Raw genomic sequence first — 126,635 nt, 5'->3', positions numbered from 1 at the left:
AAGGGCTGAGGAGGGGACAGGGGCTGACTAAGGGGACAGGGGCTGAGGAGGGGGGACAGGGGCTGAGGAGGGGGGACAGGGGCTGAGGAGGGGGAACAGGGGCTGACTAAGGGGACAGGGCTGAGGAAGGGTGACAGGGGCTGAGGAGAGGACAGGGGCTGAGGAGGGGCAGGGGCTGACTAAGGGGACAGGAACTGAGGAGGGGACAGGGCTGAGGAGGGGAATAAAAAAAACACTAAAGTGTATTTCCCCCCTCCCTGAGTCTTACCTTAGGCCAGGGAGGGGTGGACAGCAGCCAACAGGAGCAGCAACCAGCAGCAGCCAGTGAAGTCGTCCTCTCCTGATGATGTCAGGAGGAGGCGCCGTGACTTCCTCTGCTTTTCTCCCAGACTCCCCAGCTGTCCTGTGAGAAGAGCAGTGGAAGTCACGCCCCCTCCTCCTTACATCATCAGGAGAGGCCGGACGACTCCACTGACTGCAGACTGCTCAGCCAGAAGCAGGGGATTCAAATTTTTCCTTTTTTTGCTGGGTGTGGGCAGCCCTGGGTTTAGGGCGGCCTGGGGGGCAATTGCCTCCCTGCCCCCCTTCCCAGCCCCCCCATGGTTTGAGGAGGACTAATTTCATTAGAGGAGACAAAACTCTCTGTTAGTTGGCCTATTAAGTGAAAAAGATGTGACACCCTATTTTTTCTGTTGCACTTGCTATACCCTATGATTGTAATTAAAATAATAGAATACTACTTGTTTCTTTGAGTTTGCCTCATTTTTTAAGAATATGAACTTCCACATTTCACCACTCTACAGGGTATTATTTAAAGCCAAGCTTGCTTCCCCTCTCACAGTAATCACACCTTATAAATAGCTGTGTCTTTCTGCACATTCCTCTAACACATTTCCAGTAAGATCAAACATTGTCCAACATTAAATACCACTCAGTTTTTACATCTTTAATTAGCTCTTATATTTCAATTAATGTTTCACAAACAATATGGTTTTGATTAAAAAAAAAAATATATATATATATATATATATATATATTGTTGCGGTTGCCGGCTCGCCGTGTGGCAGAGTCTAGCCGACGGCACAAGCTTACCTGCTCACCGGCGAGCCGACAGCCGCTTCTCCACATCCTCTGACCGTCGCGCCTGAATTCAAAATGGCGCTGACCGCGTGGTCGCGCCTAAACTCAGCTCCGCCCCCGAAGTTTATACGGACGTGCGCGTGACATCACGACATCGACGCGCACGCACGTTCTGGGGTCAGAGGTCGCCCTCTGACCAATCAGACCTTTGAGAGGGATATTTAAATCCCTAGCTCACTCCAGTACCTTGCCCTGTCATGGTTTCCTGTTCCTGGTTTCCTGAGAGTGCTTTATATTTGTGAATCTGATTTCCTGGTATCCTGATATTGGCTTTTCCCTGGTTATTCTGAATTCTGGTTTCCCTGACTTGGCTTGTGTAAATGGTATTGTGTATTTTCTGGCTTCCTTGACCTCGGCTTTCCCTTTGACCATTTTCTGTCTCTAGCGTATTAGTCCGGCCATTCTAAGGTCCGGTTTACGCTCTGTCCTTTTATTTTCCTTTTCTTGTCTATGCATATGTTTACATAGTTTCTGCGTGCTGGACCACACTAGTAGTCGTGACATATATATATATATATATTTCAACTTGCTTTGTTAAGCCATACGCAAGATTTTGCTGGCATTTCCATGGCATTAAAGGGACACTATAGTCACCAGAACAACTACAGCTTACTGAATTTGTTCTTGTGAGTAGATTAATTCAAGGCCTTCAGGCCTTTTGCTGTAAACACTGTCTTTTCAGAGAAAAGCTTAGTGATTACTTAACCGGCCACTCCTCAGATAGCTGTTAGAGATCCTTCCTGGGTCATGGCTGCCTAAAATGCACCCAAACATTCAGTATTGCCCCCCTCTGCATGCAGACACTTAACTTTCCTCATAGAGATTTATTGATTTAATTCATCTCTATGAGGAGATGCTGATTGGCCAGGGCTGTGTTTGAATCATGCTGGCTCTGCCCCTGATCTGCCTCTTTGTCAGTCTCAGCCAGTCCTATGGGGAAGCACTGTGATTGGATCAGGCTACCACTTCTGATGATGTCAGCAGACTGCTTGTTTTTCTGAGTCTAACAGCATGCAGAGTTACAGCTTCAGGCTTGAATACAGTAAGATTTTTACTATATTTATGGAGGGGCCCAAGGGAGCTACATGGTGGTTTTAACACTATAGGGCCAGGAATACATGTTTGTGTTCCTGACCCTATAGTGATCCTTTAATGTAATAATGTACAACTGAGTATTTCATTTAAAAAAAAATCAATGCAAAACAATATCCATTTGATCCTATGCAAAGTTAAAGAGGCCACCACATTGTTCCCATAAACAGTTTTATAAAACAGTCCATATTCTGAGCCTGACATTGACTTTATTTTATTTTATATTTCTTACCAGGCCACTTTACAAAATGCATTAGGTATACATTAATGATCACATTAAACAATAAATATCAGAGACAGGCAATAGTAAAACTGGACATTGAGTTCAGGACAATGAAATATCTTGGAGAAACATACACTGGTAAGCAGAAGAGAATATTGATAGAAAGCTGATGGGACTGATAAGGAGAAGGGCAACGTGTGGGTTTTCATATTTTTATTTTGTAAACTTTTGTAAACTATTTTGTAATACCATTACCTATTATATAATATTGCCAGGGGCAAGGAAATTCCCTCTAAATAGATGAGTATAGGCAGAGAGTATGGAGACCAGAGTGATGCTGTCATAAAAAGTGTCAATAAGGTGATATAAAATTAAATGTATCACAGACACACAGCCACCCTTTCTCTTAGCTAGTTTCCAGAAATGCTGGATAGGTAGAAGGGCTATAAAGACTCAGAGAGGTCTAAGAAGAATCCTCTAAACTAGGCCAAATCTCCTTAACCCCTTAAGGACACATGACATGTGTGACATGTCATTATTCCCTTTTATTACAGAAGTTTGGTCCTTAAGGGGTGAAGGGTGTGCTAAGCTAAAGCTCAATCTAAACATTTAGATGACTGCCTGATTTCCCATCACAGATGCTGGCTAGGAATAACAGTGTGCAAGACAAAGAGTGGGTCTAAGTGCCCATAGTGCAGTAAAGTGTTCCTAGTGAAGTGAAAAAGAGAATAACGAGCTGGCACCCAAGAGAATAACGAGCTGGCGCCCTATCAGGGAACGTGTATATGGCATCGATTTTAGGAACCGGGAGATGGAAAAAGATGCTTGGTCGGTCCTCCTACTTCAAATTTGGGGCACTGCGCGTGCAATCTAATGTGCCACCAGATAGGAGTGGTGTGTTAAGTAGTACTATTCTTATCAGTTTAATCCCTGTTATGTGCCTTTTTTTGGTTTGGTTTTTGAAGAGACAGTGCAGCACCAGAGGCCCGAAAAATTAGGCATGTACACATGCCTGAAAAATTAGGTGTTGTTGCAGCCGCTGCTGTAGCAGCGGCCAGAAAAATTTATGTTTGTTTCCCAGGCAGAAAGTGCCCTAAAACATTGCAGCTTGAACCCTAGTTGGTGGCGGATAAGTCACGCAAGTCAACCGGCATTCAGAGCTAAAATACAGCAGCGTGTGGACCATTTTTAGCCCAAGGCAGCTCATCTCATCAGGCCTTTTTTAGTCGAATGTATCGCCCACTGTCAGTCCCTTCGAGATCCATCCCTCATTCATCTTAATAAAGGTGAGGTAATCTAGACTTTTTTGACCTAGGAGACTTCTCTTCTCAGTGACAATACCTCCTGCTGCACTGAAGGTCCTTTCTGACAGGACACTTGAAGCAGGGCAGGCCAGAAGTTCTATCGCAAATTGGGATAGCTCAGGCCACAGGTCAAGCCTGCACACCCAGTAGTCAAGGGGTTCATCGCTCCTCAGAGTGTCGATATCTGCAGTTAAGGCGAGGTAGTCTGCTACCTGTCGGTCGAGTCGTTCTCTGAGGGTGGACCCCGAAGGGCTGTGGCGATGCGCAGGACTTAAAAAGCTCCGCATGTCCTCCATCAACAACACGTCTGTAAAGCGTCCTGTCCTTGCCGGCGTGGTCGTGGGAGGAGGAGGATTACTTTCACCTCTTCCCCTGTTAGATTCCCGTTGTGCTGTGACATCACCCTTATACGCTATGTAAAGCATACTTTTTAATTTATTTAGAACTGCTGCATTCTTTCCGACTTGTGGTAATTCGGTAACATTTCAGGCACGTTCTGCTTATACCGGGGGTCTAGTAGCGTGGACACAGTACAGGTCATTCTTCTTCAGCCTTTTTATACGAGGGTCCCTCAACAGGCACGACAGCATGAAAAATCCCGGATGCCGAGCTACTCATGTCCTGTTCCTTGTCCTCAGTGATCTCACTGAAGGTATGTTCTTCCCCCCAGCCACGTACAACACCATGGGTACCAGATAGGTGACAACGAGCACCCTGGGATGCCTGTTGTGGTTGGTCTTCCTCCTCCTCCTCAAAGCCACATTCCTCCTCTGACTCCTCTTCCTCACAATCCTCTTCCAGCGTTGCCGCAGGTCCAGCAAGCAATGCTGATAAGGCTGTTTCTGGTGGTGATGGTGACCACAACTCTTCCTCTTCCTCTTCACGCTCATCTATGGCCTGATCCAGCACTCTTCGCAGGGCACGCTCCAGGAAGAAAACAAATGGTATGATGTCGCTGATGGTGCCTTCGGTGCGACTGACTAGGTTTGTCACCTCCTCAAAAGGACGCATGAGCCTACAGGCATTGTGCATGAGCATCCAGTAACGTGGCAAAAAAAATTCCCAGCTCCGCAGAGGCTGTCCTAGCACCCCGGTCATACAAATAGTCGTTAACGGCTTTTTCTTGTTGGAGCAGGCGGTCGAACATTAGGAGTGTTGAATTCCAACGTGTCGGGCTGTCGCAAATCAAGCGCCTCACTGGCATGTTGTTTCGCCGCTGGATATCTGAAAAGTGCGCCATGGCCGTATAGGAACGCCTGAAATGGTCACACACCTTCCTGGCCTGCTTCAGGACAACCTGTAAGCCTGGGTACTTATGCACATAGCGTTGTACGATCAGATTACACACATGTGCCATGCACGGCACATGTGTCAACTTGCCCAAATTCAATGCCGCCAACAATTTTCTTCCGTTGTCACAAACCACCAGTTGGTGCGGAGTCAGGCACTGATCCCCTTGTGCGTTCAGGGCGGACAGGAGTGCTGGTCCGGTGTGACTCTCTGCTTTCAGGCAAGTCAACCCCAAGACGGCGTGAAACTGCCGTATCCGGGATGTGGAAAAGTACCTGGGGAGCTGGGGGGTGCCGTTGATGTGGAGCAAGACACAGCAGCAGAAAAGGACTTAGCCGAGGAGGTTATGGAAGAGGATGGAGTAGGAGGAGTAGAGGAGGTGGCAGCAGGCCTGCCTGCAAGTCGTGGCGGTGTCACCAACTCCTCCGCAGAGCCACGCATTCCATGCTTGGCAGCCGTCAGCAGGTTTACCCAATGCACAGTGTAGGTGATATACCTGCCCTGACCATGCTTTGCAGACCAGGTATCAGTGGTCAGATGGACCCTTGCCACAGCACTGTGTGCCAGACATGCCATTACTTCCTTTTGCACAATCGAGTACAGGTTGGGGATTGCCTTTTGTGAAAATAAATTTCGTCCGGGTACCTTCCACTGTGGTGTCCCAATAGCTACAAATTTTTGGAACGCCTCAGACTCCACCTGCTTGTATGGTAAAAGCTGGCGGGTTAATAGTTCAGACAAGCCAGCTGTCAGACGCCGGGCAAGGGGGTGACTTTCTGACATTGGCTTCTTACGCTCAAACATGTCCTTGACAGACACCTGACTGTGGGATGAGCGGGAACTGCTCAAGGTGAGAGACAGAGTGGCGAATGGTTGAGAGGGGGCAAGGGGGACAGCAGTGGTTGACAAGGCTGAAGATGCTGGACCAGGAGGAGGATGGCGGCTTTGAGTTTGTGTGCTGCTTGTACTCATGTGTTGATCCCATAGGCGTTTGTGATGTGCGATCATGTCCCTACGCAAAGCAGTTGTACCTAGGTGGGTGTTGGACTTCCCACGACTCAGTTTCTTTTGGCACAGGTTGCAAATGGCATCGCTGTTGTCAGAGGCAGACACACAAAAAAAAATTCCACACTGCTGAGCTCTGCAATGACGGCATTCTGGTGCTGGACACAGCATGCATTAATTGGCGTGCTGTCGGGCTGACCCCGGGTGCCGATACATGCTGTCTGACTGTGCCACTAGCTCCTTGCGACGACCTCCCCCTGCTTCCAACTCGTCTCCTCCTCCTCTCTGTCACCCCATCTGAACTTTCGCCCTGTTCTTCTTCTTGCCGAGCGGGCACCCATGTGACATCCATGGATGCATCGTCATCATCAACCGCTTCACTTGTATCTGACAACTCAGCAAAGGAAGCAGCAGCGGGTACAACATCATCATCATCACACCGTACGTCCATGTGTGTAATGCTGCCTAACTGAGATTTATCCCTGTTATCTACATCCTCTGGCAATAATGGTTGTGCATCACTCATTCCTTCAAACGGATGTGTAAATAACTCCTCTGACAGATAAAGTGGAGCGGCTGTGGTGCTAGTGCTGGTGGTGGCGGCAGGCGGGTGAGTGGTATCTTGAGAGGTGCCCGAAGCTAAGCTGGAGGAGGATGGTGCATCAAGGTTCCGAGCGGAAGCTGTAGAAGATTGGGTGTCCTGTGTTAGCCAGTCAACTATGTCCTCAGAACTTTTCAAGTTCAGGGTACGTGGCCTCTGAAAACTGGGCATTATTCTAGAGCAAAAGGGAATCACAGCACCACGACCACGACGGCCCCTGCGGGGTGGCCTGTCGCTGCCTGTCATTTTTTTTTTTGATTAGTGGTACTATGCATGCAAGCTACTGTGAGACCAGATATGAGTGGAACTGTGCAGTGGCAGAGGTTGGCAGAGTACACGCTGTAGGCCTGACACACCCGCTTGAAGACAAGTAACTGCTATTCAATCTATAACAGTGAAAACATTTTTTTGTTTTTAAATGCACGCTATTGTGACACCAGATATGAGTGGCAATGTACACTGGCAGAGGTTGGCAGAGTAGACGCTGTAGGCCTGATACACCCGCTTGAAGACAACTAACTGCTATTCAATCTATAACAGTGAAAAAAATGTTTTTGTTTTTAAATGCACGCTATTGTGACAGCAGATATGAGTGGCACTGTGCACTGGCAGAGATTGGCAGAGTACACGCTGTTGGCCTGACACACAGACACTTGCAGACAACTAACTACTATTCAATTTATTACAGTAAAATATTTTTTTTGTTTTTAAATGCAAGCTATTGTGACACCAGATATGAGTGGCACTGTGCACTGGCAGAGGTTGGCAGAGTACACGCTGTAGGCCTGACACACAGACGCTTGCAGACAACTAACTGCTATTCAATCTACTACAGTGAAAAACTTTTTTTTGTTTTTAAATGCAAGCTGATCAAACCGCGCATATGTTCGCCCGCCGTGGCGAACGCAAAGACGCTATGTTCGCCAGGAACTATTCGCCAGCGAACCGTTTGGTACATCACTAGCTGCTAGAGTAGGACCTGCCAAAAATGCGGTACTTTGACGGTGTGGCAGGCTTATGCAATATATGATCATATAATGTAACTAAACCCCCATTATTTTTTGCCTAGATAAGGTGCTTTTAAATAAAACTAATACAATCTCTAAGATTTGAAATGATTGTTTAGTGAATAAGTGAGTGCGCTGGATTCTGTATTTTGTATGTATATATATATAAAATACAAATAACCGCAAATATATTGGTAACAAAATACACTTAGAATGACATTCTCTCTCTCTCTCTCTCTCTCTCTCTCTCTCTCTCTCTATATATATATATATATATATATATATATATATATATATATATATATATACACACATTAATTACATATATGGTTGCATAAGTATACACATAGAATTTAAATACATATATATGTATATATATATTAACATTCTATGTATATATTAAGTAGTCTTTTAACATAATTAAGTCATTTTATTATTATAAATTTGTGGGACCTGCCTGGTAACCCAGGCAGAAAGTGCAGAGAATTTAATTCGCAAGCACTATATTTAACCCTGTAACTTTCCAAGACACCATAAAACCTGTACATGGGGGGTTCTGTTTTACTCGGGAGACTTCGCTAAACATAAATATTAGTGTTTCAAAATGGTAAATTGTATTACAACAATGATATTTTCAGTAAAAGTAAAGTTTGTGTTTAGTGAAGTCTCCCAAGTATAACAGTACCCCCCATGTACAGGTTTGATGGCGTTTTGGAAAGTTAGAGAGTCAAATATAAGGCTTACATTTAATTTATTTCACGTTGAAATTTGCCAGTTTGGTAATGTTGGCTTTGAGATCGTATGGTAGCCCAGGAATGAGAATTACCCCCATGATGACATCCATTTGCAAAAGTAAACAACCCAAGGTATTGCAAGTGGGAACGCTAACTTGGCCAGTGTTTGTGACTACGTGGCTACTAAAAAAGACTGGACATACCCCACTTACAATACCTTGAATTGTCTACTTTTGCTAAATAAAATGTGCTATATTTGACCCTTTAACTTTCCAAAACACTGTAAAAAATTGTTAATGGGGGGGGGGGGGGGGGGGTACTGTTGTACTTGTGAGACATTGCTGAATACAAAAATGTGCATTTTATTGCAGTAAAAGCTAACAGCGTTATGATATTTACAGCTAAAATGTCAGGAGGAGCTACAGATTATTTTAAAAACCGTAATTTCTCGTTTTTTTAAATTTTATTCATAATAAATTATGTTTCATATATGAATAGTTCATGAAAATTTAAAGCCCTGTTTCTCCTGAACAAAATGATATATAATAAGTGTGGGTGTACTTAATATGAAAGGAGTAAATAATGGTTGTACAGACTTATAGCGCAAATTCCAGTTTTTGTTTACAGTTTTGTTTTGATCAGAACATGTAATATTGACTCCGTACTGAAGGGGTTAATCTCAAATTAGTGAAAAACCCTGTGTAGTGTTTTTTTTGTGTTTATTTATTTATTGTTTTAATATTCAGACACTAGGTGTCACACGAAGGCTTTGCAAATGTTAATTTTGTAGACTCTATTTATATATCTATGTATTTGCTAAGCTTAGGGCAAACCCTGTTTCTATGCCCTAGGGCCTAGGAGGCTTCGAGGCAAATAAAAGATAGAGACAAAAGAGAGAGGTACATGATGTAAAGGCAGGGAGCTGAAATAAGAGTGTAATAAAGGATAGTACAGTTCTCACGTGTACTTTATCTTACTCTCAGTGAAAGAGATACTGATCTTCTCGACTGCAAAAGAGAGATGAAGCAGAGAAAAGCCGACCTTCTTTCCTGAATGAAGCTATTTGAATGAAGTTTGACCTCTAAATTCTGCAAAATAAGAGCAAAAATTAGGTACATTAAAGGGACACTCCAGGGAACCAGACCACTTCAGCTAATTGAAGTGGTCTGGGTGCTGTGACCCTTTTGCACTTAGTGCTGCGATGTAAAACATTGCAGTTCCAGAGGACTACCTGATAGCCACTAGAGTGCTTCCTCACAGACCTCCAACTTCCAATTTTCCCCATAGGAAAGCATTGAATAATGCTTTCCTATGAGGAGGACTAATGCGCGTGTGCGACCATTGCCGCGCATGAGCATTAGGTCTCCCCCGTCGGCTGACGTCGGCAGGGGAGGAGCTTAGGCCGAGTCTGACCTAGTAGCGAGGGACATCGGTGCAGGATTCAGGTAAGTAGCTGAAGGGATTTTAACCCCTTCAGCGACATGGGATGGGGGGGCACTCTAGGATTCACTAGTGCCAGGAAAACGGCTTTGTTTTCCTGGCACTGGAGAGTCCCTTTAATTATAGGTGAAAAAAACAACACATCATGCCTGTTTGCAGCTGTAAGCAGTGACAGAGACCTTGCCATGTCATAAAAGACACATGGGTATCTCTCTTAAGGGAACTTTCCAAACACCATAAACACTACAGCACAATTCTAGTGTGTTTTGGCAACTTCCTAGGGTGCAAAAAGTTTGTTAACTTACATGTGGTCAGCTGGACATTGGTCACAGCCTCCATGAGAGACAAAAGCTCCTGCACAGAGCTCATATTAGGTCCTAAAAAGTAATTCAGAGCCAATGAGCTAAGCCCTGCACTGCCAGCCTAGCTTCATGCAGAGAGTTTCCTGCTAATCTGGAGTTGACCAGCAAGATAAGTTGTTGCATTGTGTGCAAAAGGTTTGAATACTTAACCTGGGAGCGTACCAGGGCACTAGTGGCAACATAAACATGCTGTAGTGGTTATGGTGTTTGGTGTTAACTGAGATATCCGATCCCCATAAGATACCAGAGAGAAGTGAAAGCAGATCAGTCTCTAAGCATCACTCTGCTCTCTGCTGCAAAACTGAAAAAAATTATAGTGACTACTTTATGCTTGGTCTCACTAGGGTTGACATTAAAGAGACACTATAGTCACCAGAAAAACTACAGCTTATTGTATTTATTCTGGTGAGTAGAATAATTCCCTTCAAGCTTTTTGCCATAAACACTGTCTTTTCAGAGAAAATTCAGTTTTTACATTACATCTTAGGCATACCACCATTGGCCACTCCTCAGATGACTGCTAGAGGTGCTTCCTTGGGCAGTGCTGCACACTGTGTCTCCACTCTCTTGTCTAAGGTCAAGTAACAAAGGGCACTATTTTATAGCCAGATTTTCCTTAATTCTCATCGTTGTCTGTTACTGAAATTCTTCTAATCTACAAACATTATAATAAAGGATCAACAGCTTCCCCAAACCACACTGCTTGTTGGCCGAATGGTTAGAAACTACAAACTGTTAGCACATTGCATCACATCTGTAAATGTAGCTGACTTAGAGGAGGATGTGGAGTAAAAGCAGATCACATTTCTTGTTTCATACAGTTTACACACAGATTGTTTGCCGACCAAAACCTGTAAGTACATATACTGAGCTCTTTTTAGAATATACTTCTCATGTTTTCAGTAATTGTGTTAAGCTAGTGGTTCCAGATACATTGTCTTGTAACCAAATCAAATCGTTAATACTAATCCTTGGACTGATAGATTTATATATATATATAGTCCTTAAAAACAAGTAACTATATAGTACAGCAATCTATCTATCTATCTATCTGTCTATCTATCTATCTATCTATCTATCTATCTATCTATATATCTATTTATCTATCTATCTCTCTATCTATCTATCTATCTATCTATCTATCTGTCAGTCTGTCTGTCTGTCTGTCTGTCTATCTATCCATCCGTCCATCCATCTCTATCTATCTATCTATCTATCTATCTATTTATCTATCATCTATCTATCTATCTATCTATCTATCTATCTATCTATTTATCTGTCTATCTATTAATCTATCATCTATAACTGTGCTACAGTTTCATAGCATATGTAAAAATAGAATATGTTTAAGTAATACTTTTATTTTTTATAAAATAGCAATTGCAAAGTGAATAACCAGAAGATAAAAATCTAAATCAGAACAATAATTAGTGTAACCACCCTATACCTTCAACGTCAATTTATCTTGGTAAACTGTCACACTGTTTTGTAAATCCGAAGGAATTTTGTTCCAAATAGCTTGCAGAACTAACAACAGCTCATCTGTTGATTTAGGAAGCCTCAGTTGTTTGTTTCTTCATGTAATCCCAAATAGATTTGATGATGTTGAGTCCAGGTCTCCTTGGGAGCCATAACTTGGACTCCTTGTTCTTCCTTACACTGATGATAGTTTTTATTGGCTTAGTCTGTAATATTAAATATAAAGAAAATACAGCTGTTGATCTACAAAAAAAAAATACATAGGGTTGGGGGTGGAGCCTGACCTTCAAGCTGACTAGACGTGTGGCATTGGAGCTTCTGCAGTATTACTTGAAAATCCAGTATATGCCCCAGCTTTCGGTGCAAATTTAGGTGCGGCCTACTGGGGATGGAGACTGGGAGAGTCCAAACTGCCCTCCTCCCACCCGGACCAGTGGGGGTTATCCCAGTCCACCCTAACCAGACACACGCTGTCAGTGCAGTGAAGGAATCTCCAACTTGATACTCACTTGGAGCGAGACAAATCCAAACAAGATGGCAAGACACCACAGTGCCTGTGACATGATGCCTGGACCCAAGCCACGCAGCAGACTCAACATATCCGTCATGCAGCATCTCAGCTAGACTAGATCCAATCTTTGCTTGCTTCTGGGCCATGCTGGAGGCGAGGATAAAACTGACGCACACTGACACGATCCAGGTAGGAGACAAAGGGCACTACCACAGAGGGAGGCCTGAGGGATTCCCTGTGCACCACGCTACTTAGCCATCAGCTGTCCCTTCAACCCCCGACAAGCCTACACTGAGACTCATCCGGAGACTCACCCCACTGCAAAAGTCAAGACACTAGTGAACTGCATGCTATCGGAGATGCAGACCCCACCAGACATCTCATCATGCATGCTGTCCCCTGGTGGAAAGATTAAGGCACCTGTAGCTTTGCTAGCAAGTGAAACCAAGAGGCATAGTGTTCCCCTGATTTGGCACTGGGAGGAAGAAACTCACCTACGACACATCAGAGGCAATCAATCAGGCAGACTGCACGAACGCACGAAAAGCCTACCCAGCCTGGACATAGGATGACTGCCCTGTGCTCCCTCTCAGGCGCTGCCCAAATGTGTGGACACTGTGCCCTCCTTACCTCTGACACTGTAGATGTGTTCTAACAGAGCTTACACTACTTTCCTCCTCATGATTAACACAGCTCCAGCATACTCTTATTCTCCACACCCTGACACCACAACATACCTAATCTAATGGTAGCTTTCTAACTCATTCTCCTGAGTTTGCAATAAGCTTGTCATTGCTCTTGTGACATTGCAAGTTTGTATGTCATTCCTTGCATAAAAATAATAAAAAAAAAAAACATAGTGCTATACAATTAAAACAAAATAAGGAAACTACAGCTTGAAATACACTCAGAGAATTAATGATTAATATACTGCCTCATGGTGTCTATAGTGTTCCTTTAAGTAATAATTTTTTATTACTGATAAAAAACAAAACAATAATTACTATTTATTTGAAAATTTAATTTGATGGAAAATCTGTACTTTAAAATATTTTTTTATGGTTTTCTCCAAGAAACAGGCTTATTAGATGCTATTAAAAATTACAGAATGCAGCGTTGATATGTCAGAAGATGAATCATCCTTTTGATCCTGTGAAAATGTTGTTTTATCTTTTCATTCTCCAAGGTACGTTCATCTTATCACATAAATGTTACCTCAAAGCATGTGACCTTTCTATCCTATTACTGACTATAGTTATTTTTTGAATAAAGACATTTTATAAAGATTGAGTTACTAGAAGCAATTAACCACGAGTCCTAGTAATGCAACACGTGAAAATAAAATTCACAACTTCATATAGGAATATTACATGCTAAAGAAAAATAAAATAGATTTGCTTGGATTTCAAATGTGTATTGTGTTTTTCATAATTTATTAGTATTTTGTGTATTATGTGTAGCACGTCCATGTCTTTCAAGTTTATATTGTTTACACATTTTCCCAGGAGTTTGTAAATTTTTTATTGAATATAAAGATCATGCTGTGGAAATAGTTTCATCAAGTAAATCTTGAGATAGTAAAAATTGTGTATGCAGAAAGATAAAACTTAAAAAAAAACTCTCAAAGGACACCAGCCACTGCAGCCTGCTCTTGTGGTTATGGTGCCAGCTGTGCCCTGGGGCTGTCCTACAGTAAGATAGCAAACCATTTTAGCACAGTTTCACAGCTTAAATGGATCCCATTGGGCAACGGTACTGCATCCACTCTATAGAACAAAGCAAGATCAAGTAGAACCAAGTTGATTGGCTGAGCGTGTCTGCCTGTGGCACTGGCTCCCAGTGGGGCTCAGGTACGTCAAGCCAAACTAAAATAGTTTGACATCTGAACATATGATGGTGTCAGGGCATTCCTGCACCACAATCACTACAGCAGTCTGTAGTGGATATAATGATTGGGTATTGTTATTTTAAACATATGACAAGTGTGAATTCATACAATATCTCAATGATACTATTATGTTTTTTTTTAGGATGGTTTCCCATCTCTTTCTGTGAAGCTTGGTCTTTCAGATTCCCGAAATCCATGAGCGTGTTGAAACATTCCAATGTAACAATTCCATGCAATTTCACATCTCCAGAAGGCTTCAGTGATGTCCATATCATTTGGTACATTTATAATACTTTTACATATTCACAAGTTTTCAATAGCAGAGATCCGTCTGCAGTGATACCTGAATACCAAGGCCGTACCTTTCTGGAGGGAAATGAAACAAAAAGCTGCTCATTACGGATTAACGATGTTACCAAAAATGAAAAATTCTATCCAGGAATAAATACAAATATAAACTCGTATGATCTCTGCAAACAGACTGTCAATGTTAAACTCAGAGGTAACTTACTTTATCACATACATAATGTCCGCAATCATACAGAGTCATGTTCTAAGCAAAGGATATCTGTCTACAAATCTTGTAGATGTTTCAGCTCCTGTAAAATTAAAGTAAATGGCAAGAATAATGTCATAATTTCTTCGAAGCACAACAAAAATAAAGAGGAATTGCTGATTTTGTAATGTGAGCTACGTCCACTATATGCCGATAGTACATCCCATGGAAAGGTTTGTGATTATCATTGAACCTCCCCCTTTTCTGCATCCTCTATCTGTTGTTGTCTCAAGCATTCCATTAGCAGTTCATCTGTGGAAGCCAGCTTCATGATGTGCTTCTGGATGCTTGTTGCTTCTTCTAGGACAATTACCTTTATACTCATCAGGCCCTGGCCTCCTTCCTTCTTCTTGCTGTAGTCTCTGGGTGTTGGATTTCAGATGGAATCCTCCATTCATAGTCAGTAGTTTCTAGTTCTACTGGTGTTTATCTCTACTCTTGGTCAGGTTATTATTCCAGGTGGGTACCTGTAGACAGATAGGGGGTATGTGTTGTTTGCATAGATCTTGTTCTTGCCGCTGAGCTTGGACATCAGGACTCTGTGAATGAAATTATATCTTTCGTTCTTCTTTGACTCTTCCTCATGCATGCCATTTTGCTTTCCTTTTTTAGTGATATATATATATATATTGTACTGAGAGAATGCCAATTTGACTTCCTATACAACTAAGAATGAAATTATGAAATTTCTAGTTTTATAAAATATATTCGATATTTGTGGGCCTTATGCCACATAATTGTAGTTGCTTCATATTTTCTTTAGTTTGTTTTAATTTATAAAAAAAAAGTGTTCCTTTGCAATATGCTTTTTATGATATGCTTATTGATATGTAGATATAAATATAGATTTTTAATTATTTAGTCATCAAATAATTGTATATTTTTAATGTGAGAGTATAGAACCCCCAATGATTATTAATGTATAAAAATCTAAAGAAGAACTAATGAAATTAGCATTCTGTCCGTCTTTCTCTGCACAATGTAAAGCGCTATATGGATATTTATGTTTATTGTCTTTTCTGCATCGGTGTACTCCACTTATACATAAACTTTAACATGTATTAGTACAGAAAAACACAGGAAGAGATGCATGTTCTGTGAGTAAGCCCAGCCTGGATTAACTGCAACAGAAACACAATTAAACCATTTTCAAGTTAGAGCCGATTATATCAGGTTGATTTATTCAGTATTAGAATAGAAACTGCAGGTTCCTTTTTTCCCTGTGCTACAAAGAATTGGCTCAGGGTGTGCTGCCAAGTGAGTTGAATTATGTACTTATTAGTATATTCCCTATGTTGTATCAGTTGGTTATAGTGTAAAACATTTATATGCTTTTTTTTCAGATTGGATATTTATATTCCCAGAATCCATTCAAGCATTGAGTGGTTCCTGTCTGGAGATTCCCTGCTCTTTCACTTACAAAGATGATGATGATGATTTTAATTTGATTTGGTTTATGTATCATTTTACATCATATCCTCAAATCTTCAATAAGAGAATGCCCTCTGCTGTGGAACCAAAATATAAAGGTCGGACCTCGATGGTGGGGAATGGAACAAACAGCTGCTCCTTGAGGATTGATAATGTGAAAAGTAGTGAATATTATTACCCTGGAATAGACACATATATAAATTCATATAAAGTCAACAATGGTAAAAGCATTAGGGTCAAAGTCTCAGGTAAATTCTTCCTTTTTATCAATAAATACATTTTGCAATACATTTTGAAGTATGTGATAAATGAAAGGGCATAAAAGAGCCCAACTTTGTTCTCAATTTAATTTTCTTTTCTTATAAAAACTCTACATATATAGATGCACAGAAATCATAAATTTAAATTATTGCTAGTGCAAAATATTAAAACTGATTTGTTGACCAAAAATACAATGATAATCACTTGTAGTTAATTAAAAAGGTATAGAGAAATTTGGGATATAAATTAACTCTTGAAAATGAGGGCAAAAACAAAACATTAGCACATCATAATCTCACTATAAAATGTGTAAGAGGAAGCAGTGAATAGTTTAGCAATGCACTCATAAAATGCTGAGAAGGTTCTCTCTGTACTGGCACAAGTGATCTAAACCGTGTATGAGACGTGGTTGGAGAATAACCAAATGGCAAGCTCTTACATGTTTGCCTGCTCTCATAAACAATATTTTCAACACAGAGGAACATTTCCCAAGTTAATTGTTTATCTAATTGAATGAATGAAATGTACAATGTTCTGGACGTTGAATCTTAAGGCAGCAGAAGAACACAAGATACAAAGCAATGCGGATACACATTTATGCTTAGTATGTAATTTGTACTAATTGTATCACATAAACAAAAACTGTTACGGGTAAAATCTGTGGACAGAACAAGTAGTAAGGTCTCTTTGTCTGAATTATGGACCTGTTCCTTCTCTTTTATCAGTATTGTCATTGAAGAGATCAATTCACAATGCATCTTGTCTTTTAATATGCTGTGACTTCCTCAAATATACGTCACCAGCATGATTTCACTGCAACATCACAGCGAAAAGCAGATCACACATGGAATTCTCACACACTATTCAAAAGATTTTTGTTTTAGCAGTGATAGCGGTGTCTTTAAGAATTATGTACTTAGACGGTTTTACCTTCTACCTGTAAGAATGTTTTCTACATAAGTTTAATTTTGTGATATATTAAACGATTACATTATCACTATTAGCACTGCAAGAAAAATGTGGTTCATTTGAATAGCTTCATCCGGAAAAAAAAGGAAGAAAAAATTGTGCGGTGATTTGAGATTCATCCATGGAATTTTTTTCATAAAAATTGCTTGGACAATCCAAACTTTCAGGAAAATTTAATAAATATAGTATGTAAATATAATGTATATTTTGTATTAAACTGATAGGCGCATATATTTGTTTCACAAAAGAGGGGAAAAAACGCCAACCAGCCCGGTCTTGGCACGGCTAGTGGTTCTAACCGTTTTCGTTGCAGTAAATTAAGCTTAAGAATTTGTGACAACTTTGTCAATACTTGGCCTTATAAGGTTGATAATTTGGTGTAAGGTTGTACTCATTGAAAGTTGATTTTTTATTTTTAGTTGTTGGCATTAACATCTCGCATTCCTTTAGGTGCCTTGGTCATACAAGTCAGTTGCTTTATAAGCACTACAATTTCCGTCATCTGCCTCTGTCATATTTTCACTGCTCATCTATAGTTTCTGGTAGGTATCCTTTTATTATTCGGGCCCATGATCTGGCCCACTCACATAATCTATACGCACAGATACTCATCACATAGTATCTATAGGTTGCAGCACGTATCTACACTTTCTTGTTCCTATATTTCTGCATAGAATCTCGTCCTGACTCATACTTTATCAGGTACGACTTCACAACCCCGTACCTTTTTCTATTTACAGAGTGGTACTGGCTTTTAGAGATTTAGGTTGTCCAACTAGGTTTCTGTTTTCCAGTCTTAATCCATAAGCTAGTGGTCCCGCGAGGCCAACACCCATCCTGATACTCAGAGGTATACATCCCTCGGCCCAAATCATAGTTAGTCACCTCACATTGTCGCATAGAGAGGGCTTCCCATGTCACTCCCATTCTATTTTATGCTATAGTTACCACCGAGAGGCCAATACCCTGCCACAACGTTTCGTGACCTCAAACTCCCCTCAGGCCAAAGCATAGTTAGAAATAAAGAAAGTGTGCAGGCACTCTTCCACCAAGTAGGTGCTGGATATCTGGATAGCCCACTCCTAATACCTCAAGATTGTATATACAAAAACATATGATAGCGCACTCTAATATATGGAGCAATTATATTAAGCAAATGCTTCAAAAATAGATTAATTTATTCAATATATTGAGATAATAAGTCTCTCAGAAAATAATTCCTATAATAAATAATATACATCCCATTCAACCATAACCACCGTAGTTTTGTAAGGTTAGTTAGCATAGTTAGTGCCTCTCATGCCGCTTGGCAACTAGTAGGGGCTCATCTGTCATGTTAAGATAGAATAATTCTTCACCACTTGGCCTCTAGCTAGCCAGCCAGGATCAGGTCACTTTGTCTTACTAATGGTAATTATGTTGCATATATATATTTTCAGTTATGTCTCAAGTTCCTGATGTTCCGTAGGAGCTGTCCCTTCCCAGCACCCCCGCTAGATCCGGTACCCCCGCCCAAGGAGCTGATGTGACTAGTCCATCTTCCCTGAGGTCATGGACTATCCCACGCCTCACAGCTTTACTATGGAGAAGATGCATTCCTTTCCCAGCTACTGCTAGGAAAGCGGAGTTGTATAGACTTTTAAATACTAATACCGACAACTCTGATACTGGGGAAGGGCCTAGTGGGTCTCAGATGCCAGCTCTTCATGCCATGATGATGTCTTTAATGTCATCCATTGGTACTATTAGTGACAGACTGGAGAAATTGGAAGCAGTGTGTTCTTCCCAGGTTCCTGCAGGCCCGGTTATTTCTAATGACGCAGGAATAGCTGTCATGCCCAGTAATACTCTTGCTTCAATTATAGTCCCTGAGAGTATCAACATTGCACATGGTCGCAGCCCATCTCAAAAAAGGACATTCTGAAAGGCAAGGACATTAACCTAGTCTAGCTTCTTATTGCCTGCCCGGATGTTCTTGAGTACAGGACATTTTGGTATGGGGACATTTCCATGGTGCTAAGGGCAAGAGATCCCCGGTTGAATAAGAAATTATCCATTCCTGAATTTGTATTGGGTTTCGGGATTTATAGGGATGTATATTGCTCGGTTTATCCTGAGAAAAGAGAGGAATTTGACGTTTATATGCACAAGCTGGTGGAACTGGGGCACAAATATGGTGGCAGAGCCTTTTATGATTACCACCGTTCCTTCTCTGCAAATGCAGATCAATTCTCTGGCTGCAGATCAATTACAGCATAAATTGGAGTAAGCTGGACACTGAGTTATTCTGCAGACATTTTGCAGGCCGCAGGACTCCGGCTTGTGCAGTTTGTGCATCTACGGCGCACAGTACAAAATTTGCCCTAATAAGGCAGACGTTGAGCAGGGCCACTCTGTCCCAAACTCGGCAAGACCTACCAGAATTCTGAAGGATAAGCTGGGTAGGGACATTGTCTTCCTGGGAAAATCACTAATTTGCAACAATTTTAATGCGGGCACTTGTGGTTTTAGTTCATGTAGGTTGTTACACGTGTGTTCTCATTGTTTCCGGGCTCATGCAAAATCCATGTGCCCGAATAAAGTTTTTCCTAAACCTTACCACACTTGCATCAACGTCACGTTATTGGCTGCCCTGTTAAAACACCACAACTCACAGAATTTGGTTACATTTATCATCGAAGGGCTGTCTAAGGGGTTCCACACGGGTTTAGTATACTTGCCATATGGGACACTGGAGTGCAACAATTTGCAAACCGATTTAACAGACCCAGAGTTAGTGTGTACTCTCATAAGGACTGGAGTAGATCAAGGGTTTTTGTTGGGGCCTTTTGTTTCCCCACCTTTCACATCTTGGAGAAATAACCCCATAGGGGTCGTTACGGGGAAAACTTCTCTTAAACCCAGACTAATCATAGACTTATCGGCACCACATTCCTTCACTATTCCCAGCCTTAATTCCCTCATACCTTCCTATGAATTTTCCTTACAATATGCCACTATCGACAATGCCATTTGGGCCATTTTGGTGGCTGGTAAAGATGTCGCGAACATAAAATTTTCCGTTCGCGAATGGCGAACACGAATTTCCGCAAATGTTCGCAACCGGGCGAACCACCATAGACTTCAATAGGCAGGTGAATTTTAAAACCCACAGGGACTCTTTCTGGCCACAATAGTGATGGAAAAGTTGTTTCAAGGGGATTAACACCTGGACTGTGGCATGCCGGAGGGGGATCCATGGCAAAACTCCAATGAAAAATTACATAGTTGATGCAGAGTCTGGTTTTAATCCATAAATGGCATAAATCACCTAACATTCCTAAATTGTTTGCAATAACATGCTTTAAAACATCAGGTATGATGTTGTATCGATCAGGTAGTGTAAGGGTTACGCCCCCTTCACAGTGACAGACCAAACTCCCCGTTTAACGCACCGCAAACAACCACAAACAGACCATTTGCACAACCGCAAACTCCCCATTTGCACAAGGTTGGATACCAAGCTAGTCATGTCCCGTTCCTTGTCCTCACTGATGTCATTGAAGGCTTTGCAGACCAGGTATCAGTGGTCAGATGGACCCTTGCCCCAACACTGTGTGCCAGACATGCCATTACTTCCTTTTGCACAATCGAGTACAGGTTGGGGATTGCCTTCTGTGCAAAGAAATTTCGGCCGGATACCTTCCACTGCGGTGTCCCAATAGCTACAAATTTTTGGAACACCTCAGACTCCACCAGCTTGTATGGTAAAAGCTGGCGGGCTAAGAGTTCAGACAAGCCAGCTGTCAGATGCCGGGCAAGGGGGTGACTTTGTCCCCCCCTCAAGGTGAGAGACGGAGAGGCGGATGGTTGAGAGGGGGCAAGGAGGACAGCAGTGGTTGACGTGGCTGAAGATGCTGGACCAGGAGGAGGATGGCGGCTTTGAGTTTGTGTGCTGCTTGTACTCATGTGTTGATCCCATAGGTGTTTGTGATGTGCGATCATGTGCCTTCGCAAAGCAGTTGTACCTAGGTGGGTGTTGGACTTCCCACAACTCAGTTTCTTTTGGCACAGGTTGCAAATGGCATCTCTGTTGTCAGAGGCAGACACACACAAAAAATGACACACTGCTGAGCTCTGCAATGATGGCATTCTGGTGGTGGCGTGCTGTCTGGCTGACCCCGGGTGCCGATGCATGCTGTCTGACTGTGCCACGAGCTCCTTGCGACAACCTCCCCATGCTTCCAACTCGTCTCCTCCTCCTCTCTGTCTCCCCATCTGAACTTTCCCCCTGTTCTTCTTCTCTTCTAGCGGGCACCCACGTGACATCCACGGACGCATCGTCATCATCAACCGCTTCACTTGTATCTGATAACTCAGCAAAGGAAGCAGCAGCTGGTACAACATCATCATCACACCATACGTCCATGTGTGTAATGCTGCCTGACTGAGACATATCCTTGTTATCTACATCCTCTGGCAATAATGGTTGCGCATCACTCATTTCTTCCAACTGATGTGTATATAACTCCTCTGACAGATCAAGTGAAGCGGCTGTGGTGCTAGTGTTGGTGGGGGCGGCAGACGGGCGAGTGGTAACTTGAGAGGTGCCCGAAGCTAAGCTGGAGGAGGATGGTGTGTCAAGGTTCCGAGCGGAAGCTGTAGAAGATTGGGTGTCCTGTGTTTGCCAGTCAACTATGACCTCAGAACTTTTCTAGTTCAGGGTACGTGGCCTCTGAACACTGGGCATTATTCTAGGGCCAAAGGGAATCACAGCACCACGACGGCTCCTGCGGGGTGGCCTGCCTCTGCCTGTCAATTTTTTTTCGATTAGTGGTACTATGCGTGCAAGCTACTGTGACAACAGATATAAGTGGCACTGTGCACTAGCAGATGTTGGCAGAGTAGACGCTGTAGGCCTGACACACATGCTTGCAGACAACTAAATGCTATTCAATCTATTACAGTCAAAATTTTATTTTTTTTTAAATGTACACTACTGTTACACCAGATATGAGTTGCACTGGTGTGACACTGTGCCCTGGCAGGCCCTGAAACGCACACGTGTGAAGGAAACTGACTGCTATTATATTACAGTCAAAAAGTTTGGGTTTTTTTTAAATGCAAGCTATTGTGACACCAGATATGAGTGGTGGCACTGGGCATGTGGGCACAGTATACGCTGTGAGCCTGACACACACACTGGCAGGCAGGCAACTGCAATTAGATTACACAGAAAAAAAAAAAGCAGACTGATGTTCTAGCCCTAAAAAGGGCTTTTTGGGGTGCTGTCCTTACAGCAGAGATCAGATGAGTCCTTCATGACTGTAGTGGACACTGAATACACTAGCCTAGCTATCGATTTCCCTATTAAATCAGCAGCAGCTACACTGTCCCTCCTCTCCCTAAGAATGCAGCTTCCGGGGGGCGGGGCCTAGCTGTCATGGAGAAAAGACGCACTTCGTGTGAGCTCCCTCAATATCTCACTTTAAGCAGTTATCAACAAGCAAATTTCACCCCAGAAGGGGATGACCCAGCAATGTTGCTCCTACCTGACCGACCCGACATGCTTAATAGCGGTCAGCAACTCGACAGGGTCTTACTTAGCTCCGCGTGGCAAGTGTGGCCTGGTGCTCACCGGGCGGGAGAGGCGGACGATCTCCCGATCCTGGGATGCCCAGGAGCAGCTACTTCCCGGCAGGAGCTCCGTTACCCCCCCCCCCACCCTCGGACCGGTGGGGGTTATCCCGGTCCACCCCTGAGAGGCTGTCTGGCGCTAATGGACACACAGAGCACAGCCTGCGACTCTCCTAATATGGCGGCAGCCGCGTGTCCTCCTGGTACCAGCAAAGCATGGCAGGATATTGAGTCTAAGCTGGACAGACTGTTTAATCAATTTTGGAAGCAAATAAGAAGCAGATAGCCCCAACAAGCTCCAACACAGCCCCAACAAGCTCCACCACAGCTAAGCGAAGCAGTCCCCATTAAAATCCACCAACGCAAAAGGCGTCGAAGACGGGACCGGAGGAACAAACAGAAATGCAGAGCCTGCCCCACGTCAAGCACTCGCCTCCACCTTAAGCCACCACAATCCTGCACCGGACGTGAAGCACCACCGGGACAGATCCGACCACCCGACAAAACAAGCTTCCACCACCTCATGCCGCAAACCCGGCACTCAGTCAGAGACTTGCCTTTGTTGTTCCAGGTATCAGGGACTCCCAGGGTCTGCACCTGGCGCCCAGAAGGGATCGGATGAGCACAAGCAGTAAACAGCAGCCTGCCAAGCATGTCCCACCCTAGCTGATCCTCCACACCATGCCTTTGATCACATGAACTGCTCTCTGCACATTAACTAATCGTAAAGTAGCAAGCGTTTAAACATGTCATTATTTCACCTCCTAAAGAGTTTATTGTCGTAGTTCCTTACATGTCTTTACCTTAACCGTTCATGTATTATGTTATCCACTAGTCTCATCTCATGGGGAGACTCACACTTGATTTATAACTAGTGGTGGAGCTGCTGATATAAATACACAGTTGATAACGTGCAAGCTACACCCTAAACATGACAGCCATCTTTCACAACAATGTACTGTTATATACTCATACACTCAGTGCAACTAGCCATGATATACGCACGTTCAGCCTAGCATGCTCAATATAACACACTTCTGTCTAAAAAAAAAAAAAAGAATGCAGCTTCTGAATGAATCTAAAATGGATGCTGTCCAGGAGGTGGGAGGGTCTGGGAGGGAGGGTCTGCTGCTGATTGGCTGGAATGTGTCTGCTGACTGTGAGGTACAGGGTCAAAGTTTACTCAATGATGGCGAATAGGGGGCGGACCGAACATTGAATATGTTCGCCATCCATGGCGAACGCGAACAAGCTATGTTCGCCAGGAACTATTCGCCAGCGAACTATTCGGGACATCTCCAGTGGCTGGTACATGAGCTTGGCTCAGTAAAATGGACATTGTCAATGCTTTTAAATTGCTTCCCATTCACCCTTCACTGTGGCATCTGCACGGCATTAAGTGGCAAGGGCTTTATTATTTTTTCTCACGTCTCACTTTCGGTTCCAAGCACTCCCCCTAGCAGCCTTAAACCCATGTTGGCTCTTTTTGAGTCCCTGGCTATACCAGTCTCCCCTCAAAATACATTAGGTCCTGATATGATCATGCAGTTTTTGGGGATTCAACTGGACTCGATTCACATGCAAACTAGCCTTCCTCAGGATAGCATTGAGCACTACTTGCAACTAGGTTCTTGCAACCGCAAGGAACTTCAATCGATGCTAGGGTCGCTCAATTTTGCCATGAGAATCATCCCACAGGGTAGATCCTTAATTTCCCGTTTACTCTCTTTATTCCCACAACTCACTTCAGACAAAGTTGTGGTAACCTTTGACTTTCTCATGTGGCGCTTTTTCCTCACATCTTGGAATGGGCGAGCCATGTTTATTCCCCCCTCTTTGACATTTCACCCACCCTGTGGACAGATGCTGCGGCAAACACTGGTTTTGCAGCCATCTGGGGAAATCAATGGCTTTGGGGTTCATGGCCTAGAGACGTTAAGTCCCTGCCTAGCTTCTCCTCTACTTCGGCCTTGTTTAAATTATATTCTATTGTGGCAGCTGCCATTGCCTGGGGACCAAAATGGTCCGGTAACTCTGTCAGATTTTATTCGGACAACCTAGCCAATTGCCACATTGTGAATAAAGGCCGATCATCATCTTTGGTCATCATGAGAATATTGAGAAAACTCACATGGGTAGCGGCCACTTGACAATTTTTTATCACATGTATTCACGTTCCTGGTATCACAAACATTTCAGCTGATCACTTGTCTCAGTTTCGTTTTCAGGCTTTCTTCCAGACTCTGCCCACCAGGCTGGCTACCCTTGCCCCGCCATTCCAAGACATGCTCATGGATTAAATGTCTTATTTACCCATGCACGACACATTTCTCACCTTGCACTTTCGGTCAACACTAGGAAAACATACGATAGGGCTTTTTACATCTTCACTAAGTTTATACGTGAGTTTTAAGTTCAGGACATGTTTGCTTTGGAATCTATCCTGCTTCTACGACACCCCAACAACATAGGATTCCTTTCATCATGTCAGAGGTTCAGCTCCTTTTGAACACATGACCAATATGGTAATAAAAACTGCCATCTACCTAGTGTTCTATGGGTTTTTACGTCCAAAAGAATTTACCGCTAGAAATATAACAGCCACAGAATGTATGTAAACTGCTGATATCCACAGAACCTTAGATCATTATTTTCTATCACTTCATCATTCTAAAACTAGCCCTATAGGACATATGGTCAATATACCTCTGTTCCCTACTCACAATGAATGGTGCTCTGTAAAAGTTCTGGACACTTATATTAAAACTTTGCAAAAACAACCACACCAACCATTATTAGAACTTCACGGATCCATCCTTACCTAAATTCATGCTTTATGTTCGCTTACTGTTAACTAGGCTCGGCCTAAATGCAAATTTTTTCTCAGGACATTCCTTCGGCATAAGTGCAGCACCGGCACACCACAACCGACTGGTGTCATTCAAAATATGTTTATTGGTTATAATTATGCTATGTTATCTTATCACCACAGCAATTTTGCCCCAACTACAAAAATATATTTACACACTAGGGTGCCGGTATTTTTTTGATATTTCTATATTGTTTAGACTTGGCACCAGGTATTTTTTTTTATATATTTTTTTAGTAGGAGTGCAAGAGGCTGATTTGTTTGGTATATATATATATATATAAATACACTTATTTGTATTTTTATACTTTGATTAAATTATTGGCTCTGCCAGTGTAAAAAAAAATAATTATACAGTAAGCTTACTCACATGCAGACAAGGATAATCTCACGGACACAAGCACACAAGCACATTGATACACAGGCTCACTAACAAACAATCTCATTGTTACACATAAGCTCATTGACATAAAAACACAAGCTCACTGATACACACAAATAGGCTTACTGACAATCTCACTGACACACACAGACAAGCGTACTGGTACACACACACAAACGTAGTACAAACTCTGACACTCACACAAGGTTACTACAGACAAACTCATTAGTATACAAACACAAACATTCTACAGACAAGCTCACTGACACTCGCATGCTCACTATAGACAAGTTTACTGTCACACACATGTTTCTTATAGACAAGCTCACTGACACACACATGATCACTACAGACAAGCTCACTGACACACATGCTCACTACAAACTCACTGACACACGTACATGCTCACTATAGAAAAGCTCGCTGACACAAATGCTCACTGCAGACAAACTTACTGACACATATACATGCTCATTACAGAAAAGCTAGCTGACACACACAAGCTTGCTTACACTTAAGCTCACTGACACACACATGCTCCCTACAGAAAAGCTCACTGACACACACACACACACACACACACATGCTCACTGCAGAAAAGCTCACTGACACACATGCTCATTGCAGACAAATGCATCAACACACACAAGCTCACTACAGACAAGCTCACTGACACACACACAAGCTGATCAACACACATACACATGCTCACTACAGACAAGCTCACTGACGCACACAAGCTCCCTACAGACAAAATCACCAACACACACACATGATCACTACAGACACACTCACTGACATACACACAAGCTAACAACAGACAAGCAGTCCTGCGGATGCCCATGTATAGTAGGCAAGACTTGCCTATCAGAGCACTGTGATTAGTTGACATCTTAGCTAACTAATCACAGTGCCCAGAATTAGAATTTAAGGCAAAGTACATGTTCATTAGGTTTATCTTAAATATTTTCACTTTCAGTGAAAGGGGAATCACTGATCTTCTATTTTTATGATCTGAGCCAATCCGAAGCTTTCCCATCGCAAAGTATCGGGAGGCTTTTGCCCATGTTAAGCAAAGCACCGCACAGCACCAATCAGGACATCCTTGTAGAGATGCATTGAATCCATGTTCAGCTCTGGACTAGGAAGCACCTCTAGTGGCCTTTTGAGTGACTGCTGCTAAGGATGTTATGAGGCAGCAATGTAAACACTGCCATTTCTGTTAAAAGGCAGTGTTTACAATGCTTAGTCTGCTCTAGATAGCAGAACCACTACATTAAAGTTACACCATATAAACATGAATACAAAAGTGTAAAATAGTTTAAAAAAATTATTTAGGATGCCACCACCCCTTACCTTGTTAAAAAAAAAAAAGCTGTAAAACACTCCTTTACTCCAGCTCTGTGCAGGTTTGCTGGTGCTGGCTCCACCCTTGCCCTATGGGAAAGCATTAGATTGGCTGAGATTGTCAATTCTGATTATCTAAGACAAGGAGTGAAGCCAAATGCCTCACTGGCCAATAAACATCTCCCTATCAATGCATCTCTTTGAGGAATGTTCTCTGAAAAAGACTGTGTTTACATGAAAATGCCTTCAGGCACAGGATATACTCAACAGAACAACTATATTAAGCTGTATTTTTTCTGGTAACTATTGTCCCCTTTAATATGAGAATGGGTGAGAGCAGTGCATTGTGGTCCATTGTGTTATGTAATAGGAAATCTTTGTTTTTAAGCAATATAGACAGGCAATGACATATTTTTAGATTTTAGAAAAGGTCCATCATTAAATGTTAGGTAGGCATTTCTGCTACTGAGATAGCAGATGCTCCTGAGATGTGCATTAATGTGACAGCAGTGGTAAGGCTGTTTAATTCCAGCACAAACCTTCAGTGGGTAACTCAAACTCATTACAAGGAGATAAAATTGGGCAAATTTTTTAAATAGGGGAGTAAGACTTGGATATAGGCTGAGGAGAGAACAGTGGCTGGATAGAAGATGGTAAGAGATTATAGGATGAATGGGAATAAAGATATTTGGTGTGAGAAGTTTAGTGTGATAGAGGTGGCTTGAGATAGGGCAGTGAATGGGGTAAGGAAAGATGAGGCTAAAAATAAGTGGCCTGGGCCCTGTGATCTATTACGCAGCACTGCACATAGCTTTAGTATTGACAAAGGGACTGTGGTAACTGAACCCCTGCAGAACTAAACACGTCTGTCATACCTCCAGCCGGCCCACAAAGTTAAAGCTTCTCTGCATTTGGTTGACATTGAATGTTCACACGGCGACTCCCTGCATTCAGCCAATGCTGAAAGCTCACACACCAGACATTTTCCCATGCACACGAGGAGGCGTGTGCACTGACTGCAGACTTGACATCAATGCTGATGTGGAATGCTGCTATTCCACTGTTTTTATGCCATAACTGAAGCCTAAACTGATGTGGGCACAAACCTCACTAATTATATCTACAATTTGTCCATTATTTTTCCCAGCCATTCAATACCTACCTGAGGCTATACCAGCCTTCCTCGGACCCACTTCCTTCCCTTGTTGTGGTCTCAGTAGAACAAGACAGAGTGAGTTCTAGTGTTTAGTTTGTTTTCTAGTTCTGACTTGGCTCTGTATATTGACTATTTTATCTCTGGAATACTTGACCCCAGCTCAGTATCTTAGTAAACTCTCCAATCCTCGTTCTTGGCCTATTTCCCTTTATACTTGTTTCCTCTTTGGGATATATTTTTTCCTTCTTATATTAAGCTCAGCCACTCTAAGGTCTCGTAATATGTACTGTCTTAGTATAGGATACTGTCGACAATTTGATTGCGTGTTGGAGGTATCTCAACAAAGTGTTCGTTAAGTTATGTTATATGTTAGCCGATCTCCGGTCTGATTAATATAGTGATGAACCAATGTGCATGTTCTTTGACTGCCCACCTTAGGAATGAATAGAACCCACTCACATGTGCACATGCCAGCATTCTCTTCCATTCCAATTAATTCAATCAGTCAGGTGTACAGAGAATGCATATATGGTTCCTTTACAAACATATGGAAGAAGTAAAGCACCTGAAAAGTGTTTCATAATAACAAATAGGAGATCAGCAATTATCTGACATGTTCGCTATTACTCATTGAGGAGGGTATCATTGGAGGAAAATGCAGGACTTTTATGCAACCAGATGTCATAGGTAAGTATATTTTTAATAAAACATGATTAATGTAGTATATTTATTTGAATTTAAAATATGTATCCACATATATATATATATATAATAAGTAATGTTTTAAATATTCCTTGCAGATTCGTTTTTTATGCCAGCAATAAAAGGAGCAGATGGCATACAAGAAGGGAAGACGATCAGTATATCCTGTTCTGTAAAACATACCTGTGCTTCCAGCCCACCGTCTCTAGAATGGAACAAGGCTGGACATCCTATCAGTGTGCAGTATGAAGACATCTCAGGAGGCTATTGGCGAGTTCAATCAGAAATCAGATATTCTCCTTCCTATCAGGATCTTAACACAAGCCTGGGATGCACTGCTACATTCCAAAATGGGAAAAGGTTTTACCAATACACCATATTAAATATCAAATGTAAGTGATTGCTCTATTTGTTTTGATTTTTATGTAATTTTACCATAAAAATATAACACATGCCACTTTAATATTAATGTCATATTAATTACTATATATTGCCAAGGAGCTCACATTATGTATTGCTAATAGTGATGTCCCGAACGGTTCGCTGGCGAATAGTTCCTGGCGAACATAGCGTACATATGCAATGTTCGGTCCGCCCCCTATTTTTTTTGTTGTTGTAGTCTTTCAGCCAAATTGACTAATACTAAGTAAAAATTACTTAGTATTAGTAAATTGTGCCCCTATTCACAATACCGCGAGTAGGGGAATGTCTATGAAACAATGCTCACTGTTAAAAAAAAAAAAGGGCCCCCCTCCCTGAGCGGGTGGGGGCCCTAAAGTAAAAAAAGGGGGAGGACTTACTGTCCTCCCCCCTGGCCCCCACCCCTGAGCGGTGGGTGGAGGCCCTAAATACCAATAAGGGGGGGGGACCTATTGTCCTCCCCCCTGCCCCCACCCCTGAGCGGCGGGTGGGGGCCCTAAATACCAATGGGGGACCTATTGTCCTCCCACTGGCCCCCAACCCTGAGCCACAGGTGGGGGCCCTAAATACCAATAGGGTGGGGGCCCTAAATACCAATGGGGGGAAGACCTATTGTCCTCCCCCTGGCCCCCACCCCTGAGCGGCGGTTGGGGGCCCTAAATACCAATGGGGGGACCTATTGTTCTCCCCCTGGCCCCCACCCCTGAGTGGCGGGTGGGGGCCCTAAATACCAATAGGGGGGACCTATTGTCTACCCTCCGGCCCCCACCCCGGAGTGGGGGCCAGTGGGGGAAGGACAATAGGTCCCCCCCATTGGTATTTAGGGCCCCCACCCGCCGCTCATGGGTGGGGGCCGGGAAAGAGGACATTAGGTCCCCCCCCTGTTGGTATTTAGGGCCCCCACCCGCCGCTCATGGGTGGGGACCGGGGGGAGGACAATAGGTCCCCCATTGGTATTTAGGGCCGCCACCCGCCGCTCATGGGTGGGGGCTGGGAGGGAGGACAATAGGTCCCCCCATTGGTATTTAGGGCCCCCACCTGCCGCTCATGGGTGGGGGCCAGGGGGGAGGACAATAGGTCCCCCCTATTGGTATTTAGGGCCCCCACCCGCCGCTCATGGGTGGGGGCTGGGGGGAGGACATTAGGTCCCCCCTATTGGTATTTAGGACCCCCACCCGCCGCTCAGGGGTGGTGGCCAGGGGGGAGGACATTAGGTCCCCCCCCTTATTCTTGTTTAGGGCCCCCACCCACCGCTCAGGTGGGTGGGGGCCCATCACTATAGTGGCCAGAAAGAGTCCCTGTGGGTTTTAAAATTCCTGCCTATTGAAGTCTATGGCGGTTTCCTGGGTTCGCCCGTTCGCGAACATTTGCGGAAGTTCGTGTTCACCATTCGCGAATGGTAAATTTCATGTTCGCGACATCACTAATTGCTAAATGTAACTACTATCTATTCAGTCAGTAACTTTTACATTTATAAACTTTGTATTTGACTTTATTGAGTAAAAGTCATGCCAGGGTCATGCTTAATAAATTTGAGAAATAACTTTTCCACAACTATCCCAGAGTTCCCAGATTGACATGCAAATGAGCACAGACATGAATCATGTTTTAGACTTCATCCTGCATTTAAGCAGGTACCCTTAGCAATGGATGCTGTTTTAAACAAAAGTATAAAAAAACAAAAAAAACTTATAGCATGGATTATGATCTGAAAGGATCAGTGACCAGAAACCAAACAAAAGATAAAAGATTCATAAATACTATCTACCAGCGACACATATTATGATGAACATAGCTGAATTTTAGGGTTGGTCAACACAAGGCAGGACACTAATTACACGTAAAATAAAAAATTAAATTGGGAATCAGACCCTGCATTAATTATTAGTTATGCTGCTTCAAATACGTACATTTTTCTTTTAAAATGCACAGTATAGGTATAGCATGCACAATGATACAGTTTTGTATCTTAAAGGGAAACTATAGTCACCCAGACCGCTTCAGCTCAATGAAGTGGTCTGGGTGCCAGGTCCCTCAGGTTTTAACCCTTCAGAGGCAAACATAGCAGTTTCAGAGAAACTGCTATGTTTACATTTGGGGCTAAGCCAGCCTCTAGTGGCTGTCTTCCGGACAGCCACTAGAGGTGCATCTGCAACGCTGGAGGCATATTATGCCTCCATCGCGCAAAGCGTCCATAGGAAAGCATTGAGAAATGCTTTCCTATGGACACTTTGAATGCGTGCGCGGCACTTGCCGCGCATGCGCATTCGGCTCTGCTGACGTCGGACGGGGGAGCTGACGTCGGCGGGGAGGAGAGGTCACCAGCGCTGAGGGAGCCCGGTGCTGGAATAAGGTAAGCTGCTGAATGGGTTTTAACCCCTTCAGCCCAGCGGGAGGGGACCCTGAGGGTGGGGGCACCCTCAGGGCACCATAGTGTCAGGGAAACCGCTTTGTTTTCCTGACACTATAGTGATCCTTTAAAACTAAAATCATAAACAACTTCAGGGACTTATTCACACAATTTGACCTTACTATGACAACTCCAAGACTTTTTTTTAACATTTCCCATAGTAAGTGGACTCTACTCTAATTCTGAGTGATCACAGAGTACTCCTTTAAAAAAAGGAAATCAACCATAATCTTCCTTAGTGGAACTCAAGATCAAGGTAATAATTTGTTAATTAATTTATTTATTGTAAATCAGTGTAACTCAAAGATATCATGTATCAACTGGAGGTATTTTAATACCTATTCCTTTTTTTTAATCATTTAAAACAATGTAAAAGGTAAATGTGTCAGTTACTTTAATTAAAATGTTAAAATGTTTACATTAATATAATTTTTTTCTAAACAGTTCCTCCTCAGAACATGAGTATCCACGTATTGGACAAAACTGAGATGAGAGAAGGAGATACTGTGACCTTACAATGCATTACTCGGGCTAATCCTGCACCATCGTCCTACGAGTGGTACAAGGTTCAGAAAAACTCAACTGCAAAGTTAAAAGAAATTGCTGAAAAAGTACAAATCTTGAATGTAAACCTGGACAATAATAGATATTACTGCTCTGTAAGGAATGAGCTCGGGACAGGAAATTCATCCATTATAGAGCTTCCTGTAAAATGTAAGTATTGACTGAAAAACAGTAACTCTAAGACAATACTTAACTAATAAAAGGTTAAGAAGAATTGCCAATTATTATTATTACTATTAGTACTTATATAACGCCAACATACTCTGCATTGCTATGCAGTTATAGAAGGGATATTTGTCAACAAGTAATTGATATACACAATAACAGAGACAAGAGGTGAAGAAAACCCTGCTCAAATGAGTTTACAATCTATGTTGAAGGGGTAAAAATATACAAGAGAAATGACAACATGTCCGAGGAGGTAGGGATTAATGGAAAAGATGCATGTGTTGAAATACATAAATCAAGAATAAGTCCGGATATGGTCTTGTGACTTGGACTGCATGCAAAGTTACCCAAGCCCGCTGCTGTTTAAGGGCCCGGTTGAGAACTGAGCTCACTTGGGACCCTGTAACACCATCTGATCTAGTTGGAAAAGAAGAAAAACTCCTCAAATGGAATCAAATTTAACAGCACACAAGCTTCGGCCTCTGAACCAAGAGCAACTCTTCCTAGCATTTTTCTCACTTGGCAGTGTTAAAACTGGGAGCATGTGATTATTTCCTTATCGGCACACAGATATCTGGAATACAGTGACCTGGAGCAGCCAGGTCCCACAAGACCCCAGAGAAGTCATTCTCATGCAAACAAAAGGATGGATAGAAAAAATAGGCATATATTAATTTATTTATCTTAGTGCATCATAGTGGTAGTCAGTTTGTGTACACTGATCACCCAAAACATTAAAACCACCTGCCTAATATTGTGTAGGCCCCCCACATATTTATTAAGGCATGTACTTTACAACACCTCTGATATCTGCCACTAGATTCTTTAAGTCCTGCAAGTGGCGAGGTGGGGCCTCCATGGATCCCATTAATTGTTCCAGCACATCCCACAGATGCTTTATCAAATTGAGATCTGGGGAATTTGGAGGCAAAGGCAACACCTTGAACTCTTTGTCATGTTCTTCAAACCATTCCTAAACAATTTTTTGCAGTGTGGCAGGGTGCATTTTCCTGATGAAAGAGGTCACTGCTATCAGGAAACACCATTGCCATGAAGGGGTGTAAGTGGTCTGCCAAGATTTCCCATGAGATCATTGCCCAGAGCATAACAATGCCTTTGCTGGTTGCCTTTTTCCCATAGTTCACCCTGCTGCCATCTTTTCCCTAGTTAAAGAACGCACACACACACAGAAATTGTTATGGTCCTGACTGCTTCACCTATGAGGACAGTAGCTACATACAGCCTTGCTTTATTACTGAGCATTTACTGTATAATCAAGAGAGGAAAGTGAGAGGGCAGAGTCCTACATTCCAGGTATAACAGCCATCCACCTGATCTAAAATTAAATGTGATTCATCAATCCAGGCAACATTTTTCCATTGCTCCATGGTCCAGTTCTGAAGCTCATGTCCCTATTAAAGGTGTTTTTGGCAGTGGATAGTGGTCATCTTGAGTACTCTGACCAGTCTGTGGCTATGCAGTGCCATACGCAGCAAATGCGATGCATTGTGTGTTCTGACACTGTGACGGACCGCTGGCACTCCGAGCGAGTACCTCCGCCAATCGAGGTTCCTAGTTCTTGCCGACGACTCCAAGCACTCCACCAGACATCATAAGTACTGCAGACCCCACTTCCAGCGATGCAGCTGCGCCGGGGTCTCGCCTTCCTCCACCCACCCTGGACCCAAGGCCAGGATCCAGCTTCCAGTGGGCAGACCTCTCCTAATCCAGAGCGCGTATCAGGAACAAGCTCTTCCAAGAGCTTACCCTGGGGAGTATAGTGTGAATATAGCAATCCCCAAGAGTGTAGTTATCCCATCCCCCAAGCATGAGCCAAGGCTTCAAGAAAGGGTCAAGCAGGTCTGTTTAATGTAAGCCAGCATTCACAATTTATGCAATTCCTCTGGCCAGAGGCACACCCCCTGGGCCGGATGGAACACAGGCACACAAACCAATCAGAACAAAACAACAATGCACGACACTCCCACATACAGCACACATGCCCTCCCCTCTGCCTGGGATATAATTACAATAGTTGACACAATAACCTAATTATCCACAGGCAGAAAAACACACATTTTCCCCAATGTATAGAAAACACCCCAAAACACAACATATACCCAAAAATATTACATCCCTGGATAGCCGTGATCTGGGTGAACAACATATCCAAAAATCAGGCTGTGCGGCTGGTCTATTTCCCATGTTAAATCTAGTTCAAATAGGCGAACGGCGACCGTTCATGCAAACTGTCAAAGTTAAAGTGCCGTTTGAATTGTCGAACAGCGTTCGACTTTGGTGGAATGAGTTCAAGCCTGGAGGAGGTAAAGTTCAGAGGTGTTCGTGCCGTTGAGTGTCCGATTTGAGTTTCATGAACTCGACGACCAAACACCGCTGAACGCGTTCGACTGAATTAAAATGGCCGCTGCCACGTGTTCGTTTGCCGAATGGCAGCTACTTCGACTACTTCGGCACTTCGGCTGTATTCAAAGTGGCAATTTAAAATTGCAGAACTGCTCCATTACAATTTAAAGGGGCAAAAATAATATTTTGAAGTCCAATAAGCCCAAACAGAGCTTTTGAAGGGCACAAATAGCCATGGGGCCATAGTCGCAGGGCAAAAGGCTGGCAAGCAGGCCCCTCCAAGCACAAGTGGCGAGGTTACTTTCTCCACAGATGCCTTTCTATCTTTTTCAGCAATTTGAACAATGGTAGCTCTTCGGACCAGATGGGCTAGCCTTTGTTCCCCACGTGCATCAATGAACCTTGGGTGCAATGACCTTGACACCATTTTCCTGCTTGTCCTTCCTGGCACTACTTTTGGTTGATACTAACTACTGCATACCGGGAACATCCCACAAGACTTGCCATTCTGGGGACGCTTTGACCAATTTGTCTTGCCATCACTATTTAGACTTTGTCAAAGTCACTCAGATCTTTTCACTTGCCCATTTTCCTGCTTCCAACACATGAAATTAAGAATTGACTGATCACTTGCTGCCTAATACCCCTTGCCAGGTGCCTTTGTAACGATATAATCAATGTTATTCACATCACCTGCCAGTGGTCTGTGGCTGATCAGTGTATATCAGTATGTTTATGGATGTTTGTGTGCAGTGTGTGAATCTCTGTGTGTATCTGTGTTTGTGTGCATGTTCCTGTGGTAGTCATTGTGTATCTGTGTCATTGTGTATCTGTGTGTGTCATTGTATATCCATGTATGTGTCAATGTGTATTTCTGTCTGTCACTGTGTTATATCTGTGTGGGGCAATGTGTGTTTGTGTGGTAGTTTATGATTGGGAGTGTGTGTGTTTGCCAGTATATAAATGTTTGTAAATCTGTGTGCATGTCTTGCAATGTGTATTTGTCTGTGTATTTCTGTGAATGAATGTCTCTATGTTTCTTTGGGAATGCATATGTGTAATTTTGAATATGTACCTGTATCTGTGAGTGTGTATCTATGTGTGAGCCTGGGATAGTGTATCTTTGTAGTCATTTGTCTAAGAATGGGTCAGTGAGTTTGTATCTTTTTGTATGTCATTGGGGGCCCCACAAAATTAATTCAGCAATTTCTAATGGCAGTTCTGAAAATGTAAATGTAACAACTGTAAAATGGTGACCATACGTGATTCCTTCATATATCAACACAATGTTTTAATAGCATACTGAAGATGTATGCAATTCCATCAGTATTACAGCAAGTTAGGCTTTCAATTCACCTAAAAATCTGTCCGGAAGACCTTTTTTATAAAAAAAAAAAAAAAGCTTGCTACCACAATACTATATCTTCCTCAAAATTCACCACTTCTTCAGTAAAGTATTATTTTAGAATAACTATGTTACTCTGCACGCGCCTCTTGTTTTTATGGACAGCCAAATTCGGGTCTGAATAGCAAATTTGTTGGACAAAATTAGCCGCACAAAGATGACGTTTTTCAGTCTAATGAAGTGTTCTATTGCTCACCAATCATACGTCATTCTAATATGATGTGGGCCAATAGGTAGTAAGCACTGCCTATATATACTTACCTCTCCCACTCCATGTTGCCTTGTTGTGGTTCTGGTAGCCCAAGAGTGCATTCCTTGTATTTCCTGTTCTTGGTTTCTGTAATTGTCCATTTATTCGCTGTGGCAAACATCTTGTTTAACTCACTTTAAATGGCTTTGTTCATGTGGTTTGGGTTATATGGTTCAGGAACTGAACAGGTGCACAAACCATGGACCACCCGGAAGCTTGTTAAGCCTAATTGACAGTTTGTAACACGTTCCACCGCAGTGTTCTAATTGTTCGTCTGGGTGGCCACTGTTCGCATAAATGACCACGAGGTGGCGGCCATCTTATTCCCACAAATTAAGGCAGTGGTGTTTGGGAATGAATCTCATGGAACTCGGACATAGAAACTCCCGAACACTGCTGGACTTCCAGCATCGCCTGCGTTTGATTCTACACCACTTAGAAGTTCACTGTTCAGTGAAAATGTAAGTTTCTAACGCCAGTGGTGCACACTGTGTTTACATTAAAAAGCCTGCAGGGACAGGCTATAGACACCGGAACCACTTCATTAAGCTCAGTGGTTCTGGGGACTATAGAGTCCCTTTAATGTGAGGTTAATTAGAGATTAGTGTCACTAATAATATATTAGATTACTTACAACCAGATGAAGATGGTGCTGGGCACTGGCTGCAGTTTGGCTCCACTGTTTAGGTGTAGAACCGGATCTCTGGAGGTTGTTTGTAACTGCGGTCACAAAATTAAATGTTCTGGGAGAACAGGAAGCAGCTCCATTTTTTGAGGCCCCTTGCACAGCTCAAGGTCTGGGCCCCAGGGCCTGACGGTGAGTATCCCCATAAGGCCCACCCATAAGTCCACCTATATGTTCCACCCATTAAATTTGCTCACAGTGAATGTACTGTGTAGGGGATGTGTTATGTGTTATTGTAGAGGATCTAATGTGTGTGCTTATGGAATGTAGTGTATAGGCATACCAGTTTGTGTAGGTGATGCAGTGTGTTTGTGTGTAGTGGAAGCAGTGTGTATTTGTGGTTGTGTGTAAGGGATCCATTGTGTGCTTCTGTGTATGTATAGGGATGCATTGTGTGTGTGTGCGCGTAGTGTGAAAGAGCTCCCTGTCTTGCCCCCTGTCCTATAGAGCTGTCCCTTAGAGCTCTCCCCTGCCCCTTAGTGGTCTCTCCTCTCCCCCCACCCTCCCCTAGGGGTCTATTCTCACACCCACCCACCCTCCCTGTGTTCTCCTCACCTCCCCTTCTCCTCACCCCCTCTCCTGTGTTATTCTCACCACCCCCCGTGTCTTCTCACCTCACCCCCGTGTTCTCCTCACCCCTCTCTCCCTGTGTTCTTCTCACCTCCCCCTCTCCTCACCCCCCTCCCTGTGTTCTTCTTACTCCCCCCTCCCTGTGTTCTTCTACTCCACCTCCCCTCTTCTTCTTACTCCCCCACCCCTCTTCTTACTCCCCCCTCCACTTGTCTTCCCCTGACTCCCCCTTTCTTCTTACTTCCCCTCCCCCTTCTTACTCCCCCCTCCACTTGTCTTCTTCTTACTTCCCCCCTTCACTTGTCTTCTTCTTACTCCCCCACCTTCCCTCTTCTTCTTACCCCCCCTCCCCCAGTTCTACTCCTAACCTCCCCTCCCCTGTAGCATGGCCGAACTCCTCTCCGGTTCTGTTTCCTGTACCTGGCCGGACTGACAGGAAGTGCACACTGAGTGGTCACTTCCTGTCAGTCCGGCCAGGACCGCGGACCGGAGAGGAGCTCGGCTACGCTACAGGGGAGGGGAGGTGAGGCAGTGCGGCAGCCGCCTGAGCACTCTCTATAGAGCGCTCAGGCGGCTGTGGCATTTAAAGGGCCGGCGATGGGGGCGCAGGGCACCCCCTCCTATATGGCGCCCTAGGCGGCTGCCTAGTTCACCTTATAGGAAGCGCCAGCCTTGACAGGTTTTGCTCAAGAATATCCCTGTATTTAGCAGCATCGATCTTTCCCTCAACTCTGACCAGTTTCCCAGTCCCGGCTGATGAAAAACATCCCCACAGCATGATGCTGCCACCACCATGTTTCACTGTGGGGATGGTGTTCTTTGGGTGATGTGATGTGTTGGGTTTGTTCCAGACATAGCGTTTTCTTTGATGGCCGAAAAGGATAAATTTTAGTCTCATCAGACCAAAGAACCTTCCTCCATACATTTTGGGTGTCTCCCACATGCCTTTTCACAAATTTAAAATGTGCCATTTTGTTTTTTGCTGAAAGTAATGGCTTTCTTCTGGCCACTCTGCCATAAAGCCCAACTCTATGGAGCATACGGCTTATTGTTGCCCTATGTACAGATACTCTAGTATCTGCTGTGGGACTCTGCAGCTCTTCCAGGGTCTCTGTGCTGCCTCTCTGATTAATGCCCTCCTTGCCTGGTCCCTGAGTTTTGGTAGGCGGCCGTCTCTTGGCAGGTTTGCTGTTGTGCCATGTTCTTTCCATTTGGTTATGATAGATTTGATGGTGCTCCTGGGGATCATCAAAGATCTGGATATTTTTTTTATAAACTAACCCTGACTTGTACTTCTCAACAACATTGTCCCTTACTTGTTTGGAGAGTTCCTTGGTCTTCATGGCAGTGTTTGGTTAGTGGTGCCTCTTGCTTACGTGTTGCAGCCTTTATGGCCTTTCAAAAAAGGTGTGTATATGTAATGACAGATCATGTGACACTTAGATTGCACACAGGTGGACATCATTTCACTAATTATGTGACTTCTGAAGGTAATTGGTTGCACCAGAGCTTTTTATGGGCTTCATAACAAAGGGGGTGAATACATAAGCACCTGACAATTTTCTGTTTTCTATTTCTAAAAAATTGTTTTATGTATATATTTTTCTCATTTCACTTCACCAACTTAGACTATTGTGTTCTAATCCATCACATGAAATTCAGATTAATAAAACATTGAACTTAAGGCTGTAATGTAACAAAATAGGTAAAAAGTCAAGGGGGTGAATACTTTTGCAAGGCACTGTATATTTAGTTTGTAATTGCAGACTCTACTGTAATTCTCTATCTCTATAATAATGGTCCCCAGAGATATTTATTTGCCACCAAAATACTATCTCTTCCTTAAGATCTACCACTCCATCAAAAAAGGAAGAAGGACTTCATATGCATGATAGTGAAGTGTCTGCAAAGTTCAAGACCATGAAATGATTCTTTAAACACTGCAAAAGGAGCGTAGCAGCATTTACAAGTTTATAACAATGTCACTCTTCACGCATGTTCCGGAGAGTACTCCATTTGGAAAACACCTCCTGTTTACCATGAATAAACCTTGGAATCATACATGCACCCTGTAAAGGATTTTTATGTACTACCTGTGTGCCTTCGGTTATGTCCTCTCCCTGCTGTGTAAATTCGTGTAATCGGTTTGTTTCTTTTATGTAGTTGATCAATGTATTCATCTACCGAACAGAGACCACCCTGGGTAGCAATTAGAACTTGGAACGTTGTGAAAACCGCAACTATTTGCTCCTAGGTGGCCGCCATTCGGCATACGAACACGTAGCGAGAACAAAGGATGGCGGCCATCTTAAATCTCACGAATGCGGTCAGCGGAACTTACGCATGAATTGCCTGGAACTGTTTTCGGCAGGGCAACCATGCGAACGCCCGGTCATCATGGAAGTCCCGGCTGACTACTTTCCACCCCATGAATCAAACCGGCATTTGGAAGGTAGAATCTACCGAACAAGGGGAGCATTTCCATATATAAAACTGCAACGTTCGTATGGTAGCTTTCGTGTGATTAGGCGCGAACGGAGACCGGCTCTTGCTGCTGATTCCATGGAACTGTAAAGCGGATACCACCACATGGCGAGCAGGTCAAACTTCCACACGATGTGACACGGAAACTACCGAATGGAATTTCGTGAGATTTGAATATATGACTCCCAATACCCTCAGCTACCCAGGGATGCAAATGTTATATTTGTATGTGTTGTAGAAAGTACTTTTCTAAAAAATTTGAAAATTGTAATGTTTCTGGCCAGCAGATAATTTAGTTTAGTATGTTGCTGAAACTCAATTATCTAGCCTGGCTTAGAGGAGGAGTCTGTTACTGTTTAAATTGAATGCCTGTTGCTTCCAGTAAATCAGTCTTGTTCCAGCATTAAGCTTTGGCTCATGTGTGGATTATTTGGCGATACCAGCAATATTTATTCCTGTGGATTATTGAGAATATCCTTTTATGGGGAAAAAGCGAATATTGAACGGTGATACAAACTACTACCGTCACACACCCCAATAGTGGAATTTTTGAAAATCACTGCAAACCTTGCTATGTTGTATTGTCAAAGTTGCGTCAAAAACCTGTCTTACCAAACAAAGTTGAATTTGTCATCTTTTATGCCATAAATTCATACTACAATCCTAAAATTAGGCCATGGGCTAATGAAAGTATTTAAAAAAATTGGGCAGACTAGATTGGCCGAATGGTTCTTATCTGCCGTCACATTCTGTTTCTGTGTTTCTAAGGTATTAATAAAGCAACTTACAGTTTCCATACTCCTATTTAACCTTCAAGGCAAATGCCCTAAAACATCTGATGTGAATTTCCACTGGAGTTAGTTGATTATTCTTCCCTTTGAACTCCAGAAACAGCTGGAATTACAGGTAAAATAAACAAAATTGTTTGATATTTATCAAAACCATTAACATGACATTGTCTATGAGAGCGCGCTAATGTGCATGCCTTGAATCAATGCTTTCCTATTTGAAATAGTTTATGCTGGATGTCCTCACGCAGAGCAAACATTGCAGTTTTACATTGCAGCATCACGTGCAAAAGGGACACTGCACCCAGACCACTTTAATTAGCTGAAGTGGTCTTGGTGCCTATAGTGTCCCTTTAAGTAATATTATATCCAAATATAATAGTATTTTATTCAGTGAAGCATATGGAAAGATACATTCAAAAGCTATGTTTTGCACAAATAAATCTCAACAAGGAAGCACCATGTGTAAACTGTTCAGCCAGTAATAATATATTGTGCGTGTGTTTCCACAGATAGAGCCAAAGGTGTCAGAATTAATCTGGAAAAACAAGGAGACAGCGTGAAAATGGAATGTGTGTTCAGTAGTGGTAACCCAGAACCAACTCAATATGCCTGGATTCATAATGGTTCTTTGAAACACAATAAAACTGAAAAGATTCTGATCATTAAAGCCACCGTAATATCATCGGGGAGTTATCAGTGTGAGGTTTCCAATGACGTTGGGAAATCCCTGTCTGAACCTGTCACTGTTACCGTCACAGATCCAGAAACAGGTATGCAAGTAAAAAAAGTAAAAACGCATTGCATAAAGCAGAACTAGAGTAAAACACATTGCATGGATGATTATGAAAAACAAATAAGAACACATTCTCTTTTAAATGAGAAATGAGGGTGTTGAATATGCAAACCAACTCTAAAGGCTGGTAGAAAATATATTCTATTTGTATAAAAAATGTGGTCTTTGTTAATCCATTCAATTCTTCTAATGATCTTTCAAGTCCTTTATTGCAAAGTAAAATGTCAAAGAGATTTTGGAGCCTTGCAAAAAAGGGTAATAATGCCATTGTCCAACTATGTGTCCATCACCAAGGAGATATGTTGAGAAACCTCATATTTTCCCAGTAAGAATCACTAATGATAGTAATAAAACAATAAAAATAACAAATAATTTAATTGTCCATAACTAGTGTGCAGTCTACAGTGCTAAGGATATATTGTGGTAATATAACGTATGGATTCTCTTAAAGTAAAACTCCAAGCACCATAACCACCACAGAGTGATGTAGTGATTATGGTGCCACAAGTGCCTTGGAGCTTCCCAATGTTAGGCCTCAAAACATTTTAGAGCACCTTGACTTTTTATCTTAGGTCTGCCAGACGTCACTTCCCTCCTCTATTACATTTTCCATTCACTGTGGTGGTTATGGTGCTTTGAATGTTCCCGTGAATATTTTATCAAAACAGGGGTCTATATAAATCGGGCTGTATGGGTGTTGGCTTGCATTCTTTCAGGGTTTCTCCACTGGCAGAATTTTTGTGTTAAGATAGAAATTAAAAATGTATACTGTAAGTCACCATTCAGTAGATGTGACCCCATTTGTAACAAAATGCAAAGACAGACACATTTTATTTCTCTACGACTCTATTCATTCAAACCCTGCAAAGGAATGCGGTTAGCGTAAACAACATTGAGCAGTGATATAGTGTGCAGAAGTGTTGCATGCTGGTAGTGCTCCCTGATTGGCTGAACTATCTGAGCAGTAAAAAAGTAATTTGTAAATTGTTGATATATCTGAATCTAACAATACTAATTATTAACTAAACCCATACCACTTATTTTAGATTAAGTGGTCTGGGTACTGCTGTGGTCCACTATGCAATGTAAAACATTGCTGTTTCAGAAAAAAAACACACACATCTTTATTTCTCAAAATGAACAACATTTAAAACTGCCAAATGTACGAAATGAATGCCCGAATGCCGCGTGACCGAATGCCATGTTCCCAAATGCCGAAGGTCCGAGTCGAATGCCATTCAGCAGTTTCGAAGTGCCGAACCGAACGCCATTGGTCCAAATTGCTGAAGCAGACACAATGTTTTACTTACCTGAATTTCCTAAGTGAGCCAAATTTTTTACCCATGCACATCCCTACTTCATAGACTCGTTTGTACACTACTAGGTTTCCACTTAGCTGCAAATTGCACTTCACACTGACAGCAATGTTTTTTTAACTTAACTGCTCTTCACTGGATTATTTTACAATCTAGATTATTTAGAATTCTCAAGGTATGAGGCTTTACTCAACATTTAGGTAAAAAAAAATTCACTAAAACAATGTTTGCTTTTGTATAAAAGATATGAGGTCCCAGGTTTATACAGGTGATACTCAAAAAATTAGAATATCGTGCAAAAGTTCATTTATTTCAGTAATGCAACATAAAAGGGGAAACTAATATATGACATAGATAGACAAATTACATGCAAAGCAAGATAGTTCAAGCCATGATTTGTCATAAGTGTGATGATTATGGCTTACAGCTCATGAAAACCCCAAATCCACAATCTCAGTAAGTTAGAATATTGTGAAAAAGTGCATTATTCTAGGCTCACAGTGTCCCACTCTAATCAGCTAGTAAGCCATAACACCTGCAAAGGGTTTCTGAGCCTTTAAATAGTCTCTCAGTCTGGTTCAGTAGGAATCACAATCATGGGGAAGACTGCTGACCTGACAGTTGTGCAGAAAACCATCATTGACACACTCCATAAGGAGGGAAAGCCTCAAAAGGTAATTGCGAAAGAAGTTGGATGTTCCCAAAGTGCTGTATCAAAGCGCATTAATAGAAAGTTATGTGGAAGAAAAAGGTGCACAAGCAGCAGGGATGACCGCAGCCTGGAGAGGCTTGTCAGGAAAAGGCCATTCAAAAGTGTTGGGGACTTTCACAAGGAGTTTACTGAGGCTGGAGTCAGGGCATCAAGAGCCACCACACACAGACGGATCCTGGACATGGGCTTCTGATGTCGTATTCCTCTTGTCAAGCCGCTCCTGAACAACAAACAACGTCAGAAGCGTCTTATCTGGGCTAAAGAAAAACAGACCTGGTCTGCTGCTCAGTGGTCCAAAGTCCTCTTTTTTTTTAATGAGAGCAACTTTTGCATCTCATTTGGAAACCAAGGACCCAGAGTCTGGAGCAGGGCCGGACTGGGAAAAAAATTAGGCCCGGCATTTTTCAATCAGAGCGGCCCCCTAAGAAGGGGGCGGGGCCAGAGAGGGTGTGTTTTGTCATCACTAATGACAAGCACGCCCCCTCTCAAAGTGAGCAAGTTGGTTCAATGCGCAGAGCCCTACTGAAGAGCTCTGGCATTAGAAAAAGGCCCTGTATTTGTTCTGCGCAGCGCAAGCAAATTTAATAACATGCTTGCGCTGTGTTTGCTTTTAAATTGTCTCTGGTTTCTCCACAAGTGGGATACCAGAGGACAAAAGGGCCAGGAAAGTGTATAGTGCATGTGTTTGGAGCCTGCTTGTGGGATTGCGTGTGTGTAGAGTGTGGTGTGGTATTGTGTAAATAGGTCAATTTCATTTGTGTTTGAGGTGTAATATGTGTGGCTAGGGGCTGTAGAGAGTGTGTGTATAGGGGGCATAGTGTTATAGGGGATGTAGCGAGTGTGTGCATACAGGCTGTAGTGTGTGTGTATAGGTGACGTAGTGTGTGTAGGGGTTGTAGAGAGGGTGTGTAGGAGATCTAGTTTGTAAAGGACCCAGAGTGTGTATAGGAGATTGTGTGTGTGTGTGTGTGTGTGTGTGTGTGTGTGTGTGTATAGAGGATTAAGAGTGCATATAGGGTAAGGGATCTAGCATGTATCTGGAGCGTAATGTGTGTAGTGGTGCAGTGTAAAGGGTTCTGTAGTGTGTGTGTGTGTGTATATATATATATATATATATATATTTGGACGTATTGTATGTGTGAGGGGCGCAGTGTGTGTGTATGTAAGAGGGGTGCTGTGTGGGAGGGTGTTTTTATCTGCCGTCACATTCTAGGTTTCTAATTCTCTTTGTCTGTTAACTCACTGAGGGTTATTTTATATATATATATATATACAAAAATGTTGAAATTTGGGCACTCACCCCTGAGTTGAGTATAAATGTATCCTGCCTTTGGTGCATCCGTTTTTCGTCCAAACATATACCAGAGATAGATCGGAGCACTCACAAGGACTTTTTCGAAATGGATTTAATAATACAAAAACGTTACATCGAAGTGTAAATCCTCTATATCCTATATATAGAGGATTTACGCTTCGATGTAACGTTTTTGTATTATTAAATCCATTTCGAAAAAGTCCTTGTGAGTGCTCCGATCTATCTCTGGTATATATATATATATATATATATATATATATATATATATATGTGTGTGTGTGTGTGAGCGAGGGTGCGGTCTATCTGAGGGTGCTGTGTGTGAGTGAGGGTGCTGTGTGTGTCTGAAGGTGATGTGTGTGTCTGAAGGTGATGTCAGCTGTGTGTCTGAGGGTGCTGTGTGTCTGGGTGTGCTGTGTGTCTGGATGCGCTGTGAGTGTTTGGGTGCTGTGTGTGTCTGGGGGTGCTGTGTGTGTCTGGGGGTGCTGTGTGTGTCTGGGTGATGTGTGTGTCTGGGTGATGTGTGTGTTTGGGTGATGTGTGTGTCTGGGGGTGCTGTGTGTGTTTGGGTGCTGTGTGTGTTTGGGTGCTGTGTGTGCCTGGGGGTGCTGTGTGTGTCTGGGTGCTGTGTGTGCCTGGGGGTGCTGTGTGTCTGGATGCGCTGTGAGTGTTTGGGTGCTGTGTGTGTCTGGGGGTGCTGTGTGTGTCTGGGGGTGCTGTGTGTGTCTGGGTGATGTGTGTGTCTGGGGGTGATGTGTGTGTGAGGGGGCTGTTAGTGTGATTTTTTAATTTAAATTTAAATATTTTTTGTATTAATAATTTAAAAAAAAAATCATATCCCCCCCTCCCTTCTTACCTTTAGCCTGGGAGGGGGGGAGCCGTTCTGCCTGCGAGGAGCCGTTCTGCTTGGGAGGGGGGAGGATCCGTTCTGCCTCGCGGGACCATGCTTCCTTCCCTGGTGGTCCAGTGGTGAGAGTGAACTCTAACCTGCCGGCTAGAGTTCACTCTCGCGAGATCTGAGCGTTGGTAACCGCGGCAACGCTCAGACCTCGCAAGAGGACCCGGCGGAGCTGCTGGCTAGAGCTCCGCCGGTCCTCTCCTCCTGCCTGCCTCCCTCACACCCCACAGCCGGCCGCCTTTAACAGTGTCTCTGGGCCGGTGAGGGAGATCTTTGATCTCCCCACCGGCCCATGGAGACACACAGCAGGGCCGGCGCTCGGGTAGCGCTGGCCCTGCAGCGGCCGGCCGGGGAGATCCTGTGATCTCCCCTGCCGGCCTCGGCCCCACGGCCATCGCGGCCCACCGGGCATTTGCCCGGTATGCCCGATGGCCAGTCCGGGCCTGGTCTGGAGGAATAATGGAGAGGCACACACTGCAAGATGCTTGAAGTCCAGTGTGAAGTTTCCACAGTCTGTGTTGATTTGGGGAGCCATGTCATCTGCGTGTGTTGGTCTACTGTGCTTCATTAAGCCCAGGGTCAACGCAGCCGTCTACCAGGAGATTTTGGAGCACTTCATGCTTCCTTCCCCAGACAAGCTTTATGGGGATGCTGACTTTATTTTCCAGCAGGAAAACCTGCCCACACTGCCAAAAGCACCAAAGCCTGGTCTAATGACCGTGGGATTACTGTGCTTGATTGGCGAGCAAACTCGCCTGACCTGAACCCCATCGAGAATCTATGGGGCATTGCCAAGAGAAAGATGAAAGACATGAGACCAAACAATGCAGAAGAGCTGAAGGCCGCTATTGAAGCATCCTGATCTTCCATAACACCTCTGCAGTACCACAGGCTGATAGCTTCCATGCCATGCCGCATTGAGGCAGTAATTACTGCAAAAGGGGCCCAAACCAAGTACTGAGTCCATATGCATGCTTATACTTTTCAGAGGTCCGATATTGTTCTATGTACACTCCTTGTTTTATTGATTGCATGTAATATTCTAATTTACTGAGATTGTGGATTTGGGGTTTTCATGAGCTGTAAGCCATTATCATCGCACTTATGACAAATCACGGCTTGAACTAACTTGCTTTGCATGTAATGCATCTATCTCATATATTAGTTTCCCCTTTTTTGTTGCATTACTGAAATAAATGAACTTTTGCACGATATTCTAATTTTTCGAGTATCACCTGTACATTGGACGTTGAATTTAACCTGTCACCATTACATTATTTTTTTTAGTTATTGCAGATGATTCACATACAAAAGATATGACATTGATACTTGTGGGTGTAGCGGGAGTAATACTCGTCATCCTACTAATTCTGTTCATTTACATCTTTCTCAGGTATGTATTCTCATCATTCATTTTTGTGAGAGTTACATTTGGAATATATTTGTCTACAGCATGAATAACAAACTTAGCATTTTATGTATACAGGATAAATGCTGTGTATCACAAGAAAAGCATGGTTGTTGATTGCAGTAAACATGTATACTCAAATACTCCTGCTAATATCTCCACCAACTCTTATTCACATACAGGTTATCCGAAAACATTAATCTAATTATAAACATTGAAAAAAATAAACATTTTAAAAGCTGTCTTAAAAACTAATTGTGGCAATTATAACAGCACAGCTCAATATTTCTTAATTAAACCATTAGTGACTGAGGCTTTTCATACATGCTGTGCATTCGTGATTGAGGCCTTTTGTTACTTTGCTATGTGTTCGTTCCAATTTTAGTGTTCCATGGATAAGTGCACCCAAGCAAATTATGTATTGTTTTATTCAAAGGACAGATAATACCTGTAATACCTGATTTAATTGTAACCATAGTTAACCCTGGCTAACCCTTAAGATAAGCCTTGGTAACATTAACTCTATCTAACTCTAATTAACCCAAGCTAACTATAACCCTATCTAACTCAAAGTCTATCTAACTCTAACTAACCTAAGCCTAACCTTAGCTAATCCTAACTCTAGTCAACCCTCAATGCCCCTAATTGTAACTAACTCTAACCCTGACTCACAGTAACTCTAACAATGCATTGTTGTGGACTGGTTTCCGGGCTCAGTAAATTAGTCCCAAGCATGTCATTACTGTGATTGGTTCCTAAGGTAATATCTCAGACTGGAGACCAATCAAGCGGTATAGATGGACTGCCTCATTGTGATGTAGATCAGCAATAGCCTATCACGTGGAATACAGCTGCATGGGGTGACAGGCTTTGGAACCAGAACTGGATCACTACAACCACTGCTGGGTGGCCCATATGCTTAAAGATATCTAACAATAGCCCAGCACATCCTACAGACAGCATGTACCAAGTGTTTCAAACACCAGCAACGATATTCTATGGCAGTTAGTTGCAAATCAATGTGGCCTGGTGCCACAGCGATCAAATGCCTTGGGCAGCCTGGGTTGGACTGTTACCAGACTGCTTGCAAGGAGTATGGCAGTAGGTAGATCTGACCACAATCTGTGACACCTGCATTGTGGAGGGTTTAATTGGCCACCATACCCTGAGCATTGGTCATCAATGGGCAATGATTAAGTAAATTGCTGAGGTTAAAAGAAAGGCACCATAACCACTAGAGCTCAATGTAGTGCTTGTGGAGCCAGCAGTCTCTGATGTCATCATAGGTCTATGTGTCAAAATGATTTCAAAAGGTTCATAGTATACTTCCCCAATAGCAATTTTGTCCAAGTTTGGGTGGAAATCATTGTCTGAAATTGTCCGACAATCAAAATACTTAAACCTGCGATACAGTTCACTCTTCATTTAAATATACTGAATTCTGAGTCTGGTGAATCACCTGATCTTACTGGATTACTCTGACTCCTAGGTGGAGGAGAACAGGAAAGCCAGCTGTTCTGGAAAATACAAGAACCGGAGCCAATCTTCAGGTAAGCTACACGTATACTTTATTCGTTAGACTTTTTTCTTTAAAGCTTATTCATTTAACAGTGACATAAAATGCTTTAGCAACGGACTTCAAAGAACTGGGCTAATATGGATTAAAAAAAGTAAAAAAATTAGCTTAAAAAATGTTAAAATCTATTTGGATTACGATATTTTTTTTTTATTTTTGTGTTAAATGTACTCACAATGTTTGGATTACTTATGAAAACAAATACATATTGATTTTGTGATATAAATTAAGTAGATCTCAGTTAAATATTGTCTAGGAAATAAAACAATAATAATACAAATAAAAAACTTTTCAGTTGAGCCATTGAACATGTTTTGCCTTAAATGACTTTACTGAAGTTACTGAGAAATACATTTATGAAAAAGGACAATTCTCTTCCTTCACCCAAAGAGGAAGAAACATTTGGTTTGACAGGCATTAGTTTAACTGATTGGCTGAGAGAGGAATCGCTAACTGGCGGCACTCCTCGCTTCCCGAAACTGAAAGAAGTTGGATGCTGCTGGGGGGAGTGGACATCATCGTTGGAGGCACCATTGGGATTTTGACCCCTTTAGATTAAGTTGTTTTTCGGTGCTTGGAATGTCATTTTATAGTTCCAAAAAGTCTAAGCAGCTTGGGAGAATGTAGAGGCTACATTAATAAGATGTTCATTATCTATAAAAAGATTAGGACGTGCGGGTACATGTTTTCTGTCATGAATGAAAAGTCAGATAGATGATATATGGAAAACCTTGAAGAACAGATAAAATATTTAATGCATTTATATAGCAGAGTAAATAAAACTTTATAACACTGATGACTGAAATGTTGACGATTTATTTTTGAAATCTGTCCATCTGAATTAAAGGGTTATTCTAAACAGAGTGTAAAAATAATTATATTATGCAAATAAAAAAATCACATTTTACTCTTAACTTGATGGTTTGCAGAATAGGAATGTTCCTGAGCAGATCTCAATGAGCGACCAGTTGTATGAAAATATTCATAAGGAGCCAGTGTTGTATGGGAATATCCAGCCTATGCCACATTCTAATAGTCACCTAACGGACCAAAGACTCAAAGACACTCGGTGAGTTCTAAATCTGGAACATGTCTCCTGTTCCGGTCAAACACAGCATATATTTTCATCATTTGTTCTTCCCTTTGCATAATCAATGTGTAGCAACCAGCCAAAGATTGGCCTTAGTGTCAGGGTGATATTGATGCAGAATATATTTGCCTTCATCGACAGCCCCTCTTTTTCCCAGCCCATTATTCCAATGGCTGCTACTTTTTTTTGACTACCAACTCCTGATTCTGCTCCTAGCCATGTGTAGATCTTCATTCTTACCTCAGACATACCCACAACCATAGGTGTACAAGATGTAACAGGCATGCACCTGCTTAAAAAAAAACATTTGTCACAATGTTTCTATTTAGCTTCCTACAGATGGTTATGTAGTAAGTTTAACAAAACCTTTCAAGGTAATATAATGATTGTGATTCATTTCTAGGAATCCAGACAAGAGAAGTGATCAAGACAGCCATGATGCGTCAGCACTATATTCTAAGCCACAGGTAAGATGTTATGCAACTGTGATTGTATTAGGGTGATATGAGTCTCATTGTGTTTATTCTGTAATCCACAGGGAGATAGGGACATCACACACAAAAAAACAATCAGCCATTTAACCCCTCTATCTGTGCTTCTGTAACCCAAGGTGGAAAACCTCATAGACCAATATTGTGAGAAAAGAAACAGTATGGGCATTCACAATAAGTTATAATGCAGGGCTTTAATGAAACACTATAGCATCAGGCATACAAACCTGTATTGCTAATGCTATAGTGTCCCTAATTTTGAAGGTCCACCCCACTGTTCAACAAGTAGAGGGTTACAAACCATTTTTAACTTACCTTTTTCCAGTGCAAAGCTTCACTCGGTGCTAGCTAAGTCTCCTCCTCCCAGGACATAAAAGGAAAAATCTCGGGCACTCACTTTGATAAATCAAGCAGAGTTGTTGGACACTGCAACGTTTCGACCAGTACCCAGGTATTTAACAAGCTTTCACAGCTTGATAAAGACCTGGGTACACTTTGAAACATTGCGGTGTCCAATAAATCTGCTTGATTCATCACAGTGAGTGCCTGAGATTCTTCCTTTATACTTGTTTTTATGGGATATGCTGACCTATACTCAGTCAGCACCCTGTGGTTTTTATGATTGAGTGTAGTTCCCCTTTTTCTCTTTGGAATCCTCCTCCCGGGACATCATGCTGATGGTGGAATCCAGAGTGTGCGCATGGCAAGCTCTTCATGTATGTACGTAGTGGGGAATTACGATGCAGCATAAACATAATTAAACCCCATTCAACTTCCCCCCAATAACGACAGACAACGTGGTATGGATGAACAGGCCACAGCATTTATTATAACATAAATAAATTACTGTATAACACACCCATAACTCCATATATTAAACTCTTCTTTCTGTAACGAAATTGTTAGCAACAAAACATAAATAACATATATATATATAAATAACAACTCAACATAAAGTGCTATACAGAGAACCCCCCGTCCTTGCCAATAAAAACCTGCAGTGGCTCCTAAACACCACTGCCTCTCACCTCCCCCCCCGTCATAAAAAACATATTCCAATGCCTGCCATCAGCCGACCTTATCCACGCTCGATGGGCACGAGACCTCAGGCAACCTAAAGTTAAACCTTTTGAAGCAGGGGAGGCTGAGACCTGTAAACATGAGGAACTTATTCCATCCTTAACATAACCACACTTAATTGGCAAGGACATACCCCCGACTCGCTGTGACTAACTAAACCTACTCGGGGTGGGCGGGCGGGAAGCTGTTCACTGGCCCGAATCCCAAGTGGCACTGAGGTAAGACCTCCCCCCTGCTAGCTCACATAGCCCTAACCCCCACCCACACAATACACCCACTATCAAAGACCCTCCCCTGCATCTATCCCCACACTCCTACATGTGCCCTTGTCCGCTTAGCTGCACTATCTCCCCAGGGCCTCACACATTGAATCTTACCTGTCGGGAACATAGATGATGTTTGATGTCCTTATGCAAAATGTGAGGACGTTCAATGTCGGATAGAGGAGTACAACTCTGCTAGGGACATAGAAGACAGCCTTTAGAGGTGGAGTTAACCCTGCAATGTACTCATTGCAATTTCTCAGAAATCAGTGGGGTACATATAGGGGTTGCAGGGGTCCATTACTCCAGGGGGCCCGGCCACCCTGCAACCGGGTACAAGCCGCCATGTTTTGCGACCCCGACCTGCGCGGCAAACTGCCAGGGGCACTGTTCAAGGGGTCCATCGAGTGCCCAATGCGCAACCAGGCCCCCTGTGATGACATAACTGCTGGGAGGAAGTGACTCCTCCCAGCAATCACACAGAGCCCACGTGGGATGAAGGATAGGGAGTCAGAGTGGACTCCCATCAACCTGAGCCACCACTGGACCCCAGGGAATGTCACCCTCCTGCACCTAAAAGGTAGGAAACAGGAGAGTGACTAAAATATTTTGTATATGTGTGTGTTTGTTTGTTTGTTTGTTTGTATGTGTGTCTGTGTGTGTGTGTGTGTGTGTGTGTTTGTTTGTATGTGTCTGTGTGTGTGTCTGTCTGTATGTGTGCCTGTCTGTTTGTAAGTATGTATGTATCTTTGCATGTATGTGTGTCATGTGTGTGTGTCTGTATGTGTGTATGTGTCTGTGAGTGTCTGTCTGTATCTGCCTGCGTGCATGTATGTATGTGTTTTGTGTGTGTGTGTGTCTGTGTGTATGTGTCTGTATGCATCTGTCTGTCTGTGTGTGTCTCTGTGTATGCATGTGTCTGTATGTATGCATGTATGTATGTGTCTGTATGTATGTATGTGTGTATGTGTCTGTCGTGGGGGAGGGGAGATGGAGGATGGGGCCATGGGTCAGTTTTGCACCGGGGCCCCATGGATTGTGTGTACGCCACTGTCAGAAACTGTAATGTTTTACATTGCAAGGTTAAGACCACTTCAATGAGACAAAGTGATCTGGGTGGCTATAGCCCCTTGAATAGGAAACCAGATACAGAAAACAACATTGGGTGCGCAATGTGACATGCCAGAGTTATTTTCTGTATCTTGGTTTCCTATTAAAGCCTTCATTTAGACATACCATCAGTGCCCAGACTTTACTCACAGCAATGGATTATTCATTAAACTCTGAATGGTGGACAACTGATAAAGGATTTAAACCAAAGACGTCATCGAGGAAATATTCTCCAACATTGCTTTATTTACAGCTTGCTTACAGTGGCCTAAAACTATATATATATATAATGCCAACCGAGACCTGTATGTTATAAATTCAAGAAATTAAATACTCCAGCTACTCAAATGCTGCTGCTATTCCGGGGTAAATCGCTAGATAAGGAGCAATCATCATGCAAAGCAATAAATCGTCTAGTACTTTGCATTCAGAACAGCAACTATTTGGCATAATACATCCACCAAAACATTTTCACTTTAATCCTAAGCATTACACTAATGTTTACAGACCTGGAGGTTAATCACCGTGAAAGTTAAAGTAGCAAACAATCTGTTAAAGCTGGGCTACTTACGATCTAGGTAAACATGACTCTTCTATAATATGCAGAGAAGGGAGATATTTATAAAGGAAAAATTCAATTATTGTCTAAAAGCTGACAGAAATCAGTTCCAAGGTGATTCATTAAAAATAAAAATAAAATTCTCAACTGGGTTAAGCAATTTATGAAGCCATAATAAATGTAAAGAATTGTTTGTACAGAGTGAGTAAACGGATTCTTCTATTTATATTGTATTATCTCTATGTGAGTTACTGCCATCAAAGAGAGTGGGGGAAAATAAAAATCACATACATTTTTTTTTCCTTTTTATTGATTTAAAATATAACAGAAGAGGTCCGAAGATGTTTTGTACGTTTTACTCCAACATGGATCAACTGGTCAAACCCAAGACGTAATGAGACAAAACGAAGAAGGAAGTTCACTTTACACAACAGTCAATCATTAGCTCTTATATAAAAATACAATGGTGGCTCATACATAGCAGCTCTTAAGTAGTGTCAAACCAATCAGTTGTTTTTGTAAAAATACCTTTTAAGGTAATAGCACATACACAAAAATACAATTTTAAATATTTGACAGATAAGTAATATGCCACGCTATCCCAGCTCTGTATGTGTCTGCTGATAATGTGTCCCCCAATCCCAGCTCTGTATGTGTCTGCTGATAATGTGTCCCCCAATCCCAGCTCTGTATGTGTCTGCTGATAATGTGTCCCCCAATCCCAGCTCTGTATGTGTCTGCTGATAATGTGTCCCCCAATCCCAGCTCTGTATGTGTCTGCTGATAATGTGACCCCCAATCCCAGCTCTGTATGTGTCTGCTGATAATGTGTCCCCCAATCCCAGCTCTGTATGTGTCTGCTGATAATGTGACCCCCAATCCCAGCTCTGTATGTGTCTGCTGATAATGTGTCCCCCAATCCCAGCTCTGCATGCGTCTGCTGATAATGTGACCCCCAATCCCAGCTCTGTATGTGTCTGCTGATAATGTGACCCCCAATCCCAGCTCTGTATGTGTCTTCTGCTAATGTGTCCTCTAATCCCAGCTCTGTATGTGTCTGCTGATAATGTGTCCCCCAATCCCAGCTCTGCATGCGTCTGCTGATAATGTGTCCCCCAATCCCAGCTCTGTATGTGTCTGCTAATAATGTGACCCCCAATCCCAGCTCTGTATGTGTCTGCTGATAATGTGTCCCCCAATCCCAGCGCTGATAATGTGTCACTGAATACAAGCTCTGTATGTGTCTGCTGACAATGTGTCACTGAATACCAGCTCTGTATGTGTCTGCTGATAATGTGTCCCCCAATCCCAGCTCTGCATGCGTCTGCTGATAATGTGTCCCCCAATCCCAGCTCTGTATGTGTCTGCTGATAATGTGACCCCCAATCCCAGCTCTGTATGTGTCTGCTGATAATGTGTCCCCCAATCCCAGCGCTGATAATGTGTCACTGAATACAAGCTCTGTATGTGTCTGCTGACAATGTGTCACTGAATACCAGCTCTGTATGTGTCTGCTGATAATATGTCCCCAATCCCAGCTCTGTATGTGTTTGCTGATAATATATACCCCAAGCCCAGCTCAGTATATGTCTGCTGATAATATATACCCCAAGCCCAGCTCAGTATATGTCTGCTGGTAATGTGTCCCTCAATTCCAGCATTGTATTGTCTTGACAGCTGTAATGAATTTAGTTATTTTTTTTAATGTATTGTATCACGTAGTTCCTGAATACTGAGCAATACATAATTTTCCATGCGTTTTTTAACTCATTTCATTTAACAAATGTGTCATACACATTATTTGCAATGTGCTGATCCCACCTCTGGCGCTCAAATGGTAAAATATATATATATATATATATTTCTTTTGAAATTTCATATAAGTTCAAAGTATCAGTGGGGCTTCTTGGTTGAGGGAGTGGAGTCAAATTCCATGGTTAGTATCTGGCACTGTGCCACCTTAATACACAAGCCACCACTCAATACATGTGTCAATGTATTTACATTTTGCTAAATGTTTGCTATTCCATTTGGGTAAAAATATATATTGTTGAGATTGTTTCATTGTTTGTATTGCTTACAACATATTATTTATTAAATAAAGTCTACAATATGAGTTTATCTTTTGTATGTGATGTAAATATCAAAGAATCACAAATATCCCAGAGTATAGATTGTGTTATTAACCAAATTACTGATACTCATATTTTTGATCTTGGGAGAATGAAAGGTGGACTTTACTTCGCTGGTAATCGAACCCGTGATTATGAAGCCAACTTTCTGCCCATTATCATCTATCCAAAGCTCTGATCTTCTGCAGTTTGGCATGAAAACAAGTTCTATGGAAAGTTAATTATAGTAAAATGTAAAGCCATGTTCCTCTCCCTCCATATTTCTTGGAACGAGTAATTAGAGCCATGAATTACTATCTCAGCTCTGCTAACTCCACTGACACAGCGCACTTAAATGTTGTACTCACTAATCTCTGAATTTTAGCAATTTCGAATTCAACTGGAAAAATGTAGTAGGCAAAAACAGCTAATCTTGAAAAATTCTTTAATTTACCAACTTTGAAACAGAAAAGAAGAACTGCACTCAAATCCACTTAAAACCAGGTGCACTGAAGCAGGACCAGCAAATCCCCCACACTTATAACAGAAAACAGATAAAATCTTCAGGCACTCACGGAATTAAAGACACAGGCAGGTTTATTGGATCAAAAAGTCATGTTAATGAGAGGTCTTCCTGTAGATGTCTCAGTAGGTTGAAATGGTGCTTTGCCTTTTTGATCCAGTAAACGTGCCTGTGGCTTTAATTCCGTGAGTGCCTGAAGTTTTTTTTTTCCTGTTTTCTAATTTACCAACTTTGTCAGCCTAATTTTTCTGAATTTTCTAATATTGCTGAAGGTAATCAGGGTGCAGGTCTGCATCTGGAGAAACAAGGAATGCTAAATAAATCCACAAACATGCTTTTCTGGAGAGGCATAGAATTTGGTGTGATACTTCGCAAAAATAGTCTCCTTAATAATAATAATAGTGTATATGCATACATAATACGTAGGTGGTCCGTACAAACTACACCAAATTTAACAATCACAAGTGTATGGATGGATATAAAGGAAGATAGATAAAAACAACATGGACTATCTGTCTTGATTGAATGTAATTTACTTAATTGCTCACAGATGATGTTGCAAGATTTTTGAAATTTTTGAATTAGTCATTGATTTTGTTTACTCCGAACATGGATAACGTAAGTTTGTTTCCATAATCTGAAGGCTGACACTATCAAGATTAACATATCCTTAGGGCACATCAGTTAATGTACGTGTTCATCTGTTTTACCCCGAGGAAATTAAGGAATTGGCATTACTTCCAACAGAATGTGTCAACAAGCTAAAACTGAATACATTGTTTGCTTTGAAGCTGCTGAGTAAAAAGTTCTAACAATTGTTTAGCAAGATTTTCAAAAAGATTGTCAATGCTTAATTAGTTCGCCCAGTTTAATTACCATCTGTATGAGAACAAAGTAAAACGGTTTCTAAAAATATATTAAATCAGACAATATAAAGTTAGGACTCATCCAAAGAGCATTTACCTTGCGAGTTGAGCAAATTTCATAGAAAATTAGATTTCTTTACAATCACTAGATAGAATAAAACATACATTTTTTTTTTTGGGACAAATGTATTTGAGTGAAACAAAAATTTCAGCCATGCCAAGTCTATTGTTTAAACATTGTTTGAGATTACCAACTAAATAACATCTTTTGAGATAAGAGGAAACTGGTACGTTTTTATTTTTAACACAATCTTTTTCTTCCTGTTTTTCTACAGAATTACTGTAAATTGAAGCTGTGTGGTTCTGTGTCTGATTGCATATCTATGCTCTTGGTAGGATGTGCAATCGATAGACATTAACAACTAAAAACATAGATTAGAAAATGGCAATTTTAAGAATTGTTTTTTTTTTTAATATAAATCTGCAGGAATACAGAACTATCCATCCAGACATTTAATAAATAGATTTACTTGCAGTACACAGACAGGGTTATTTCTGAAAGTCAGAATTCAAAGTTAATATCAAACATTTGTCCAGAGTAGTATTGTGTATTGTGACCTTAAATTTGAAATTCACTTTGAATTTAAAAAACAGGGTGCAAGAGAATGCTGAGAAAGGCTCTAATAGCCTGCCCTTCGGTGAGTCCCCGCTCAGAGCTGGTTTTAGCTCATCTTGTGCCATTACAAAAAGAACCAGGGTCATTTGCATATCAGACTGATCCCACCCAAAATGGCAGAACAGATCCAAAATGCAGGCCGGCTCTCTCTGCATGAGAGATATAGTAACCTCAGACGATCGTTTCTAGATTGTTAGATTTTGTGTCAGTGAGATATAACCCATATCCCTCTGGGCACCATGCGCAAGGGGTCCACGTATGGATTACTCATTAAACTTGGAGAGAGAAAAGTATAGGATGCAAGAGAATACTAAGAATGGACAACTACTCAAATAGCTTTGAATTCATGTTGAATTCTCACTTAAGTGTTTAACCCTGTAAAACTCTCTGTTTATACAGTGTGTCTGAAGATTTATACACAAAGAGCATCCAGGAATTTAAATCGTGTTGCTAAAGTAGTACAAAAAAAAAACAGTAAATATATATAGCAGAACTAATGAAATAAAGAGAGAATAGTGCACTGTACACAGGATGCAGGTTCTGAATCTACAAGGTTTTCACGTGGCTCACTCGTGGCAGTCTGTAGTATATGTTGCTGCTAACCTGGCAACATCTCCGAGCACAGTTTTACCTGATAATTCATGATGTTTTGGTTTAAAAACCCATCCATTAAAGCATTGCATTTTGTACAGTAAAAAAGAAAGCAACCTCCTGCCCCATTAGGAAAGTGGGTCAAGACTATCGACACATCCGGTTGGCATTTCAGCACCCATCTTAGTAATGTTTCTATTAGAGACGTTCTATATACCACTTCCTTACCAGTTTAGTGCAGAAGACAAGAGCGTTCTCCCTCCCTCTTAAGTTATATTGTAACCCCTTAAGGACCAGGGATCTTTTTGAGTTGCAGTACATTTATGACCAGAGCCCTCTTGGCACTTTTGACATGCATTAATTCTACCACAACTTCACTCTTTCTGTTTAAATGTACACATACATATTATATAGCATTTTCAAAGGAGGAATATAACTTTCCCTTGGTAACTTATTTCTATATCTAATACAACATTAAATATCAATAAAATATTGAGGGAAACAAAAATATATATTTTTTTTACACAAGTGCAACTAAAGGAATCTAACTCAATATAGATTCTCTAATTAGTCCTCATTGTTAAAATGACTGATAAGTCTAGGATTTCAGTTTATTTTTGGAAGTTATAGAGCAAATACTACGAGCAGTGATTTACGGTTTTAAAGATTACCCTTTGCAAAATTTCTCATAATGAGATTACAACTTTAAATGTAATTACAGGATTCAAAACCGATTCACAAAAGTATATATTTGTAGAAAGTAGATCTCCCAGAATATTTGGAACACTCTGCTATAGTATGCAGAAACCAGGAGCTAACCTATGATACTGGCTGAGTATGGTAAATGGTAAGGGATTGCAAATATAAAAAAGTGGACTGTGCCTTTAAGGTATGAGAAATATGTGCTGTGCCTTTAAATCTCACATAATGTGCGTGGTAGGTCTGCTGGTGAAAGAGAAAATAAAACAAAAAGAGGGTCCAATAAATCGCAAAAAGAATGGAGAAAGAGAGATGAGAAAATAGGAGGAAGAAGGATAAATAAAAGGAAAAAGTGAAATGAAATAGAGTATAGAAAATAAAAATAAGTAATGAAAATAAATAGATGAATAGTGGATAACGCAGCCGATGATATGTGCAGTGCAGATAACTCTATCCCTAATGGGGTATAGGGTAGTTGGTATCTGCTCCAAATATTATACTTTGTATATATCAAAGATCTGGTTCAAATTATGATAGCAATACAGTATATGGAACTGGATGCTAAGGTGGTTGTCTATTTAAAAAGTATCACTCGATATAGAAAGCAATGGTACAAACTGGATGTAAATAACATAAACCAGTTTATTGGTAAAATTATAAAAATATATAAAAATATGTAATAATATAATACAGGAACAGTTCATACAGTGGTTACCAGTCTAATGAGTTTCAGAAAAGTGCAGGAACCCTTGGATTTGGCTGGGATTGATGTGGATTGACTTGGGCCGATGAGCTTCAAAAATCCTGCTGCCGGTGAGGACGGCGGGCTTTTCGGTGTGCGTCCCGATAAGGATCTCACTCCAGGGGACGTGCTCTGTAAACGGCTCCACTCGGCAAATACACAAAAGGTCCTGTGCGAATACTGTTCTCTGCTGGTAAGCGCTCTGCGCACTGGAACTCAGTCCTGATAGATTGCTGTGCTTGTCTAACGCGTTTCGTAGGAGGGTGCCCTACTTCTTCAGAGACGGGATGTGGACCATTGCTATCTAGTTGCTTAAATATACATGTTTGTAATTGCTAATAAAAACTTATGATCATATATTACATTTTCATTATTGTGAGGATTTACAGGATTCATCGGTCTGCGTGCAGTACATAAACCTCACATAAATTTCATATATGATATGTATAAAAATACAAATTATAACACAATTGTATGGGAATCCGAACCAAATTGGTAATTAAACAATATAATTCTTGATACTTAATAGTTATACAGGTATACAAAGTGATGTTATTAATAACTTAATATTGTTACAATATATAATTACTAAATGGTACAGGAGGAATACGATAGTAGAATAAATAGAATAAAATATGATGGATTAAATAGACTAGGAATGGATCTGGGGGTATATAAATGAATGTATGGCTACCTCATAATAAATAATATTAATAAAATAAATAGGACAATAAATGTGACACACAGTTGAAAAATGGCAATACCAGTTCAGGCATAATGGTAAATAGAACTACTTGGTGTCATATATTGGAAGATTATATAAAACAGGGACATATAAATATGTAATCCTATGTACATGATTAACTGAGAGATGATACAGATTTCTGTACAATAATATTGTACATATGGAGTATGGAGTATAATATACATATTCTTCTTATCTAAAAGGGAAACATATTGGTTAGTGATCAATAAATGAATGTAAGATCCAAGACTGGAAGAGGACTCATAAAAAATACATTAAATAAAATAAATCTATTAAAGGGGCAACGATTAAAGTGCCATTAGTGAAAAAGTGATGTGTGCATAGTAAAGTGCATATCGGATAAGGAGTGAGTGAAGAGAATGACCAAGTGTATGGTATCAAATTGGAGGAATCAAATTATAGGAAAGCATGTAGCTCAAAATCTATGTTTAATCCTTTAGGAGCTAGGGTGTCTAACTCAAAGATCCATTTTGCTTCAGTCTGATCTAATAGTTTGTCAATGCTGCCACCTCTCCAATGTACATTAACTTTTTCTATAGGTAGAAATTCCAAACCTATAGGGTCTCCCCCATGTTTCTCTTTAAAATGCTTTGAGAGGTTGTGTGTTAAAAGTCCCTTTTTGATGTTTCTGATGTGTTCGGCAATGCGTACTTTCAGAGGTCTTTTCGTGCGTCCCACATATTGCTTTGGGCACGGACAGGTGATGAGGTATATGACTCCTGAGGTGTTACAGTCCATTCTGCTTTTCAAGTCATATTCCTCTTGGCTGATCAGTGAAGTGAATCCGGTAGTAGTTTCTCTCATAGTGGGATTGTTTTTACATGCCAGACATTTCTTACACTTTGTGAATCCATGAGCAGGGTTTCGACTCCTAATAGTGTGTGGGGGTTTGATGGTAGGTGCCAACATAAGTTGGAGATTGGGTGCTCTGGTGAATATGATCTGTGGTCGGTGATCAAGGAATTGAGAAAGGGATGGGTCACTCTTTAGGATTCCCCAGTGTTTTCTCAGAATCTTCTGTATGGTCGGTGCTTGGTGATTGTACTTCGTGATAAAAGTGGGTGCCAAGGTGTGTGATTCCAAGGTCTTATTTCTTTCCTTTAGGGTGTCTTCCCTTGGGATGGATAGTGCTTTCTCCATGGCTTCTCCTAATAACGTTGTAGGGTATCCTTTGTTCACAAATCTAGTCCTCATTTCGTCCATTTGGTTCTTGCATACATCCATTTTGGAGCAGTTCCTTCTAACTCTCCTGAACTGGTTTTGAGGAATGTTCCTTAACCATGTGGGTTTGTGGTGACTGTTAAAAGGGATAAAACTATTGCAATCAACATTCTTCTTAAAAGTCTTCGTGTGAATTTTTCCTTCCTCAATATAGATGTTGAGGTCTAAAAACTCAATTTGTTCCTTCGAATGATTAAAAGTGAATTTCAAATGGTAAGGGTTATGGTTGAGGTAGATCTTAAATTCTTCTAGGGATTCTAGGCTCCCTTTCCATATGAAGAAGCAGTCATCGATATATCTGCGCCATAGGGACAGATTTGCGCCAAATGGGCAGTGGGTCCATATGTATTCTTCTTCCCACTTGCCCATGAACAAATTAGCGTAGGAGACCCATTGTATCGGGAATCGGATCCCTCACTGCCAATCTCTCAGAATATGTAGATCACTACCTACAACATTTAGTTTTATGCCTCAAATCGTATCTGAGAGATTCCACTCAAGTTCTTAACCTTTGATCTGATTTCAAGTGGGGCGACGACATGTTCTTAGTCACCGCCCACGTTACCTCCCTATACACAGTGATCGAACACCTGCAGGGATGTGAAGCTGTACAATTTTCTTTAGCCACATACTCAGAGTTCCAGAACGACCAAATTGACTTTTTAATTCAATGCATCATTTTTATCCTTACGCACAACTACTTTTGGTGTGATGAACACTTCTTTCTTCAAATAGAAGGGACAGCCATGGGGACACGATTTACGCCAAGCTACGCTAATTTGTTCATGGGCAAGTGGGAAGAAGAATACATATGGACCCACTGCCCATTTGGCGCAAATCTGTCCCTATGGCGCAGATATATCGATGACTGCTTCTTCATATGGAAAGGGAGCCTAGAATCCCTAGAAGAATTTAAGATCTACCTCAACCATAACCCTTACCATTTGAAATTCACTTTTAATCATTCGAAGGAACAAATTGAGTTTTTAGACCTCAACATCTATATTGAGGAAGGAAAAATTCACACGAAGACTTTTAAGAAGAATGTTGATTGCAATAGTTTTATCCCTTTTAACAGTCACCACAAACCCACATGGTTAAGGAACATTCCTCAAAACCAGTTCAGGAGAGTTAGAAGGAACTGCTCCAAAATGGATGTATGCAAGAACCAAATGGACGAAATGAGGACTAGATTTGTGAACAAAGGATACCCTACAACGTTATTAGGAGAAGCCATGGAGAAAGCACTATCCATCCCAAGGGAAGACACCCTAAAGGAAAGAAATAAGACCTTGGAATCACACACCTTGGCACCCACTTTTATCACGAAGTACAATCACCAAGCACCGACCATACAGAAGATTCTGAGAAAACACTGGGGAATCCTAAAGAGTGACCCATCCCTTTCTCAATTCCTTGATCACCGACCACAGATCATATTCACCAGAGCACCCAATCTCCAACTTATGTTGGCACCTACCATCAAACCCCCACACACTATTAGGAGTCGAAACCCTGCTCATGGATTCACAAAGTGTAAGAAATGTCTGGCATGTAAAAACAATCCCACTATGAGAGAAACTACTACCGGATTCACTTCACTGATCAGCCAAGAGGAATATGACTTGAAAAGCAGAATGGACTGTAACACCTCAGGAGTCATATACCTCATCACCTGTCCGTGCCCAAAGCAATATGTGGGACGCACGAAAAGACCTCTGAAAGTACGCATTGCCGAACACATCAGAAACATCAAAAAGGGACTTTTAACACACAACCTCTCAAAGCATTTTAAAGAGAAACATGGGGGAGACCCTATAGGTTTGGAATTTCTACCTATAGAAAAAGTTAATGTACATTGGAGAGGTGGCAGCATTGACAAACTATTAGATCAGACTGAAGCAAAATGGATCTTTGAGTTAGACACCCTAGCTCCTAAAGGATTAAACATAGATTTTGAGCTACATGCTTTCCTATAATTTGATTCCTCCAATTTGATACCATACACTTGGTCATTCTCTTCACTCACTCCTTATCCGATATGCACTTTACTATGCACACATCACTTTTTCACTAATGGCACTTTAATCGTTGCCCCTTTAATAGATTTATTTTATTTAATGTATTTTTTATGAGTCCTCTTCCAGTCTTGGATCTTACATTCATTTATTGATCACTAACCAATATGTTTCCCTTTTAGATAAGAAGAATATGTATATTATACTCCATACTCCATATGTACAATATTATTGTACAGCAATCTGTATCATCTCTCAGTTAATCATGTACATAGGATTACATATTTATATGTCCCTGTTTTATATAATCTTCCAATATATGACTCCAAGTAGTTCTATTTACCATTATGCCTGAACTGGTATTGCCATTTTTCAACTGTGTGTCACATTTATTGTCCTATTTATTTTATTAATATTATTTATTATGAGGTAGCCATACATTCATTTATATACCCCCAGATCCATTCCTAGTCTATTTAATCCATCATATTTTATTCTATTTATTCTACTATCGTATTCCTCCTGTACCATTTAGTAATTATATATTGTAACAATATTAAGTTATTAATAACATCACTTTGTATACCTGTATAACTATTAAGTATCAAGAATTATATTGTTTAATTACCAATTTGGTTCGGATTCCCATACAATTGTGTTATAATTTGTATTTTTATACATATCATATATGAAATTTATGTGAGGTTTATGTACTGCACGCAGACCGATGAATCCTGTAAATCCTCACAATAATGAAAATGTAATATATGATCATAAGTTTTTATTAGCAATTACAAACATGTATATTTAAGCAACTAGATAGCAATGGTCCACATCCCGTCTCTGAAGAAGTAGGGCACCCTCCTACGAAACGCGTTAGACAAGCACAGCACTCTATCAGGACTGAGTTCCAGTGCGCAGAGCGCTTACCAGCAGAGAACAGTATTCGCACAGGACCTTTTGTGTATTTGCCGAGTGGAGCCGTTTACAGAGCACGTCCCCTGGAGTGAGATCCTTATCGGGACGCACACCGAAAAGCCCGCCGTCCTCACCGGCAGCAGGATTTTTGAAGCTCATCGGCCCAAGTCAATCCACATCAATCCCAGCCAAATCCAAGGGTTCCTGCACTTTTCTGAAACTCATTAGACTGGTAACCACTGTATGAACTGTTCCTGTATTATGTTATTACATATTTTTATATATTTTTATAATTTTACCAATAAACTGGTTTATGTTATTTACATCCAGTTTGTACCATTGCTTTCTATATCGAGTGATACTTTTTAAATAGACAACCACCTTAGCATCCAGTTCCATATACTGTATTGCTATCATAATTTGAACCAGATCTTTGATATATACAAAGTATAATATTTGGAGCAGATACCAACTACCCTATACCCCATTAGGGATAGAGTTATCTGCACTGCACATATCATCGGCTGCGTTATCCACTATTCATCTATTTATTTTCATTACTTATTTTTATTTTCTATACTCTATTTCATTTCACTTTTTCCTTTTATTTATCCTTCTTCCTCCTATTTTCTCATCTCTCTTTCTCCATTCTTTTTGCGATTTATTGGACCCTCTTTTTGTTTTATTTTCTCTTTCACCAGCAGACCTACCACGCACATTATGTGAGATTTAAAGGCACAGCACATATTTCTCATACCTTAAAGGCACAGTCCACTTTTTTATATTTGCAATCCCTTACCATTTACCATACTCAGCCAGTATCATAGGTTAGCTCCTGGTTTCTGCATACTATAGCAGAGTGTTCCATTTTTTGTATAGGTTTTAGTGAATCCCTATTTTTTCCAGTTTTTGAGCGACCTATTGTTAGTCGGACTCCCTCTCCCCTGGGTATTACATTAGGTATACCAGTACCATCCATTTACATCTCCCAGAATATTTAACTACTAACATTTTGGAACTTCAGTTAACTATTTCATCATCAACTTTAGTTATATCTGCTGCTTATGTTTATATTTTTGTGTTTTTCATACGTGTTTAGTTTTCATGGGGAATTTCACAGACCATGTTTTACTCATTACTGTAACAACCGCATATTTATTTTCTGCTTCTAAAATCCCATGTGTGCCAGGTGTTTGAGGGATTGTAGGGTCAACAGACATGCTCTAACTTTCTCTTTTTTGACATTGTTCTGTCTAGGCCACTAATTGTGACTCAGATCTATACTGTTCCTGGACAATAAAGTCCTCTACTGCATAAAGGTGTAGACCATCACAAGGTCATTAAGGGATTAAGTGATTCTATGGGGTTGCTCTGTTTTATAGGTTTGTTTTTTTTCTTTTTTGTCACAGCAAGCAATAGTCCTGGACAGCAAAATGAATCAAGGAGTGTCCAAGCCAATTAAGGATAAGCATCAAGCTTCAGTGCTGAAGGCAGTAGAGCAGGCTATATGGACTCTTGGTACTAAAGTGTTATTAGCTGTCTGAGGCTGTCACCCTACCGGCTGACAGGTTTTAAACGGTTAATCTGGTATAGCTAAATAAATCTGAAATTGTGGATTTGACCGTCTCCACTTTAACAAGGTGTCTTGTTGTTTATTGATGGGATAACCAAATACAATATGAGGGTTGGCAGGAAGGTGACAGGTGATCTAACAGGATCCACTGTGAATTGCTTTCAGTCTCTATTCATCATTTTTGCACTCTGCAGTGGTAGTTTCCATTGTGATCTTTTGAAAGCCCTCTACTTTCAGAAAGTGAATACTGCAACTAGGTGCAGCTAATTGAAATCTAAATTGCAAAATTAGCCTTAAAAGATCACTACAATTTTAGTAATGCAAACATTGTTATTGTGCCTGGCTACAGTTTAGGTTACTTCCTCACCCCCCCCACCCCCACCCCCCAGCCCACCGTTAGATATTTACTTACCATTTCTTCCTCGCTGTGCTGCTCTCCACGCTACAACGGCTCCATGTGTGAGCACATTGTGGCAGACCGCCTGGTACCCTGACTGGGTACCTCCACCAAGAATGCTCCCTAGCTATTACCAGGACACCATCAAAGCTTCAGCCCCTAGCCACCGCAGCTTGGCTGGGGTCTCGCCATCGCTTTCCACCCTGGAACAGCTTCTAGTGATTAGAGCTCTCCTGACAGAGAGTATAGCTGTATAGCTGGTGCACCCAAACACTAGTCGACACTTAGTGAAGGGTGTAAAGGAACTGGTTTATTATGGCCAAGTTGCCTGCTTTTATACATAGCCCCAAGCGTGGGGTCTCCATTCAATGCAAGACAAACCCCTTCTATAAATCTCTGTGCCTGTGAGAGAATTGCGTTAAAGACCGGTAAACTAATTATCTCCCAGGAACAGAAAGGAAAACATAAAAATACCCCAAAACATCATAAAAATATATAATAAACCCACAAATAATACATCTTTAAATAGCCTTCATCTGAATGCCCAAGTTCTCCAAATAGTACTCAGATCCATGCAGTGTAGGGAAAACGCCACCATGTTAAAGTTCTGAATGGCCGCACATGTTCAAAAAACAATTCACATTGCACACGCAGCACACGTCCAAAACATTGCCATGGCATTTGGTGCTTTGGCTGGTCAACTTTCAGCAGCTCCTGCATCCGAAATATAGGGCTGGCTCTAAGATAGCGTTTGTGCCCCTTAGTCTCAGACACCTTTCCTCCAAAAAGCGCTCTCCTGGCGGGTTGCAAAATCGTTCAAAATCTCGTACGATGATGTGACATTACAATTTAATCTGCCAGTGCTATTTGTTACAGAGGAAGTTGATTATATATATATATATATATATATATATATATATATGTATATGTATATATATATATATATATATATATATATATATATATATATATATATTTATATTTATATATATATATATATATATATATATATATATATATATATATATTATTTATTTAGTTATTTTAATAATGGAAAAAATTAAAAGAAAAATGAAAAGTACATTTATACTTATGGGCATGGTCCGCTTACTTAGACATTACAAGATCACTTCCTTAGGCAATGTCTCCTTTTGTTTATTTTTAAAGTGATTTCTAAATGAGTTTTATTTTCTTTGAAACTTTGTCTAAAAAAAAAAAAAAAACAATGACATCATGTGGTGCGTGACAAGTTTGATTGATAATATCTTTGAAGAAGTCAGTAACTTCTCTTTGCTGTCTTAAAAAAAACCTAAAAACAAAAAATTGTGCCACGTATAGTTCCCCCAAAACGTTTTGTTTGTCTTACATTTTTCTCATGTATCCCCTGACATTATACAAAGACTCATACTGTATGTAATGCATCATTTATTAAAAATGTTGAATTGTTATCATAGACCCCATTTAGGTCTAATTTCCAGTGTTGTCTGTAAATCTTACTGATAACCTGCCACTCACTAGACATGTGCAATTCGTTTCGGTCCAAATATGAATTCGGACGAATTTCGGGCAATTCTGACATTCGGGTACTTCCGAATGTCCGAATTGCCGAATTGCCGAAGTGCCGAAGTTGCCGAGGTCCCGAAATTCCGAAATTACCGAATTTCCAAAGTCTTGAAGTGCCGAAGTTCCGAAGTGCTGAAATTCCAAAGTTCCGAAGTTGCCGAAGTTCCGAAGTGTCAAAGCGCCGAAGTGCCAAAGTTCCGAAGCACAGTATTGCCTAAGTACTAATATACTTACCATGTGAAAGAAGAAGAATGTTACATTGTATACAATTTTAAATAAAAAGTATACAAACATAGCCAGGATTCAGCTGTAAGCATTTGCAACACTTACAACAATCAAGTAACACACATTCATATAAAATGTAAGTTACTTAGCCTGTCAATGTAATGACAGGAATGAATAAGTAGATAACTCCCTAATCAGAGAGTTATGAGTCAAATTACACAGCGTGGGAAAATTCCAAAGAACTTTCCCACGCTGTGTAAAATGACACAGAGCACTCTGATTGGTGGATTTCAAACCAACCAATCAAAGTGCTGTGACAGGTAAATGTAGAGACTTACCTGTCAGTCTCTTCATTTACCTGTCAGAGCACTCTGATTGGATGGCTTAAACCCACCAATAAGAGTGCTCTGAGCCTAATTTCAGGGCGGGGCAAGGCTTTATAAGCCTTCCCCCGCCCTGCAGAGCTCAGTCTGCGCGGAGCCCTCGCCGGGGTAGGATGGATTTTTTTTTTTTTTTTTTTTATTGCGTCGGTTCTTATGGATTTTTATTTGGCCTTTTTTGGGGCTGAAAAAGAAGATTTTAGAAGAAAGAAAACATCGAATGGTAAGTTTTAATTTTTTTACAGGTACTTAGTTAAAGGTCCCTCCTCATTATTTTTAGGATGAGGGGGGTAGGTAGGGGGATATTTTTTTTGGGGGGAGGGGGTGACTAGGGGTTTGGGGACCCCTAGTCACCTGGGGGGAGGTAATTTTTTTTAGGGCCCCCACCCACCGCTCAGGGGTAGGGGCCGGGGGGAGGACGATAGGTCCCCCCCTTTTTTACTGTAGGGCCCCCACCCACCGCTCAGGGGTGGGGGCGAGAGGGGAGGACATTAGGGCCCCCCTTATTATAATTTAGGGCCCCCACCCACCGCCCAGGGGTGGGGGCCAGGGGGAAGGACATTAGGTCCCCCCCTTATTTTACTGTAGGGCCCCACCCGCCGCTCAGGGGTGGGGGCCGGGGGGGCAATATGACCCCCCTTTAGATTAAAGGGGGGACCCTATTTTTTTTTTTACAGTGAGCAGCCACAGGCTGCTCACTGTTTACTAGACATGCCCCTACTCGCGGTATAGCGAGTAGGGGCAAAATTTACTAATACTAAGTAATTTTTACATTAGTAAAATTAGTAAAATTAGTAAAATAAAGCCTTTTGGTAGATAACTCCCTAATACCGTGGGTATTAGGGAGTTATCTACTAAGCGCCTGCAAAAGAGGTCCCAAAGTGCCGAAGTCCCGAATTTACGAAGTGCCGAAGTGTCGAAGTGCCGAAGTGCCAAACTTGCCGAATTTCCGAAGTGTCGAAGTGCCGAAGTTCCGAAGTGCTGAAGTGCGAAAGTCCCGAATTTCGGAATGCCGAACCGAAAGTTTTCCCCATGCACATGCCTACCACTCACTACAACGACTATAATTTCTAAACTGTAGAATCCTATCATAGTGATCACTAATTCATCTCTGACAAGATATTAATGGGAATTGTTGGTTACCACTTCATTGTCATGTGGGTGGTACACTTTACAGACTGCTTCTATTTCTCCAAATATAAAACCTAATATTGGTGTTAAGAGAAAGTTGAGCTGAAAACTGTAAATTCTCAGTACATTTATTTATACAACATAATGAGTACAATCAAGTACCAAAAGCCAAATATAAGGGCTTCATTCAGATATATAATGTGAAATATAGAATTCGAACTGCAGTTTGTCCAAATTTGAACCGACTAAATGATGAGTGGAATTTACCATTTTCAAGTCTAAATGTACCCAAATCACTAACCAAGTGAAATGCACAATAGACAAGCATTTTTATTTTGGTTTGAGATTGTGAATATTGCCAGAGGAACCAAAAATAGAGATAATTGATCGGAAAAAAAGGTGATTGATGGCAAGGGAACAGTCACTAAGTGGTGATTTTATTCATAGTGAAGGTTTTACATAATACGTTCAGTTATTAAAGTGAAGGGTTACATAACAATTAAATCAATTGAAACAATTTAACCCCTTAAGGACCAAACTTCTGGAATAAAAGGGAATCATGACATGTCACACATGTCATGTGTCCTTAAGCGGTTAAACAGGTCCCTCAGTGCTGACTCCGTCTCCACCTCCTTTGATGTTACTGCAAGGGGGAACCTAATGTGCATGCACAGTAGGTGCCGCATGCACATTAGACCTTCTCCATAAAAAAGCAGTTAGTCAATGCTTCCTATGGGGTTTTGCAAGATGCTGAACATCCTCCTGCAAAATGTGAGGACGTTCAACATTGTTTCATAGAGTTAAACTGTGTGAAACTGCAGGTTGCGCCTCTAATGACTGTCTGGTAGATAGCCTCCATAACAGTCTTAACCCTGCTATGTAAACTTTGCAATTTCTCTAAAACTGCAATGTTTTACATTGCAGGGTTAACGGGACAGGGGCACTGCACCCAAGCCACCTCAATAGGATGAAGTGGTCTGGGTGTCTAAAGTGTCCCCTTTAAAAAAAAACATATAAACATAGATGTATTTTTTTTTTTTACTGCTCCTCCTGGTTTTCCCTTTATTGGTTACTTTTTCTTGGTAAATCTGTAAAACCAAATAGCAGGAAAGTGCTTCCATCAGTATACTGCAAAATATATGTACAATTAAATTAGGTATATATTTTGCAGTACACTAATTGCCCAATGTGTGTGCCCTTCAGAATCAGGTTTTTGATACTTAAATTCTGCTTAGCCAAACTGACAGTTGGCCTAAATTTGGCATCTCAAAAAAAATTACTGGTTTTGGGAAAAAGGGTTAGCTGGTTTGCTGAGCCAAATTTGGTTGTTGTGCACAAATATATAAAAAATAAATTCTCCACCACAACTCCATGAAGAGGAAGAGGAAAATTATGATAAAGGACAGCAACAACAACATGGTCAAGAACATTCTTCTGTCATTTAATAGGGACTTGAGTAATATTTGAAACAGGAAAATAAGATTCATAGGGTAGGCCTTTAATATAAACTATGAGATAATATAAAGTTATGGCACAAGGTTATGTGTGATCTGACACGACATGGGGAAATGAGAGACAGAAATATCTGGAGGAACAAAAACAGGGTAATTCGTTAAAGTGATCATTCAAAGTGAATGTTAAATTTAAGGTAAAAAAATAGTTTAACTATAAAAATTGTGGAAGTCAGCTCCACTTTCATTTTGACTACATCTTACTTTAGTAAATAACCCTGTAAACGGGGTGAATGATAATGAGTCTAATGCCCCAACCTATTCCTACCAGGCCAGAGATGCCCGAGTAATGCAGGAGAATTATTATTTTAAAATACCTTGATCTAAGTAGGCAGACCTCAACTGGAGCGCCAAATTGGGCCTTGAAAAGCCCAAGCTCTGATTTTGGTACCATATGATTGCAAGCCCACTGGTTTCCTGTAATATGGAGTGAGGAATAACATCTCCAATTACATCATTTGTGAAGACAGCTCCACAGTGGATGCTGTTTCAATTCTGCACGTTTGAAATTAATGCTGTGAGCACAGGGATAATTCATGATGTTATGTTAATAAAGCATTGTGCAATTAATAAAACATGGTACAGGATTTGTACGTAAAATGGTGTCTTAAATCAATTCATTGTAAACAGGGCGTATTGGAAGGCCGGTGTTTTCAAAGGGAAGTAAGTCAATGGCAGGAGTCAATGGCAGGAGCCTTCAAATTTCTCCTTGTTTTTTGACACCTATGAATGCCCCTTGTCTTCTGGCACACAGACTGCAGTCTGTCCCTCCAGATTGTATGTAGTCTGTGTAACGTTTTAAAGGCCACCAACACTATCGGCTGGAAGGGTAGATCTCTTAACGATTCTCACAGTCTTAGCATCAACCTTGATGGATGAGACCATAACTTCTTAATTTTCTGGATATAATTTCAACATTTTTTCTTGGATTTACACCCATTTATCCATCTTTTTCAATTCTGCTTGGATTACATTTGTAATAGTTTCATGACAAGGAAATAAAAGTTCTTTCCTCAAGTTAGCAAAATGCTTACAGGTTCTGCTGTTGAGTCTTTCGTTCTGAGGGGTGTTCGTACAACCTCAATTTAAGGCTTCAGTATTCTTATCGTCAAGCCTTGATCCATTGTTGCATTGTTTCTTATAACGAAAATGCATCCTCTCTGGGAAGATCTCTGTCATAATCCTCCTCAGAACTCTCTCGGATGTCTCTGATATCTCCCACTGGCAGTTCGGAATCAGGAAGAAGAGTATTGCTCCCACTCACTTTAAGGTTGCAGAAAATAGAGTGGAAATACTGCTCCCCAATCCTCCAGTCTGCTCCAAATCTCATCATACATATAAATGTATGAACTTCCTTCAAGGAGAAAAATAACTGAAACTGCTCTCATAAGACACTAATGGGAACCTATAAAGGTCTTACTCCAGGCCAACAAGTGTCATGCTCCTACCCACAGGATTACTGCAGTATTTACCATCACTCACTAAGGAGAATTTGCAGGGGGTTGCCTATAATAAAGCGCTGTGTACTGCAGCTTACTGATTAGAGAGGCTGAGCTCCATACTGGGATAGGAACATACAGGTCTATGGAAATTCAAAAAGCATACATGCTATAGAGTCCAATGAGAGTGTGGAGTGGAAAAGAGAAATGGGTATCTTGGGCAAGGGGGAAGTATTTATAATTATTTAGATATGTTCTGTCCAATGAGAGGAGTGGGAGGAGCTTACCCCAACCCCACAACTGCCTCCATTAGAGAATTAAAGGGCAGTGTGGCACCATGCTTGGAAAAATACTGGTGTAAAAGTTATATCTGCAAACAGCAAAATGCCAGAATAAAGGAAGTGACATCTGAGTGTGAAGCTGGGAAGGTCTTGGAATGAACGTACATTTTGTGGTTTTGTATGTAATAACCACAGTGAAACCTGTACTTCTGCATTCTACACAGAGCAATGATATTTAGAAAAATAGTTTGTTATGAATCGCTGTTGGGATAATTCAGCAGTAATCCTAGAGCAAGCATGCAAAATAGTGTGTACCTTCTTCTTCTTCTTCCTCTTCAAATCACGACCTCTTGTGGTATTTGAAGATTTTAATTTTGTTTAACCTCTTCATGTAAGTATTGTGTATTAATTGTTTCACTAGCCAGCACATTCACATAGGACAAAAAAAAAATAAAAAATACTCTATGAACAGTCTGCTGGTCAGGGACACCTAAACCATTGCTGCTAACAGTTCTGAATTTACTAGGAAAGTTCTGGATTTTTTTATTTTTATTTGTTTTTGTGCAGATACAGACAGCAGAATCAGCAGTTTTATTAAGAGGTCAGGTACATCAATTCCAATGAAGATAACAAGACATCAGTAAAGCATGGTGAGGTTGTAGCGCATGAAAACAGCAAAACGTACAAGGTATATATATAATATGTAAAGTTATTAGACAGTAGGGCTCACACAATCTGCTATACTAGCTTCATAAGGAAGAAATCAACTGCTCTTTTTAATATCATTTTTATTTATTTTTTTATTTATTACTGCTATTTATAAAGCGCCAACAGATTCCGCAGCGCTGTACAATTAGTGGAGAAACTTACAATATACACAGACTAATACAAGAGGTAGAGAGAGCCTGCCCGTTAGATGATATCTAGCCATTGGAGCTCTTTTATACAAAGTGCTTGGCTAGATGCCCGTGAGCTTACAATCTAAAGGATACCATGGGGATTTGAGACAAGAGGTAGCAGGGGAAGGTTGGAGGCGATGGCTGAACGAGTTAACAGAGAAGCAGCTATTGGTAAGATGTTAGGGGAATGAAGAGGTGATTGGGTGAGAATCTCAAACAGCTGGAGGAGCATGCTATATATTTAGGGGAACCTGGGTGGGAGGGAGGAGGTGAGGGTGGGTGGGAAGTGGGGAGAAAAAATGCAGTCTTTCACACACACACACACATATATATATATAAATAAAGAAAAATAAAGATAATTCTATTTTCTTAATGATACTTGCCGGGTGCCAATTCCCATGGGGATGTAGATAGATAGAGCATAAACAGAAGTTGCAGGGCTGCACTCACGGACTTTAGTAGAAAAAGTATAAATTTATTCCATAAACCATAAGAAGATCAACGTTTCGGTCCACACAGGGACCTTCCTCAGGATCAAATGACAATATATATAAATGTATGAATATAAATAGCCATTGCCTCTGAAATTCACTAGGCACAACTGTATCCTAAAAGTCTTAAACAGGTAGTGAATAGAAACAAAATGCCACTGGTTGAGAAATATGAGGACCGCTGTCATGGAATCTACTACACACACCTCCAACTAGTGGGCAAAATTTCACAGTGATTAAAGGGCATAAGAAAATAAGAAAAAAACTGATTATTTACCAAAGGAAAAGTAAAATCAGTGAACTATAAGCTCAAAAACACCCTGCATATCTTGGGCAATTTCCCTGCAAGGAAAGGTTGTCCCTGGAGCAGACATAGTCCCACAAATAGTTCCATTACACAAGCCTAAGACCACAGTGAGCACTTTTTATGTGTTTCCCTCCAATTCGGCTTCCTGCAGCACCAGAATCAAGTGAGGTCTCAAGAGGCTCCAGTACTGTGCCAGTGCAATGGCCCTCCGAGGATGTGAACAATGCAAAGGGTACAGTACAATATCAGCTCTCCACCTAGGTATATGACAATGAACACTGGGTTTCTTGGGGATTCGGCCTGGAAATGTTGGCTTGGGATCCATGGCTCGGAGCTTAGATGGAGCCCAAGCAGCACGCTTGTGCAATTTAGTCCAAAATTGTGCGTAGAGTTGGTCCAAAGCTTCTAGTAGAGGATCCACTTGCTCAATTTGCTGCACAGGGAAAGGCAGTAGAGGGAGTTCCAGAGTGGTGGCCTCCTTGGAAACAAGGCTTCATGCAGCAAGTAAAGCTAGGCTGCAGGAGTCTTTCCAAGGAGCAAAAGGCAAGGATATCCACACCGGTCCAAAGACGGGGAAACGGGGCCCAAATAACAGTCGGAACAAATCCAGGACAGAAAATCGTCCATCTCCTCCATCGAGAAAATGACCGCAGGCCGCAATTCGAGTGCCTGGTTTTCCGGGGACAGATCGGCTTATAGTGAGGAAATATCGCAATGTCACTTATTGTGAGTTCTACCAAGGCTGGGAGTCTACCGAGCTCACATGGGCTGGTTAAACAGCAAAAAGACACTTGAAAGTCACTTTTAATTTGCTAGAAGCCCGGAGCTCACTCAGGACACATCTGTTCTGCATTAAAAATCAGGTACCAGCCACAGAAAAATCTGCATTCTGTATTATTGTGCCAGCAAAAAATGGGCTCAGGATCTGTACCACATTTTGAAATCTGTCCAACAGTTTAAATCTGTCAAAAAGATTTTGAATTGCAAAAAGGGACAGCAACGTAGACCAGCAGGGCTTTTTGCCTTAACAGGGCAGACCACCTTTTTAGGGGTGGACTCATCACTTTTAGAGGCAGACATGCTCCCCTCTCCAAGCTGCTCTCTTGCCTTTCGTTCATCCCAGGCGATGGGCAGGAAAGATTGAAAGGTACAGAAAAGCAAAGAAATGGAGACAAGAACCTCAGCCCTTGGCTCAGCAGATAAGTATGCTCAGACATGGGCCCCATGGTTTGACTTTGTGTCAATAAATAGGACGATACTTTGAGTGACGGACATTTTTTGACGATGCTCACAACTCCTTTGCAGACACAAACCCTGTCTGACTCACTGGACTTCCCTACCTACACCAACCCTCCCCACCCTTTTTTCCGCTCTCCTTCTTTGACTATTTTCTCTCTCCTGCTTCCTTCCCATTCTTAACTGTCTTCTCCACTTTCTGGTACATGCTTATTAATGGGTGAATGCCACACACCCGGCATAAATCCCAACAAATATACCTCCAATTTGGCTGTATAGCTAACTATGTTTCACTATAACTTAGCTAAGTTTCACTATAACCATGCACTAATTCGCAAACTCACAATGAGGGAGTGTGAGCATGCGTGGATAGGCTCAAGGTTATCCTAGACTTAATATAAGGCCTGGGACTAATTGACAGTATTTTGAAATATTGGGCAGACTTGATGGGCTGAATGGTTCTTATCTGCCGTCACATTCTATGTTTCTATGTTTCACTTAGAATTAAAGATATTAACTACGCAGTTCTAAATCACATATTACTAAGGTGTTATGATCAAAGGGAGAAACACAGGAAATAAGGCAAACAGCAGAAACATACAGGATATAACACTAACACTTGTTACACAATGTTCTATAGCTCTTGTCTGGGTGTGTATACACCAATCATTGTATATAGACAAAGTATAATATTTCAAATAGCTGACATGTTCCAAGTTAGCCAATTTTAAACAGACCGAGCATCGGGTCATCTGTAGCTTGAGCCTTGGGTTAATATAGGCAAAGTGTATTATTCCCAACAGACATATTACCAAGCAGCCTGTTGAATCTCTTTTTCCATACTGCTGTTGGACTGGATACTGTTCAAAAATGTTAAATTTTTCCCCCCTTTTTTTTTTCTTTTTCATTTTTTTTGCATCTAGTCTTCCGGTGGATATATATGTTTTTACTGTTTATCTACTGTTTTGAGTGATGCATCCTCAATTTTTGAGGATGGATAGAATAAACTGTTAAAGGACCACTATAGGTACCCAGACCACTTCAGCTTAATGAAGTGGTCTGGGTGCCTGGTCCAGCTAGGGTTAACCCTTTTTTCTATAAACATAGCAGTTTCAGAGAAACTGCTATGTTTACAAATGGGTTAATCCATCCTCTAGTGGCTATCTCATTGACAGCCGCTAGAGGCGCTTCCGCACTTCTCACTGTGACTTTCACAGTGAGAAGACGCCAGCGTCCATAGGAAAGCATTGTAAATGCTTTCCTATAAGACTGGCTGAATGCACGTTCAGACGAAGAGGAGGAGAAGAGGGAGGAGAGGAGGAGGAGAGCTCCCTGCCCGGTGCTGGAGAAAGAGGTAAGTTTAACCCATTCCTCTCCACCCAGCCTGGCGGGAGGGGGTCCCTGAGGGTGGGGGCACCCTCAGGGCACTATAGTGCCAGGAAAATGAGTATGTTTATCTGGCACTATAGTGGTCCTTTAATGAAGTGGTCTGGGTGCCAGGTCCATCTATGATTAACCCTTTCTGCTGTAAACATAGCAGTTTCAGAGAAACTGCTATGTTTACAAATGGGTTAATCCAGCCTCTAGTGGCTATCTCATTGACAGCCGCTAGAGGCGCTTCCTTGCTTCTCACTGTGATTTTCACAGTGAGAAGACGCCGGCGTCCATAGGAAAGCATTGAGAATGCTTTCCTATGAGACTGGCTGACTGGCTGAATGCGCATGGGGCTCTTGCCGCGCATGCGCATTCACCCAATGACGGGAAAGGAGGAGGAGAGTCCCCAGTGCCAAGGGAGCCCAGGCGCTGGAAAAAAGGTAAGGGATTAACCCCTTCCTCACTCTAGAGCCCGGCGGGAGGAAAACTCCTCACTCTAGAGCCCGGCGGGAGGGGGACCCAAGGACCCTGTAGAGCCAGGAAAACGAGTATGTTTTCCTGGCACTATAGTGGTCCTTTAACTTATGTAATGGATCTCTCTTTACACTTAGTGGTATTCAATGCTGTAACAAGTGCTGGATAATTGCTGGTTGTTTATTTCTGGTCAGTTTGGATTAATTTGATGCCTATTTATATTATACTCACAGGCATCAAATTAATCCAGATTGACAAGAACTTGGTCCTGTATTATCTAACTGTACTCTGCCATCTATGTGTTGTGCTCAGTAGTGTAATTACTGGAAGACATAACTGTTAAAGAGACACTCAATAATATTCTATGTTATTAAAGTGGTCAAAGTACCTAGAGTCCCTTGGAGCCATCCACACATTGAGTATTTGAATCTTTTTACACTGAATGAGGGTCCCTTACTGTCCATAGCCAGGTCTCTCTTACTGTAAAAACAAGTGTAAGAGGGTAAGTGAAGCACACGGTACAGTAGTAGTGTAGGCTAGCCTCTCACTATAGGGACGCTCCCAACCCCTTCAAATACCAGAAAAATAGATAGAAAATTGTTCTATTAACAAAACAGGGCACCACAATCACTATATATTTAACAGCTTCACATGAGAAATTCTCATATGCAAAAGTAAAAAAAAAGGAAATAATTGTGCAATACTTTAATGTAATATAATATGCATATTATGGCACACTCAAATTAGGCAATGGTACAGTTAAACAAAATTCCCTTCTGTGACCATATTTGCAGATTTAAATTTAATTTAACTGTACCAATGCATAATGTAAGTGTGATAATTACAAATGATCTAAATTTTACTATACACAAGATCCAGCGCACTCACTCATTCACTAAACAGCAACTTCAAAGCTATGTTTAGTTTTTTTTTTTTTTTTTTTTAAAAAGCACCCTAACTAGGCAAAAATAATGAGCGTTTAGTTACAGAATACGATCATACATTGCATAAGCCTGCCACACCGTCAATGTACCCCATCTTTGGCAGGTCCTACTCTAGCAGCCTAATGTCTCCTCTTATGAGATTAACCCACTTACTTGGGGCGGAGGGGGGAATTCCATCTGGTGCTTCTCTGAAGTACAAGGCTAAATAGGGCCCCGGGATGAGGCACTTGTGACAGGGATGGGTGCAAAACCAAGGAGTCTAAATATTGTAATAAAATAATAATAAGCCATTATAAAATATATAGTCAGATTTTCACTTACAAAAGAAACCATGTTTGAAATATTGTACAAAACTAGGCAAAAAAAAAAAAAACATTGACATTGGAGACTTAAAATATGCCAGCAATCTGCAGGTAGGTCTGAAAAGGACAAGACTGGTGCAATTGGATCCTCCATCGTGCTATGTAGTGTGTTATACTGAACCCATAACAAGGCCCTTGGTAGCAGAAAATGTAAAGAAAATTCAAAATAGGTATATCATGCAATGCCCACTAGATGTCGGTGTTCTGCAGTTGAAGGATTACCATTTTAACTAAAAATTTCAAATTGCATAAAATGTATAAATTCTAAAAGCTTCTCTGCCAGTCCCTCATGAGATTGAGTTTTTACTGCAGTGGGGAAGGTCATGAAGTTCCATATAAGCATTTTGACTTAATTATATAAAGCGTAGAAATCTGCATCAGTTATAGAAGTTACGATTAAAAGCTAAAAATCCGACTTAGAAAACCAACTGTTTTTAATTAATTAATAGTGATTTTTTTTTTTTTTTTGTGATTTTTTTTTTCCCATCAGGCTGAGCAGCCATTTTGGATCAGACTCTACTGTTATCTGACAATCTGCAACGGAACCTAACTTGCCAGCTGCAGGTTCACTCAGATCAATCACAGCAGGAGGTAAGATAGGTTGATAGGTTCATCAGCCATAGAGTCTGACTTAACATGGCTGTTCAGCCATATAACAAAGAGAGATTTTATTAAAAAAAAAAATCAACATACATCATTTAAAAAATATATCATTAGGTTTTGTTAAATGTAATAAACTTTTAAACAAACAAGAGAAAATTAGATGACTGTTGTCCTTTAATTTTGAAGTAAACCAGAGACAACGCAGATCCTAAGTTAGCCGTGAATCATCCAACTCCTACTCTTGTACGAAGAGTGCCAAAACTGTATACATTTTATGTGAAAAGATTAACAAATGGGAACCAGTGCAGTGTTTTCCATACTTATCGATGTGAGCATTTATATTAGTATGTACAATTTTCAAATCAGCTGAGACACTTTGGATAACTAGCAAATGGAACTGCAGACATGTGTTCAGGTTTATAATATAATGTGCATTTCAAATATGAAATCTGACCAAAAGTGTATCGTCGTAACTAGTTTTCTCTTGCTATGCCCTTTTTCTGGTTGTGTATTTGGAATAATTTGCTATTTTAGTTATGCTGTTAAGTTTAGATTGTTCTGAGGATGTATTTTTAAATTTAATATAGGTGTCCAGATGTTTCTATATTCCGCAGAATGAGCTCATCTGTTTTGAAGTTTCTTTGTGTCTCTGGAAGACAGCCATATGAGCTGCCCACTTGTTTTCTACAGGGGAAACCAACTGCACTGACTGAGAATCTTTTTTTTTTTTTTGACATTCTTTATTTTTACGTTATAAAATCGCAACATGTATATGCGTTACAGTTCAACAGGTTACAACGCGGTAGCGTAACGGCTATATGTATAACAGCATTTGAGTATTTTCTGCAATTTACTGAGAAGCCGTATTCGTTCTTATAACTCTTACATAGCAATAGACATTCTTGTATGTTGTGTTGTGCCGTTGGACATTTCGTACAATGAATGGGTTAGACCATAATGTATTTGGGAGTGTATGGGGAAAGCGGTTGATCAGCGAGGGTTCAGTGGGTTGTCATATAGCCTGCCCTAACCTCATATGGTTGTCATTATGGGGCAGGGGAGAGTATACGTCTCCATGTAATTATCTGATCTACTTCCTTTGTTGGCATAACTAGGTGGGGGGTTAGGTTCAGTGAGAGATTGCCTGTCACTTTTGCATTGAGCCTTATGTCTCTTACGGTTCCATGGTTTGGCGGAGGTCTGTGTTGGCGTTCATTGCGGTTCCTCTGTTCCCTAAGCGTTACACTTAGTGGTGTGTCTGTGCTACCAGTACCAGGCTGGTGAGTACAGTGCTACATCTCCAGTTGTGGTATGTCGGCCTGTGCATTCAGACCCTCAGAGGATACAGCAAGGAGCTCTTATTGAGGGTTCTAATCTGGTTAGCGTCTGTGCTACGTGTGGGGTAAGGCCTTAGTGAGCCAGGTGGAGTTGTGTTCTGTCCGAGCTCATGTGGAGGCCCGCTGTGTTACCCCCTGAGCCGTATGACTTCCCACCGATCTCCCTGAGCGGTACTGTTTTGGGGTCCCTCAGGATAGTTGTCTATTATTCGTCTATGCCCGTGGCTGATGTGTTCAATGTGTTCCTGTGGTGTCATCTTATGTAGGTGCGTGGTATGTGGGGTCAGTGTTAGGTGTCGCGTCGCCTCCTTGGATTGTTTGATTTGTTTCACTCGTGTCGTTAGGCGTGTCTGTGTTATTCATGTGAGCATATTATGTTCATCACTAATTGTCTGGGTGGCCTCGCCTGGGTCTTGGTTGGTTTATTATGTCTTAGGTCCAGCAGGGTGGGGTGTAAGTGGGGTTGTATCCATCAACTGCATCAGCCCTGTGTATTTTAGGTGTTTTCTAGTCAGGGATCTTCTAGCCTGGGTTGTGGTGTCGTGTGCCTGAGGCGGAGGCGGGTCCTGGTTCCCGGTGTTCTCCTCCCTCCTCCCTTAGGTGTGTCAGTTCGAGTGTCGCTTAACAGTCCAAAGTCTCCTTTGCTTCCGGCCCGTCGCCTCCTCCCCTCCCCACCTACGGGGCGTTCCCCCTATACATCCCCGGGTGTATGGGCTTACTAGTAGGGACATGTCTCCCGGTTGCCCCCAGATACTGGCATCGGTGCCCACCCCACCTGCCTGCTGCCCACCCCCTACTTCTGGCTAATGCGAGCTGGTGGCAATCGGGAAAGTACATACCCCTGCTGTGGTGCTGTTGGGTCACTGCGTGGCATCTGTCTGCAAAGCTGGGGTGTCGGGAGGCAGAGCACTGACCTGGCCTGATCAGACCTGGCCTGATTTGTCTCAGAGGGCCTCGGTCCGGTGCGGCGATGAGGCCTTTATTCCTCGGGGCCCTCCGGGCCTCCTCTGCGCCTTTGCGGTCCGGGCTCCAGATGTATGTTGTGTGCCACTTCATTTGGGCCTGTAGCTCGTGCTGGGGGTTCTTCCAAGATCCAGTTTGGCACCGTGACAACAGGCAGGTTGGCGGATCGGAGAAAACGGGGCACGTCGTTCGGCCAGCGCATGATGTGCCACATGTTTCCCACTCTGGCCTGCAGGCTAAATGGGAATCCCCATTTGTATGGGATTCTCCTCTCCTGGAGTAGTCGGGTAAGTGGTTGCAGGGCCCTGCGGGCATCTAGGGTGATCATGGATAAGTCTTGATAGAGGGAGATCTGTGCTTCCATGTAGGTTATATGCTGGAGTGCTCTTGCTGCCCGCATTATGGATTCCTTTAGTGGGAATGATAGCAGGGCGCAAATCATATCTCTCGGCAGCCCGTCCCTTCTGAGGGCGCGTAGTGCCCTGTGGCCGTTTCAATGCCGAAGTCGCCAGGGGCTGCGTCTCCCAGTAGTTGCGTAAATAGGCCAGTAAGTAGCTCCTGCGGAACCTCTTCCTCCTACTCAGTTAGGCCCCTACTCCTAATGTTGTTTCGCCGTGCGCGGTTATCAAGGTCTTCAACCTGATGGCGGAGGTCTAGGAGTATATTACCTTGTCTCGTGTTTGCCAGTTCGGAGGCCTGCCAGTGCTGCAGGGTTTGTAAGCGTTCCGTCTCCAAATTATCCACCCGCTGCTCCAGGGTTGTAATGTCGGTGCGGACTGCCGCGATTTCTTCTCTTATGATTGCCCTCAGTTCTGCCACCATTTCCCCATTGTCCATCCGGGTCATCATGCTCGCTGAGATCGCGGCAAGGTCCGCGGAGATTTGGGAGAGGGTACCAGGGGTGTTGTTGGAGTCCCAGGCCGAGCCTGTTATGATGGAGCCAGGGGAGTCAGGGGCCGATAATCTTGGAGGCCATGCGGTATGGCGAGAAATTCGTCCATCGGGCCGGCTGGCTGCCGTTAAGGGGTCGCAGTAGCCTGGCTCGCATTAGGTAGTCTCTTATTTTTCCCCATGGGTGGATGCTTACTGTGGCGGTTAAACGCTAATTTATCAGGGCTGCACAGGTTGGGGCCTAGGAGCTCGGGCTGAGTGCGTCCTACTCCATTAGCTGTCAGGCCACGCCCCCGACTGAGAATCTTCATATGCAGAGGCCTATGAGAATATCTCTTCCATCTAATCCTACACCCTACCACTTTAACGATGAACAATTCCCTTTAGCCTCACCGAGGATGTGCCTTGACATGTTTTCACAAATTAAAGTTCATGTCATACTATTTGAAATGACACATAATTAGAGATGTGTTAAGCTTAACAAATCCCCTTACTATCCTGCCCTTAATTCTCACCAGCATGACGTAAGCTGTTGAGAAAGTCCAAAGCATTATAACATGTATGGTATTTGTACAAACAGCTGAATGCCATGGGAGTATAGTTAATCACAGCAATAGTTAGTATAACAACCCATGTCTTTCTAAGATTAAAGTGAATCATTATTTTAAACAATAACTGGGATCACAAAGTTTCTTCTTAACAATGGCTGTTGATTAGGTCAGTCTAGTTTGTCTGTGTAGTCTAGAAGTTCACCCTAATCAAATAAAATGTGGAACAAAATGGCTGTCACCAAGAAGCACATGCTGAGGCAACATTTGGTTGCCATTGGTTATCCAACTGCTCATGTTTACATAAAATTATCTAATTTTAAAGACAGGCAGGACATTGGGGAGGCAGCACAGACAGCAGGACAGCAGTCCTGGCTACTTGAAGGAGGACACTGTTGATTTATCAAGAGTTGATGGTACTATTTTAATATGTCTGTACACACATCAATTACTTGTCATGATGTTTTGAATAAAGAAAATGATTTGGGGCAAACCTGAAAAGTGCTGTCCAGTTTTATGTGGAATTTTCCTTCTCCTGTGGTAAAATCAATTAACTAATCACAGCTAAGATCTCATAGGAGCTGCAATGAATCAGAACCCTGGAGGCACCAAAGATAGTATGTAGACATTCCACATTCCAGACAGAGGACAGCAATGATGTGACTCTGGCCTATTTCATAGAACGTCTAGGTCCCAGATAGGCAATGTTTGGCACTCCAGATGATGTCAAATACATTTGTCAAATGCATTATAGCTGAAAGAGCATTATGAAATATGCAGTCCACAGCATCTGGAGTGCAGAAGGTTGCTTATCCCTGGTCTAGGCCATTATTGAAATGGAAGGGCTTTAATTTACACTACGCAGCTCTAATACCATGAGGTTGTATCATCCAGTCTGCCCATTAGTGGTTATCACCTGACAAGGTAAGGGTAAGCATTGGAAATTGTAAGAGGAAGCTTAAAGAATCAAAAAAATCGCCATCACATTGTGAAATCTGATCCACATAATAGAGATAATAACTACTCAGAAGTGTCACACGCAAAGGCATTGTGAAACACGTGAAATATTTTTTATTTTGTTTTGGCTAAAGCACTTGCCCTGCACAAGGCAGGACTCAGATACGATCATATTTGGTTGTATGTGTTGTAATGCCTGGCGTTCGGGAAGAAGGACATAAATAAATAACAGCACTTTCTATTGTTTTATATTTTCCAACACACAAACAAAGGAAGTCTGCAGCACCAAGCACAGAGACTTGCCAGGAAGCACAATGAAAATATATTAAAGTGCTACAAATATAGCAGAACCACTTTTAAAACAAGAGATTCATTTCCAGATGTACATCTACATACTTACGGTACTGATTAAACTGCAATGCATGGCTCTAAAGCAAGAAATCAGGAAACACATCAGTATGTTTTTATTTTTTTTTTAAAAACTTCTCTTCTCTTCATTTTTTTATTATTTTATTTTAACATTAGACATTGGTATTCAAGGTATGTTTTAACATTTTGAATGTGTTCCATCACTAGAGATGACAGAGGGATTCAAGTGGCTGATAGCAAGTCGAACAGCAAATTTAACGGTCTAGATTGTCTACTTGCCAATCCAATCAACAAGCTCAGATCATTTTAATACGTTTAAAATAAAATTAACCGAAGAACCCAGAACAAACTTGGAAATACTCGGAAATAGGAGACTTCCTGGTCAAATACCTTGCTCTAAGTATTATTCACTAGGGGACAGAGGATCCAATCAATGGTCACAACACTATTCCCTCCTGCAACATTTGTTACTCCATGCACAGATCACAATTGAATTTGAATTTGATACCTAGAGTGACCAAATGTCCATGTTAACCATGAAATGATCAATGTGTGGTGCAGAATATCAATATATATCCTCAAATGCTGTAGGACACTAGTCAGTATTTTTCTTTGGTGTTCCTCTGCCATACAGAGCAATAGTCAATGATAAAGCTATGCGCAGACATAGTGTGTTGGCTATGTAACCCATGTAATACCGGTTTCTGCACTTGCACATAGTATGTCTCTACTCCGCCTATGAGGTGGAACATTTGAGAAATTTGACATTGAGTTTACTGCTGCGAAGTTTGACATCTGTCACCGAATCCTAGACTCAATGTGATATCAGTATCTGTCTTAAAATGCCATTTCAAATGGCTTCAAGCAAAATGATTTCCTGGTAAAGTCAAAGCTTTATAGTGAGGCATGTTATCGTTAAGTATCCAATTCACAGGGAAACATCTGGTTATTGAATAATCGGCAGTGGCTCAGTGCCTAACGTGACCCTTTTCATAAAAAAAGCACTTTTACATTTCTATATTGTATTCAGTCAATGACACCGATAACTAAAGACGTAGTTCAGCTGCTTAATGCAATAACTGTAGTAGATGTAAAAAACATTATTGGTGCAAAATAGGTCCAACGAGAATTTAGGCTGACATGTTTTCTTCCTAAAGAAGGTTAAAATGGGAAATTATAATCAAATGACTAGCACAATTAGGAAAATGCTTTCAGATTGGTATTGTTACAACACGTTTATAACAGCCTCCTATAAAAACCTTTCACAATGTGTTCCTCTTTTTCTAAAGATATTTCAATGATCAAATCCATTGAAAGATTTGAATATACAATGAATCATGTACTAATATGTTAAAGAAGGTTTGGTAAAATAAACAATTCTGAGACATTCTACGATTTGCTCCATAGTTGCTGTTTGTCGATAGCTGTTATAGTTGCCCAATTTTAAATGAACACAATGAGTACAATATTGGTTTGAATTTGTAACACTGACAAACAAAAGTAAAAACGAGTTCATACAAAGTATTTACTATTATAACTCATTAAAATGGCAAATAGCCTTGCCCAGTATGTGTGTTCAGTGCCAATATTTCATCAAACCATGAAACGTCACACTACGTTTATTTAGGATTAAGTGAACTGAATTAAACTATTTGACATGTTTGTTCATGACTGCAAGGAATCTCCAGGGCACAAAAAATAGAAGATTTGTAATGGAAACTTTTGAAATAACTAACCTCTGATAGCAGCTATGTAAGTTGAATTATTCACTGTAGTAGGTGCTGGGGTGGCATGACAGGGGGCCTTAGATGGAATCAGGGGTATGAGGGAAATTCTCCTAAAGGGAAACTACAAGACAAATTGTTTGTGAATTAAATTGCGTTATGTTATTTAAGGTGAAATGTCAAAGGTTTTTCCATTAGTGATTCCGTGCCTTGATTGTTTCCATAATTATTTATCTTCACAGTGGTGGCATTGGGATTCAGTATTTACCACTTGTTTAATTGTAGTGCAATAAATTACATGAATACGGTTACAGAGAATATCATTTCATCTACAAATTGTGTTTGCAAAAATGTTTGCAAATGTACTTATTAAATGTTATGAATAAATCATTTTAATTGTATATTTATCCTCTGGACATTAAGATAAACTACTAAATAAAGGTGACTGCAAAAACAGGGTTATCAACTTAACTCTTTATTATAGCAAAGTAAAAACTAGGCTAGAAAATGCAGATTCAAATAGCCAAACTTTGACTAACGCTGAGTTTACCATTTTATCTAAATCTAACAACCTAAATTTAGACATTTATATTTCATTTTGCTCTGAAACCCTGAGATAAGTCCATTTAAGCCCGTGACCAAATATGCAATCATGCATAAAGAAAATGTACAAGGTACCACATGTACAAGATAAGGAATGTACAGGCAACACTTAATGGAAATATTTTCTTTTTCTTTCGCACAATAAAGGGCTGATCAGAATGACTATAAATACTTTATGAAGGGGTGGGGACTGACAGCCAAGATGACTGGATGTGTCCCTCAGTAGCTCCGGACACATGGAACTAATATTAAGCCTTTCAACTCACTATTTTGGCTACAAGTGGCCTTAAACTACCTGAGAACTGATATTGTCGACTGGTACAATCTTTTCTGTCCGGACTGGAACAAGTGGTAAATCCATCCGAATCTAAGGCCTGTTGGCTCTGTTGAGCAAGTGAAACAGAGAGGCGGCCAATCTCCCAACGCTGAGCGAGCACCTTGCAGCCACCTCTTACAGCCCCATCACCCCACCTTGGACCAGGGGGGATATCCAGGTCCCCACTGGGACATGCAGCATCTGAAGCAGAGATTTCCTCGTCAGCCACCTGAACCACCACGTGGAGCAATCAAGATGGCCGCCGTGCCTGTTCCTCATGCCAGCTAACCAGCTTTTGATGGCTGGGAGTGGATTGAGTCATTCAATGCCAGATTCGATGTTATAGGCCAGAACTTCTGGCACAGGCTCAGCACCCACTTGCCTGTCACACAGCCAGCTCCTGCAGCCGCTCCGGCTCACAGTTCCTTACCTAGGCTGAGAGCCCACCTGGAATTACGCTCACACAGCTGGCCACATGTCCGAGGAACACCCCGACGCAGGAAGACTCCACAAGCATGCAATTTCTCCAAGAAGAGAAAGAGGATTAATGGACACCGGGCACCGGCTACCAGGGCGACCTGGGCTGGAAGTGGCGTGCAGGTATGGAAAAAGGGACCGCACCGGTCACTGGTTTTTGCATCACAAGCCAAGTTACCCCTATATAACCTGCAGATGTCAGGAGGAGAAGCACTGCCTGGTACAAATCTACCCTTCCTCAACTGGCCCATTAGTGGCATAGGCTGATTGAAGCCCATGCTTCATGACGAAGCTGCGATCAACTCTGCATCTGATTTTCAGATCATTTCCTTTTGGTTCAGATCATTTCTTTTTGCTTCTCCCAAACACATTTGCTCCCCGTAATCTCACATCTTGTTAGATATTGCTATGTGTTTGCCGAATTATTCCTATAGTTTAACATGGTTACTAATCTAAGTACTTACCAACTACCTACATGTCTAGCTTGTACAGCATGTTTGCATACATATTATAAAACTGACAACTACCTAGCTTCTGTATGATCAGTCTACCCCTTACTGCATAGTTAGACATGCCTGAAATACCTAATACTCATGTGTGTTACAAAAACCAAAAACAGATGTGCAACTCTTTAGACATGTAAAACCAACAAGACCAATTGTATATTATTAATCTATAATGAGGCTGGAGTATGCTGGAGTTTCTGTACTTGCTTTTCCATAATGCATATACAATGTATCAGAAATAAATAAAAATGAGACAGCGCTAGGTAACTAGAGAGCAGCAACCTATTAAAAGGGGATCCCTCAGACCCTTTAGAGCTAGATAAATAAAAATAATAAGAAAAAAGGCTGCGCTTACAATAAAAACAGACTCTATGTAAAGTCCAAAGGGAGGAAAAGTCCAACTGGTGTATCCTTACAGGAGGTCTTTGTTGGTGATGTCCTCTACCAATGTAGTGGTTCCTCTCATATGAAAGACAGAAGGGAAAAGACGGACAACCAATAGTGTAGTATGCTCAATACTGATGTGAACGAAAATAATAATAATAATATAGAACTCACATTTACTAGAGCTAATGTCCTAGCTCTGGAATAAAGCGCATACAGCGGTTTGATCCCCGCTTGTGGGATTTAAATGGGTTCCTCAAATTTGAAAAAGTCTTTGACGAAACGCGTTATGGAAATCTAACTCTTGTGTTTTTATAATATATTAAAGTATTTTTTGGACATTTGTTTGTGCCAAATTATCTTTTTTTTATAGAAACTAAATTATTTTACCCTGGCTTTTTAATCCTTATTGGTTTTTAAAAAAAACCCTGGAAGTTTCCTGCACTTAAAGAAATCCTAGGTGGGGATCAATCCACCAAAGCTGTCTACATAGAGCAGTCGGTCTGCTCTTGGTTTGTAAGTACACTCTTTTATTATTTTATCCACTTTGCTATACAGTGAGCACTATCGGATGTTTCTTTTATCTTTTTGAGAATTGGACACCAAGAACACAGAGAGGAACCCATTTAAATCCCACAAGCGGGGATCAAACCGCTGTATGCGCTTTATTCCAGAGCTAGGACATTAGCTCTAGTAAATGTGAGTTCTATATTATTATTATTATTTTCGTTCACATCAGTATTGAGCATACTACACTATTGGTTGTCCGTCTTTTCCCTTCTGTCTTTCATATGAGAGGAACCACTACATTGGTAGAGGACATCACCAACAAAGACCTCCTGTAAGGATACACCAGTTGGACTTTTCCTCCCTTTGGACTTTACATAGAGTCTGTTTTTATTGTAAGCGCAGCCTTTTTTCTTATTATTTTTACATATACAATGTATGTCTACTTGATAAAGCTCCCTATTCTTTTTTCTGTTGCGTCCTTCACGTTGTTTCAATAAAAAGAAAGATTGACAACAACAAAAAATGTAACCTGTGTTTATTATACATTATCCTCCCATAGCCAGTAACCTGCGTTTATTATACATTATCCCCCATAGCCAGTAACTTGTGTTTATTATACATTATCCCCCCATAGCCAGTAACCTGCGTTTATTATACATTATGCCCCATAGCCAGTAACTTGTGTTTATTATACATTATCCTCCCATAGCCAGTAACCTGTGTTTATTATACATTATCCCCCCATAGCCAGTAACCTGGGTTTATTATACATTACCCCCCCCCCATAGCCAGTAACCTGGGTTTATTATACATTATCCCTCCCATAGCCAGTAACCTGGGTTCATTATACATTATCCTCCCATAGCCAGTAACCTGTGTTTATTATACAATTTCCCCCCATAGCCAGTAACCTGGGCACTAGTTCTAGGTGGTATAAAGTGGTATAGCGGATGGATGAGTAGTTTGTTTTAGAGGTTTGTAGAGAAAGTATATAGTGATCATGATTTTTAGTGATATCCAATATTTTTAAGGTGGTCTCAAACAAACATAAAATGCTATATAAAATTTGTGGGAATATCAAATAGTCGTGTACAGTAAATCAGAGAGGGCTCAGAATATTGAACCATCGATCGGTAACCTGGATGAAGTAGGGGGTCTATCTGTTTTATTAAACACGCGGTAATATGCTTTTAATGGGACAGGATGTTAGGAAATGTGTGTGATTGGGATAAGTGGTTGTGGCTGTACTTACCTTATCCTGGGACCGACCTGGCTCCTAAGCTTGAGCCGCGCGTGACTGGATCACTCCTGCCTCCACACGAGCCGCATGCGGCTTGATCTCCTCTTCTGACTTAGCCACGCGCACTGACCGCAGTGATCGGTCACGTGGCCCGCCTGGCACTAGGTGTCAGGGTGGTAGTCCGGTGCCCGGAACCCAGACACAGTGTCCAGGTGGCGGGGCATGGACCGGGACCCATAATGCCTGATGAAGTGGGAGTCTTCAGCGTGGAGGTGGATTAGCAGGGTCTGGTGCAGGGTAACCGCACGCCCCCTGGTGTTGAGCACCAGCGTTTGTGCAGCCACAACCAGAACCCTGATTCAGCTTCTGCGGATCCAAGGAACTAGGAAATAAGCAGACCTCCCAGGAGCTGTATAGGGAGGCTCTGCAGCAAGGGTGTATCCAGTACTAAAAACAAGACAAAGCTAGAACAGGCACCAAACATGAAAACAAGACATAACTAGTAGAACCCAGAACCAGAGAAGGATAGGAAGCTAAACCCAGAACATGACACAATACATAAGGGAACAAACTAAACATGGGCATGACGGGACAGGGCTGAACATGGACAGGTATATACAAACTAAGACACGACAAGATAACATAGGCAAAACAAGAGGAGAAATAACTAAGTACTACATATGGAAATCATGGGGGTTTAGTCACACTATATGATCATACATTGCATAAGCCTGCCAACAACGCCAATGTACCCCATATCTGGCAGGTCCTACACTGCCTAATGTATGCTAAAACAACCACAGATTAAGAACACATATATAGCACTTACCTGCAAGAAAAGACAGAAGCTTTGAGCCGCTGCCTGCAGGAACTCCAACACATAATGAAAGCTGGAAACATAAGGGTGTGGCACATAAAACAAACATTTAAAGGAAACCTGGAGACTGGGAAATCCAGGGACGAACTATAGGAATGAACCCAGAAATCCCAGCATAAAGAAAACCAGACACAGAATAGAAAACCAAAAACCAAGAAATATTAAACAAGAATAGCAAAAGGAGTACTGGATACCAGAAGCCATTACCAGAATGATCCGCAACCAGGAACAGAACGTGACACTAGGAGCACGGCTCGAGTCACGAGCTCGCTCTTAAAGGGGCAGTGGGAGCCAAAAGTTGATTCAGGCTCCCATTGGCCCACGTCATTCCAGCACCCCCACACACTATGTTTTGGGGGCACAATAGCTTGCATTTAAAAAAAAAAAAAACTTTTTTGACTGTAATATAATAGCAGTCAGTTTCCTTCACACGTGTGCGTTTCAGGGCCTGCCAGGGCACAGTGTCACACCAGTGCAACTCATATCTGGTGTAACAGTAGTGTACATTAAAAAAAAAAATACAGGGGGCTTGTTGTCAACATTCGGGGACCCTTGGTGTTGTACGTGGCTGGGTGGAGGAAGAGACCTTCAATGACATCAGTGAGGACAAGGAACGAGACATGGCTAGCTTGGTATCCAACCTTGTGCAAATAGGGGGTTAGTGGTTGTGCAAATGGACTGTTTGCGGTTGTTTGCGGTGCGTTAAACGGGGAGTTTGGTCTGTCACTGTGAAGCAGGCGTAACCCTTACACTACCTGATCGATACAACATCATACCTGATGTTTTAAAGCACGTTATTCCAAACAATTTAGGAATGTTAGGTGATTCATGCCCTTTATGGATTAAAACCAGACTCTGCATCAACTATGTAATTTTCCATGGGAGTTTTGCCATGGATCCCCCTCCGGCAAGTCACAGTCCAGGTGCTAATCCCCTTGAAACAACTTTTCCATCACTATTGTGGCCAGAAAGAGTCCCTGTGGGTTTTAAAATTTGCCTGCCAATCGAAGTCTAGGCGGGTCGCCGGGTTCGCCCGTTCGCGAACATTTGCGGAACTTCGCGTTCGCCGTTTGCGAACGGAAAATTTTATGTTCGCGACATCACTACTATAAACTCCAAAACAAATTTAACATATTGAACCAGTTTTTGTGAATAGATCATGCCCCTGTAGTCTCACTGCTCAATTCTCTGCCATTTAGGAGTTAACTCACTTTGCTGGTAAAGCCCTACTCACACCTCCGTGCATGTGCATTACTCCTTCCTAAATACTTCCTCTAAAGTGAGGTCTAATGTTTACACTTCATTAATTGCACAGTATGTTTATTTTAGAATATCTTATCTCCTGCTCTTTAATAGCTTGCTAGACCATGCAGAGTGTGAATTTAGTCACATTTACAGAGTCATAGATAAAAACTTCTAAAGCAAGTTTACATTTCATTGAAAATGAAAAAAAAATCATGCACGGGAGGTGTGGCTAGGGCTGCATAAACAAAAACAAAAGTAATATATCTTCTAAATGGCAGAGAATTGAGCCGTAAGACTGCAGGGGCATACTCTATAGACCCAAACTGATTTATTCGCTAAAGTTGTTTTGCTGCCTATGGTATCCCCTTAAGTTTGCTTAGTAAATAGAAACTATCATTACATGTTCTTTGCTTTTCTATGGGAGTTTTGTGGTTAGAGTTTCTTCTGGTCTTTTGGCTGAACTACACAAACTAATAAATAGCATTTTGATGTGACATTGTTATGCAATTATCTTTTTTGGCTAGGGTCTCTAGTAAACCAACCCCCAGGGTCTCCAGTCTTTTTAGCTGTATATGTAACTTAAATGTTGACATTTCTTTAGAAAGAGGAGCGTAATCCTTAAATATCTGTCTGTAGAAGGGGAAAATATGCACATTGTTTATTACATTGTCAATGTCCTCCCAGCAGAAATGTTATTAACCCCTTAAAGACTGGACTGTTTTTGCGATGTTGTACATTTGCGACCAGGCCTCTTGTTACACTTTTGTGGTGTTTGTGTTTAGCTGTACTTTTCCGCTCTCTCATTTACTGTTCCTATACAAATTATATGTTGTTTTTTTTCAGGACAAAAAAGGCTTTCTTTACATACCATTATTTATATAATCTCATGTAATTTAATTTAAAAAAAATGAAAAAAATACATGTTTTTTTACTTTTACTTGAAATATCTTTTACTCATCTACAAAAGCGAATAAAAAAAACTGCTAAAAAGATTAAAAATTGTGTCCTGAGTTTTAAAATACACAGTGTTTACATGCATTTTTGCTTTTTTTTTGCAAGTTATAGGGCTATATGTACAAGTAGGATATTGCGGTTTCAAAACATACATTTCTTCAATTTTATCAAAAGTGACATTGTAACACTATTATCTGTCAAAGATCTCTGAATAACACCCCACATGTACATATTTTTTTTAAAGTAGAAAACCCAGGGTATTCAATATGGGGTATGTCCAGTCTTTTTTAGTAGCCACCTAGTCGCAAACACTGGCCAAAGTTAGCGTTCATATTTGTTTGTGTGTGAAAAAAGTAAAAAACTAAATTGAATGCTAATTTTGGCCAGTGTTTGTGACTAAGTGGCTACTAAAAAAGACTGGACATACCCCATTTGCAATACCTTGGGTTGTCTTCTTTTGCAAATGGTATGCCGTCATGGGGGTAATTCTCATTCCTGGGCTACCATACGCTCTCAAAGGCAACGTAACCAACCTGGCCATTTTCAATGTAAAAATATTTGACCCATATATTTGACCCTGTAACTTTCAAAAACGCTATAAAATCTGTACATGGGGGCTACTGTTAAACTCGGGAGACTTTTCTGAACACAAATATTAGTGTTTCAAAACAGGAAAACGTATCACAACAATTATATCATCAGTAAAAGTGCTGTTTGTGTGTGAAAAATTTGAAAAAAGTCACTTTCACTGAAAATATCATTGCTGTGATAGGTTTTACTGTTTTGAATCACTAATATTTGTGTTCAGCGAAGTCTCCCGTGTAAAATGGTACCCCCCATGTACAGGTTTTAGGGTGTTATAGAAAGTTACAGGGTAAAATACAGTGCTAGCAAATTAAATTCTCTGCAATTTCGGCCTGGGTTGGCAGGCAGGTCCCTCAAATTGCAATTAATAAAATTACTCAATTATGTAAAAAATATTACATAAATACGCACGTAGAATTTAAATATATATGCATATTTATATATTTGAAGTCTACATGCATATTTATATAATTATTTATGTAATGTTGTATATGGACAAATGTATATTTCATATTATTTTTATTTATTTATTTATACATAGATATATATATAATTATATAATTTTATTCTAAGTGTATTTTGATATAAATATATATATATATATATATATATATTAATATCAAAATACAGTTAGAATAAAATTTCATATAGATATATAATTTTTTTATTTTTTATTATTATTTTTACATTTTTTTTTATTTAATTTGCTTATTATTTGTATTTTATAATAATATATATATACAATATATATAGTTATTATATATTATATATATGTGTGTAATTTACTTATAAGTGTATTTTTATATTAATATATGTACATATTAATATAAAAATACACTTGGTATGACATTATATATATGATATATAGACATATATTATATAAATATGTCTATATATCATATATATACACACATATATCTTTTTTTTTTTTTATTAACATTAACTTTTATTTTTTTCTTTGATTTTACAGTTGCAGGGAGACTGCCTGTCAGCACAGACAGTCCCCCTGCAGGCAGACACATGGACACCTATTGTGATCATGTGATCGCTCTGTTGAGCGATCACATGGCCCCAGGGGTCCTAATCCGCCATGGGGAGACTGTCTGGGCTGCAGGCAGTCTCCCCACACCGGGACTAACGCTGATCGCCGCCGGGGGAACGACGGCGATCGGGTAAGTAACTAAGACCGTTAGAACGGTTCAGGACCGTCACCGGTCGGCAATGTCGACCGTCCTCGGTCCTTAAGGGGTTAAACATGAATCATGGAGAAGAAAGAGGAGGAAAATACTAAAGAAGAGTTAAATATCACGTAATCCATATATAATTCATGCTGTGTTGTAGGAAAGTTACAGTGAGGTGGGTTTGGAAATTATGAACTAAATAGGTCTGAGTTCATTTTAAGCCTACTTAATCTTAACACCTTGTATCCTTAGAACAGAGTGGGCTGAGCAAAATGCTCTGGCTTAGTTATAGCCAGTTAACATTTACGATATATATGATGGATGTCTTTGTCCATTCGGTCATGTTGTTTTTTTGTAATTCTTTATCTTTGCAGAGTATAGTATATAACAGACATGCTGGCATAAACATTTCACAAGAGTACATATGCACAATGTAAAGAAGCAGGCAGAGCAGGAAATGTCAATGATACTGCACTTTCTATAATATAAAGTAAATGAGACAGCGGAAGCACAGCTCTACTAGTTTTAAGCTGAGAGAGAAAGATAAATGCCATAAATTAATGTAGAACTGTAAATAGCTTGAAGAGGCAAATTCACTGGGTGATTAGATTGGGCTATTGAAGTTGAGCGATACGAGCACAATAATAGAGTAGAACAACTTAGTCATAGCAAACATTATGCACAATGAGAACAGCAATAAAACAGCCAAGCAGCAGTTAAGCTACATGTACCACCTAATCAATAACTAAGGATGGAGAGTCACTGCTTTCCCTGCTGTCAGCCACCTCGATGAGCCCACCCCCCATTGAGCCCAAGCCCTTTGGCCAGACCTCTCATGCATGGTCTCTTGATCTTGCACACCCTGCAACATGGGATGTAGGCCTCTAGATCAGACTTGTCATGCTTGGGGTGAAGGAGTTTGTGATTCCACAGTTGGAGTGAGTGGTAGCGAATATGCGGGTGCGTTTGATTAAATATAGCCATCCACCGTGGACTGCTTCTTGCCCCTTCTCCTCTGCATCGCCTCTCTGAAGACACATGTGGGATGTCTATACATGTGGCGTCGATCAACTCTGGGATGCCAAAACTTGGTCTGCAGGAGTAAAGTTAAGCACCCATTCATAGAGCTTCACCCAGAATAATTTGCATATGAGAACACCAGGAATAGTGTTTCCACGTGTGTAGATGACTGTGGGAAAGTGCCCATGACTGTAGGCTCTGGCGGTGAGGCCATTTTGACTGCTAGGCCTCAAATCTCCAGTTCACCAGTAAGTTGTATATCTTGGCAAGGTGACCACTCAAGACACCAATTGGGAATTGGATATCCTCAACCAGTCCAAAAAGGGGGGACAGGGCTCAAAGCTAGCAAGCTCCAAATCAAGGACGAAGATTGGCTGTGTCCCCATCATTGAGTGGAACTGCAGACTGAAGGTAAGTCTATAATATGCTGTGTCTGCCAGCTGCAGGTGAAAGAGTGCCAAATGAGATTGTTCCCCAGGGTTAGAGACACAACTTTATCCAAAAAGAGAACAAAAATGTTGAATTGTAGGTTCAATAAGGAAATTCCCCTGAGAAGCTCCAACCCATGCGACTATCCCAGTCAGTTGGCAAGCCCCCTCCCCCCCTTTTTTATGAAATATGTCCAATGTATAAATAACTTCTGATAAAAACTTTTACATTTAAAAGTTGTAAGTCTCTTCTCTGGTTCAAAAGCTTCTTAAAAATTAAATAAATTGTGTCATGGGAATTGGGACACCCTGGTTATATCATATAACCAGCACTGTTATTTTCTTATTTAGTTTTTGTTGTGGGTTTTATTGTATATCTAGATCAATATCTGAATACTCTTCAACCTGAAAAGAGATACCGTCAAATTTCTTTTTTATTGTAACTCTTTACTCTATTTTATAAGAGTTCCATTGATTTGGTTTTATGTTTGTTTGTTTTATTCTCCCATGGAATTCTCATTTGTTTTTGTGTTTTTTTTTTTGTCAATCTTTTTATTGAGGCAATTATAAAAGCATTGCATGCACCAGAAGATTTAAAAAAAAGAGTATGAAAAAGGCATTACAGCAGACTACTATCAATTGGCATTACCTAATTTTTAAAAAGAAAGTAAAAATAATAAACAAAAACAAGATAGGCCTACATATTATAACATTAAACAGAAGCTAAACAAGTTAACTTTACCAACTAGTTAGACATGGGGATGCCAGCTGTGTACTGAGATAATACCCTAAGGATGCCCCTCTGTAAGCGAGATGGTAAAAGGAAGAAACACAGAGGCAGGCTAAACAACAAGAAAGAGACAAAAAAACAGGAGGGAAAGAAACTTAGCAAGATCATATGGCAGCAGTAAACTCTGAAGGTCCCCCACAATATTTATGTAGAGTAACCAGGAACTCTTTTTATCTCAGTCCCAGTTCAAACTTTACCATCTATGGGCAAAGCACAGTCCTGCACTAGGGAGATATGCTGTGGGCCTTTAAGCCCAGACAAAAGCTGGTGGTTCGCTGCATATGCCCAGGATGGAGTTCTTCATGGCATCTCCAACTCTGTGTGAGATCCAGCCCCAGTCTGCATCCATACCTGATTCCTCCTTGTGCCTAGGCAAACTGTGCAGCCCATGTCACTGCTATATGCCTTATTGTTCCACAGCTAGATATAAGAAATAGTGGGGATCTGCATTGGATACCCAATGGTGCTAGGGCAAGCTGGTGCATGCTTCATTCGAGCTGCTGCCATAACTTGGCAAAAAGGCTGTCCAGACTGGAGAAGATGTCTGGTAGTTCATTGCTAGGAGCAGGGAAACGGGTGGTAGATGTGTCACAGTGAACTCTGTCAGGATTTGTGGATTTACCCTGTACTCCAACCAGGTAAGGGTAGCCTCCCAGGGGTAGAAAAGAATCACCCCCACTGGTTATGAAGGGGGAGGGGAACAGGGCACTTGTTCAAGATTAGTTGCTTCTGGGCACTACCTGGCCGAGGGATAGGTTGCTTTTCCCGCCAGGTCTGCACTAGGTTGCATTTGTCATGGTAAAGTAAGTTAACTCCTGACGAGTCACTGACTGCTGCTTAGTGTGGCGGATAGGTCGAAGAGCCAGAACTTTTTGAAATTGTTACCAAATCGAACTTGATCAGGGTGCAGAATGCTGTGTTAGTAGAATAGTGGAAGAGCCTGCACCAGACAGTCATGCCCCACTCCCCAGACTTCTTGTTTTTAAACATATTATCTGAGTACAATATATTCTCACTAGTAATATTCACTATTAAATGAATAGTGATTTTTTTTAAACAAACATTTGGATTAAAATCAATAAAATAGAGAAATTAAACACCGTAAACAAATATAAAACTGATTATTATTATTATTATTATTATTGTTGTTATTATTATTATTGTTATTGATATTTAAACAGTGCCAACCTATTTTGCAGCACTTCAATATAAAGGGAGGACTTTAACAAGAAATTAGACAAACTACTACCAATTTTTACAGGAACAATAGGTTGACGAGGATCCTGCATAAACAAACTTACAATCTAGACTAGAGGATTTTTATATGAAGTTAGAGTTTAGTGAGTGAGTGAGCTGGATTTTATATGATATATGAGCATAGATATATAAATATATTGCTCCTGTGAGTGAACCCATTATTCTGTACACAAGTCCCGTGACTGCACTTATTTCTTGTAGGATATATTATAGTCGTTGTTTGCACGTGGGCAATGTTTTGGAACAATAGAAGGCGAGGAAGAGTGCTTAATTACGTTTGACCATATTTATATTAATCCTCATGAACTTGCTTCCTATACAGTTGCTTTAGTAGGAAAGACAATTATAAATTGTATTTATCCTCGATAAATAATTTCATAGGGAACACCTTTGGTTTAGCTATTTGACAAGTGCAATGGAATGTTGCAATGTGACCTCTGGGTCATTATTATGCTCCTGTCATCGCTTTCACTGTGAAATAAAACAAAACATTAGTCACAGTCTGTTTGATAAGTATTCATAGTCCTGGCAATCTCCAAAGAATGGCAATAATACTCATCCAAACAATTTGATTTCATACAAACAGTTTGCACAAACCCTGCCCAGATTCTGCACTCTGAATCAACCTACAGGTCTCTAATGGTTCACCCACCTAACAAAGAACACTCTTCGAAAAACAATTCCACCCATTTTAGCCACATTAAATGGATACGTTAGTCACCAAAATACCTTCAGCTTAATGAAGCAGTTTTGGTGTCTAGATCATGCCCCTGCAATCTCACTGCTCAATTCTCTTCCATTTAGGAGTTAAATCCCTTTGTTTATGCAGCCCTAGGCACACCTCCCTGCATGTGACTTAGACGGCCTTCCTAAACACTTCCTGTAAAGAGTTATCAGATGTTTACACTTCCTTTATTGTAAATTCTATTTAATTTAGAATGTCTTATCTCCTGCTCTGTTTATAACTTGCTAGGACCTGCAGGTGCCTACTGTATGTTATTAAAAGGTCGATTTACAGAGCAGGAGATAACTTCTAAATTAATTTACATTTGATTAAAAATTAACTCATTTTGTTTTCATGCAGGCTGTGTCAGTTACAGACAGGGGAGGTGTTTCTAGCACTGATGGCATTGAATTGAGCAGTGAGGCTTCAGAGGCATGATCTATACACCAAAACTGCTTCATTAAGCTAAAGTTGTTTTGGTGACTATAATTCCCCTTTAACACAAATTGTGGGATTTTGTCTTAGTATATCCAAACACACTGTCCTACGGCATTTCAATCTGTATCGGACTTTGTAAAGAGTTTTCAAAAATAAATAACTGAATGCACGCAGCCACATTTTCTGTAGACCAGATTCCTTAAACTCTCCCCACCTAGCTATTCAATGTAAATTATTCATCAAAAGATCAGAAAGAAAATACTTGTTCTGCACTGTAGCTATTAATTAAAGTTACAATAGATCCTCTGTTCATACTTTATTTTTAAAACAATCCAGTAATAAAGGTTAACTATATTAAATACTACATCACATAATCACATATTATGCTCTTAAAGGAAAATATAAATAAATACAGTAGAACGGACGCACGGTGACTTCTTATTAAACTTGAGAAAAGTTCTCTCTGCAGCTGATCCTCTCTTCACTGCATGGAGAGGTTTTGGGTGGCATGGGGTTCTGCATGCTGACGACAGATTTCAAATATCTACAGATTTAACATGAGCCAGCGTGGAAATCTCATTCTGGCCTGGCTAATGACTTTGCAAGTGGTGGACTAACACCTCTCAAAGATAGCTGCAATATGTATCAAACAGAACCACTGCACACACAGACTCCCAGCAACATGACCACTTCAAAATACTTATGTGGTAATGGTCCTTGGAGTAACTCTTTAAATAGCAATGTCACCACCAAAGTCTGAGGGAAAAGTAATATTCAGTAAGCATAAATCCTTTCTCTGCTATGGAAATCCAGCCCACAGTATTTTATTTTTATTTTCGTATCGAACTATACAGCTGAAACTTTCTAGTTTATTGCATCAAAATGATAAAAAAAAAGTTAAAGCGAGCAGTTATATTATATTTTATCACAATTCATACTAAGCAATTTTATTCATAATATTGAATTTATATTGTTTCAGGGTAGTCTATACCAGAACTTTTTACTAATCTAAACTGAGAAAATTTGGCAAGGGAATTACAAGTGTTAGGACCAGACAGTAGAATTGGAAGAAAATCTGGGAAACATCTAAATAAAATCATGTCATCTGTTTTAGCATAAACACAGTTCAGTTTTATTTCATGATAATTCACTGCTTAGTGAATAAATTCAATTATACAATCAGTTATATGTCTCTTCATACAGCATCATGGTAATAAAAAAAGATGGTGAATTAACTTTAGAATATCATAATATATGTGTATTATACATGGCTTTCATTTTTAACTATCCAACAAAGTGCAAATTCGAGTTATATCCCTTATTTAAAAAAATGATATTGTATACAAAATACATTCAAACACCATGTATTTATTTGTTTTCGAAAGATTTAATAGTCCACAAATAATGTTACTGGTAGATCAACCAGTGATGGTAGACGAAGTATAGTACATATATTTATTTATTTTCCATAAAAACAAGAAAGCAAAAAAACAAACAAATCGTTACAGAATTAATGTTATGATTTAAGGGGTACTTGCAGCCAAACGCCGAAAATTCGTCATCTGTGTTATTGTATTGCTTCCTGTTTCCTGTACACAGTATTCTATTATAAAAATGACTTGTTAGTTCCTCTTGTCAATCATTCAGCATTACAACGTTACAGTCAGCAAGTCTGATTCTTCAGTCACAAAATAAAACAGAAAACAAAACTTATATTTTAATTAATTACAACTTTGTATTCACTAAATTTCCTCCAGTGCATAATTTAGCTTTGTGCATGGTTGCCCGGATCCACTAATAATTATTTTTGTTTTTAAAAAGCTGAACTAAGGTTTGACCTTGACATTGACATTATTTTTACATTTTTTTTACTATTTTTTTTTTTTTTTTTTTAAACGGGCTGAGAAAAGTAGGACATTTCAAATTGTGATTTATGTGTTGTGCTTTTATTCAGTTGAACGTATCTTCATAGCTGTGAGTATAGCCAAGATTGTTGGCAGACAGCCAGCCTGCAATGACATCCCTCCATTGAGAGCTTTAAAACGTGACACTTGGATGGATTCCCCCCAGAAGGCAGCTTTTCCTTGTGATTTTTTCATGTTTTCTGTTGCACAACCAGCCATAGTAACCGGAGATCCTGCAGAAAAACACACGCAAGAATATATATTCAAATATCTTCTTTTTTCTCAGTCAGTCTATGATACATAAAAATTAACACGGAAGATACCTATCCATCCGCCCATCCATATAAAAAAAATAGACATAATGTTTGTACAAAAATGACATCTTAGTCGTAAGTCAACGATTGGGAGTCCTTCACTATCAATATTCAGAACTCTGCGGTCGGATACTAACTCACGATCAGCTCACAAAACAATCTGTTCAAATGAAAGCTAAATGGGAAATGAGCCTGAAATGAGTCAGAGTTTAGATTAATAAATACAAAGTTTTACTTTCCTAAGTTATCAGTGGTTACAGTGTCACGAAAATACATGGAAATGCCACTATTGCAAGCCTTTGCAATGCTGCTTTTACCAGAACAGGAATGGTCAACGTGTGCATTGAGTATCAAATAAATTGCAATTTGTTCCAATTTTGGGTGATGAACAGATGTATCATAAAAACAAAGGAAATGGACAAGAGATGAAAAGTTTTGTTTGTTTTGTAATTCAGAGTTTCATCTATGGCACCAAAGAGAAAACAAAAAATTGATGGGAAGAAAAGAAGATTGATGATTGTTGGACAGTCACTAACCAAATAAATCAATATAGATTATTTTTCACTGCTTATCCTTAATTCCCCTCTATTGGTTACTAATTGAAACCAATATCACCTTTTAGGACACATGGCGGTAATTTTCCATCATCCTGCCCTTTTCTACTTCTGAAGCTGTGTCCTTCAGGGGTTACATATATATATATGTGTATAAATGTTGCAGTACACTGATTTTCATGCTCTTTAGGTTAATTCAAATAATTGTTTCCAAAAGTATTGCATTAACCAAATTATTCTGAGCTGAAACAGCTTATTATCCATCCATCCATCTGTCTTGCTTTTGCTAAATGTATTCTTCATTAAAACTCTTCCAGTCCTCTGAAAATCATAAAACAATCAAGTAATATGTATAAATGTGTCAGGTCTAATAGGTCTAGTGTTGACCAATCTCTGTCATGGGAGATGGCGTGAGAGAGGCACAGTTATTGTTTCAGGGACAGTTTCGACCCTCCCAATGGCACTTCAAAAAGAAGAAAGAAATAGCAAGACCTAATACGCCAAAATTAGAAGCAGGCTTGACTTGACTTTGACTTTAACAATGCAGTACTCCATCAAAGGACATTGCTATATAATAGTGCTATAGAACAGACTGTGAGGTATTGGTATACAATGTGATTTGTTGCTTTTTATTTACTACAATAATGAGAATAATGAGTATGCTGTGTGTATCAAAGAGTTATATCATATTATGTTATAGCACCTGTGATGTATCATGTGGCAGCAACTTTTGTTATGTACAAAATAGAGAGGAAGGGGGTTAAACACTCACCTTTCTCCAGCACCGGGCTCCCTCGGCGCTGGAGACTCTCCTCCTCCTTTGGCCGTCATCGGCTGAATGCGCATGTGCGGCAAGAGTCATGCGCGCATTCAGCCAGTCCATAAGAAAGCATTCTTAATGCTTTCCTATGGATGCTGGTGTCTTCTCACTGTGAAAATCACAGTGAGAAGCGCAGAAGCACCTCTAGCGGCTGTCAGTGAGACAGCCACTAGAGGCTGGATTAACCCATTTGTAAACATAGCAATTTCTCTGAAACTGCTATGTTTACAGCTGCAGGGTTAAAACTAGAGGGACCTGGCAGCCAGACCACTTCATTAAGCTGATGGGGTCTGGGTGCCTATAGTAGTCCTTTAAATATAAAAGGGAAATGTCATTTCTCAAGATTTTTAATATTATGTTTACGTAACTTTATATATTTAACAAATATGTATTTGTGAGGTATTAACAAAAAATGAATTGTAGAAAGGATTCTAACAGACAGTGGGATCCTATGGTTTACCTTCCAGGACCGATTCCCAGGTCTAAACTTTGATTAGAGTTCAAATGTGGCCATCGGTACCGTGGTAGCGTATATAATGCATAGATTATATGCCTTGTTAATCTAATCTATTTTCCCCATTGGTAACTGGGTGCAGATGAGGACAAGGACTTGACATAGTCTAAATATAAATATTATTCAAGAACAAAAGAATCTCCCTGACTGTGTCAAAGGGGCTTTGTTGAGATTACCAAGAATTGTCAGCACGATTCTTGCCAGATCTCACTCATGATGATGATGATGCATTCCATAGTGTATTCAAAACAACCTTTATCTACTGCCAGCAATATGTACTAATGATGTTTGTTTAATTCTATTAACTGCATCTAACCTTTTAATTCAGAGCTTTTGTTTTAATCTAATATTAACATAAAAGGAAAACGTACAAATTACTCTTCTAATACTTTCCAAATGGAACAAGCTATGGGTTTCCTTCCTATTAAACAGGATACCCCTTTTCACTAATGTAGGTCCACTTCAGAAGTATTTGAAAGATTATTTAAGAGATTGAAATGTTCAATAAGCATGATAAGATGATACTTCTGCAGGGCAAAAGTGGATGATGTCATATTAAGCGCTACGAAATCTGTTGGCGCTATATAAATGGCAATAATATTAATAATATTATTGGTCAACATTAACAGTTTTAAAGTAGAGCCTTGGCGTGTCAGGAAGCCACCACGTTGCAACCATCTCTTAGCAGCGGTTATTATCCTCTTCTGGTGCAGGCCGGCCACCATTGCTCATGCATGGAACCACTTACACAATACTTAAAGAACCAGTAAAGCAGTGTCATCTCAATGAAGAGGCCAGGGTGTTGGCCTTGCCAATTTAACCCTTCGAGGTAAAACATTGCTGTTTTACAGAAATGGCAATGTTTACATTGACAGGTTAAACACACTTCCAGTGGCTGTTACACTGGGAATTCACTCTGAATTCACTTTGAATTCTCACTTTAGGGAATAACCCTGTAAAATGTTGATATTCCGAACGCTTTAGTGTCCCTTTTAGTACTCATGCCACCAAGAAAAATATGTGTGTGGTGATAGGTAAAGGGAGAGAGTAACTATGGTTAAGATATAGTAAGAGATTAAGTTAGAACAGAGGTTAGATGTGAAGATATGAGAGAAATGAAATGGCGATGTTGGATAAGAATGGTAAGAGGACTAAGATAGGCTAGCATGAGAGAAGAAATGTAAAGATCAGTATGGAGGAAGTGAAATGGGGGTAAGAGGGGGGAAATAGAAATGAAAAGCTTTTTAAATGAGAAGATACAATTAAATCCTAAAAGGGGTGGAAGAGGAAGAGGGGTTTGATTAGAAGATAGGGAGGTGTAGACTAAATGAATGTGTAAAAACAGGAAATTAGAAGGGAGTGAGGGGAAGCTAGGTTGATAAAGTATGTTAGACTTTCACGCAGTCTCCACTCCTTCAAAAAATATTTGAAAACGTACTTATTTATGAAAGTATATCAATTAAACTGTGAACAGCTTTCCCTTGCCACACCCTGATTCCTCTCCTGCAACGGTCCTCAAAACAAAACACTAAGCCCTCAGTGAATACTAGCCCAGCAACCTTCTTTTCTACCATACCCTTACCTTTTGTGTCACTATACTCCACTCCCTCTAGTATGTTAACTTATTGAGCAGGGTCCTCAATCCCTCTGTTCCTGTGCATCCAACTTGTCTGGTTACAAATATGTGTCTGTTAGTCCACCCATTGTACAGAGCTACGGATCTTGTTGGCGCTTTATAAGTAATAATAATAATAATAATATAAAAGGGAAAGTAATGAGAATGGTAAGGAGAGAGGAGAATTGGAAAGGCGTCAGGAATTAGAAGTGTGATGTATTAAGGCAAGGGAAGACATTAAATGTGGTGTGGGGGTAAGGCTGAACTTGGAGGGCTCTACTTGATGGAGGCAAGTCTCTTTTCAGCTATGTAACTAAGTAACTATGTAAAATATAAAGGCGGTGTTGAAGTAGGAGATGCGGGTGACAACAAACAAAAGGTAGGTGAAAAGGAAAAACAAAGTGCAGACTGAAGATGATGAGAAAATTGGTCAGATAATTAGAAAAGGAAGGGGGCGTGAAAAGAATGAGTGTATAAATAGTGGAAAAAAATACTAAATTAAACAAATACGAAGCAAAACTGTGAAACAGTAAAAGGAATGAGGAGAATCATTTACACTGCAGGCTTGTAAATGTTCATATTATTTTTAAATAGACAAAATGCTATTTTCTCAATGGAATAGCTAAATATCTATCTTTTTTATTTAGATTAATTTGTTTTAAATTTGTTTCAATGCCACATCTAGCAATATCCCCTACACCCCCCCCCCCCCCCGCCAAAAAAAAAAGAAAAAAGAAAGAGTCAATTTTCCCTAAAAAAAAATAAGCATATAATAAAGCAAAATCTTTATAAAATATTCACTTTGAAGGTGACAGAGCCACTTTAAATGTGATCACTGTGTGACATACTCTGCTATGTTTGACATTAGCTATCAGATGATAACCAAAACATGAACTTTTAGCATACGACTACAACTGGCATGATCTGTAAGTGAAACAATTTAAAATGTGAAATTTCCCCTTTCTGTGGAAAGATGGGTGATCACACTGGTTTTCCTTTTTTTTTTTTTGCTTTATTGCAATGGTTCACAGAACCACAAATGAACATCCTGTTTTGGTCACTACTAGTACTCCATGCTCCAGCCTTTGTGAAATTCCTAAGACGAGGTACAAAAACTTCTTGTTCTTTACTTTATCATAACTCAACAAATGTGGAACTGATTGGAAATGATGGAACACACTAGAAAAACATACACTCTTGCTCAATTAACAAAAAAGAATGGGAAAAAAAAATCTGTCAATAGCTCGCATAACTGTTCTATTCAGGATATTGGATATGCAGAAACCAAACGTCCCCTCTGTGTGCCATTTAGGCCTCTACTCAACACAAATGCAGCAAACAGTGAGATATAGAATTAACTGAGTGGTTTCAGCCACTTCCTGGTGAAGGGATACCTCAATGTAGAAGTTTTAAATTCTGTAGATTTGCAGCAAATGTAACTTTAAAAGTAAATCTTTTTCTGTTCTTAATATTGCACTTTCAATAAATTTTAATGTAATATCAATACAGTTAGGTAAATTATCGAATCCTCCCAGATTGTATATTTAGATTAATTCCTCATTCATCAGTAAATGTTTGTATTACTCGTCTTTTTTACAGTTTGATTAGCATCTGTATGAAGAGAATGAGAACTGCGGTACTTACTGCCCTACTCAAAGGAAGTGTGGGTCAATAGTGAAATGGCCAGATCTCCCAGTGCTGAGTCTCAGAGATAAAAGTTTGATTGCTGAAAAGGTTGATTTATCATATCATAGTTGGCAAAATTAGTTAAATTAATCAAGGTAATAACAACTAGACCACATGATGTTCCTTTAAACTAGTAACAGGCTAAATGTACAGATATATTGTAAATACTGCAAAATGATTAAATAAAATTAGGATTCCCCCTCCACCCTACTCAGTGTTTGAAAAACAGAGACAGATACCCAAAAACATTTTTTATTTTTTTACCTCGATGTCTGGTTGCAGTAAATTGGATACAGTGGGTTTCATTCCCTGTACAGTTCAAAGGTATCAGCTTATCACAGGTTTCTGAATTCTTCGAAAAGCAGGATGGACAATTCATTCCGTTCAGTGTGGAATTTTCTGTTTTCCCTGAAAAATAGTGACACAATTTGTTAAACGCATACAGTTTTTTGTTATAAGTTATTTAAAATACACATGAAACGTTATAAAACGAGCTCAAGACACACAAATTCACAGTTTAGTGATGAGGCCCAAAACTGAGTCATAGAAATCATGGAATGACTACTGATTCCACAACACGTACAATTGTGTTCCTTATTTGCCTTTTATAGGTGGTCCCCACTGTATTCTTTAACAATGGCATTCTTCATATAAAACAAAAGTCCAGAGAAAAAGTCCAGAGACGAGCTACAAAATTGACAAAAGGAATGGGGCATTTTAGTTATGAAGAAAGGTTAAAAGAATTAAATCTGTTTAGTTTGGAAAAACGGCGCCCGGGAAGGGATATGATACCGTTATACAAATCTATTCGGGGACAGTACAAACCATTATCTGGAAATCTATTCATAAACAGGGCTATTCATAGGACACGAGGTCACACATTTAGGCTTGAAGAAAGGAGATTTCATCTAAGGCAAAGAAAAGGTTTTTTTTTTTACAGTAAGAGCAATAAGGATATGGAATTCTCTGCCTGAAGAGGTGGTTTTGTCAGAGTCTATACAGATGTTTAAATTGCAATTGGATAAATACTTGCAAAAACATAACATACAGGGATATCATTTCTAATTAGTGGGCTAATAGCTGCTTGATCCAAGGAGACATCTGACTGCTATTTTGGGGTCAAGAAGAATTTTTTTCCTAGTTTGTGGCAAAATTGGAAGCGCTTCAGACTGGGTTTTTTGCCTTCTTTTGGATCAACAGCAACAACATATGTGAGGAAGGCTGAACTTGATGGACCCAAGTCTCTTTTCAGCTATGTAACTATGTAAACCAAGCCACAAAATCCCTACAATGATTTTTTTCAATAAGTAAAGTCTTTCAGGTTATTCACTAAATGGCAAATCATTAACAGGAGAATTGTGCGTTTTAAGCTAAAGTTGATGAGCTGGAAAAAGAGCTGTGTGGGTGAACATTTCCACTTCAGTTGTCCTGGCCCTTTAAGTTGCAATCCCTTAGTAAATTCCTTTTAATTCCCTGTTTCGTGAATTAGCTATTTTATATAGTTGAAATAGTAGTATTTATAGCGCCTATATTCTAACTTATTTGTAAAAGTTTGAGTATAGAAAATAAACCACCCAACATTTTTAATCAATAAGGGGATACTCTAAGCACCATAACAACTTTAGCTTAATTAAGCAGTTTTGGTGTATAGAACATACTCACTGCTCAATTCTCTGCCATTTAACAGTTAAATCACTTTTTGATTCTGCTCATGCTGCAATATCTACACCTCCTTAGCTGTGACTCACAGAGCCTCCATGAATAAAGCAGTCTAATGTGCAATCAGATCTTACAGCACGGCATGTTTAATTTAATTATTTTTAAATCTCCTGCTGTGTTAATTGAACTTTAATCACACACAGGATTGATGTAAGCTCTAGCAGGCAATTAACAAAACAGGATATAAGAAATCCATAACTTAACTAAATGTCAGAGAATTGAGCAGTGAGACTGCAGGGGCATGCTATATACACAATATCTACTTCATTAAGCTACAGTTGTTTTGGTTCATAGAGTGACCCTTTAAAGATGGAGACTTTTATTTTAGGTAATTAATGCTACAAGTGTCTATTGTACCTTTTATACATCAAACACTTTAAAAAATAATAACAATAGTAAGGGATCGAAACAGTAACTATCCTCTTAAAGAAGGATGTTTGGAAGTTATGTTATTACAACTAACTTACCTTTATACATTTTCCTTTTGTTTTTTTTGCCTAAATTTTAGTGAGGTTTGATAACATTTTAAAGGTAAACTAGTTTATAACTCCAGGTGTAGTTTATGCACAATGTAAGGAGATTAATGGTTTACATAAATTACTTTCAGAAAAAGTCTTTGCTACTATGATGATCTGAATGTTGGAAATACATGAGACCAGGAGTGTCCAAAAAATAACACATTAAGACTCGCAGAGCATAGTGGGAGTTGTAGTTTCACAGCTAGTGTGAGCTATGCCTAAGGTAGACTATGTTTTGCTTTTCCAACATTCAACATTTGGCATGGGTCCATTAAAAAACACAGTTTGCTTCCACAAGAATTCTGTGGCCAAATCTGGGCAGTTCAGTCATTGGCCACAACACACATTATAAAGCCAACAGCACAATGTGTTTCCGATTTAATCTGCATCATTCACATCCAACATCTGTCTAGTGCTATGATCTAAAGGGCCAATATGGCAGTGCTCTCCGAAATGAATTTTAAATGCAATATACTGAAATTTGTGTAGGCCAAAAATATTCCTCTGCAGAATTCTATGTGTTTTTTTTTTTTTGTCTAAAGTACATAAGAAGTACCTTTCCAATTCCCAACAGAAATGGGGTTTAATCATTAGTTAGCAGGTCACAGTGAGCGGAACCTTAAATTAAAAACATTGATTCAAAACAAACAGTTTGGAAAAACAATCAATTTCTGTTCTATTTTTTTTTTAACATGTTTATTAATTTATATTTTGAGACCTGTTATCTTGAAAAACTTCAGTGAATAATCTCCCATTTATTAAAGGGACACTATAGTCACCCAGACCACTTTAGCGCAAAGAAGTGGTCTGGGTGCCAGGTTCCCCAGGTTTTAACCCTCCAGATTCTTTATTATGAATTCTTTATTATTCTTTACTATGAACTGTTAGAATGCGTGCACAGCTCTTGCCGCTCCACTCAAGAGCTGACGTCAGCAGGGAAGGAAAGTTCAACAGCGCCGAGGGAGCCCAGCACTGGATTAAGTTATGGTACTGGCACTGGTTATATAGTGACAAGAAAACGAGTTTGTCCTGACACTATATTGATCCTTTAAAGATTTGAACATTCACGAGTAAAACATGTTTTAAATGGAAAATGTCATTAAAGAAACAGTCTTTTAACACCATTATATTGAAGAATTACAAGTATATTTAACTGGAGCACCTCATTGATTTGCATTCTTGTATGCATTATCAGTCTCTTTCCTGTAACCGATCCAAAAATATATCACTTTAACAGGAAATCCACGGACAATGTATTCTTTTTTTGTCAAGTGCACAAGTATAAACATTGTATTTTGGATACATTTTTAGTCTTCTTTCCTCTTTGTGAGATGTTTAATTTAAACGTTTGCTTTAAACAGCAGCGACACTTGACAAACAATGAAACAAAAATAGAGAAGCTCGTTCATTTGTGATAAAAGTGCCAACAGATCAGATTGCTTACAATTCATTGTGCGGTTGTTGCAGTAGTCTGTGTCACAACACAGGGTAGTCACGCTCACCCTATAGTTCGGAGCTGTCATACTTGCTGGATGCGTGCATTTATAGAGGCTCCCACATGATTTTTCAAACACCACACTCTCCACATCTCCTGATAAACAAATACATTAAGATCAACAGTTAGAACTCGAAGCAGCACAATTCCTAGATTTTACTAGTAACATGACGTAAAGTCATGATTTTATTAAAGACACGGAGGCGAGTATTATGCATATCTCTTTCTTTATTTCCTCAGCAGCAAAGATAGAGGAATATAAATATTATCAAAATGAAAGAAAAAACTGTACAGGCATAACGAGTAGCCAATCACATAACAGAGGAAGTAGCTATATAAGTCCTGTGTCTCCCACAATCCCCCTCTTTCTTGCGCAACCGAAGACCAGGTAAGATAAACGATGTCCCACTTGATCCAAACAGGAAACGGGAAACAAAACGAGAACTTCAAGCTAAAAAAGATAGAAAAATATGGTAATTTCCAAACTCAAACTGTAGACTTACCAAACATAAACGTGAGGGATCTACATGAAACATGATTCTGAAATAGAATATACACATGATTAAAAATCAATATAAAACTGTCAAATCATCTAAGCATGATAAAAACTGCACAGTACAAAAAACATGAACTCAATACAGACCCAATTGCCCACGTACTTGTATTGCATCGAAGCATCTCCAATCCCAAATCCACACCGGGAGGGTGGGAGGGAATAATACTCGCCTCCGTGTCTTTAATAAAATCATGACTTTACGTCATGTTACTAGTAAAATCTAGGAATTTTATTAAAGACACGGAGGCTCCTATTATGCAAGTTTAAAGCTGTGCTATCACCTGAGATGCGACGTGTTCAATTGGTCTGAAATAGAAGTCTCTGAAGGTCGACTCTCGGGACCAGTCCGCTGCGCGCATGATGTCCTCTAGGCGGCAACCAACTGTGGATGCCTTCGAGGCCATAGCACCCCTTACAGAATGAGGCGTAAACACAGATGTGTCTATACCCGCTAGGGATAAAAGCCAACGAATCCAACGCGCCAGCGTCGGAGTCGATACTGGGCGATGAGGAGCCTTAAACGAAATGAATAGGGGATGGCGTTCAGATGAGCGCACCGCACGTGTAGCCTCTAGATAGGCCTTTAAACAATCCACCGGGCAGAGCGCCGGACACAACGGGAATCTAGGATATACGAAGGATTTGGACGCCGACTTAGTTCTCCTAGATATGGTGAAAGTAACGCCATCCGGCGTAAACACAAAGGCACCCCAGTCAAGAGCCCTAACATCGGAGACTCTCTTACAAGAGACCAGGCAAAACAGCATAACCATCTTGGAGGATAGTTGTTTAAGAGTCAAGTCCTGGTTAGGGTACCAATCCGACAGAAAACGCAACACAATGTTGACGTCCCAAAATGTCGAGAACCGCGACCTAGGCGGACGGACGAAGCGAATACCCTTGAGAAGACGGCATACAAAAGGATGTTTGCCGATGGGTGCACCTTCCAAACCACCATGACCGGCCGATATGGCCGATCGAAAAACATTGATAGTCCTGTACGCCTTGCCTGAGTCGAACAGGTCTGTAAGAAACCCCAGTATCAAATGGAGAGGGGCAGATATGGGATCCACTGCCCGTTCCATGCACCAATCAGACCAAGATTTCCATGCAGCTCGGTAAGCTGATCGTGTGCCCGGAGCCCAGGCGTTATCGAGGAGCAAGAGAGTCGACTGTGGAACGTCAGGGACAAGCCAGCGTCCCCTGAAAGGAACCATGCTACCAGGGGCAACTGGTGCTGGAGCACCAATTCGTGCGAGTTCCCATCCGGATCCAGAAGGAGGTCCTGGAAGTTCGGCAACAGACGAGGGAAGTCTATGGACAACTCCATCAGACGAGGGAACCACGGCCGTGATCTCCACAGAGGGGTGATCAGGGTCAGACAACAGTCGTGACGAACCAGCTTCGAGATCGTACGAGCGATCATGTTGAATGGGGGAAAGGCATACAGGTGGCCTGGAGGCCATTCTTGAAGAAAGGCATCCGTCGCCACTGCCGCCGGGTCCGGTCTCCAACTGAAGAACCTCGGTAACTGAGTGTTCAGTCGGGATGCGAACAGGTCCATCTCGAACCGACCCCACAGCCTGTTTAAGCTTTGGAAGACCGAGGCGTGCAAATGCCAGTCTCCCGAGTCTCTCAAATGTCTGGAGTTCCAATCCGCACCTGAATTGTCCAGACCCGGAATGTGTTCCGCCGTCACCGAGACGTTGTTTAGGAGGCAGAACTGCCAAAAGTCCTTCGCCAGCAGAGCCAACATTTTGGACTTGGTTCCGCCCAAGTGATTTATGTATCGGACTGCCGATACGTTGTCCAATTTGAGGAGAACACAACAGTTCGCCTTTCCAGGGGTAAGGCTGCGAATCGCAAAGGCCCCCGCCAGGAGTTCTAGGCAGTTGATGTGTAACGACTTCTCTGCGTCGGACCATCTGCCCCCCGTGGAGATATCGCCACAACGAGCCCCCCAGCCGTGCAAGCTGGCATCTGATTCTATGACCACGTCCGGAACGGAACCGAAAATTGCTTTTCCGTTCCAAGCTTCCATGTGTGCCAACCACCATACCAGTTCGTCTCTGGACTCCTCGTCCAGACAAAGTCGGGATTCGTACGATCGACCCGAACGTAGGTGTGACCCCTTGAGCCGTTGGAGGGCCCGGTAATGTAAGGGGCCTGGGAATATTGCCTGAATGGAGGAGGCCAGTAGGCCGATGATCCTCGCCAACTGCCGGACTGACAAGTCCGAAGCGCGAAGAGCTCGACGGAGCTCTTTCTGGATGGCTTTTATCTTGGATTCTGGTAAGTACAGGAATTGCCGCACGGAATCCACCTGGAACCCCAGGAATTCCATAGACTGGGCGGGTGTCAGGACCGACTTGTCCCAATTTACCAGAAAACCTAGGTTCTGTAAGAGGTTGATCGTCCAGTCTAAATGCAGCTTCAGGCATTCCAACGACTGTGACATGATCAGGATGTCGTCCAGGTAAATAATTAGTCGAACCCCTCGGGTACGGAGGAACGACACCACCGGCTTCATAACCTTGGTGAAACACCAAGGAGCCGAGGAGAGGCCGAACGGAAGGCATGTAAAACGCCACCGTCGTCCGTGCCAGGTGAAGTGCAAGTAGTCCCTGGATTCTATCGCTATTGGAACCGTGAAGTACGCATCCTTCAGGTCCAATTTGGCCATCCAATCCGACTGTCTCAGAAGGTCTCTGAGACAATGGATGCCTTCCATCTGGAAATGTTGGTAGCGTAGGAAGGCGTTGAGAGGGCGAAGGTTTATCACTGGGCGGACACCGCCCCCTTTCTTGGGTACAAGGAAGAGATTGCTCGTAAAGCCTGGAGTGGCGAACGGCAATTCTTCGATGGCGCCCTTTGAGAACATCTCCGCGACTTCCGCGGAGATCATCGCGTCCTGCTCCCGTGGGAGGGACAATTCCCTGGGGGTATACGTTTGGAACGGCAGGGAAACAAAATCTAGTTGGTAACCCTTTACGCATTGCAGAACCCAAGCATCTGAGGTAATAACTGCCCACCTTGGGTAAAATAAGGCTAGCCTCCCCGCCACCCGAGCCTGATCGAGAAGGGAAGAAGGGGTACTCACCATAAGGGCGTCTGCCCGACGACCCACCACGGGGGTATCTAGAGCCCCACGATCTCCCTCTAGCCGGGAAGAAAGGAGGCGTTTTCGGGTCCTGGAGCCCTCGAGAGGGGAAAAAGGAACCTCTGTTGGCCCTGAATGAGCCTCGGAAACCACGGCCGGGAGGACGGTTCCTGCTACGCCCGGCCCCACCGAAAACCTTGGGCGCGAAGACGCGCTTCATATTAGCCTGCGCCTTGTCAATAGCCGTAAAGGTTTTTACATAGGACCCCATGTCCTTCACAAAGGATGTGCCGAACAACATCCCCTCATCGGCTGAGTCAGGTTCAGCTACGGTCATAGCAGCCAGTTTAGGGTCTATTTTCAAGAGAATAGCCTTGCGTCTCTCGGAAGACATAGCCGTGTTGGCATTTCCCACAAGGCATATAGCTCGCTGGACCCACCCGATGGCCACATCCATATCTAGAACTGAGTCGCCATTACGGGCTGCCTCAAGGAGCTCGTACAGCTTAGACAGGGGGCCCAGCGTATCCAGAATTTTATCCTGGCACCCTTTTAGGGAGTGATCCAGACCCTTTTTAGGTTTCCACCCAGACTTATTAAGAAATTGGGCAATCTGAGGGTCCACTTCAGGGGTCTTACAGGCAGCGCCAGGGAGGGAAGGTCGTGGGCATTCGGCACGCAATTTATTGCGGCCTTCCTTTGACAGAGGTGTGCGAATCCTCTTAGCCACATAGTGGGCGATATGGTCCGGAGGGACCCATTCGGCAGACCGCGGGTGACGCAGGTCGTCCGGGTCAAACAGGGGGTTCCCCTGTGGGTCTAAAAGCCCTTTCCCATTATCCCCAGCGGGGTCTGGCACTTTTCTACGGGGGACGGCAGAGGACCCAGAAGGGGTTACACCCGCAAGGGGTTGATCCTCGCCAGACTCGTCCTCCCCATAGGAGTCATATTCCATAACATCGGAATCATTGTCCACACTCCGGTCGGTATCCGACCCATCATCCAGGGCTCTAGCCCGTTTCCACAATCTAGCCTTTTTAGCCCGGCCAGGGGCTCTTGTGCGCGTGGGATGCGCGCTATCTGCGACCGCCAGAGGCGTGTCAATCATGACAGGCAAAGCCTGCATCGAGGAGTGGGACCCGATATGTCTAGCTTTTGCCTTTGCCTTACGGGCACCCGGCACAGTTAGGGCAGGGGAGGGGGACCCCACACTCAGAGGGTTAGGGGCAGTCATAGAAGGCAAGAGCACAGACTGAAGGGACTGGGCAAAAGAGGATGAGACAGTCCCCATAGCGGAGGCAATAGCCTTTTCAAGGGAGGAAGCCATAGTAGCTTCTAACAGGGCCTGGAGCTCCTGAGAGGCCATAGCGCCCTCAGGATTATCTACTGGAAAATCCCCAGAGGGGACGGTAGGCCCATCCTTGCTATCCTGCATAATGAGGTCTAAGGGAAGCAAACCGAATACTAGAAATGGGTTGATTAACCCAGCAGAACAGAGAAAAAGCTAAACCTGATCGTTGGTGTAGTAAGGGGGCCCGTAGTAAAGGGACCGACCGCACGGCACAGCAGGGTGAAACGAATGAACGCCCAAAATGGCCGCCGCACGTGTCAGGGTGTGCCCGTGGACCGGCTCCAGGCGGGGGAAGGGGCGCGTGCACCTACCCGCGTGGGCAGCCCGTGAGAGGGGAAAACGAGCACACTCAGTCGCGTCCACAGAGAAAGGGGCACGCGGCTGAGATAGCGCCGAGAAGCGGCAACAGGGGCGGTATGGGGAAAAACAGCCCGCGGCGGCGGGTAAAGCCCCTAGGGGAAAACCCCCAATACACCAACGATGTAGGTACTAGATAGTAATCAACAATAAATAAAAACGACAATAATGAACAAGCATAAGCAAAGCATGAATCACAAGTAAACAAAATGCAATGAGTAGGAGAGCTCAAGTAAAATACTTAGCTGTCTGAGGAAGCAGCAAAGAAAGAGGGGGATTGTGGGAGACACAGGACTTATATAGCTACTTCCTCTGTTATGTGATTGGCTACTCGTTATGCCTGTACAGTTTTTTCTTTCATTTTGATAATATTTATATTCCTCTATCTTTGCTGCTGAGGAAATAAAGAAAGAGATATGCATAATAGGAGCCTCCGTGTCTTTAATAAAATTACAATTTTCCTCTACTAACATCTTACATAAAAAAGACCTGTTTTAAACTTGTATCAATATTTTGGATTTGCTAAATATGATCTTCCAAATGAGTCAATTTCTTTACAAGTTGATTGTTATTACATGGAAGATATGTTTACTTTATATAAATAAGAAAGTTTGTTGAGTTTTTCCTGCTTTGCTGGAAATAGTATAATGACAGATTCAATTTAGAAAAGTCTATTGATTAATGTTTATCTCTGGATTTGAGATTTTAGCAGCAGCCACCTTGTATTGCAGAATCATTATTCAGAACTGTAACGCTTGTTCTTCATAAAGATACGTTAACGGTGCCATATTACAAGGTAAAGGGGCTTATTCACTAAGCAGTAAACTTGTCCGTAGTAAAAAAATGTGTTTCTTACAAATTTAAATTGGCACCAAGGGATGGGGGGGGGGGGGGTAGGAGAGAGCACTAAGGGACAGGAGGGGATAGCAGTAAGGGACAAGAGGGGAGAGCTCTAAGGGACATGGAGACCACCAAGGGATGGGGGGGAGTGAAAGAGATTATTAAGGGACAGGGGAGTGGAAGACACACAGAGATGCTAAGGAAGGGGGGAAGGAGAATCACCAAAGAGCTGGTAGGGGAGAAAGAGACACACAGAGGGGCTCATGAGGGAGACACACAAAGGGGCTTGGGGGAGTAAGACATACAAACAAGTTGGGAGGATGTAGGAGACATGCAAAGAGGGGGTATAAGAGACAAACAAGGGGCTTGCAAGAGATACACTAAAGGGGGATGTAAGATGCAACTACACCTCTGTATGTTGAAGTTCATGTACCATAAAATAATGTGCAGATAATCGAGCCACTCTCTAAAATGTATCTAACGTGAACGCTGCTGTGGCGTCTGATATTGCAATGTAACAACCTGCACAACATAAATAAAGAATTCAAAAAAAAGAAATTCTGAAAAAAAACTCCTAATCAGCTAAAACTTGCCCCACATTTCAATGTGGACAAACCAAATCACTGAGCCTACTAAGCAGTAATGACAGTTAGGGAATGACCGTTGAAATCTAAGTCAAAATATCTGCAATGTAAAAGAAATATGAAAATCAGGAGGGTTTTAATTAAATCTCTATTTTTATCACAACTATTTCAGTTCTTAATTATGTAAATTGTTTTTCATCTGATAACAAGTTGCTGTTTAGGGAATAGACTTCCATATTGTCATTGTCAGCACAGGAATGAGAAACGTACCATGATCACTATTAGTATAATATGAACAAAATAGGAAACTTTTTTTCTTTATAAAACTGAACTACTTTCACGTTTACTCAGTAAACTGAAGTGTTCCGAATTGACTAATGAAAGCCGAGTTAGCTAAACTTAAAAACATTTTCCATGTTGGTTCTGTGACCAAATCAGATTATTTCCAATCAAATGTTCAAATCTGTAGTGTATTCCACTCAGTGCACTGTTTAGTGGAAATGCCGTTTTACGCAAGAAATAGACTCTCCTAACTCCTTGGAGTGAAATGTGACTCATTCCCTAAAATAGATAAAGCATGACGGTTTCTTTCTTGCATGAAATGTCTTGAAGTAGAAAAATAAACTTCAATAAGTTGCCAGTGATTAAATGCTTGAACCTGAGCCATTGTTTTCATATATAAATAAATACATGTAAAACTACAGATGAAATGGGCATCTTAATAATAATTTTAAGTTAAAATAATTGTGGAACTTTTCAAATGACAAGGAAGAGATTTCTGTTTCTTACGTCTAGAGCATTTCTGATTAAAAAAAAAAAAAGAACGTTGCAAAGAATTCAAAGCTGAGTTGAGATTTCGAGGTTAAATCAATGTGAGAGCAAGTTGTAGCCATGGTAAATATACCTCAATACGCAGAAAATGAACAGGAGAGACCAAATATATCTATTTCTGGACCTTAGAGTGGCCAGGCTTAATGTGTAGAAAACAGTAATTGTGGTCAATAGACAAGGTCAGAGTTATAGACAAACAGATAATTGGAGGTGCTACCTTGGTCAGTGTTTCGTTAAATCTGAAGACCTTATGCACTAGCCAGGTCAGAGTCACAGAGGATCTCAGAATCCAAAAATAAGACAAAGTTAACAAGAAAAAATGAGAAATATATCAAGAACATGCTAATTAGGTACAAGAACAGAAACCACAATAAGCCAAAGGATATGGGTGGAAAGCACTTTAAAAAGGCTAGGAGGGCATGTATTGGTCCATATCACTCTGGCAACCACCAAAAAATGTGGGAACATGATCAATCAAGGATTAGAAGTGACAAACAAACAGGACAAAAGATGGTACTAGAAGGGTGAGTTAAAAAAATTTACACAGATTAAGAAAGTATGTACTCACATTGAACCATCCAGAATATGCATGAAAGCATATATACACACATATACTGATCAGTCACACATTAAACCACCTGCCTAATATTGTGTAGGTCTCCCTGGTGCTGCCAAAACAGCCCTGATGCAACAAGGCATGGACTCCACAAGAACTCTGAACATGTCCTGTGGTATCTGACACCAAGACATGAGCAGCAGATTATCGCCATGGATAAGATTTGTTGTTCCAGCACTTCCCACAAATGCTAAGTCGGATTGAGATCTGGGGAATTTAGAGGCCAAGGCAACACCTTAAACTCTTTGTCATGTTCCTCAAACCATTCCTCAACAATGTTTGCTGTGTGGGCGTTATCCTGCTTAACGACGCCATTGCCATTAGGGAACACCATTGCCATGCAGCGGTGGTCTGAAACAATCTCTAGGTAGGTGGTATGTGTCAAAGTAGCATCTACATGAACACCAAGGTTTACCAGGCTTTCCCTTAATTCATCCTGCTATCAACCTTTCGCAAAGTAAATGATGCACACACACCCAGCCATCTGCCTGATCTAAAAGAAAATGTGATTCATCAGACCAGGTAACTTCTCCCATTGCTCCATGACCCAGTTCTGATGCTTACATTACACATTTTTTTTACTACTTACAGGGTGGAGGTGGACACCATGTCAGTCCAGGTACCTTTGCCACTAAAACACACCATAGTGGTTATGGTGCTTTGAGCGTTCCTTTAACCCCTTAAGGACACATGACATGTGTGACATGTCATGATTCCATTTTATTCCAGAAGTTTGGTCCTTAAGGGGTTAAACTAGGTAATAGCAATTATCAATAGATTACTGATTCAGTTAAGTACAAAGGTGTGACTGTAAGACTTTTAAAGGGACACTATAGTCACCTGAACAACTTTATCTTTAAGAAGCAGTTTTGGTGTATAGAACATGCCCCTGCAGCCTCACTGCTCAATCCTCTGCCATTTAGGAGTTAAATCCCTTTGTTTATGAACCCTAGTCACACCTCCCTGCATGTGACTTGCACAGCCTTCCATAAACACTTCCTGTAAAGAGAGCCCTATTTAGGCTTTCTTTATTGCAAGTTCTGTTTAATTAAGATTTTCTTATCCCCTGCTATGTTAATAGCTTGCTAGACCCTGCATGAGCCTCCTGTATGTGATTAAAGTCAATTTAGAGATTGAGATACAGTTATTTAAGGTAAATTACATCTGTTTGAAAGTGAAACCGTTTTTTGTTTTCATGCAGGCTCTGTCAATCATAGCCAGGGGAGGTGTGGCTAGGGCTGCATAATCAGAAACAAAGTGATTTAACTCCTAAGTGACAGTGAATTGAGCAGTGAAATTGCAGGGGAATGATCTATACACTAAAACTGCTTTATTTAGCTAAAGTAATTTAGGTGACTATAGTGTTCCTTTAATCCCGTTATATATGTAGTCTCAAAATATTAATTATTAACCATTAAATCACTGGGACAACATTCATTGCAATTCTAATAAGAACAAAATAAAAATACAGTCGTCTCAAACGAAAAGAAAAAAAGAGTATTGTGCAGTTTCCCACTTTGTGTTTTAATAATATTTGATTAAAATTGGAGCACAATTTAAATATAAAATGTCATCTTTAACAAAATGGTGCAAAGAATAGAAATATCTAAAATGTATTCATTTCCCTACTTACCCATAGAGGTCTGGGTCAAGGTTTCCATACATCGGTCCTGGGAACTAGAACAAGTCTCGTAGTGACCAGAACAGCTGTTTGAGCTCGGAGAGTAGCAAACCTCACACTTCAATGCTGCACCTGAAAAATGATGTTAACATGGGTACAAAAACATCAAAATAGCAAAAAAGTTTCAATCTAAATTCAGTTTATATTATAGATTATATTTAGGGCAGTTATTTTTAACTGTATTGGTATATGGAGTCAAGATTTTAAAGCAGATAGAGAGCTGTCATTATCTGTTCTCAGTAATTTTCTTTCCACGAGCACAGTCAGTGCCCGTTTTAGTGGTTTATTGCAATGTTTACATTTGTGGCCACAATGGAGAGTCATAACAAAATCTGTGCGAGGACATTCCCTGCTCAAGATTTATGTAATTTATTGGTTACACAGTCAAACTTATGTTGCTAAGGATAATATATTTTGCACCTCGTCACTTTGTCTTCAGCCGATCACATCAACACACAGATAGATAACTGTGGCAGGGATACTATAAGCATCAAAACATAATAAAGTGGTTTTGTTGTATAGATCATGACTCTGCAGTTTTACTGGTAAATCCTCTGCTATTTAGAAGCTAAATCAATTTTGCTTTTGTTTATGCAACCCTAGCCACACCTCCCCTGCCTGTGACTCACACAGCCTGCATGAAAAAAAAAGATTTAATTTTCAATCAGATCTTACAGAACAGTGTGTTTACTTTAGAAGTTCTTATCTACTCCTCTGTTAATTCAATTTTAATTATGCACAAGAGGCTCCTGCTGGGTCTAGCAGGTTATTTACAGAGCAGGAGATGGGACATGTTAAATTAAACAAAATGGTTAAACATTAAATATTGGAAAAATTAAACAAGGAGTTTAAACATTAGATCTCTCTTTACAGGAAGAGTTTAGGAAGGCTGTGTAAATCACATGCAGGGAGGTGTTACTATTCAACCAATCAAGTCAACATGTGGACAGACAACTGTGACAGGGATACTGTAGGCATCAAAACAACTTTAGCATAATAAAGTGGTTTTGGTGTATAGATCATGCTTCTGCAGTCTCACCGGTAAACCCTCTGCCGTATAGAAGTTAAATCACTTTTGCTTCTAATTATGCAGCCCTAGCCACACCTCCCCTGGCTGTGACTCACACAGCCTGCCTAAATTTTTTTTTATTTTTTTAATCAGATCTTATAGAATAGTATGTTTACTCTAGAAGTTATTATCTTCACGTCTGTTAATTCAATTTTAATCACACACAGGAGGCTCTTGTAGGGTCTACAAGGCTATTTACAGAGCAAGAGCTGAGACATTTTAAATTAAACAGAACGGTTAAACATTAGATAGACAAATTAAACAGGAAGTTAAAACATTAGATCTCTCTTTACAGGAAAAGTTTAGGAAGGCTGTGTAAGCTACATGCAGGGAGGTGTGGCTAGGGATGTATAAACAAAGTGATTTAACTCCTAAAGAGCAGATATTGAGTAGTGAGACTGCAGGGGCACGATCTATGCACCAAAATTGCTTCATTAAACTCTGGTGCCTATAAGGTATCACTGTTAAATATGATAACATATGCCTAGTTATACTCTTAAAATATGGTCCAAGGCATTATGCGTCATTGCCACTGATTTACCATATTGTTATATTAGTCACCTACCTCGCACATCTCATATATTCACACAGATATTAGAACTCACACACAGAATACAAAAAGAATGTTTAAGCTACCTCCACAAATTCTGTTTTTAACCCTTTCATCCCTGCCAGAGATTCCATAGTATAATTTTCTTCATACTTTTTTAATCTGTGTGTATTTCTCGTCAGTGACAATGATTTCAATTCTTTCTACATTAACAAATGGAAACGTGCCTTGAATTCAAGTAAAGAATCCCAGCACATCGTTCATTAAAAATGTTCAAGTATTATTTTTTTATCTTGCTCTTCTCACTATAACACGTATTGCCTGCTTTCTCTTAAATGTATATCTTCCTTCATCAGCAAAAACAAAATTGAAAAATCCCATGGATTTCACAAACTTAAAAGAGATTGCCTGATATTTTCTTTCACGCAAAGCTATTCATGTAAAGAAATTACTCCTCCTATGAATCATCTAATGCTGAGTCAAGATCCCCGTCAAACAACCATTCAGTGTGTTGCAAATCCTCTATGCAGCTTGTATACTTGGAGCTGATTTACAATTCTCTGTTCTGACAAGTTAGGTAGCCAACTAGCCAATATAAAAACAGTTGAGCTCCATCTAGGAAGTTCTTAACCAGAACTCATCAGATTTTATTTAATTAACTGAATGATTATTATTAAGGGGATATGCTATATTTATTGGAGTAAATGGTGAGCATCATTACAGCGTGGGTTAAAGAGCTGGACTCTTTGACCTTTGCTGTATTCCTTTGTGCAGGGGTTAAAGCAAGGCACACATTAACCTTGTGGACACTTGACCTCAGATATTGGAGATGGAGTAACCACCAGGCCTTTCCAGGCTGTGAATGATAGAACCTACTACCACAGTCCACAGCAGCTTATTTATTCATATTCATAAATAGCTACTGATAACATCCTTAAGTACCCCTAACCTTCACTTCCCCTTAGCCATGTGTATGACCTAAAGTTAAATACCCCAGTGTCGTAAAGACAGTGTACTCACACAATGTTGCTCAACTGATGCTCAGCGTTTATAAGGCATCATTCTGACAACAACAATTTTGATACCAAATATATTTTGTTATTAGATGAAATGGCTTTCATAGAACTTTTGTCCACATTTGAAGAAACCACAATAAAATATGTCTGAAAAATAAATTCTGGTATCAATTTAAATCCGGATTCCAAATCTGTTTGTTATCCTTTAATTGATTCGTAATGTATTGATGGCATAATTATAAAACACATTTGAAAAGAAATGCCATGGTATTAATTCCTCATCACTTTTTTTTTTACTTGAACTCTTAAAGGTACAGCCCCATAACCACCATAGCATGCTGTATAATTGTTATAACGCTAGGACTTCCCTGGTACCACCCCATTGCACAGTACTTTCAGCTTAGGAGACCTAACAGAGGCTACTGGCTCTCTTAGGGACAAGTGTATTTAAAATGGTTTTATGTCAGAGCACGCCTGGACCATAACCACTATAGTGTGCTGTAGTGGTTATGGTGCTTGTGTTTTTCCTTTAAGCAGTGGCTGTGCACTTTAACTGCAAGTTATAAAAGATATATAAATAAGTTATAAGATTGTAAGACCCCTTAAAATGGTCTTACTTTGACTGACACAAGGCCATCACATGGCTGCTTTGAGAATTATTCACAAAAACATGGAGATAACCATGTGTTCACTGTTTATTTGCCATTTCAAGTTTTTGTACATTTTTTTGGGATTTGGACATGATGTTCTGTTTAGAAAGGCTGAGTTCTGAAATATTATGACTTGGCAAATGTTTACACAGATATTCCTACTCGGATCCGTGCTAGAATCTGGAAAAAGTCCTGCGGTATATTTGCTTTGGGAAATGCAATGTATATACATAAATTTATATTCTTTTTAAATATTGCAACTAATGTTACTGAATATTTCATGTTCATAAATAGTAAATGGTGCTGGGTTTTGTTGTTTTGTATTTCGAAAAACAGCTGTTATTCATAAATCGTTCAGGATTTTGTAGATTGGGATTTTGTTTTAGAAGATATAAAGACCACCACAAATTATTATTATTCAGAGAAATACATAAAAAATACAAAATTGTTGTAAATGTTAACATTGATATTCGCCGATTTTTACTTGTTACTATACAGCCAAATTATTATTTAATTTTCTAGGCTCCACATGTTGTATACAAATTAAATATTAATCAAAATAAATAAATAAATAATTGACCTATGTAATTACCTATTGTTACAAGCGCAGAACACACAATGATAATCAACATGGCTCTCTTCATAAATCTACTTTCACCTGCAGCTGGGACAGAGTGGTTTTGGTGTATTTCTGCCAAGTGAAGCCTAGGTTGTCTTCTTCAGATAAAGACCCAATGTTTCCACTCCACCAGTTTCCAATCTCTTTCAGCTGTATCGTTTTGTGATCCCACAATAACGCAGATGTTTCATATTCCTTGGTTCCCCTTCTTCACATCATAGCATTGAAGCAATTTCAATTTTTTGGTTGCCTTGAACCTTTTAAACAAATCCAATCTAAATCAGAAGATCAGTCCAACAGAGTTAGATGTCTAGGGTTTAACTTGGGCTGTGAAGAAAGGGCTTCTCTCCTCCATTTCACTTGAACTTTATATAAACAGGTGCGTTGTGGTTTTCTGGCTTGTCTTACCTTTACAAAAAAAAAGTCACTTTGTACATGTAAACGCACATCCCTTGGCATGCAGGTGGAACAAACTGAGATGGTAGAAGCTAATATGGGAATGTTAAGTGGGGTGGAGACCACATGTAAGTGATCTAAGACAAGTTGTTCCCGAAAAGAAAACAGAAGTGACTGAGTAGGGAGCTGCTTCACTGTCTAGTAGATAATAAGTGTGCAGCCCTCCCAGCATTATTTAGAGCACACCCACTTCTAAAAAAAGAAGGAACGTTTCGTTTGCCAAAGCAGTCACGTCTGGACAAGCTAGTGTATCCTGCTGAATGTAGTTAATTTGTTACAATGACAAAAACACAAGAAGGTAGTTAACTGAACCCTGAATTATATTGTGAAAGATGGATAATTGCAGTGAATACAGAGGGATTAAGGTAAATATATTCCAGGTTTATTGTTTGTATGAGAAATATAAACACTTAAACAATTGTATTGAAGTGACAGTAAGCTCTTTGCCCCACAAACATCTCTATACCTTCAGTTACCATCATACACTTATT

The 126,635-nt window shown here is 40.9% G+C and overlaps 2 protein-coding genes across 2 annotated transcripts; one reads left to right on the top strand and one right to left on the bottom strand.

Moving 5' to 3' along the window:
• The first annotated feature begins 13,280 nt into the window (after positions 1 to 13,280).
• Positions 13,281 to 55,783, top strand: LOC134576736 (B-cell receptor CD22-like). The gene is made up of 11 exons (XM_063435451.1): positions 13,281 to 13,374; positions 14,219 to 14,578; positions 15,976 to 16,311; positions 29,464 to 29,757; positions 32,640 to 32,909; positions 41,986 to 42,246; positions 47,795 to 47,900; positions 49,405 to 49,465; positions 50,421 to 50,560; positions 50,985 to 51,048; positions 54,413 to 55,783. Exons 1-11 carry the CDS (start codon positions 13,320 to 13,322, stop codon positions 54,527 to 54,529), a joined length of 2,064 nt encoding a protein of 687 aa, XP_063291521.1. The 5' UTR covers positions 13,281 to 13,319; the 3' UTR covers positions 54,530 to 55,783.
• Positions 55,784 to 102,583: 46,800 nt separating this feature from the next.
• Positions 102,584 to 126,285, bottom strand: LOC134577200 (phospholipase A2 inhibitor and Ly6/PLAUR domain-containing protein-like). Its single transcript, XM_063435872.1, has 5 exons — positions 125,662 to 126,285; positions 121,737 to 121,856; positions 111,818 to 111,964; positions 108,401 to 108,544; positions 102,584 to 102,866 (listed from the first exon to the last, which is right to left on the bottom strand). The coding sequence occupies exons 1-5, from the start codon at positions 125,711 to 125,713 to the stop codon at positions 102,676 to 102,678; spliced, it is 654 nt and encodes a 217-aa protein (XP_063291942.1). The 5' UTR covers positions 125,714 to 126,285; the 3' UTR covers positions 102,584 to 102,675.
• Between the last annotated feature and the right edge of the window lie 350 nt (positions 126,286 to 126,635).

The sequence above is a fragment of the Pelobates fuscus genome, chromosome 11, assembly GCF_036172605.1.
Source record: "Pelobates fuscus isolate aPelFus1 chromosome 11, aPelFus1.pri, whole genome shotgun sequence".
NCBI lineage: Eukaryota > Metazoa > Chordata > Amphibia > Anura > Pelobatidae > Pelobates > Pelobates fuscus.
Note: the sequence above shows the minus strand (reverse complement) of the source record. Positions and strands in the feature narration are given on the sequence as shown.

Bases quoted from the DNA above. Each gene is read 5' to 3' on its own strand.
- LOC134576736 (XM_063435451.1), top strand. From the start codon at position 13,320: ATGAATCATCCTTTTGATCCTGTGAAAATGTTGTTTTATCTTTTCATT. The intron at 16,312-29,463 runs GTAAATTCTTCC...TATTCCTTGCAG, and splicing joins CATTAGGGTCAAAGTCTCAG to ATTCGTTTTTTATGCCAGCA. The intron at 42,247-47,794 runs GTATGCAAGTAA...TATTTTTTTTAG, and splicing joins CGTCACAGATCCAGAAACAG to TTATTGCAGATGATTCACAT.
- LOC134577200 (XM_063435872.1), bottom strand. From the start codon at position 125,713: ATGAAGAGAGCCATGTTGATTATCATTGTGTGTTCTGCGCTTGTAACA. The intron at 111,965-121,736 runs GTAAGTAGGGAA...TTTGTTTATCAG, and splicing joins CTTGACCCAGACCTCTATGG to GAGATGTGGAGAGTGTGGTG. The intron at 108,545-111,817 runs GTAAGCAATCTG...ACTATTTTTCAG, and splicing joins CAACAACCGCACAATGAATT to GGAAAACAGAAAATTCCACA.